The sequence below is a fragment of the Equus przewalskii genome, chromosome 9 (genome assembly GCF_037783145.1).
Source record: "Equus przewalskii isolate Varuska chromosome 9, EquPr2, whole genome shotgun sequence".
NCBI classification, from domain to species: domain Eukaryota; kingdom Metazoa; phylum Chordata; class Mammalia; order Perissodactyla; family Equidae; genus Equus; species Equus przewalskii.
The window spans coordinates 34,736,515-34,880,693 of NC_091839.1; positions in this window are offsets into that span (position 1 = coordinate 34,736,515).

Here is a 144,179-nt window from a genome sequence, read left to right on the forward strand (position 1 = left end):
CACCCAAGCTTTTGCAGAGCAACCTACACTGTTAATGGTTTCTGCGGACTCATAGAACATAATAAACTACTTTGACCCTGAGGAATTACACTTTCAAATGTACTACATAAATAGAACATTCATGTGCTTAGAATGCATTTTGTTTAATTACAAAGCTAGCTCACTCAGTACATCATTTAGAAATTTATTCTGATTTTACAGTTCTAAATATCTGATCGCTTATTCCACACAATGGATGGTTGGTAGGACATTCATAAGGTCAACAGAATTTAAAACAATGATTTAGTATCGCTAAGCCAAGTCCAAAGCTAAACAGGAATAAATGAGAGCCCTCCAACTTGACTTCTTTCTGTATTACTACAATATTACATGTCATAATATAATTATGTGGCATGTTAGTGTGGGGTGAAATACCAACTGGTACTGATAAATTTTTGCAAATATTGAAGATTAAAGAAGCATCATTATAACCAAACTGATAAGAAATTTTGAGGGGCAGTGGTGTTGTTATACAACTTAAACTTTCACCATATATTCTTTTATTTTTAGATCAATCCATCAGTGTCTATGAGTACTAAGTAAAACCAGACAAAATTTGTTACTTTCAATGCCGAATGGACTTTAGAGTAACATGTGGTAAATATGTGCCCACGAAATGCTTCTTGATTCCAGTACTCTAGAGACTTAAGGGCCTCCAGGCGTCTGGTCTTCCATTCACTGTTCATTAGACGGCTCATTCTTGGTAAGAACGTTCTGCATAAATACAGAGCTGCTGATGATGAGTGGCAAGATTAAACAAGGATTGCCTCCAGGTTCCAATGGGAATCATAAATACTTGCTGGAACTACCCACAGTGTTGGATTTTCCAGAAGCAGAAGTAGAACGTTTCAGCAAATTTGCGATTTCACTGGCTAATCAATCCAACAAAATATGAGAGATGGGATGATGCGATAGTGACAATCATGCTTAAAATAAAGCCATATTTTTCCATTAGATTTTACCTGTATGAGCCCTTCTTTCAGATGAAAATGTGTCATTTTTAGAGCGAGAAAATTTAGACTCAGCTATCTTCTTGGCAAGCTAGGAAATGCATCCTCGTTGCCAACCCAAAATACAAAATGTCAAAAATTCAGAATTTCTCCAAGTGATGTATTTCCCAAATTCTCAAACATCACCACACACTTCAAGATCCATGGTAGCATTCCAAGCATGGTCATGGTAGGATATTAACTGGAAGAGAAAAGGGAGGGATTCCTTTCCTCAGAGAAGGAATCACACAAACAAAAGCTCAAAGATAGCAAAGTGGAAAGTACATTTTGAAAATAGACATGATTCATGTGCCCAAAGGGTAGTTAGGGTTCATGTGGTTGGGAATAAAAATGAGAAAGCAGTTTTTGTGCTGATAGTCAAAGCTCACATGTAAGGCTAGAGAATTTTGAGTTTATTTTGTGGGGGATGTGAATCACGGAAGATTTTTTAATAGAGTGAGGAAACAATTCTGAACAAAGTGGGGCTCGCTAGAAAGATCACGGCTCCAATGTACATGAAAGATCAAAGGAAAAATCTTATAGTTTAGTCTTGTCAAAGTTTGGGTAAAGATTTGAAGTACTGAATAAAGATGCAGCAAGAATATTATCTCCAAACAGGAGACTATGGGCCATCTTGACTCAATTTGTCACATTTAGAATCACTAGGTAAAAGGGGGGCTCCGGAAAAGAGTGATGAAATGAAAAGGCTATATCATTACTAGAAAAAAATTTTGGTTTCCAGCTTAGTACCAATGCAAGGTTAACCTAATATTGAACACAACTGTGTCTTCTCAGACTTGTGATTCTAACAGCAGACCTAATAGATGAGTTCCTATGGCAACTTGACATATAAAACCAATGATTGACAGAGACACTTCTAAATATGTTCTCTTACTTTTCTCATACAGGAAAGTGTCATTTCTGGTAGGGATAAAAGAAAGAAAAAAATATCAAACATCTTTGACTTTTGAAAGTTGGAAATAAATGGTTCACATTAAAAAACAAAACAAATAAACTTTACTTTCATGCAATTCTGCTTCCAAATACATTTCTTATTCAAAAAAACTTTAAAAATTTTTCTAGAGAAGAATAGAAATATTAATGATGTCTAACAGGTATGAGCTTAAGCTTTAGGAGTAGATAATATCCCTGTGACCTCTGATTTACTGATCAACTGAGAAAAACTCAAAAAGGAAAATATCATGTTGTCTGTGAGATTCAAATATGGTGATGTTGGTTTTATTTCAAATAAACCAAGCACTCAAGAGAAGTAAAGTCTTGGTAGTCAATGATCCTCTCAGAAGGCAATGAGTCCTAAGACTTGGAATCAATATCCCTATATTCATCAGCAAAAGTTTCTTTCTTAGTCAAAAGACAATTAATGTCCTATCTTTCAAACAATGTGTTGAGAAGATCAAATATATTATTTAATATGAAAGTGCGATTTCAACTGCTATGTTCTTTGAGTGTAAGTTAATAATATTCAGTAAGAATATTTTAAAAGGAAATAAAATTATTACTAACACTAATAATGGACGTAAAAAAGATATGGACATAAAAGGCATTGTGTATTGAGTGCCTATCTTATGCCAATATGACCTATGAAAATATACATTATCGTTTATGATTCTCAAAGTAGTATTATCTGTTTGCTCCTATCATCCCCACCTATTTTACAAATAAAGACCAAGAGGTTCACAGAGTGCAAATAACAAGAGCTTACGCAGTAGGAGGGCTTGGCTTCAATCCCCAGTCATTGCTTCCTTCAGCTGGGTGTAGCAGTGGTCTCTTCTGATATGTGGCCTGCAAAGAAGGAATAAGGCTATTGTTTTTGTTTTTAATGTAAAAGAATTATGAGGAAAACAATTATGTACACTTTTAGGACAGTAGCTTACCAAGTACATGACTGCTTCAAATATGGGAAAGAGCTTCCAGCATTAGTTTTAGGGTACCCATGTTCCAGCCAGGTTGTAGTGATGGGTTTCCTTGAAAAAATGGAACTTATCAGGATTGTGGTGCTCTCCTGATCTAGGTTCTATATGCAATCATACAAATAAGGAATTGGAAAAACAACATTTAGTTACAAATGTGTTAACAGTAAATTTAGTATAAGTGAATCATGTATCACACTAGTCAAAACCCAGATTACTCTTCACCTCAAAAATCCAGCTCTCACTGCTTAACTGTGCACACTTCTCATCGTGTCACTCAGGGATCTTCACAATTTGCATTAAATTGTCTTTATAGTCTCATTATTTTCTACATATCAGCAGTCATCCTAAGTTAACACCACCACTCCCCCAATTTCGGAACAGGTAATAACTTTTCATTCTATTTTCTTTCCTTTTGCTAATCACTCAGCCAGAAAGCATATTTTTCTCCAGCTCTGCTTTAAAACATTTCCCATTTTTCAAGGGCTTACTCAAAAGCTAGCTCTCTTTTGCTCTGTGAAAGACAATGTCAAGAGAACGAGAAGACCGGCCACAGACTGAAAGAAAATGTTTGCAAAAGACACATCTGATAAAGGACTGTTATTCAAAGTATTAAAAAAAGATCTTAAAACTCAACAATAGGAAAACAGCTCAACTAAAAAATGGGCCATAGACTTTAACAGACACCTCACCAATGAAGACATACAGATGGAAGCAACCATATGAAAATATGCTCCATATTATATATCATAAAAGAAATACAATTAAAATAAAAATGAGATACCACTACACAACAATTAGAATGGTCAAAATTGAGAACACTGACAACACGAAATGCTGGCGAGGATATGGAACAACAGGATATCTCATTCAAAGCTGGTGGGAATGCAAAATGGTACAGCCATTTTGGAACAGTTTGGCACTTTCTTACAAAATTAAGCATACTCTTATCTTATGATCCAGCAACTGTGCTCCTTGGTATTTAGTAAAAAGAGTTGAAAACTTACGTCCACACAAAAAACCTGCATGTGGATGTTTATAGCAGCTTTATTCATAATTGTCAAAACTTGGAAGCAACCAAGATGTCCTTCAGCAGGTGAATGGATAAACTGTGGAACACCAGACAATGGAAAACTATTCAGTGCTGGGAAAAAAATGAGCTGTTGAGCCATGATAAGACCTGGAGGAACCTCAAAGGCATATGACTAAGTGAAAGAAGCCAATCTGAAAAGATTGCATACTGTGTGATTCCAACTTATAACATTCTGGGAAAGGCAAAACTAGGGAGATGGTAAAAGGCTCAGTGGTTGTCAGGGGTGGGGAGATGGGAGGGACGAATAGGTGGAGCACAAAGGATTTTTAGGCCTGTGAAAATACTCTTGATGCTATAATGACAGATATATGTCATTATACATTTCTCCAAACTCATAGAATACACAACACTAAGAATAATCATAGTGTAAACTGTGGCCTTTGGATACTTATGATGTATCAATGTGGGTTCATCAATTGTAATAAATGTACCACTCTAGCTGGGGGATGTTGATGGTGAGGGAGAGTATACATATGGGGGGGGCAGGCAGTTTATGGGAAATCTCTGTACTTTCCTCTCAGTTCTGCTGTGAACCTAAAACTGCTCTAAAAAACAAAGTCTTGAAGAAAAAAAATAAAAGCTAGCTTTCTCCTATCTGATTAATGCATGTTATTTGTGCCTCTCTAGCTTTTTTTCTTTTTTCTGCTTTATCTCCCCAAACGCCCTCGTACACAATTGTACATCTTAGTGCATGTCCTTCTAGTTGTGGGATGTGGGATGCCGCCTCAACGTGGCCTGACGAGCGGTGCCATGTCCGCGCCCAGGATCCTGAACCCTGGGCCGCTGCAGCGGAGCGCGCGAACTTAACCACTCGGCCACGGAGCCGGCCCCTCTCTATCTTTTGTATCATTCTGAGTTTTAAAAATAATTAGTAATTTGCAAACTGTGTTTCTCTTCCCATAATGCCTAGAATGGTAACACGCCACTGCTCAGCCTGCAATAGTGTTTGTTGTATAGAACCAAATGTTTTCCAAAGCAAAATGATGACCTCGTTCTTGTCGAGTTAGGTCATGCCTACAGTTGGGGTAACACATTTTGATGCAAACTTGACATGAGGATCTTTTCCAGGAGCAGGTACATGGAGGATTCAGGGACTCAAAAAAGCACCATTTGAAAGATGTTGAAAGAAATTGAAAATTGTTAGGCTGGAAGAAAATATAGAGACAGAATGATTTGGTTTGTTCCATTTTTTGAAGAGTGCTGTGAAATAGACAATGAATCACAATGACAGGGAGGTGAAGATAAAGAAGGATATTCTAAAATAGATGGTGTCCAAGAATGGAAGCCTTATGCAGTATAGAGCTTTATAGTCACAGGTGGTTTTAGCACATGTTGAAATATTGCAGAGGGAATATTTAGCAGACATTTTTTGGAAAGTGGGTAAAGGGTGAACAACATAGATCTTTTAAACATGTTTTAGAAAGACATTGCATTACAGCCTACAATGCAAACTTTCAAAGTCATTCTTTCCTTAAATGTGCAAGCTTGTCCTTCACAGTTTTAAATGTTATCAACACCAATAACTGACCCTTTAGAATCTTGACTTTAGACGCTCCATCTTTATAGACTTGAAGTTCACTTTAAAACCTTTCTATGATTTATTGAATATATTATAAAGTGCCATTTTTATCAGTTTGTAGTTAATAATATCTACTTATTTACTCATGATCGTATGTTTAAACAAAGTATCCACTGATTTCAGACTGAACATCTGGAATCTTTAGAGAGACAGCAAGAGAGACAAAGTAGAAAAAACCCTTCTTCTCTCCTCTTCGCGACAATGAATAAAGTGGGAAATATTCCAGGCTAGAAAATTTCATGAGTTAAACAACAAATGTCCATAGTTTTTTTTTGTTATTAGTATTGCTTTTTAAGCTTTTACAGGCTACGAAAATGGCTGACAATTGAAGGTAAATTCAGTTAGTTTAAATCAAGAAATTAAAATTAAATCAAGAAAAAAATATTAAGTTTGTGATTGCTTATTTAATTTCTGCATATATTTATTTTAATTATTATGGTGAAGCTCTTATAATCCTTACCCAAACTTTTTAAAAAAGAGTTACTATCCAACAAAGTGCTACTATATGTGATCTCTAAGTGTTTCATCTCCAGATGTGTTTAAAGAGATTTAATAAGAGATTTATTAAAGGTTTGTAAAATTGAGTTTGACAAACATCTTCTTTGGATCAGTGTTTTGTTTTGTTTTTGGTACTTAGCATGGGTAATTTTAATTTAAACTATAAAAAATGTCAATCACTGATGTTTTCTTGGGCCTAAATACCATCTCAGTACAAATAGAGGAAAACATACACAGAAAGTTCTTAAAAGTTGTACCTGTACTTATGATTAGCTCCCATTATATGAAAGTGAAAATATTTATAAATATACCTAAATTATTATATCATGCACCTTTAAAATTTTCCTGATTGAAATTCCTTTTGGCAATATATTTAAAATATTTAACATCAAGTGTTATAAAATATTTAATACCATTGGGTAGACAGCTTTGATCTAGACTCTAAATATATTGATTTAATTTATACACTTGATTTATAAACTACACTATTATAAATTAAATGACTAAATCATTTATATAATATGAAGGTTAATTTTTTAAAAAATGGCTCACAATACATCTTATGGAGAATTTTAGGTGAATAACATAACTTTTTAAGACCCAATCCCCATTTGCTTTGTAAAAAAATGTAATTTAAACTAAATGATATTAAAAATGCCTTTTGAGAATTTTGAAACTAATATTTACTAAGCCTTCACATTATACCAAACCTTTTACTATGAAATTTGACACACTTGAGTCCCTTGATAATTAATATTTAAGGAAAATTCAATTACACTAAAAAATAACTCGACTGTAACTGTGCACACAGAAGAGAGGACCAGACCACTCACACTGCTTTTGACCCCTTAGTGGAAGTTCTTGCCATGATAGCTTCCCGGCATAGTTTCTGCATCCTTGGAGAAATCTAAGATGGTAGAAGAGATATGAGGGGAAGAAATGAACCTAGTCGCAGGAATAGGAGTGAAGGTTTTCAAATAGTAAGGATAGTAGATGACTTTTTCTAGTAGTTTTTCCTCTACAAATTCCCTCTAATGATTTACATCAGAAGAACTGAGAAACTTTTCCAATTTCCTTTCTTCCTTTCTGCCCCTCATCATACCTATTCTTATTTTTATTATTTTGCCTTATTTACAATTCAAAGAAGACAGAATACTTTGGATAAGAAACAAGGTTAAACTCTGATGCTGGCTATGATCTAAATCTCAAAATGAAAACCACATCTTGAGTGCCGTATTAGTCATCTGAAGTTAGAAAATTTTGGACAAGTGATCATCACAGTTATAACAACATGAAATCTGTGTGTGTGCATACACAATCTGATAAATCTGAAACAGAAGCATCCGACAGTAGCTTGTAATTACTTACAAGATAGACAAAAGAAATGCTTTACCAAGGAGGTTTATAATATAAAGAAAAATAATCTTTGTTTAAGACATCACTGTCTATTCAAATCAGTAGTCGTTAGCAGTCATTTTAAGCCTAAAGCAACAAGTAGTATATAAAACTAATGCCCTCTTCCCCCCTCATACCCCCAAAAACCACAGGGCGTTGAGGTATTTATGTTATTTCTGGAGTGCCACACGAAGTTATGTGCATTCAAGATCAGGTTGTAGTAGAACTCATGTACCAAGAACCTTAAGGGACTAGAAGTAACTGCTCCATTTAGAAGAGCGAATGCCGTTTTAGGTTTTCTATTTTTACTGCATGAGATCCAGGGTTGTATCAACCTGTTACAATTTTAAGCCATTATTGAAACCTTCATAGCATGAGATAATTCCTTTTGCATCTTTGAAAGCCTTGATATAAAGTGGCTCATGTCCAAGGATTTCCCACAATGACATAGTTCACATAATATGTGGCCCAAAAAACATGTTCCATTGTTATTGAGCACATATTGAGTAGCTAAAATGGCCAATTTTTGGTATATATTTGATATGAGGACAGCTGAGTAGGACTATCAAACTTGATGAAAAGACATAAAATAAACCTAATCTGGTGGCAGTTTGCTGCGGATCCTAACAGCTTCTCTCTGTAATGAAAAAGAACTGTATTATTATTAGACAAAGAATTTTACCAAATTTCATAATAACAATTTACAAAATTTCTTGAAAAGCTTTCAAGTAGTAGCTAGTTGAAACTCTATCTGAAAGCCCTGAATTCACATTTTCCATCCTACTGTGGGTGCTTTGAGAGGACAATTCATAATTGGGAAAGACCTCCACTCTAAAGGCTGTGCTCTTAAATAGGAGAGGCCACAAAACAGTTTGATAAATACAGTTTTATCTGATTTGAGTCACACCTTCTATCAGTCAGGGTTCTAATCAGAAATAGATGATGCACTCAAAGTGAGATAATTTGAAGAGTACTCACAGAGGATTTATTTACAAATATGTGAAGTTTGTAAAACAGAAGGAGTACAGTAACCCAGTGCAATTGCATCTAAGGTCTTACCACTCCCAGGTCAAAGAGGCAAGAGTTCTTCTGTCTCTGAAGAAGGTAATTACATAAACTCAACAGTGGCCTTCAGTGGAAGGATCCATTCAGGGCAATCCAAGTGCTCAGATGGAAAGCCAAAAGCAAAAATGCCCTGACCTCCTTGTCCTCCCTCCCTTCAATCTCCTGCTGGCCTTCCTGCCCAACAGAAGCCAGGGGATATGGTCAACCTTTTAATTTGATCCACAAAGGTGGATCTTCTAGGACAGAGAATAAGATGGTGGAAAGTAAAGAGAGGGTCTGGAGGGGTACACACAACAAAGAGAGTATTAAAAGAATACAAACCACCTTTTTCTTTCAGAATACAAAATGAAACATATTGCCTATAGAAAACTTGGAAAATAAGTAAAAAGCATTATAGTGTAGACTCTTTTACCAGTTATTACTCTTTCTGTTGAAAGTGGGAAAACAGTGGCAAAAATATTAACCACATCAAAAACCGAAAAACAAACCAAAAAACCTCTTCAAGTACACTTTAAAAATATAGGAATTAGGGCAGACTTTGGGGTTGGTTTGATTTTGTGACTCAAATGATGACACCAAAGACCTGGTTTTTCTTTGTCTCTCTACCTGCCTTAGTGTCAATGTTAACCTAAAACTGACATTTCATGGTGACAAAATGGTTGAGCACTTCCAGGCTTCATATCTGCATACCACAGCAATGTAGAAGAAGAACACAAAGAGAAAGCTGGACCCTGCCATTTTTTTTTCATTCAGAGTTTCCAGAAAATTTCAACCCGTATCTATTTGGCCTGAATTGAATCACCTGAACCAATTTCTGTGGTCAGAGGAGAACCATAAGCAGATTAGTTTAGGATGAGGTTATCGAAAGCAGTAACTCTGATAGAGAAATGAGATTACCATCCCTCAGGGCATGGTGACCACATTTAGGAACAGGCAGAATTAATGTTGTGAAGATAATCTCAGTATCTCATATTGCTCCTTTACTCTCTACAACCCCTTTAACGGGTAAGGAAACAAGCTTAAACAGGTCAAGAACATTTCCCAACAGCATTTAGCTACTAAATAACAGGGCTGGAATTACATTTTCAACTTTCTAATTTAAAACCCTCTATTTTCTAGGCATTATAAATTTCTATAGAAAGTAATTCTGTGATCTATAAAATGTCCCATAGTCTTCTGGGTAAGAGCTTTTAAAATATAAAGCACAGGATCAAAAGCATAGATAGAATTCATAATTCAAGTAAGCTCACTTTAAGAAAGTGGTTTTAAAAAATATAAGAATTAATTAATCGATTTTACAATACATTGAGTACTAATGTTCACTAACACATTTTTGGAAACAAAATTTGGAACCACCAGAGTAACTTGGAACAAGAACTACTGCTACTCAACAACTGCAACGTGTATAAATATTTAACTAGTCTAAATACAAAATTAGGAATATCCATCAGTTTAAAAATAATCAGATCACAAAAATTACAGAGAGGAAAGAACGAAGTAGTTATTTAGCAATTATTGTTTCTATGGATGAAATGCTAAGTATTTAATACATACTTAAATATGTGTGTATATTTTTGATCTCCTGAAATCTATAAATTACCCAATATGTCATTATGATAATTTTTTTTATGTTTTTGTCATGCCTTTGAATTTCATTCATGGTAAATAGTAGTTTTATATTTAATAAAATTTATAAAATACTTAATTCTAAAAGACGTCTAAATGTGTCTTTTTCTATTTATATTCTGATACTATTAGACCAAATTATGAATCTAAGTGCTCTTACTTAGTCTCCCCTAAGTCTTCTGAACTAGATAAGTATCAAATCCTAAGCAAAAGAAACCTAACTTCTATTCCCCAGGGAGACTGTTTCTTCTGCCAAAAGCAAAGAGATCAAAGAAAAGATGGAAGTGAAAGGTCAGATCTAATTGGCTCAGAAAGACAGTTTCTCTCACACTGAGGCAAATTTTATCCTTCTTTGTCATGCACCACATACTGCTAAATAAAGTTGGAGAAACATCACACAGATGAAACATTTGATTCAATATCATGCTCCCGGAGAGTTAATAAGGGTTTACAACCCACTTCTAAGCCCCAGACGTTGAACACAATATTGGGCTCATTGCCAAAATATAGAGTCAATGAACTATTGGGAAGAGAGAGGGCACAATTTATGGATAGATCTCATTATAGGTGCCAGACCGTTTCTTTGTTTTTTAGTCTATTTTTGTGTAAAATTGTCAAAAATTTTATACTATAGCAGAAAGTAATTCCTGCCCTTTCCTCAATTCAAAAAAATACTTGGTACTTATATTTGGAAGTTGTGGTAGTATGGGATAAAATATAGTGAAAAAACATGTTGTGATGTTCCCCAAAATGCTGGTTATTATGGCCAAATTGTAGTGAAAAAGCACTTTTTTTGAATCAATATGTCATTTCTAGGGGGTTTCCTTATAACTATCATGGAAATATTTTAGCTATGTGTTGACATACTGACATTAAATTTGGTATTATATGTAGCTTGACACAAGCAAGGAATCCACCAAACCATACTACTCTTAGAGAATATAATTTAAACTTCAGATTAATCATGTATTCATATTTACTAAACATGAAATAGATCCTACCTCTTTGATAATTCCTTTCTGAGTAGGCAGAACATAGCACACATGTTAGGTTATATGAATCTACACAGGCTGGCTTTATCCCCTCATGGGATGAAAGTCTTATTCGGCTGTTGGGATGGGATGGTCCACAGCTCCTTCCCCGGATCTGCTCTTTATTTAGACCAACAGTGCAGAATCTGTGGAGAATCAATGCCCTCAGTGAGGTAGGGATGGTGGAAAGTATTGGCAGAGTCAATATCAGGGCTAAGTTTCTCTTAAAGCCTTTGATTCAGTTGGCAATGTGTCCCCTGTGAACTTGACCTTTGCAGCGCCTTCAGAGCATGCCGAAGTTGACTTTCCTCAAAAGGCCACATTCCTGCCAGGGAACAGAGCAGTCCCCAAAGCTTTGCTGTACAGACAGCAATGGGGAAAACACAAGGCTATTAATTAAGAATATAAATATGGTCTGTCTCTGAGGGTTTTAACAATAGGTGGAAGTAGCTCTCTGGGATTGGAAACTGCCAGATACATTTTGTCTTCAGATTCACCTTAAGGCTCCCAGTGCCTTATCAGAAACTTATTGTCATTTATTTCTTTCAGCTTATCTTTTGGCAACATACTGTGGGGATTTTTTTGTTTTTTATTTTTTAAAGATTTTATTTTTCCTTTTTCTCCCCAAAGCCCCCTAGGACATAGTTGTGTATTTTTATTTATGGGTCCTTCCAGTTGTGGCATGTGGGATGCTGCCTCAGCATGGCTTGATGAGCGGTGCCATGTCCACACCCAGGATCCCAACCGGTGAAGCCCTGGGCCGCCCAAGCAGAGCTCGCGAACTTAACTGCTCGGCCACAGGGCCGGCCCCCAACATACTGTTTTTATTAAGGCAAGGAATCAAAATCCCATGACTTAAACCTTGAAGCATAATTAGTTTGTTAAGCCTTTTGTATTTATTTGCATGACTAACCCAAAGTAGGAAAGGAATAAGTAAATTAATATTTGTTGAACAACTGTTTTCCCATGTTGACAAAATGTTAGGTATTTAAATCATGGAGGAAGTTCTTGAGGAGAAGGTCAAAAAATTTAATTATAACTCATCTCATATTTATCCCTAGGAGATAGAATAGGAAAATAATTGACAGAGGAAAATATAGGATATAATGAAAATTATGCAAAATAATATATTGTTTCTTTATATTAAAATATTTAATAATGATTTAAATAATAATTGCCTTACCAGGCACATAGTAAGTTACAATTTATGGGGCTCCTTCATTTGCCACTGAACATGTCTGTTTTTTCAAAGCCCCTCAAAGATATACATATATATCTTTATTTATATTTGCTTTCAGAACAGATTAAAATACACAAGTTTACAGGTTTTTCATTGATTTTAATTTAGGTTGATTCCATCCTGAGGCTATAAAGGGAGGTATTACAGGCTCACTACTGAATTGTCCCTCAATGATTTTCAGGATGGATTACTGTTAGGAATGCTCATTACAGACAAGTAAATCCATTTCAGGCTTATGGATATGTGTTAAAGTGTATCTCAGAGGGTCAATTATCTGAGTAAGTTTCTTTCCCAAAGCTAAATGTCTAAACTACTTTTTGCTTCAAACCTTAGGATTCGTTTTACACTTTTACTTGTAAATTAGGTTTATACCAATTGATTATAATTATTATTTACCAAATTAGTTTAATTAGGAAACAACTATAAAAGGAGAATCTAAACATAAGAAAATCAACCCCTCTTTTTTAACGTGGTCATGTATATATTTAACAACTCTGCTTTGTTTAGCAAATTTAATATTGGTAAAATCGTAGCAAATGTAAATAAATCTGAGAGATACTACTCTGCTTGGTAAATTGTTTTGCTTGAAAGTAAGAACATGATATGGAAAAGTTTGTCTTCAATGATTTTGTTTTTAAGATCTTGAAACAGAAGTCAAGTCATGAGCTGTTTATATAACACTTTGGACAGTTTTTTCAATATATACAGAAAGATTTTCAGAGTGTAAATATATTTAAGTACCATGCTCATTCATTATTTTTGTCTTATATTGATAACTCATTTTAATAAAGCTCACTATTTCTCAGGAAATGTTACCATTTGATATGAATTCGAGTTCTTAGTACATTACTACATTTTTAAACACTGCAATACTATCAAGACTGCCTTAGTTTCTTTTCTCATTCCAGTCCCTAGGGTATCTTAACTTCTCACGTATCTTCAATTGTCAAATATATATGGATGACTCACAGTGTCCTATTTTCTGCGTAGCTCTCTCTCCCAAGTTCTAGGCTGTGGCTTCCTAGTGGAAATCTTCACATGGCCGTCTTCCAGATACATTAAACTTGACCATCCAAAAATAAACCTTCCTAACTCCTCCTCCTCTGTGTTCTTCACTTCATTAAACGGCATCCTATTTCACCCAGTTCTAAGACCAGGAATCTGAGGGCTATTTTTGACTTTTCCTTCTATCTCACCCCCTATATTTAATTGGTCATGGAGTTCTGTTGACTGTACCTCCTAGACTATGATTATTAAAATAGTCTCTTATCAAATCCCCTGCCACCCTTTTTGGCTTTCTCTGATTCACTCATTTAATGCTGCCAGCATGATCTTTCTGAAATCAAAATATGGCCATGACACTTTCCTGTTTCCAATTCCCTAGGCTGCCTAAGATTGCAAGTGTACTCACAGGATTTATGAGACCTTTCAGCACTTGACCAGTGGCTTCCTCTTTATACTGTTCTCTAGGCAACCCCTCCCTGCTGCCAAGCTGTAGCCATAGGAATTCATTCAGCTCTCCAGCTGTGCCAGGCTCTGTCTCACTGCCATGTCTTCCAACAGGCGGTCCCCATGTATGCCCAGAATATTTTTCACTCTCTCTCTCGCTTCCTCCTATTCACTGGCCTAACTCTAAATCAAACATCTGTCTTAGTCTTTGTATGTCAATTCCTCTAAAAGACTTCCTATGGCTTCCCCTTAAGCCTCCCTTTCAGATTCAAGTAGGAGTCTCTTCAATGTGCTTCCATTGCACACTGCATTTTCTTCTCATAATTCTCATCATATTTTACTGAAATTTCTTCTTTAGTTGCTTGTAAAATTAATTGTTATTTTACTATATGCCTCTCTCACTAGATTGTAATCTCCATTCGAAATGTGGTGAATCTTTTCTTAATATTATATCTCCTTTGCCTAGGACAATGACCATTTACAGTAGGTCAGTGAATATTTATTGAATATATAAATGGTTGAATGTTGTTATGAATAGTGAATTTGAGTTGAATGTGATGGATAAACAGTTTTGCTAGAAACTGTATATCCTGCTACTTGCTTTTCAATTCTAAACAAACTCAAATGAATTAAAATTGATTCAGAAATATTATATTTAATATGGCATTAATTTGATATTATGATTAGAAATACATGTCTGGGACCTAGCTGAAAATTTATTACACAAACACTAAAAAGTATCTTGTCAAATTGACCTAATAACATTATTTAATTTCATTTATAATTGAAAATTAGTTCAGAATAGTAACATATTCTTTTTCTATTTTAAATTTAGAGTGTATTGCTCTGTGTCTTGTGCTTATTCCAAACATGATCATTGTTTTATATCAACTTTTGCAAGAGTGGGACTGTCTTACCATTAAGGACACCATAAGCAAAGAAAGAAGTTAGCCAATTGGCTATTTTTCACAAAGCTCCAATTATTGAAAATTGTGATTTTCTTTTTGTTAAAAATATATTTTCTCCCTGATTAGCTTTCTCAGAGTACTTGATTTTATATGAGATGATTCAAACATACGTTATCTACATTATTGATTTTCCTTTCACAGATAAGAGAAAAACCTTATTTTTGGAAGATGTCCAATTCATCCTTAGAAAGGGACTAATCTATGTTTGTAAAGTAAGTTCCAAGAATAAATGGAAGATTGAAAAATGGTCATTAGAATTGTCCACATGGAATTAGGTTTTGGGAGTGTTTTCCCATGGGTGTTAGAAAATGATAGACAAGTTATCATAACTTAAGTTTTTGCACATGTGTAAGGATATTTTCACTGAAGAGCTTTTTCATCTTCACTAGGGACTAATGCATTAAGTATCAAGATCATCGTTGACTGGAACAGTAAACAACCAGTGCAAAAATTCACTGGTAGTATGGTGATGTTTAATTGCTGTCATGAAGTGAGCAAGAAAGAATATACAAAGAAAACTCTAGGATATTGTAATAACCTTGGTATTATAAAATCCCAAACCCTACCCCAACCCTCATATTATCTCTGTTACTTTTGTTTGTTTAAACTTTTTTTTCAGAATTCCTCCTTACTGACCATGGGCAACCCCCATCATAAATTTTCTAAACAACTAATTGCCTTATTTATGTCTGTTGTATATTTCACTTCTAATTTTGGAGGTGATATGGTCATTTACATTGAAAACCAAGGAAAATGAACAAACTATTAAAATAAATAAAATAATTGGTAAAGTTAGCAAAATACAATCAACATTTATAAAAGAGAGAAGAATTTTCCTTTACACTAGCAATAATCAATTAGTAAGTAACAGAAAGTAAGATAACTATTGCAATAGTCAAAAATAAGTCTATTAAGTATTTAGTGCTTAGAAATTACCAAGAAATTAATATAATGGGAAGCATTTAAAAACTCTGTTAAAGAATATAATAAGGGCCATCCTCAGTATCCTAGTGGTTAAATCCAACACACTCTGCTTTGGTGGCCCAGGTTCGGTTCCTGGGCGTGGACCTAGACCACTTGTTTGTCAGTGGCCATGCTATGGTGGTGACTCTCAAACAAAAAGAGGAAGATTGGCAACAGATGTTAGCTCAGGGCAAATCTTCCTCAGCAAAAAAAAAAAAAAAAAAAAAAGAAGAAGAAGAAGAAGAATATAATGAAAGATGTGAATAATGTGAATATACAAGGAGCTTTATCATGGTCTTGGATGGAAAGACATGAACTTCCTTCTGTGGAAAATATGAAGTAAAAAAGAAAACACATATTTTACATATATTAAGATATGCTACCCTAAAGCCATAGTTATTAAAAGTGTGATATTGGAATGAAAACACTCTAACAGACAACTAGAACAGAATAGGGAGTCTATAGATAGTATATAACAGAAGTAACACCAGAAATTTATATTAAAAAGTAGCTTATTTAGTTTATTGTGTTGAGAAAGTTGATTGCCAAATGGGAAAAATTTAGGAAGAATTTCTATATCACACATGCATATATTAAAATAAAAACGCCAAGTGATTTAATATACAACTGTGAAAGGTTTAAAATAATAAATCTAATAGAAGAAAATACAGGAGAATATCATCATGATTCTTAAAGAACCCGAAAGAACAATCTGCGAGAACAAAAAAAAGTGAATTGTCAAATTAGCAAGGGATGTTTACGTCATTAACAATTGCAAAAGATTAACCACTAAAACATAGAAAAAACTTCTGCTAACTTGTTAAAAATAAAAAACATCAAATTAATATAAGTATTCACAAAGAATATGGACATCATTTCACAAAAGAGGAGACGTAAATGGCAAATATGTACATTGGAAAGATAACCAACTCAACTAGCAATCACAAGAATACAAGTTAATTCAATGAAATACTACTTTATGTCTTTCATGTCGACAAAAGTTAGAAAGTCAGACAGCATTAAGAGCTGGTAAAGATATGGGAATATATAAATATGAAGTATATAATATTTATATAATATATATGAAATATGAAATATATAATATGTGTATGACATGAAATATATATGTAAAATACATGTATGATCTAGTAATAGTATTCTGGGTGAATAGCCCCGTGAATTTTTCATGCTGGCATCCAAAAAGACATGAATGAGATTATGCTAAGCTGAGTAGTTTCTGAAAGCAGGGGATTAGACATAGCGTAAGTGTCACTAAGGAAAATTATATTTAATGTATTGGAAATCTGCAACATGTACTACTGCAAAGCAATCGAGATCAAAGAACTATGTGAATAAGAGCAACATGACTAAATATAAAAAAGAATGTTGATTTTTTGATTTTTGACTTTCCTTTTTTTAGATATTAACATATAATAGGTTTATTGTTATTTTTAAAAATTATTTTATTGAGGACATATTGTCTAAGAACATTGAGTAAATTTCAGGCGTACTGAATGTTGAGGTAAAATCTGAAAAAGAATATTATTTACAGTGCTATATCTCTTATAAAAATTCCACAGACACAAAACATGTATTATTTGTTCTGGAATACACAAACGTGAAACTAAATAACTGGAAGATAAATTGCAAGATGTGCATAAAATTCACTAAAGTTAGTGCCTATTGGGAGAAGCAGATAAACCTGGGATCGAGAGAAAAAGGTGAGCGCACAGATTCATGCAGGAGCCAATGACACCAGCATGGCATCGCCTGAGGAACATGAGCAGTTTGGTACTGTGTACTTAGGATCTTAAGTGAATAATAAATACAAAATCTATCTTTTAAATTTTGGACTATATACTGAAGTTATTTTCATTTTTATTATTTGCTAAATGTTTCTGGTAGGAAATAAAGCAAATGACTACATTTGGGGAAAATTAAATATAAAAATTTAATACAACTAAATAAAAATATTGTCCAAGCCAAATACTAGTTCTTCCATGCCACAGTACTTACTCAGGTGTCATTGACTGAGTAATATACTCATGATGAAAATACTATCTGTCCTTTTATTAAACAACTTCTGAGACTAATTACAATCATTATTAGGAATTGAAAATTTCAATTTACAGAAAGATAATGAATACACTAAATAATGAAGCTTCAAAATATAAAAAGCAAAAGTGTACATAAATTCTAGAGAGAAATTAGCAAATATCTATTGCAGTGGGAGATTGTAACACACATCTCACAATTATTAATGGCTCAATTAAAACTAACAAAGCTTTAAAAAGATTCGAAATATGTAATTAAAAAGCTTGATTTATTGGAAATTATATTTTTATAAAAACATTACTTACCAAAACTGATTCAAGAAGAAATAATAACATGACACCTAGGAATAAACACAACAAAACATATATGTATTAAAAAATATAACATTTTATTAAAAGGCATTATAATATCTTCATAGCTAAGATGATTCCATATCATAAAGATGTTATTCTCTCCAAATTGATCAATAGATTTAATGTAATTCCAATGGGACTTTTGAGGACTAATAACAATACAGATACTCCTAAAAAGAAAAATAAGAACAGGTTATGAAGCTAATTGAGGCCATGAGGCATTCGTACGGGAATAGACAGGTATCAGTGAAACGGAATAAAGCTATCAGAAACAGACCCAAATGGGACATATAAGACAGGTGGCTTTGAAGAGTACTTGAGAATGAATGGATCAGTAAATAAATGGAGATTATTTATTGTGTATCATTAAAAAATAAATGAAGTGGGCTTTATACCTCTTACCATACATCAAAATTATTTCTTCATGTATGAAAAGCTTTAATGCTTATGTTAAAACGGAAAACATAAAAGAAGGGAGCAAATGATATGAAACAATATTTCATAGAAGAGGCAATAGAAATGATCCATACACATATGAAAGATATTGAACTTCATTAAAAACTGAAATAGTAAAGATCACATTATAATATTATGCAGCACACACCAGTTGGGAAAAATTTATCTGATAATTTCTAATATTGGGTCAATGGAGACTCTCATGCAGTTCTGATGGAAGTATAATTTGATATATAAATTGCTGTCATCTTGAAAACATGGATCTTCCTATAATCTACAGCAATTTCGCTATGGTATGTGTGCAAGACATTCTAGGAGATGCATCAAGGAACATATACAAGAATGTCTATTGCATTATTCTTCATAATAGCAAAATCTGAAAATAGCCCAAAATTTCCTCAATAGCAAATGGATAAATGAAATTGTCTTTTTGAAGAACAAAATATTATAGAAGAGTGGAAGTTAGGTATATCCACTCATGAAAAAACTACTAAATATGGAGAAGAATAGTAAGAGTCAGGAGAAAAGAAAGAGAATGAAAAAGACAAATTGAAATAGTAGTTCCCTCTGGAGAGGGACCACAGGGGACGGGATAGGGAACAAACACATAGATTTTGGTCATTGTGATGGTAGTCCGCGTCTTGGAATGGGTGCTAGGTTCATAAGTTTTCATTTTGTTGTGAACTTCATAGCTTATACATCTATACTGCACACTTTCCTTTGTATAAATTGAATATTATTATGCAATGTAAACAATCCAAAAATCATGCAAAATGTAATTCACCTTCATATTTCCAACCCATAAACAGTACTAGCACACAATAGACTCTTCATACATATTTGATAAACCAAAGGATAAATGATTAAAAACACATTTTAAATATTTACAGCAGTGTGAAAAAGACTTCAAAATACGTATAAAAAAAGAGGGCAAAATAATGTAGAACAATAAAGCATTCTGATAGAAAACAAAGCCCAAGTTAGGGCATAAAAGAAAGTCCATGACTGAGAGGCATTTCTTAAACCGGTGAATCCACTTAACCAGATGTCATCTCACTTACAGGTACAGAGAGCTGTGGAGCTCTTTGTATTCATAATCTTAACATCTCCTTCTCAGGGCCAGGAGCCTAAGGCCAAACAGAAATATGCATCATCAAAATCTAAGAGGCAGAATTTATTTGTAAAACATGTAACAGGAAATTCAATTCATGAAACCTTTTCAGACACAGGTCATCAGAATTTTAAGATTCTCGACAATTATCAAATACCCTTTCAAGTTACTAAAGTGCTAAACTCGCTTTTAGGCAGAGTGAAATTCTCAGCACCAAGGTATCAGTTATCCCACTTTTATTTTAGGTTGACAAAGGGAAATTAAAGCTAATTATTGTGTTTGTCTGAGTGCTACAATTTGTTGAAGGCTTGTAAATGAATAATGTTCAACTGATAATTCAGAGAAAACATCTTTATCAAATGGATATATTTCCTTTGGGGGTTTAGAAATTACGTGATTATTTTACATAAAACTCTTGGCTAGCCAAGAGAAAGAGCTATATTACAGTCTAAAAATATACTTCTTACACAAATCACATACCATGGTGGGGTTTTCCTCATCACCAGCCAGCAAGCCCTTACTCCATAATTTAGTGGTTAAGAGCCCTTCTCCAGAGTCAGGCTACTTTGGCCCAAATCTTGGCTCTGGAAGATCTATCTGTATGACTTCGGGCAAGTTCCTTAATTCCTCTATGCCTTAGTTTCCTCATTTGAAAGTGGAAAATGATGATAACGCTTAATTCATAAAGTTGTTATGAGAATTGATATCCAACATATGGTAGAAAAATCAATAAATAATTATTCCTTAAACATTTTCACGGGTTATAATAAGCAAGGGATAATTTGTCAAATAGCGTCAAATATTATCTTTGAGTCTTTATTCGTATTTCCAGACACAGTACTTCACGTACGGTGGAGGCTTAGTAAAGGGCTACAGAATAAATGTATTTGGGGATGTTATTCATCAATTTTCCAATGGAAGTGTTTCTCACCAACCTATTAGCCCTGATTGTAAAGAAAAAACAGCACTGAGAAATGGCTGGGGGGTGGGGATAGGGTAGACGTCTGAGTTGAGTTGTGCAGCATAAATGTTGCAAATATTATCTCCTTTCTATCGTACTGTCATCTCCATACTTTACACCGATGAAAGCTAATAGGCTATTGAGAGATTCACTAAAGTCTTGACTCATTCAAATATTTTTCTAGAAGTTTCTTCACAACAATTATTGTTCTGTGATCAGTAAACAATATGCTCCAGTTCTGGTGGAGCTGTTGTAGACACAGATGGGAAAACAGGCAATCACAAGAGTATCATTTTTCTATAATTTTCCTAAAAAATTAAAATTTTTTAATTCACTGAAAGTAGGAAAGGAACTGAGTATTTTCTCTTCTATTATCTGCTATCTGGGAAGAGAAGAAAATTACCTTATTCTAAAATTTATTTGTAATACAGTGTGTGGTGGTAAGTCAAAGGGAAAATCTTTTCCATTACAGCTCTGGAGAGCTACATATAGAATGGAGGAGAGTTGCTCTTGCTGCAAACAAATATGATTTTTCTGGTAAAAGATGTAATCCTTTTTCATCTTTTCTCATTGTTTTTCTAATTAGAAGTTATTCTCAATTATTAGGACCAGTGACATTAATTTATAGAGCCTTAGAATGTTTCTAGAAGAATGACATCTAATCTGCCATCACAAAGATTAATTTGTTGAGGGAATCTTGGCAGGAATTGGAAGTCACATAAATTCATTTTTTCTTCCACTTAGCACGTACTATATAGAATGTGTATAAAGTTGTATTAAAAATGAGTATGTGTGTACATGTCCACACTGTATGGCTATTCACGGTGTTGACTTAAATGGTAGACTTGGCTGGATTAAATTTTAGTACAAAGTGAATTTAATAGCTATGGTTGCTTATACTATTTCCTGAGGTTAAGTTAGTTCCTTGTGAAAGGATCTGGCCATTGCAGTTATTGAATTCAATGTTTGTTCATTTTTAATCGAGTTTTTATTACTCAGTCTTTAAAAAGCTATTCCACATGAAAATATCGTTTCGTTCTCCCTTCCTTCTCTGCAGTCACTAACCCAGGAAAAAGGGGGATTTAAAGCTGTTTCCAGAAAGCACACAAAATATTATGATACAACATGATCTGGCTTTTACATCTTAAAAGCCGAAACGTGCCTTTGCTAACTTGCAGTGGGCCATGAAATAATTATGTTGTGTGCTAAAAGGCACTTTTCACTTTTCATTTGTGCTTCAACACTCAGCTTTCAGTAGATCATTTAGAGAGGATCAGCATTCTTTGGAAACTAAAAACACACCACAGGTCAGGGCAGCACAGCCTGATGGGAAAAGAATGCAGCCCACAAAGGTGGTCTTTGTGAGACGTGACGACATGCTGGTGTCTTTTACAGAATTGGCAGGCTCACCGCTTCCCCTAGTGTCTGCTCCTGAAATACTAAACTCATCTGTATTGCAAGGCATGACTCAAGGAAACAAGTAGGCTTTTAAGGCACCCAACGCGGTGCTCCAGAACAAGGATTAATTTCACAGATTTAGGTGAAATCCTTCAGTAAAGAAGCTTGATGTTGTGCAGTGGGTTTTGGTGAAGGACCATTCAGTTTGTTGACTTTTTTAATGGGACTAATAACTCCTAAGGTTCAAAGTGATAATTAGAATAATATGAACACTGACAATTTCTAGAAATGTATTGAGTGCTCTTATTCTTTTCAATGAGTCTTGAGCTGTTTTATCAACAGAGACGACTACAGCACTTTATACTTGGTATTCGTTTCTTCAGGCCTATTTTGAAAATGAGGCACTTTGAAGTTCTACAAGCTACATTAAAAGTGACTTTATTAGTATTTGAAAATATTTTCTATTTGAAAAAAAATATTAGAGATTTACACTTTGTCTAATACCACATTGAATTATCTTTTCCACTTCTGCCTCATGGAATAGGCAGCCTGCCAACTTTAGCATTGAGGTTGAGTGATCTAAACTGTCACATCTGATTTTAAATAAGGGCCTAATTCCAATGACTAGACAACCTGCCTTTCTAGTTCTTTCTTTTTTTAATTCTTTTTGTCATTTTAAAATATTTTTTCTCTCAATTTATAATCCACATTTTCAACCAGGGTGGAATCTTCAGGAATGTTCTGCCTTAGATTTTTGAGGCAGCAAATATGTTTAGCACCTTATTTTTGAAACAATTCAAAATATTTTAAAGCATTGAATTATTATGCCATTACTGAGAGAAAGGGAAGTGCTAAATATTATTCTTATTTACTGAGAAAGAAAGAATGAATTAAAGTTTTCTATAATTGAGGGATTAATTGTAGCCAGTGTACATCATTGTGGTCTGTAACTCCAAAGAAAACTTTGGCATTTTCTGGAAGAATCCCAGTTATTTTTTTCCTCTCTCTTTTCTTGTTCCATGTAGATTTTTTCATAGCTTTTATTCAAATGCATGGCAATACCATTACACCCATCTTACTCTATATTTTCTTTATGTTTCTGCAGCAATGATGTGCTCTACAGTCAATATGTGAATAGGACTTTAAACTTTACAGTTACTTTCAAGCGTATTGGTCACATTTGTTCCTGACTATCCTCGTGGGTAGTGATGGGTTCCGCCAGGTTCACACCACTTCTTCATGGCAGGATGGAGACACAGAGTCAACATTTCTGATTTTCAAGTCTCCCTCCTTCCTCTTCTCAGAGCTTTTGTTTGCGTTCAATATCAAAGTGTTACTTTTCATATATATTTTTTTCATCTCTATGAAAGTGGTGCATAATACCATTAGATGTCAGCTGGAAGGATATCCAAAATGTCCTTCTGGGTAGAACATTTGCCCACAAAGAACAAACTTTTCTGGTCTTCCTAGTCATGAAAGTATTGATTATCAAAATTAATTGTAAATAGATGCATATCAACCCTTGTAAAGGGAATGTATTTTCAGGTAAGATGAGGTAAACAGAAACCCCAAAACTGAGAAAAATCAATGTGAATCTCAGCTAATGTGATGGTATATAAATTTTAACAGTGATTAAGATAAAAAGAAATATCACCTTATAACTCACTGAAAGTTGTTCTCTAATACTAATATCATATGGTTTTTTGTCTCTATTGGGTAGATTATATTCCATTTTTTCTGATTTTCTTCTCGTTTTCCACAATGAATAATGTAATAGAATTACAGAAAATTATAAATGAAGATTATGTCAACCTCTAACTCTACAGTCCTAATACGATATCTATTTTTCTAAACTATATTTCACAGTGATATTTGTATTTAAATTTTTGAAAACATTATGTACATTCTATTTGTCATATTATTATATAAGAAGGATTATTCTGTTTAACATCAGGGAGCTATATTTAATTTAACTTAATCACTCGATGTCATGTCCAATCATTTGTTTCACACAGCATCTTTTTTTTCATTTATTGTTTGTTATCTAGGTAGACTAAGGGCAAAATCCCAAGGTTTTAGTAGCTGGCATCCCGCTGTTGCTTTGTAGGGAGCTGCACTCTACAGTTACATTCTTCTTTTATTTTATCTACTGTAAGGGTGAAATGGACACTGCTCATCTGTGGGAGGCAATGGGTTTCAGGTAAGTGGGACCACATAATTTGTTCTCCACATGAGAATACTTTTGATACTGAAAGAAAACACTAGAAATAATTAATTATGGGCAATAAATTAGAACTGTTATTTTCTTGGGAGAACTGACATATATGTCCCTCTAGTTTTAAATCAGTCCATAATATTCTGCTCTTTTATAAACCACTCTCTTAGTCAAGGAAAGGCACTAGAAATCCTCTTGTTTACATATTTATGCCACATAATGCCACACTATCAGCACCATTAGAAAGGAAGCACTGACCACGTGGTAAGGCCTGTGCCAGGCTCAGCCTTATTAAGCAGACATCAATTTAAAGGAATGCAAAATACAAAGTTATGCATAAGACTTTTTAAGGTAAAAGTTAAAGCAATTATATAATAAGCCTAGACTTTCATTCATTCCTTGCTTTTCATAATAGGGATTGTAAGGTCTATCAGTACTGTTCACTAGGTGTCGGAATCAGAGACAGTCTCTCAAAGGATTAATCCACTGATTCAGATAGGGTTAAAAGGATAAGAGAATCCTGTAACAGCCGATTTTTAAGGAAGATCTGTCCTTTTCAAATAGTAAGATATATTCATAAGATGCAGCACATGCACATAAATATTCTAGAAATAATAGTACTGAGATTTTCTCATATTACATATCACAATCATAACTGTAAGATGTCTGTTACATTTCCTCCCAAATCTCCTCCCAAGCTGGGCTGACTCCGTAAGGAGCAGATCCTCTCATTGGACAGAGGCTGGGAACTAGAAGTTATCTTTACTCATGACTGGGGTGCATGAGTACATGAGTTGGAGAGCAAATTTAAAATTTGTTTCCTGAAAGAGAGTTACATTTAAGTTAAAGAAGTGAGTGCAAAATGTAGAATAGCTTCAGAGGGGCACAGAGTGGCTGGAAGTAGGAAATTGGGAAAGAAGGAATAGAGATAAAGTGTGACAAAGTATTGAAAAAGCAGAAAGAGTGAGCATTAGAAAGTTCAGATCAGATGTTTGAAATTGATTTGAAACAACATGAAAGACAGTCTAAAACACGTGGGTCCATTGTATGTGTTCCAAAGGACCTGCCTAGAGCAATTATTTAAGCCAGGATTTATGAGTATGGCAAAAGGGTTAAAAGAAATGAACTTATGCTATGGGTTGAGAAGTTTACACATTTTGCTTATATAATAATTTAAGTATAAATATATTCATCAACTTTTCATTACTATAAAGTGGAATTCAGATATGACAAGACAGTTTTACCTCATCAAAGAATTGGTGGTTCCACTTGGTCAGTCTGGCAAAAATAATCGGAAGCCTTCATCTTTTAAGCCCCTATTTTTACTCACAATTATTCTCAGCCTACTAATTTGGTTTTTCAAAGTGATTTTTAAGAATAAACCATGAAAATCAGTACCATTAAATGCTTTGCTTCCGTCAATGAGCACTGCAGGTTTTCATTTACTGCAGTTACATTGATTTACATAGGCCACATCTGTATCCCATAGATGGTCACCACAAATGGTACAGTCCAGAGGCAACAATGGACCCAAGGTTCCTGCACTCGTTAAATTAGTTTCCTGCCTTTCTGGCCTAATGCCCACTATGCTACTGGCTTTCTTTACTAAGTTTTCAGTTTTCAGGAACTCTTTATTCTCCAAAAGCCACTCCTTAATCTGTTATAGTCTGGAAGTTCCTCAACTCTGTTTTGTTCCTCTGTCATTCCAGTGTCATCTTCTCTTTATCTTCTAGAAAGTTCTCAAAAAATTCGCTGTTAGTAGCACCATTATTTTCTTTCTCTAATACTATTATCAATTTTATTTGTTCTGTTCAAATATGACGTATCCTTTGAAATAGTTTTTGAGTATAGGGCGATAAGAAGATGTGAACTTTATTGGCTAACATGATATGGAAATTCTAAAATATAAACTATTGGCTAACATGATATGGAAATTCTAAAATATAAACTATTCTGGTTCTTGATAACTTGAAAGAAATTTCCTGTAAAGCCATTTAGTTGTGGGGTCTTTTTTGAGGGGAGTTTGACAAATTGTTTTAATATTTGGTTTATTTCAATTTTCAACACAATCAATAATTTATATTTCTAATTAATATTCTTCTAAAATATAGACATATTTTTAAAGGAACTGACATAGACTTGTATATAGAAGTCTCTTATGATGTTTAATCTTTTTATTTATAGGCATATTCACGGTCATTGTTATTTTAAATTTTTTATTATGGAAAATGTTAAACTTATACAAAAGTAGAGAGTCTAATGAGCTCTCCCTGTGCCTGTCTCTTAGCATCAACAATTGTTAACTCATGGCAGTCTTGGTTCATCTCTACCCCCATCCATTTCCTTTCTCCACTGAATTATGTAAAGGAAAATCTAAGACATTATATCACTTTATATGTAAATATTTCAACATGTAACTTCAAAAGTGAGAACTTTAAAAAACCACTATTCACTAGCATTATCATATCTGAAAAAATTAACTATTAATATCATCAAATATCTAGTAAGTGTTCACTTTTGCCAAAATAGCTTTTTGTAGTTGTCTGTGATGATTTCTTTAAATCGGTAGTTTTCCCCTCTACCTTTTGTTTAAAATTTTCTAATTGTATCCCCATAGGATGAACATGTGGCTTTGCCCTTTGTTATGGACTGAGTTGTGTACTTCCAAGATTCCTGTGTTGAAATCCTAATTCCTAAGATGACTGTATTTGGAGATGGGACTTATAAAGGGATAATAAAGACTAAATGAGGTCATAAGGGTGGGGCTTTAATCTGATGGGACTACTGCCCTTTTAAGAAGAGGAAGAGACACCAGAGAGCTCTCTCTATCCATCTGCATATAGAAGAAAGTTTATGTGAGAACACTGGGAGAAGGCAGCTATCTGCAAGCCAGGAAAAGCTTCACTAGACACTAACCCTTAGGGCACCTTGATCTTGAACTTCCAGGCTCCAGAACTGTGAGAAGATAAATGTCTGTCATTTAAGCTACTTGGTCTATGGTATTTTGTTATGGCAGTCTGAGCCAACTAAAACACCCTTGTATGTCTGTGTACTGGGGGGTAGAGCGAGCAGTTTACCAGTTATGAGTCTATTGCCCTTCAGTTCCAAGTCCTCCCTTCATTACCTTCCTTGTGATATTGGAACATATTTTCCCTTGCTAGTGGGCATGATGTCAAGTTTTATCAGTAGAAGGTACCAAAAGGGCTCTAAAGGAGGAAAGGAATTCTGCTTCCTTGTTCTGGTGTGTTCTTTTGGCAGTCTTCTGCAGTGCTCTGTGACCAGCAACACAAGGTACCTCCCTGTGGAGGACTTCCCTGGCACCCCCTTGGGCAGTTTTGCAACAAGTTCCAGGACTCAGCACCTCCTCTTGGGCAGTTTCTCAACCACCCCAGAGTGGTTTCCCAGTGTGTTCCTCTGATGTGGAGTCTCCTCTTGGACAGCTTCGCCTGATACCCCAGGGGTCAGATTCTCTGTAATTCTCTCAATTTGGCACTTCATTTAATCTGCTATTCAGTGTGCCTTGACCACACCCTCTCCAATGAGATCTAGATCTCATTCCTGATTGGGAATCTTTCCCAGATTTGCTTCTTTCTTGAGTGTTCTGTTTCAGCCCTAGGGGCAGAGGCTGCTCTGTATCTTTGCTAGACCAATATTATTTAGAATTCTCTTTACCCCATAGTATTCAATCTCTCATTACAGGGATAGTTAATAGTTCTTAATAGTTAATAGATAGTTCTCAGGTATAGTTAATAATTCTTTATATTAAGTTTCCTGCCCAAATTACTATATGGTTTCTCTCTTGATTAGACCCAGACTCATATAAAAAACTTAATCAGATACAAATTCAGTTTTTGTTTGTTTGGTTTTTCAAGGCAACTTCATAGATATTTGTATAGACATCAGTAGATATGCAATGTCTGGATTGCTCTCTGTGATATTAGCAGTCAGTAATCATTACTGATTTCATTAATTCATTAAGATTTGCAAAATGTTTAAAAATTGATATTTTTCCCAGCTTTATTGAGGTATAATTGACAAGAAAAATTTTGAGATATTTAAAGTGTACAACGTAGTGATTTGATATATGACTACATTGTGAAAGGATTCTCCACATTGAGTTAATTAACAAATTCATCACCTCACATACCTACCTTTTATTTATCTATTTATTTGTTTATTTTGGTAAGAACATTTATGTTCTACTCTCATGACAATTTTGTTGTTTTTTTTTTTGCTGAGGAAGATTAGCCCTGAGCTAACATCTGTGCCACTCTTCCTCCACTTTATATATGCATCACTGCCACAGCGTGGCTGATGAGTGGTGTAGGTCCACGACTGAGATCCAAATTGTGAAATTGGGCCACTGAAGCGGAGCATGCCAAACTGCCAAACTTAACCACTGTGCCATGGGGCTGGCCCCTCTCATGACAAATTTTAATTATACAATACAGTGTTATCAAGATAGTCTAATTTTACCATTTCTTTTTCTAATGAATAATTGAAAAATTTCTATAAAATAGAAACATCCCTTCATCATCTATTTAGTTCCTCTGAGAGATAGATGGTATTGAAAAGATACAAGAAACGCATAATTATGTCTGACTTTTCCTTTCCCCTCGATTAATTTTTTAAATCATACTTTTTTCATTTTCAAAATAATAATTTTCACTTGCTAGTATCCATCAAAGTGTCTTTTTGTTTTGGAATCATTGTGAACCCATGGAAATAAACCTACAGTCGTGTGTCACTTAATAATGGGGATATGTTCTGAGAAATGCTTCGTTAGTTAATTTTGTCATTGTGCAAATATCATAGAGTGCACTTACACAAACCTAGATGGTATAACCTACTACGCACATAGGCCATATGGCACTAATTTTATGGAACCACCATCTTATATGTGTCTATTGTTGACTGAAACATCCATATGTGGTGCACGACTGTATTTGATATGTTCAATGTCTTGCAACTGTCCTTATTAGAGTTCTACTTGTCCCAACTTTGGTCATTTGGCTCTTTTCAAACTGGTTTCTGAGTCCTTATTTTCTGCTATGATAAGATATTCCATGTTTATCTTGTATATTTCCTCCTTTACATCTAGAATCCACCACTTCTCTAAAGAACATTGTTACATTTAGTAGGGAATGATTTTGAGACCCTCAAATCCAAATGGTTGGGATACTTATTGCTATGATGTTAGCTAGATATTTTCAGTGTTCAGAACTAGGAAGTAGGTATTTTTTAGGAGAAAACGTATCTTCAGTTTATACTGATAATTCCAATTCCAATTCAGGGTTAGGATTTTTACTTTTGTGACGTTGTATGTGTCTCTCTTTTATTTTACACTAAAATCTCGGATCCTATAGGACATTAGCAAGCTTATTCTACTTTCTACACATTCTCACTATTCATCTCTCAATTTTTTTTATGGTTACACTTTATCTGCCTTGCTGGGACATTTAACAATTTCTATTTTCCAGAGGGTTTTTATTAGGAATGAATGTTGAATTTTGGCCAAGGATTTTTTGTGTGTATGAAGAAATATATAAACTTATCTTCTTAGGTTTACTATTATTATTACATGTTATGTTAATAGATTTCCTAATATCGAACCAATTGTGCATCCTTGAAATATCTGATTTATTCTTCTGTTAATGTGCTGTTGGATTCTACTCACTATTATTTCATTTAGTACTTTTGCTTTGATATTCGTAAGTGGTGTTAGTTTTTAATTTACTGTTCCCATCAGATTTATATATCAATGTTACACTTGCTTCATAAAAAGAACTTAAAGTTTCCCCTCACTTTCTTTGCTTTGGAAAATTTTACATAACTTTAGGATCTTTGAAGTTTTGATAGAATTCTACTGTGAAACCATCTGTGCCTAGTCCTTTCCGGAAGGTCAGTTATAGTGGCGTGCTAGGGCTTTCTCAAACCAGCTTGCAAGAGTGAATTGCTGAATTTTCAAGAATTTTATAAGCTTTTTTGTTGAATATAGCCACTGTTAAATAACATAGAATCAAACAACGTTCCACTCTCTGCAACTACACAAACAGGTAAAAGGAGAGTTAGCATGAGTGTAGTCAGCAGTGAACGTGTCCGTCAACCTCAAAAGTTTCTTTGTCTCCCTTTGTTATCACTCCTTTCTGTCCTTCCCTAGGACCCATCTCCAGGCAACCATGATAGCATAATTCATTTTTGCTTTTTTTTCAGCATAGTTGTTTTGAGGATTCATCCATGTTGTTGCAATGACTAATGATTCGTTGCTATTTATTGCTGAGAAAAAGTACATTCTGTGGATATGCCATGATGTGTTTACCCATTTGTCTCTTGCATAGGCATCTGAGTTGTTTCCAGTTTTGGGCTATTGATGAATATCTTTCTATGAGCTGATTTTCCATCCCCATGTCTTCTTTGTGGAAGGGTCTATTCAAATCCTTAGCCCATTTTCAGTTGAGTCGTTTGGTTTTTATTGTAGTGTTTTTGAACTCTTTGTATATCCTGGATACACATCCTTTATCAGGCACGTGTTTTGCAAAATTGTTCTTATATTCTGCAACTTGTCTTTTCATTTTTGTAACAGTGTAATTGAAATAGAAAATTTTTTTCATGTTGATGAAGTACAATTTATCAATTTGTTTTCTTTTATGGATTGTGTTTTTTAGTGTCATATTTAAGAAATTTTGCCTAACCCAAGATTTTATCTTTTGTTTTTTCTAGAAGGTTTATATTTTTAAATTTTATATTTTAGATATATGATTATTTTGAGTTAAGTTTTCGTATACTGTGTAAAGTACGTGTCAAAGTTCATTTTTCTACATGTAGATATTCAATTTTCCTAGCATCATTTGTTGAAAATGTTATGCTTTCTCTACTGAATTCCCTTTGCACCAGCGTCATAGGTCAGTTGTCAATATATACGAAAGTATATTTCCATGCTCTGTACTCTGTTGATCTATTTGTCTATATTTATGGCAATATTACACCGTCTTGATACTCTTAGCCTTCCAGTTTTGTTCTTTTTCAAAATTGTTTTAGCTATTTCAGGTCCTTTGCATTTCCAAATGAATTTTAGATATAGTATATCAATTTCCACAAGAAAACCTATTTGGATTTTGATCAAAGCCGTTTTGAATCTATAGACCAATTTGAGAAGAATTCACATTTTAACGATACAAGTCTTCCAACTCATAAACAAGGTATCTCTCTCCATTTATTTAGCTCTTTCTTAATTTTTTTGTTTTTGTAAGGAAGATTGGCCCTGAGCTAACATTTGTTGCCAATCTTCCTCTATTTTATGTGATATGCCACCACAGCGTGGCTTGATGAGCAGTGCTAGGTCCACACCTGAGATCCGAACCTGTGAACTCTGGGCTGCAGAAGCTGAGCATGTAAACTTAACCACTACAGCATCAGGCCGGCCCCCATTTAGCTCTTAATTTGTTCTTAACATTTTGCAGTTTTCAATGCAAATGCCTTGTCCTTTTTTTGCCAGATTTATCCTTAAGTGCTTCATATTTTTGATGCCATTGGAAAGGACATTGTTCTATTTATTTCAATTTCTGTTTGTTAGTTGTAATATGAAAATACACTTGCTATTCGTATATATATATTTAAATTCTACAATCTGGATAAACTTTCTCAGTAGTTGTAGTAGCTAATTTGTAGATTGCCTCAGATGTTATACGTAGATAAGAATGTCATCTGTGAATATAAACAGTTTACTTCTCCCTTCTAATATGGACTTCTCTTGTTTCTTTTTCTTTAGCTCTCAGACCATGTTGTATATAAATTGTCAGAGCAGATATCCTTGCTTTTCTGGATCTTAGAGAAAAAGATGTTCATTTTCTCATCAGTGAGTATGACAGTAGCTCTACATTTTTCATAGACTGTCTTTATCAGGTTGTGGAAATTTTTTTATTCATAGTTTGCTGAGAATTCTGTCAGGAAGGTACATTAGGTTCGTCAAATCTATTGAAATCCTCATATGTTTTTTCTTTCTTAATTTGTTGATATGGTGAATTACATTGATTGATTTTCAAATGTTAAAACACTTTGCATTCCTGGAATAAACACTAATCTTTTCTAGGTATTGTTAGGTTCAATTTGGCTAAGGTTTTGGTTAGAAGTTTTACATCTTTGTTCTTGAGGGAAGTTAATCTGTACTGTTCTTTTCTTCTAATGTCTTTGTATGGTTTTGACTTGAGAATAATCCTGACCTCATTGAATGAGTTGGGAAGTATTCCTTCCTCTTAAAATTTCTGGAAGATTTTTCTATAGACTTGGTAATATTTATTCCTTAACTGTTTGCTACAGTTCAACAAGTTTTATTTGTGAGAAGTTTTTAAACTACAAATTCAATGTCTTTAATAGATACAGAGCCATCTACGTTACCTATTTCTTCTTGAGTTTGCTTTTGTAGTTGCTGTATCAAGAAATTTCTCCGTTTCAGGTTATGTTTTTTAGACATAATTTTTTATATTTGCTCCGATTTGCATTTTCTCTTTGGAGGCTGCTAGTTTAAGAGATCTTTTGAAGTTGGTCTGCTCCTTCTTCCCCTTTTTCTTCCTCCTTCTTCGTTTTTTCAGACTCCTGATCTTTTACTTCTCCTAGGATATTACTCACGGTATGTATTTACTCTTATATTTGTTCTAGTTGAATTTTGATTTCTAATAGGATTTTCTTTTCTTTTTAACTTTTTCCTGAGATCTGTGAGCTCCTTTTTCAAATCAACTTTTAGTCCTATTGTCTCATTGCTAAGTTTTTCTGCCTCTGGTTCATGCTCTTCTTTCATATCTTATATAATTGTCTTAATTTCTTTTAGACCTCTTAATTATCTTTTAGCCCCTCTTAAAATATGAAATTATAGTTTGCCTCTGTTTTGCTGGCATGTCTTTGTAACCAACCTTCTTTTTCTGTAGAGACAGTTTTTATAAATTGTAATAGCACATTTTATTATAATAGCTTCATATGTGATTTATTTTTTTATTGAGGTCACATTGGTTTATAACTGTGTAAATGTCAGGTGTACATCATTATATTTTGACTTCTGTATAGACTGCATTATGTTCACAACCAAAAGTCTAGTTTTCATCTGTCACTATATATATTTACTCCTTTACCCCTTTTGCCCTCCCCTTCACCCCTTCCCCTCTGGTAAGCACCAATCTATTCTCCTTACCTATGTATTTGCTTTTTGTTTTTTTTAATCTTCCACGTATGAACGAAATCAAATGGTATTTGACTTTCTCTGTCTGAGATTTCGCTTAGCATAATACCCTCAAGGTCCATTCATGTTGTCACAAATGGCATGATTTCATTTTTTTATGGCTGAGTAGTATTCCATTGCATATGTATACCACTTCTTCATTATCCATTGATCCATTGTTGGACATGGGTTGCTTCCAAGTCTTGGCTATTGTGAATAATGCTGCAATGAGCATAAGGGTATATGTGTCCTTTACAATTATTGTTTTCATGTTCTTTGGATAAATATCCAGAAGTGGAATAGCTGGATTATATTGTATTTCTATTTTTAATTTTTTGAGAAATCTCCATACTGTTTTCCATAGTGACTGTACCAGTTTGCATTCCCACCTACAATGTATGAGGATTCCCTTTTTTCCACATCCTCTCCAACATTTGCTATTTCTTGTATTTTTAATAATAACCATTCTGATGGGTGTGAGGTGATATCTCATTATAGTTTTGATTTGCATATCCCTAATAATTAGTGATAGTGAACATCTTTTTATGTGCCTGTTGGCCATTTGTGTATCTTCTTTGGAAAAATGTCTGTTATACTCTGCCCAATTTTTGACTGAGTTGCTCATTCTTTTGTAGTTGAGCTGTATGAGTTCTTTTTGTATTTTGGGAATTAACCTCTTATTGGATATATGGTTTGCAAATACTTCGTCCCAGTTGATGGGCTGTCTTAACGTTTTGTTGATGGTTTCCTTTGCAGAAGCTTTTTAGTTTGATGTAGTCTCATTTGTTTACTTTTTCTTTTGTTTCCCTTGCCTGCAGGGACATGGTATTCAAAAAGACTGATGTTAAAGCGTGTACTGCCTATGTTCTCTTCAAGGAGTTTTATGGTTTCAGTTCTTACGTTCAAGTTCTCAATCCATTTTGAGTTAAATTTTATGTATGGTGTAAGATAATGGTCTATTTTGATTCTTTTGCATGTAGCTGTTCAGTTTTCCCAACACCGTTTATTGAAGAAACTCTCCTTTCTCCATTGTATGTTCCTGGCTACTTCGATGAAGGTGTTTGGAGGTATTTCTGAGATTTCCGAGATTGAGATTGATTGAGATTTCTGAGATCTCAGTTCTGTTCCAGAGATATGTGTGTCTGTTTTTTCGCCAGTGCCCTTCAGTTTTGATTTCTATAGCTTCATAGTATATTTTGAATTAAGGGTGTATGATATCTCCAGCTTTGTTCTTTTTTCTCAGGATTGTTTGGCTATTCAGGGTCTTTTGTTGTTCTATATAAATGTTAGGATTCTTTGTACTATTTCCATGAAAAATGTCATTGGGATTCTGATTGGGATTGCATTGAATCTGTAAATTGCTTTAGGTAATATGGACATTTTAATTATGCTTATTCTTCCAATCCATGAGCATGGAATATCTTTCCATTTCTTTATGTAGTCAATGTCTTTCATTAATGTCTTATAGTTTTCAGTGTATAGGTTTTTCACCTTGTTGGTTAAATTTATTCCTAGGTGTTTTAATCTTTTTGTAGTGATTGTAAATGGGGTTGTATTCTTGATTTCTGTTTCTGCTAGTTCATTGTTGATGTATAGAAATGTAACTGACTTTTGTATGTTTAATTTGTACCTTGCAATCTAACTGTATTCATTCATTATTTGTGAGAGATTTTGGGGGGATTCTTTAAGGTTTTCTATATAAAGAATCGTGTCACCCACAAATAGTGACAGTTTTACTTCTTCCTTTCCAATTTGGATCCCTTTTATTTATTTTTCTTGCCTAATTGCTCTGGGTAAGACTTCCAATACTATGTTGAATAAGATTAGAGAGAGGACATCCTTGTATTGTTCCTGTGCTTAGAGAAACAGCTTTCAGTGTTTCATCATTGAGCATGATAGTGGCTGTGGGTTTGTCATAAATGGTCTTTATTATGTTTAGGTATTTTCCTTCTGTACCCATTTATTAAGAGCTTTTATCATAAATGGGTGTTGGATCTTGTCAAATGCTTTCTCTGCATCTATTGAGATGATCATGTGATTTTTATAATTCCTTTTGTTAATGTAGTGTACCACATTGATTGATTTGCAGATGTTGAACCATCCTTGCATTCCTGCAATAAATCTCACTTGGTTGTGGTGACTTTTTATATGTATTGTTGTATTCAATTTGCTAATATTTTGTCGAGGACTTTTGGACTTATGTCCACCAGTGATATTTGGTATTAATTTTCCTTTTTGTGTTGTCCTTGTCTGGTTATGTTATCAGGTTAATGTTGACCTTGGAAAATGAGTCAAGAAGCATCCTATCCTCTTCAATTTTTTGAACAAGTTTGAGGATAGGTATTAAATCTTGTTTGAATGTTTGGTAGAATTCTCCAGAGAAGCCATCTAGTCCTGGACTTTTGTTTTGGGGAAGGTTCTTGATTACTGTTTCAATCACTTCCCTTGTAATTGGTCTATTCAGATTCTCTATTTTTTCTTGATTCAGTTTTGGGAGGTTGTATGATTCTAAGAATTTATCCATTTCTTCTAGGTTATCCAATTTGTTGCCATTTAGCTTTTCATAGTTTTCTCTTATAATCCTTTGTGCTTCTGTTGTAATTTATCTCCTTGCATTTCTGATTTTATTTATTTTAGCCTTCTCTTTTTTCCTAGTGAGTCTAGCTAAGACTTTGTCAATTTTGCTATATTTTCAAAGAACAAACTGTTAGTTTCATTGATCTTTGTATTGTTTTGTTAGACTCTATTTCATTTGTTTCTGCTCTGATTTTTATTCTTGTCTTCCTTCTACTGACTTTTGGCCTTGTTCTACTTTTTCTGGTTCTTTTAGGTGTATTGTTAGATTGTTTATTTGAGATTTTTCTTATTTCTTGAGCTAAAACTGTATTGCTATAAAGTTCCCTCTTAGTACTGCCTTTGCTGCATCCCATTAGTTTTGATATGCTGTGTTTTCATTTTTATTCATCTTCAGGTATTTTTCCCTGTCTTCTTTGTTTTCTCCATTGATTCAATAGTTGTTCAGTACCATGTTGTTTAGTCTCCACATATTTGTGACTTCTTCAGCTTTATTCTTATAGTTGATTTCTAGTTTCATACCATTGTGGTCAGAAATGATGCTTGATATGATTTCAATTTTCTTAAATTTATTGAGGCTTGTTTTGTTTCCCAGCATATTGTCTATCTTTGAGAATGTTCCATGTGCACTTGAGAAGAATGTGTTTATTCTGCTGTTTTGGATGGAATGTTCTATATGTATCTCTATTAAGTCCATATGGTCTAGTGTTTTATTTAAGGCTACTGTTTCTTTGCTGGCTTTCTGTCTGGATGATCTATCCATTGATGTAAGTGTGATGTTAAACTTCGTGTTATTATCGTGTTGCTGTCGATTTCTCCCTTTAGGTCTGTTAATAGTTGCTTCTTATACTTTGATCTTCCTTTAGTAGGTGCATATATATTAGTGTTATGTCTTCTTAGTAAAATGGTCCTTTTGTCATTATATAATATCCATCTTTGTATCTTATATCTTTTTTTGGATCGAAGTCTGTTTTGTTTTGTCTGATTTAAGTATAGCTACACACTCCTTCTTTTGGTTGCCATTTGCTTGGAGTATCATCCTCCATCCCTTCACTCTGAGCCTATGTTTGTGTTCACAGCTGAGATTGGTCTCCTGGAGGCAGCATATTGCTGGGTCTTGTTTTTTAATCCATCCAGACACTTGATGTCTTTTGATTGGTCTGTTTATGTTTATAGTCCTTTTACTGCTGATAGCTTCTTAGCTCCATTAGCCTGTGCAGGTTCTGTCCTTTTCCTCTTTCCTTTCTTTTTTTCTTGTCAAAAACTATCCTTTTTTTTTGTCATGAGTTTGTGGCCAAATTGAAGTGATTATAGTTATTTTTGATGTTTTCTTTCCCTTTACCCTTTATGTTATATTTAAGCGTTTGCTAACCTGTTCTCATATAGGCTTTCATTTTTCTGATTCTGTTTATTTATCACCTTGCTTTAAGCTTTGTAAGCCTTTGCCTTTTTGTTTCAGGTTGGAGGGTTCCTTTCAACATTACTTGTAAGGCAGATCTCTTGGCATTAAACTCCCTCATCTTGTCTCTGGGGAAGCTTTTATTTCCCCTTCATATCTGAAGGATAAGTTAGCTGGACAGCATATTCTTGGCTGATCGTATTTGTCTTTCAATATTTTGAATATATCATTCCATTATCTCTTACTCCTCTCTCCTCCTCCACCTGAATTATTTCTAGGTTTCTATCTTTGAGATCACTAATTTTGTCTTCTGTATGGTCAGCTATATTTTCACTGCCTTCCACTTTATTTTTCACCTCATTTAGTTGTGTTCTTCATCTCCAAAATTTCTGTCTTTTTTTTTTTATATATAATTTCAATCTCTTTGGTGAAGTACTCCTTCTGTTCATTAATTTTATTCCTGAGTTCATTGAACTGTGTTTCTGAGATTTCTTCTAACACATTTAGTTTCTTCATGACAGTTATTTTGAATTCTCTGTTAGTTAGATTGTAATATTCTGTGACTTCAAGTTTGGTTCTAAAGAGTTGTCATTTTATTTCTGTTCTTCTGTGTTACTATAGTTCTCCATGGTACTTGATGAAGATATCCTCTGCTGGTACATTTGGGGTAGTAAACATCTTTATTCCTTAGGTAAGGCTTTGGTTACCTGGGTTCTGAGCTGCTTCTGGTTGTATTTGAGGGCATGCAATATCCACCCTCCACTGCCTCTGCTAGAGTTGCCATCAGTGCCCTCTTGTGCTGCTCAGGCTTCTGAGGTTGGAAGTGCCTTGCTGCTTATGATATCACCGCAATCTCAGGTGTTACCACTGGGTCAACCAATCTGTGAGCACTTCTGCTGCTTCTGGGGTCACCTGGATCTCATGTTCCCTGACTGGCTCTCCACGGGCTTTCTATGGGCTTGGGTGCTGCTGCCCCATGCATCATCTGCACTGCTACCCCCAGGTTGTCTGGGGGTGCTGGACACACTGCTGCTAGAGGTTCTGGGTTCATGAGTGCTGCTGCTACTGCGGACACCCTGGGGTCTTCTCTGCAGTCCCTACTGCTGGTAGAACCAGTGTCAGGTGTAACGCCACTAGGAGCTTCGTCACAGGTTCTGTTATGGTTCCAGAAACCTTAGATGGAGGGGCCACCTGTCACTGCTCGGGGGCAGGAGCTAAGCCAGGAGTGAGTCCTCTCACTGCTCATACAGCCTCTGATTACTGGCATGTGTCAGTATGCTTTGAAACCTCAGGTCAGGGTGCCCCACCCTTGCTGGGTAAGTCCACATTCTGGATATTGTCCCCACTGCTAGAAAGACCAGCCCCCCTCCTAAGGGAGAAGAAAGGGTCTGGGACAGCAGCACCACTGTGTGTCCTGAATCCTAAGGATATTTGTGCCAACCACTACTCCTGGTAGGGGGCAGGGGTTAAGCCACTAGTGCTGTATCTGCCCTTTCAGTCTCTGTTTGACAGCATTGGTGCTGGTGTGAAGATCTGTGCCTTGGATTGCCATCGCTAGAAGAGCAAGAGGGGGTTGCTCCCCTATCTCCACTGCCTCCCAGAGGTCCAGTGCACCCACCTTCAGATGTATAGATGTATGGATCTCTCAGTAGTTCTGTGGTGTGCAGGGTGCCCTTTCTTGGTCAATAAGGTCCAACGATTGTAACTTAGAGGGGAGACACAGAGGGAACAACTCACTCTGCCATGACACTGATGTCGCTTTTTCCCTACATTGCTTATATTTAAGATGTGTTTTCCTTTGCTCTTAGCAAAGTGAATGGGCCAGAATAGCTTTTCTAGCTACAGGGTTCTAGGGTTGTCTTGTCTTTTGTTAGACCTACCTCTCTGAATTTTACCTTTATTATTCCTCCGTATAATTTCATCTGGAACTTCTTTTTGTCTTGTCTCTAGGGTCTCTCCAGCTCAATTTGGATTTTATTTCTAACGTTTCTCCTCAGTGAAACTTTGTTCTGAAAAGGACTGTATTAGTCAAGGTTCTCCAGAGAAACAGAAGTAATAGGAGATCTATTTATCTATGTAAAGAGATTTATTATAATAAATTGGCTCACATTATTATGGAAGCTGACAAGCTCCAAGAACAGCAGGATGAATTGGCAAATTGGAGACTCAAGAAAGCTGATGGTGTAGTTCCTGTCTGAAGGCTCATTGGCTGGACACCCAGGAAGAGCCATTGTTTCTGTTCCAAGTCCAAAGGCAGGAAAAAGCTGATGTCCCAGTTTTAAGGCAGTCAGGCAAGAAGGACACTCTCTTTCTCAAGGGGTGGTCAGCCTTTTTGTTCTATTTGGCTCTTCAAGTGTTTGAATGAGGCCCACCTACATTGGGAGGGCAATCTGCTTTACTCAAGTCTGCTGGTTTAAATCTTAATTTCATCCAAAAATATCTTCACAGAAATGCTAAGAATAATATTTGACCAAATATCTGGGCCCAAATATCTGTGGCCCAGTCAAATTGACACTTATTAACCATCACAGGGACTTTGATTATTTTCTAGTGTTCATTTGGCACAGAACAATCTATCCTTCCTGAGATCTCCTTGTACTCTTACATCAGAGCCTGCAGTGCCCCCTCCAAGTTTTGGATGCTAGTCTCTTATTGGACCACCAGACTTTGCACAGAGAGTGAGTAGTCTTCCTTATGGGAACAAGTATCTGTTGGCAGTTTCTGGCTTTCAGAACTGCAGTAGTCCCTTTGCTTTCCTTCTGCTTCTTTCAACAGCTGCTGCTATCACACAGGTCTTGTGGGAACATATGGATGTTCATATTTTAAAGTTTGTGGGGGATCACCTTTTAACCTACATGTGCTACAGATGCTGTGTGTGGATTTATATTTTACTATCTTTTTTTTTTTTTGATGAAGATTGTCCCTGAGCTAACATCTGCCACCAATCCTCCTCTTTTTGCTGAGGAAGATTGGCCCTGAGCTAACATCTGTGCCCATCTCCCTCTACATTATATGTGGGGCACCTGCCTCAGCATGGCTTGATAAGGAGTGCACAGGTCCACACCCAGGATCTGAACTGATGAATCCTATGCCACCAAAGTGGAATGTGTGAACTTAACTACTGCACCACCAGGCTGGTCCCTATGTTTTACTATCTTAATTGCTGTGTTGTTTTTATTAATTGAAACAGGGAAATTCAAAGATTATGCTTTGCTGCTGTCCTATTTCCTCATCCTGCCTGTATAAATATTGAACACCCACTCTTTACTGTTCTTACTGCTGGAGCAGATGTGAAAAAGACAAAGACTGTCCTCACAGGGTTTATATACTTATAGAAAGAGAGGATATAATTTGGTAGAAAATTAAATGAATAATAGTATTTCAGGCAGCAGCAAGAACCATGTGAAAAAGTAAAGTAGTTTAGAAGAACAGAGAAATCCAGGGAGAGGTTATTCAAGACAGAGTAGTCAGAGAGGGCTTCTTTGAGGCAGTGATGTTTCAGCTGAGACCAAATGAAGCAGGGATCTGAAGACAGGGCATTTCAGACATAGACAGGAAGTAGTTTAAAAGCTGTGAAGTAGAATTATATTTGGCAGGCAGAAGTCCAGAGTGCCTAGAGCACAGAGAAGGAGACTAAATATAACTCCCAAGTCTCTTATGAATTGGATTCACACAAACAAGTCCCAGGGAGACTGATTATCTCAGAATGTACTTACCATATTGAATTTCTAAATGTGTTAAGCAGGGGACTAGACCTTAGAAGACCCTGACTAAGCAGCTGGCCAAATATCTGTAGACACATTCTTTCCTTGAATACATTTCAGGGACCCTGACTTAAAAGCAACAATAACGTCTTTGTGGCTCCTAAACTGTGCATATAGACATGTAGCCATGTTATAAAACATTAGGTCTGCTGTATCCTAGAAGTCCCTTGGAAGGAAATATTGGCCATCTTCTGCAAAGAAAGCCTGCAGCCAAAATTAAATAAGAATATTTTCTTTATGGATTGTAACTTGGCTCTGATTTCGTGTGATAAAATTCTGATCTCTACAGTGGAAGATATTGGATATCTTGAACTTGCTATCCCAACCCCTCAAAATCAGTGCTAATTCAAACCAAGTTTAGTCTATTTTTCGAATCCAAAACAGGATAAAAAAAATCAGTGTATTTGGATAAAATTACATTTGAAAGATAATTTGTCTATATTGTCCCCCCTTTTTTTCCTTGATAACACACATGCATTTCCTTTCATACATATCTTTGTAGTTGCTCCGTTTGGTCTTTCTCAGAAAAAGGTATCAGGTTTCAAAAAATAAGCAATACAAGTCAACAATTCCTTTCCTAGTTCATCTATGAAAGATGAAAAGTACATTGCCAGAATTGGCAAATCTCCTTGGCTTATCATTCATGAACTTTTTGCCTTGAAATATGATGATAGAGAGAATTAAAAACATTGACTCAATGGAAATCTCACTTTACATGCCAGTTTAAGATTGCCCAAAAGAATAATCAAGGTAGTTTTATGTATAGAGTTAAGTATACTGTACCTATATGTCAATTTAATTCATTATTATTATATATGTTTTTAAAAATATAATTCCTGGATTAAGCACTTAACAAAAGCAGAAAATAATTTTTATTATTCTTCCAAGACAAGTATATTTTATCGGTCTATAAAGGCTGAAGAGATTAAGATGGGAATAGAAAGTAATTTAAGAACTTGAGAAGCGAAAGAGAATTTTGACTACTTGACATAAAAATTGCGATAACCTTTTCCTTGCCAAAAGGAGAATAATAAATAAACTTAACTTAGAGTATTTTGAGTCTGCGATGGCGATTGAGAACACTGAATTTATATATACACATTTTTTTCTTTCCCCATGACCTCTTGCCCACCCCGACTATAAACTGCAACATGCAACCAACAGAGAGCTTAGAAAATGGAAGAAGTTCAGAGCTACTTGTTTTAAGAGCTCACGCTAAAGGAATTTACATTTTAATTAAGTTATTTATGAATTTCATCACTCCTTTGGTAAAAGTAAATCAGAATGAATGCTGAATATATTTATTTCCATTCCTTAATAATTTCACATTTGATCTTGGAATAGAAGCTAGTTTTCTCAAAATTGATTAAGAGAAAGCTGTTAAAGACTGAAAATTCAGTTGATCTGTGGGGTAATCCAAGGCAATAAATATCTTTACACATGGGTGGACTTGCTGATGGTCAGCTCAGAATATTTTAATTATACATCAAAATTATATTTGTGGTCCTTAGACCAGGAAAATTGCACAAGGCCAGTCCCATGCCTCCTTTCATTTTCAATTCCCTTCCCCCTGTCTATTTGTACTTTTAGAGGAACTTCTTGTTCCCATCAAATGAGTCAGACCAGATGGAAACACTAATTTATTTTTAATGAATGTGTGTCAATCCAAAACTGAAGGGGTTCTGTCATCCTGGAGAGCATAGATCCTAGCAGCCTTAGTGTTTTGGCAGGAAGGCCTCTGCCTTCAGATACTTCTACTACCTAGTTTCTGATTTATTAACTTATTTTATTAAGGAGCAATGTCTTTCAATCTATCATCGGAAATAAAATCTAAAATCCAAATCTTTCTGGAACTATTAACATATTAAGTTTAAATAATCAACATAAGTAACCAAAATAACCAAAGTTGATTCCTTCTTTCAGCTCAGATTTTAAAGGATAAGAGAAGGGCACTCAAGATTTAACAGAGACCTTTAGGATGTTAAGCAAACATGATGTTTTCTTCTTGGATGTAACTTGAGATTTGCTCAAACCTGGCTGTTTGGACATGAAAGAAGCGAATTTTCACCTCCTATATGCCCTAAATAAAGACAGTTCATGCGGTCCCATCCAAGGTCCATGCTGATGAAGTACCTGGAGAAAACACTAGACAGGGAGCCAGAAAGACTGTATTCCAGACCCAGCGCCCCCTTCCCCTCACCCTAATACCCTTGATCATTCCTTAAGATTTTGCTGTTCCTCACCTATGCAATGAGTCTCAATTCCAACCTTCAGGCATGCAAACAGTGAAACAAACCAGGGTCAACTTGCAGCTAACATTGGAAATTGCATGCAGCTGGTTGTCTATCAAATCTCTGAGACAATCCCAGGGAAACACTTCAGAGATGTAGCATGTCACAGAGATCCAGTGCCCCATCTTCAGGTCTTAGGCAGAAAAAGGATGAAACTATTTACTCATTGCCTAGAAGTGAATAAGGAAACTAAGATTTTTGTACCATAATTGAGTAAAATGAACTATAATTGAGAAAATAATCTTTTTTCTGTTTTCCCCGATTGCCTCTTTGTGTTTCTTATATAAAATATATTCTTCTAATTGACTTTTCCTTTAATTTTAACTAAGCATGAGTTGAATCCATGCACAGTTTTGTCCCTGTGTGTGCTATATTAATGTCCATTAGATAAAGATATGAGGCTAGGGGGAAGTTTGGATGAAGCAATCATTTTTATAAAAATATAATTATTTATACATTTTAAATGCACAAGAGTGATTGGAAAAATTTTCCCTTGGAAAGATTCTGTAACACTGAGAGGTTAAACTTGGATTCATCTTGAAAAACTGAATCCAAACTTAGTGCTGTGTACAGGATATAAAAAAGTCCATCTGGCCACATTGGGGGAAAAAGAAGAAAAAACTAAACAGTCTGGAAGGGAGTGAAGGAGTCTGGTCTTCAGGCTCCATCATACTTTGGAAAGATGGGGCCTTGACCTGACCTTGGGGCCTTCAGCCTGCCAAGCAGTAACAATGAGGGGGAGAGCCAGACTTACTTAGACATGGTTCAGTTGGAGACAACTTGACCTATTGTTTGTGTTAAAGCAAAGAAAAGTTGAGGGCTCTTCTAAACTGCTTCAGTCTGGATAAAATTTTCAAGGACTATTTAAATATTTGTTACTGATCTTAAATATATGAGGACTAATTGGGTTGGAATTTAAATATAGAGAAAACCCATTTTGGGAAGAAGAAAATGAAAGGGAAATGTATAAGTCATCTCTAAAATATATTACATTTGTGAAGTTAGTGATGAACCATAATTGAATCTATGGTCCAGCAGATAGTCATGGGTTCTTTATTTCATGTGTTTTTAGTGGGGTCATTTGAATATGTGCCCCAATGATTCCTAGACAGGAAAAAAAAAATCATCAAAGTAATATGACTGCCTCTGGAGAAATGTGGTTTGAGAACTTGAGAAATGCATATATATTTTTCTCCAACCATAAAAAGAGCTAAAGAAAAAAAGGAACAATTGTATCGATCATCTCTAATGTCTACTACTTTCAATGTTCCCCTTATACCTGGTTATACCTTATAGGCAATCAAATTTGGTACCGTGTAAATAGGTATGGCACCAGCCCCAGAGGCAGTCAACTATAGGCTTGATAGGGATTGTGGATGGCCTGGTGTAGGAATTCCACCCAAAGAGTATTCTCTGCTCTGAGTGGTGACCAGTCAATACAATCAGATCACCTATTACAAGACATATCATTGATTAACAAATAAAGGCAAATGATTTAATGTCCTGTAAGCCACAAGACACAGAGAAATCAACAAGCAGAAGGTATAAGGAACTGGAAATTGGAAGACAATAGGGATAATAAGGAGAAATCATGAAGCAGAATTGAGAGAGCAGGAAGCTGATAGCAGTAGGAGTAGTATTCTACTGAAATACATGAAATATCTATTTTTATGGGTCAAATACAGTAAAATATCAACAATTTTAGATGATTCAATCTTGAAAAACTACTTTTAGTCAGAAAGTAGTTGGATCAATGTAGGGTTGAAAGCACTAGAAAGATGGCTTCTAGAGTTGCTTAGGCACCGCTAGAACTCCTGATACTGGTTGTATCTGGTGTGTTTATCCAAGACAGAGGAAAAGATGGTACTCTAAGTCTCCATTTGATATGGCAGTGAATGTCTTTGTTCCACAACATGTAAAAGAATCTAATTTAGTCATCTGAAATAAATATGGAATCAGTAATGTTGGAATGCCCCCACCCCAATCAGCAGAAAGGAATCACCTAAAGCAAAGAACATGCCACACTTTGAGGATATATCACAGCCCTTTTCTGTCTCAAGTGTGGCATAGACTTATTATATCCTAGACATAATAAGATTTTAAGAATCCAAGAATAATCAGAAGAAAATCCTGACAAATAAGTATATAATCTTTCAGTGATATAAAAGTAATTATATATGAGGTGGTTCACAATTCTCACAGATGAAATTTATTTTCCTTGAGAAAGCCCAAATTCTGCAGCTAGGGATCACAGGAGGACATTATTTAACCAAAGGAAGTACCACAGTAACATTCTATAAAGCCACTGGGAGCAGTGCTCCTGGCGGGAACATATACCTAGGTCTTCTGGAACCGACTTCAGTCCAGGACCCTGGGTTCCCAGTTAACCAAAAAGAATACAAACGGTTATGTGAGAATTAAATTAGATTATAAACATGGAATTTCTTTGTAAAGTTTAAATTACTAAAGTCATTAATTTCTTTTAAAAATATATATTGAATTCTTAAAATACATGAGACACTGTTCAAGTTACAGGATTAGCATGAAATAATCCATCCTGTGCTTTCATAAAGCATCAGGAAACAGAGATAATAAAAATGTATGATTCAGTGATAGAATCTGTCTGTATTACAATGGGGTCATCTCTTAGGGAGTGATTAATTCTGGCTCAGACATCAGAAAGGCTGCGTAGAAAAACCTCTGGGACTGAGCCTTGAAATATGTGCAGTAATTCACCAGAGAGATAATGAGATGAAGTCAGGAGAATAGTGTAATCAAGGCTTGGAGGTATCATGTTGAGAGAACAGCAACAGGAGGCTGGAGTGTGAGGTTCAAAAGAAACAATGCGGGAGAGGTAAGTCATACCAGAGCCCGGAGACTCTTTTATTCCATTTTAAGAATTTTAAGGAGGTTCTTACTTGATGGCCTTAATTTTCTCAGTAATGTAAGAAACAAGTTCATTTACTCAGACACGGAGGAAGTTCCTTGAAGAGAATGGTGAATTCTTAGATGGCTATTATAGGAATGGAAGAAAAACTCATACTGGGAAAAGGTAGACAATGCTGCGATTTGCATCAGTTATAATCCACCCTCTTATGTACTGCTCTCCAGAGAGATCAGCAGCCTTTCTCTGAATAAACAGTATTCTGGGAGTGGAGACCATTCCCATCATTTCAATTATTATCTTCCTACAGATTTGTCTTCAGTTTCTTGGATTATATTTGCTTCAGCTGTGAATATTTTTACTGACTTTTTTCCTCTTAACTTTATTGAGGACTAATAAACTGCATCTCATATACACCCATGAGACTAAGATAATAATACAGAATATTGCTATCCCCCTCAAAATATTTCATTTGCCCTATTTGCAATATTTCTCTACTTTCTTCCTAGCTCAATACAGCTGATCTACTTTTTGTTAGTATAAATTCATTTTCATTTTATATAAATGAAATCATACAGGATGTGCTCTCTTGTGTATAGCTTCCATCACTCAGCACACTGACTTTAAGAATCATCCATGTTATAGGGTGTATCAGTACTTCATTCTTTTTTATTGCCTAATAAAATTCCTTTGCGTGGATATATCAAATTGTGCTTATACTTCATCTATTGATAGACATTGAGTTGTCTCCAAGTTTAGGCTATAACAAATAAAGATACTATGGATGTTTGTGCAAGCCTTGATATGGATATATGTTTTCATTTCTCTTGGATAAATACCTAGAAGTGGAATGGATGGGTCAAATAGTAGTCCTATGTTTAAATTTTCTAAGGAACTGCCGACTTTACATGCAACCAGGAGTACAAAAAATTCCAGTTGTTCCACATCCTCACAAACACTTATTGTGTCAGTCTTTTTAATTTTAGTCATCCTATCTCATAAGGATTGTCTAATGATGTTGAACATCTTAAAAATATGCTTGCTAGCTATTTATATGCAATCTCTTTGTGAGATATCTATTCAGATCTTTTGCCTATTTTTCATATGGTAACTTGTGTTAATATCAACTTATAAGGTATCCTTATATATTTTGGATACAAATCTCTTGTCAGATATAATTTACAAATATTTTCTATCATTCTATGACATACTTTATTGTTTCCTTACCAGTGTCTGTAAGATAAGAAGTTTATAATTTTGATAAGGTTCAATTTTTCTTTTATGATTCATTTTTTTATGAGGTCTCAAAGTTATCAAAATGTTTCATCCTAGGGGCCAGCCCAGTGGCGCAGTGGTTAGGTTTGCACGCTCCGCTTCTATGGCCTGGGTTTTGCCGGTTCAGATCCTGGGTGTGGACCTGAACACCGCTTATCAAGCCATGCTGTGGCAGGCACCCCATATATAAAGTAGAGGAAGATGGGCATGGATGTTAGCTCAGGGACAATCTTCCTCAGCAAAAAAAGAGGAGGATTGACGGCGGATGTTAGCTCAGAGTTAATCTTCCTCAAAAAAAAAAGTTTTATCCTATTTTTTCCCTAAGATTTCTAGATTTTTGTCCCATTTCAAGTAAAGCATTGTGTTTGGTGTGTAGTACAGTTCGAGGTTCATTTGTCCCTCTATGGATACCGGGTTATTCTATCAATTTCTTGAAGATTTTCCTCTCGTCACTGAAATGCCTGGGCCCCTTTGTAAAAAATCAATTGGCCATATGTACCAGGATCTTTTTCTAGACTCTCTATTGTATTCCACTGATCTATATGTCTATCATTCCACCTATATCATTGTATTCATTACTGAAGCTTCTAAGAAGGCTTTCGTTCAAGTAGTATAAGAAGTCTGTTGTGTTTTAAAATTGCTTCGTCTATGCTGGGTTATTTGCATTTCCATATAAATTTTAGAATCAGTTTGCCAATTTGTGTAAAAAAGCTAGAATTTTTATTGTAATTGCATAAATTTTTAAATATATTTGGAGAAAACAAAACTCTAAAAATACTGTTTTCTAATCTATAACATTGCGTATTTCTCCATTTATTTGCATCTTTAATCATTCTCAGCAACATTTTCAGTTTGGTGGTCTTGCATGTATTTTTAAAAATTTGTTAAATTTATTCCTAAGTGTTTTTTGTTTGTGGTTTTATTATAAATGGAATTTCTAAACATTTAAATTCCAAATATTTGCTGCTAGTATATAAAAAATACCATATGCTTTTTTTTTTAATGTCGAAGTTATTTCCTATGACCTCACTAAGTTCAGTTTTACCGCTTTGTTTCTGATCAGTATGCCAGTTATGCTTTTCCTTGCTTCATTGCAAATGTCTAGGACCACGAGAGCAATGTTTGATAGAAAAGAGGTGAGCGGGTAGCCACCCTCACCTTGCTCCCAAGCTTATGAAGGAAATATAAAGTACTTCACATTTATGTATGCTGTTAGCCACAGTTCTTTCACAGAGATACATTTTTAGGGTGAAAACGTTTGTTTCTATTCCTACTTTGCTGAGACATTTATTATAGATGGATGTTGAGTTTTGTCAAATGCTTTTTCTCTGTTTAGTGAGATAATCATAGAGTTTTTCTCCTTTATTCTGTTAAAACAGTGAATTATATCGATTGATGTTGACTGACAAACCACCCTTGCATTCCTGGAATAACTCCTGTTTGTCATTATGTATTAATGTTTTTATATACTGGATTTAATCTACTGATATTTTTAAAGGATTTTTGTTTCTATGTTCATGAAGCGTTTTGGTCTATAATTCTATTTTCTTGTGTATTTGCATGGTTATGATTTCAGGGTAATGTTGGCCTCATAGAATGACATAAGAAGTATTCCTTCCTTTTCTGTTTTCTGGAAGAATCTTGGAATAATACTATTCTGTTCTCCTTAAATGTTTGGTAGAGTTCACTAGTGAAGTCATTTGAGTGGAGTTTTATTTGTGAGAGGATTCTTAACATATAAAGCTCTTCAGGTTATATATTTCTTCTTCTTGGGTGTGCTATGTAGTATTATATGTCATTCAAGGAATTTTTTCGTTTATTTTATGCTATTGAATTTGTTGGCATAAAGTTGTTAATAACATTCTCTTACTCATCTTTTAATTTTTGTAGCATCTGTAGTGATAAACTCTTTTATTCATGATATTGGTGATTTATGTCCTCCCTTCTTTATCTCGATCCATCTAGCTGGAGATGTATCAATTTTGTTGATCTTTCCAAACAACGAAGTTTTGATTTATTTTCTTTATTATATGTGTTCTATTTTGCTGATTTTTGATTCAATTTAATTTTCCTCCTTCTACTTGTATTGCATTTGCCCTTCTTTTTCTTTTCTAGCTTCTTGTAGGGAACCCAAGATCATCAATTTTAGATCTTATTCTTTTCTAACAAAAACATTTAAAGGTGTAGGTTTCCCTTCAAGAGCAGTTTTATTAGCCTCCCACAAATGTTGCTATGTTGTGCTGGCATTTTCACTCACTAACAATATTTTCTAACCTCCTTTGTCATGTCTTCTACACGTGCATTATTTAGGTTTTGGTTTTTTTCTTAATTTGCAAATATGTATGGTCCTAAATATCTTACTGTTGTTAACTTCTAAACCAATTATGATTTCTGATTTTGTGGTTATGGGATATGCCCTGTATTTTAATCCTTTTAGATTCATCAAGACATTTGCTTAAACTACCCAGTATAATGGCTCTCATGTTAAATGTACCACGTGCATTTGAAAGAATGTGTATTTTGCAGTTGCTGGGTGTATTGTTTTACAAATATCTTACTTAACTTTAGCAAAAAACGATATTCATATCTTCTATGTCTTGCTGTTTTGGTTCTAGTTTTATAAATTGGTGACTGAAGAGTATTAACATTTACTACTATGATTATCACATTACTTATTTTCTCTTTCAAGTCTTTCAAATATTGTTTCAAGCATTTCAGTGTACTATAATTACGTGCATGCTTATGATTTTCATGTCTTCCTGATAAATTTTTCCCTTTATCATTGTGAAATGTCTCTCATTATCTCTGGTAATACTCTTTGTATTGAAGTCTCTTTTATCTGATATTTACATAGCGTCTCTGCCCCTCATATGATTACTGTTTGAATGGAACATACTGTTCCATTCTTTTCCTTTTTATCTATCTATGCTTTTATATTTAAAATACTTCCCTTGTAGTTGAAATATGTTTGGGTCTTATTTATTTATCTCTTTTGATTACTTTTTATTCCTAATTTGAGTTTTCTGCCTTAATATTTGATGTAATTATCACTATCAGATTTAGGTCTATGATTTGTTGTTTGCTTTGGTTGTCTTCTCTGATTTTGTTATTCTGTTTTTCCTTTCTTGTATCTTATGGAATATTCAACTACTATTTTAATATATTTGTTAGTTTTTTGACTATACCTCTGTGTGCTCTTTTTATTGCTTGCTCTAGAGTAAAAACAAATCCTTAATTTTTCACAGTGAAATCATATTTAGTGTTGTAACACTTTATATTAAATGTTGAAACTCTTCAACCATACGGATTTACCACCCCATCACTCTTTATGTTATATTTCTCATATGTATTATACTATATACATTATATTCCCACAGAACAATGTTATAGATTTTCCTGCAATGTACATTTTAAAGAAATTAAAAGAATATATTAATATTACTTATATTAATCTACATATTTGCAAATTCTAATACTCTTCCTTTTGAAAAATCCAAGTTTTCCATTTCCCTCTGGTATGATTTCCTTTTAGCCAAAACAATTTCTTTTAGTATTTTTTTGTAGTTTAGGCATGGCAGCAACAAACTCCTTTAGTTTTTTTTACTTAAAAATATCTTTTTTTCACCTTCATTCTTGGTGAATTTATTTGATGGATATAGAATTCTGAGTTTACGAGTGTATTTTACTTCTTTTGTTTTCTTTTTTCAGTGCTTTAAAGATCAGCACTTTTTTCTGGTCTGCATACATTCTGGTGAAAAGTCGATATGTTGTTCCCTGCTATGTACTATGTCATGTCTGGCTGCCTTAAAGATTTTCTCGATATATTTATTTTTCAGTGCTTTGATCTCGATGTGTCCAGGTGCAGTGATTTTAATTTATCCTGCTGGGGTTCACTGATCTTTTAATCTGTAAATTTACGTCTTTCATTAAATTTGGGAACTTTGGGCCATTTTTATATTTTTTCTGCTCTATTCATACCCTGCATCTTCTTCTAGAATTCCGATTACTTGTGTACTCTATTTTCGAAATTGTCCAACATGTCACTGAAATTGTTAATTTTGAAAAAGTTTTCCTCTTTTTCAAATTAGATAGTTTTTTATTGGTTTATCTTCAAGTTTGCTAACTTTCCTGTTATCCCCAATATGCTGTTACTCAATATAGTGAGCTTTTATTTCAGACAGTTTCAATTTAAGATTATTCATTTGATTCTTGTTTCTACTTTCTATTCCTGTTTTCTCTTTGATGGTGAGCTTCCCTAGCTTTTATTTCATCATGACTATACTTTATTCTTGTTCACTGAGCAGGGTTAAAATATCTGTTTTAAAGTCCTTGTCTGATAATCCCAGATTCAGGGTCATTTTGAGTTTGACATCTGTTGATTGTGTTTTCCTTTGAGATTGGACTACATTTTTCTGGCTCTTCATGTGTTTAGAAATTTTGGATTTTATCCTGGACATTTGGAATGTTATGTTGTGTAGACTCTGATCCTGTTATATTGCTCCAAAGAGAGTGATTCTTTTTGCTTTATCAGGCAATTACCTTGGTTGAACTGAAACTGGGACCACTAAGCCTGCAGTAGGCAGTGGCTCACTTCTTAGATCAGCTACTAGCTGGTTTCATTTTTCCAAAAATATGGTTCAGGCCGCAGCAAGGACTTAGGCTGAGTTTATGCCCAAAACTAGTGGCCTCTGTCTCTGACTTCCTCTTTTCTAGCATTTCTCGTCACTTTCCGGTGGCCCCATTTGCCTTGGATCCCCATCACTTGACTCCTCCAGCCAGAATGATTATAGGTTTTTCTATTAGAGTTTCAGGAACTATGGTTGCTATCAGAGTGATTCCAAATACACACACACACACACAAAATGAAGGATGATAAAAACCAGAAAGTCACTCCATGCTCATCACTTCTCCCAAGCTTCAACTAACCTTCAAAAATTGCCTTCTTTTCATCAGTCTCCAGGGCCTATCAGGTAGCTGTTATTTGTGCTTTTCCTAGAGTTTGCAGCTATTATATTATGGGAGGGCCAGTTTTATAGGGACTCACTTCTCTATTTTGGAAGTGGAAATCCTGATGATTAATCTTTAATTTGTTTTTTGCATGCTACATTCCTTCATTTTGTTTGTTCCTGAATTATGCTTGCATAGATGTTTTGTCAATTGCTTTTTAATCAGCTCATAAAAACTCTGGCTATAGATAAAAGGATTTTGATTGATCACAGAAATCAAATACAATACGTTTTCATTTTTTTAATTAAGAGTTTCTTGGGTTAGTGTAAGATGGGGGAATGAGACAATATGACCACAATTGGCTAAGTCAGAAATGTAGATATGGTGCTCTTCTAAATTATTAAATCTCCCGAGAAGCACATCAATATTAAATATATGTGAATAATAAAGCAAACAACATGCCATTGTTAATATTCCAGAGACTATTTTGGCTTTTAAGGAAAAGACTTACTGTGGGATATAGAGCTACAACTGAGACACTGCCATAGCTCCTTGTTATTGGGCAGTTGAGGATCAAAGGCACAGGAAGGGAATGTCTCTATTTCTTACAAAGTCTGTAGGACTGGAAACACCTCGAGACTGTTATGCTTTATTTTCCCTAACTGTTACCCACAGAATGTTACTCCATATACTTGCCAACATTAATAAGACTACTCTCCTGACCGGCACAATTATTACATTGATTCTGCTCTTTGAAAGGAGTCAAGAAACTGATACTAGACAGTGATCAAAGAAGTCTGTCTTTGATTGGGAAGAATAACTCTAACAACTAGTGCTTAACGGTAGCTGAGGGACTTTGGCAAGTACTCAGTTTGTATAGCCTCATGTTTTCAGCAAACCCTAGCCAATATTTTATTCCACGAACAAACTTCTGAAGTTGTATGTAATATTTTTGAAGCCATCCATTTCCCCATTGAGGGACTCTATAATATTCATTTTTAACAAATCTTACCAATAATAATAATAAAAAAACTACAGGAAGAGGAGATGCTTACTGCACTTACTGTAAGTTCTAAGAACTCTCCCCCAACACACACACATACATTCACACATGTACACAATTATCCTCCAAGATGCCTCAACAATTGAGGCCAATTTATCTTGTTCTTAATTATTTCTGTACTCTTCACGAAAATGTTTCTTGATTAATCTCAGCCTTTAAAAAAATACTGTCTATAAAGTTTTATGCGTCCCAGTGTTGTTCATAATAGCAATACAACAACAACAAAGACAACTTAATATATAATTAAGGGACTGTTAAAAAATTATGATACTTCGCTACAAAAGAACCTAAGTCGCCATTAAGTAATTGTAAATACTTAAATCACTATTTCCTATCTATCATTTTTAACATGGACCGTCACAGTATGCTAAAAGTTATAAACAGTATAAATATATACAATCATTTACTATGGTTGTATATAAATATATTTTTATGCATAGATAAAATCTTGCGAAATATGTAACAAAAGTATTAACAATGGTTATTTCTGGATTGACCGCAAGATGATATTTTTCTTTGCCCTTTATATTGTCCAATATGTTTGAATTTTGTGCAGTTATATTACTTTTATAATAAAAAGACCATTTTTAAAATGTGAAAATTAAAATGTTTTAAATGAAATTTGACACAACTCCATGATGAGACCTGAGTAAACAAAATAAAGGAAAAAGTATATTCTAGCTCTTATAGAAAACCATGAAAATCTCATTGTCTCCTCACTAGCATAATTTTTTTAAAACTTAAAATGTTTTATTTATTTCCATAGTCATTTATTGGAATTTTGAGCATATTATATGTGAAAAGCATTTAACAGGTGCTGACAATACATTGTAAGAATGAATAGTTTTCAACAAATTTTCTCCTACCTAATTCATAACTTCAAAACCTCTAGAATTATTCTACTTCTAATACACATATATTCCTTGTTAAACTTTTCAGAATGACAAAAAAAAATGTTGGGTTAAAATTACATATGGTAAAATACATAGATCTTGAATACAATTCAAGGAGTTTTGACAAACACATAAAATCATGTAAACACTACCCCAAAAAAGCTATAGAATATTTTCATTATCCCAGAAAGTTCCCTATGCACCCTTCCAGTCATTCCATAGGCAATCCTTCTTTTGTTTTCTGTTACCCTAAATTAGTTGTCTTTTCCTGAAATTCATATAAATGGAATCATATAGTTTGTAATCTTTTGTGTCTTGATCCGTTCATGCAATAGAACGTTTTGAAATTTATCCATGTTAGTTCTTGTTGAACTACTGTACCGTCTTTTTTATTGTTGAATAATATTCTATTATATGACTATACTGCATTTTATCTGTTCTCTTGTTGATGGACATTTGGGTTGTTTCATGTTCTGCACACTTACAAATAAAGGTGCTATGAACTCTATTGTACAAGTTTTTTTTATTATATATGTTTTCATTTTGGGGGGTAACTATATAGTCAAGGGTTTGCTGAGGAAGTGTATGTTTAACTTTTTAAGAAAATGACAAGCTGTTTTCAAAAGTGGTTGTACAGTTTTACTCTTGCATCTGCAATGTATAAGAGTTCTAGTTTCTCCACATCCTTGACAACACTTGGCAGTGTCGGGTTTTTTTAACTGTTGTCATTCTTTAGGTGCGAAATGGTATCATTTGTGCTTTTAATTTCAATTTCCCTGACAAATAAAGATGAACTTTTGCTTATTGGTCATTTGCACATATATTTTTTATTAAATGTTCAAATCCTTCATCCATCTTATGAAATATAGTTGTGTTTTTTTTTGGTATTGATCTGCCAGAGTTCCTTCTATATTCCTGACAGAAGTTGTTTCTGAGATACACGTATTGTGAGTATTTTCTCCTAGACTGTGTCTTGCCTTTCAGCTTCTTAGTGGTGGCTTTTGACTAGCAGAAGTTTGGTGAAGTCTAATTCATCTGTATTTACTTTCAAATTGTAACAAATTGCCAAAACCTTAGCAGCTTTAACAACACAAATTTACAGTCTTAAAGTTCACTGGATCTAACATGGTCTCAAACAGCTAAAACCAAGAGGTCAGCGGGCTACGTTCCTTGCTGAAGACTCTAGGGGAGGATCAGCTTCTTGTTCATTAGATTGTTGGCATAATTCAGTTCCTTGCAGTTGTAGGAGTAAGATCCTGTTTTCTCACTGGCTGCCTGCCAAAGGTTGTTCCCAGATTCTAGAGGTTTCCTGCATTCTTTGGCTTATGGCTCCTTCCTCTATCTTTAGAGCCAGAAATGATGGATTGAGTCTCACTCACACTTTGAATCTCTCCCACTCCTTCTTCTGTCTCACTCCTCTCAGACTCAGCTGGGAAAAGTTCTTTGCTTTTAAGGAATAATGTTGATTAGATTGGGCCCACCAGATAATCTCCCTATTCAAGGTTCATACCCTTAATCACATCTGCAAAGTACCTTTTGACATGTAAGGTAACATGTTCACAGACTCTGGGGATTAAGGCATAGACATCTTTAGGAATCATTATTATGCCTACCAAAACATTAATTTTGTTCTTTTGAAATTAATGCCCTCTGTGTTCCAAGAACTGTTTCCTTTCTCCATTAGCACAAAGATTTTTTTATGATATCTTTGTTGATGCAAATAATCTATAATTAATCTATGTATTAAAACTGAGGTGAGTTAATTATAAGCCAGGTCTGAGGACTGCAGCTCAGGGCTTTCCTACCCAAGGAAGGAAGGGCACCAAAGAAGTGGAGTATACAGAGAGGTTCTATACCATCCTGGAACAAAGAGTACACATGACACATGACAAGAATATCTCTTTTACTACTGTCAAGAGGTGCTTAGCTGGCACAGCAGGTTGGTGGTCAGCAGGTCAGTGGTCACAAGGTGGGCACAGCAGGTCAGTAATTAATCATTAGTTTTCAGGAAGAGAGTCTTATCCTTAAGAAATGCTGATATCGGGGGGGGGGGGAGGGGGAAGCTACATTCCTATGTTTAAGGGCATCATTCTTGTCTTTGGGACATAGTAAATATTTAAAGCAGATGTACAACATATGCTCAATAGGCCACGTCAGCCCCTTTTGGAAAAACAAGGTAAGGCCGAATTAATTTTAAACCAAATGGCTTCCTCACATACTTCAATATATCCTATTTCTTTTCATTTATTTATCTTCTCCTATAAGTTTTGTAGTTTCATCTTTTAAGTCTATGATTCATCTCAAATTAATTTTTGTGTGTAGTGAGAAGTAGGAGTTAAGATTTATTTTCTATGCATTTATCCATTTGTCACAGTGCCATTTGTTGATAAGACTTTCTCCATTCAATAGATTTTGGTGCCTTTGTCAAAAGTCCATTGACTATTTATGTGTAAGTACATTTCTGAACTGTATATTTTACATATTCCAGGATCATAATAAATTTGGAGTGATGGGTTCTCAATTTACAGAGAATTCCGACTCCTAGGACTTTTCTTCTCTATTTGTACCTAAAATATCTATTCTGTCCTGCATTATTAGTACCTGTGAAATAAACAGGTTTAGACTTCTTTATATTAGTTTCCCTTTTCCTTTGGATATTTAAGGGTTTTTCTTCCCTAAATATAAAATACGTATGTATTTTACGTATGTATGATATGTAAGCCATATCATTGGCTTAATGCCAAATTGTTTTAAAATTTTTATAAAAAGTTGTATTTTTTTTTATATTGCTAGAATAAACAATTCTACAGATGAAAAAACAAGGCATTTCCCTCAACTCCCTAAAAATAAGTAGATTAGACTTTGTATCCTTGAGTTGTGGGGCTCCATTTGCTTTGATGTAATACTGATAACACTTGTTTTTAAATGTGTATTCTGGCCAAGTATGGGAAGATCATCCTCAAGACAACGTCCTGTATGCACACACACACGTAAACCCACAGTGTGGCTTTGTTCTGAAAGCTTTACATCCATCAAAGGATTAGGTCAGATTTTCTGAAAGAAGAGGTGGTTTGATGCTATTGTTTTAAGAGGAAAGAGGGATGGACTCATTGCTGGAGGATAGCTTCCCCAAGATTGAGAGAGAGAGACTGAGTCTTCTGGTTTCTTAGAGAAGTAGAGACTCTGCTCTGTTCACACAGAGAATCATGGATGGGGCTGCTATATCCTATTCATTCCAGGGTTTCTATTTACATAGCATACAGTGTGAAAGTGCGTGCTGTAGTTTTGTAATTCAGTGGCTCTGGCACATGGAGCTGGCAAGAACTTGTAAGAAAATGGTTCCAGAAATGCCTGTACAAATTTGCTAAGACTCTGGCCCTGATAAAAGTGGTGAGGGTTGAAAGGTTAACCTGTGGTCAGGTGAGTGAAGACGGTCTCCACTGGCTGTCCAGATAGCACTGTCAGATACAGCAGTTGACAGTGTCATTGTTTAGCTAAAATACTAAGAATAGTCAGTATGTTGTGATTGCAAGAGGCTCTTTCTCCTTATTTTCCTATAAGTTTTAAGGTGTTTGGTGTTTGGAGTATGAACCAAGGAAGGAGGAAGAAGCCATGAAGCAAATGATGTGGGACTTGTTGCTCTCATGGGAAATGAGAACTGGAATTAAAGTGACTTAATTAATAAAAAGTTATAAATGTTTAATTTATATGTATTTATTTCATACTATTCATATCGTATGTGGTTTTAAATTTTGTTTTTGTCCTCAATTCTATATTGTTAGGGTTTTTTTTTTCCTATTCATTACATTTACTTTAAACCATGACCAGAAATTCCAAAGCATATTCCATAATGTAGATGTACATATTTATTTGATCATCTCCATTAAATTTTAATAGTTACAAAACTATCTCTGAGAAATAGTATGTCAAATTATTCTCCTTTCCAGCAGTGTTTGGCTGTGTTACTGCCCAAGAGAGGTCCTCTGCTCACTGCCAGACATGCCAAAAGTCAAGAGGCAAGGTGGTAAGAGAGAAAGGGTTTCTTCATTACTGCTTGCTGCAAGAGGGAACATGGCCAACTAATGTCCAAAAGAACCATCTTACAGAACAAAGACTACAGGCCAGTTACATAGGGGCTGGTCTCCAGGTGGGAGAGGTAGCTGGTCTCTGGGTAGGGGCAGACATCCAGTCCCAGTTCCTGATAGTCCTTTGTTTTACTGGATATGCATCAGAGACCAGAACAATGCCCTATATCTGATCTTTCAGTTGTCATTAATGATGGCTGTCAACAGAGACTCTCTGCCTTGGGCTCATCACATTCCTAAGGAACTCAAAAGAACAAAGTTATCATCTTAAAGCTGCTGAGAGGGGCTACAAAATCTACAGAGCATGTCTGGGCTACTTCATCAGAAGTCATTCAAAGTTACCATATGGTCTCTTTTCTGCAATATGGCTTCCCTTATGTCAAACTTGTGTTGAGCCAGTATCAGCTGTGGTGACTGTATTACATCTTTCAGAGCTAAGTTCATCTTGTTAAAAACTTTCAACTTGATAGGTAAAATTGGCAATGATTGCTTTCTCTTAATTATTTTGTTTAAGGAAACTTTTTTCCCTAGAACACTATTTCTATTTGTCAAAATCATCAGGGTCATTTTGTGTAATTTTATCCAAATAGTTAGTGAAAATATCAATTCAAATGAGAATTCATTCGGAAACTTGGAGAACACCAACTGTTGTGCCTGCTTTATTGACAGCAACCCACTTCCAAATACTTTATAAATTTTTTTTGGCTCACAGATCTGGGAATCTGGCAGATTGATTCTTATTTTAGATCATTCTATTAACATATTCTATGGGTAATTTAGAATTTTACTAATTCACTACATTAAGCACAAATAGATTTTCCTAGAGTGAATTTTCATATTATCCTGCTTATCTTTCTGGAGTAATCTATCCCAGCTTTTGAAGCCAAGAGATGGTAAGTATGTGCCTCGTTCCTAGGTATTCCAAGTTCATCTTGGCTATGGCCTTAGCCTAGGCTGGAGTTTCCTGAATATTTTTCTTGTTCTGTAAATTTGTATGAAATATAATCTGTAAAAGTTTGGGTCTGCTTCTTTTAGTGTTGAGACCAGACTCAGCATAAATTATATTCAATGAAATTCAAATATGATAATCAAAATTAACTGGAAAGAAATGTAAAACTTACCTGAAGTCTCTTAATAATGCTAAAGGCTATGGTGTTCCAGTCAAAACACATTGAATCTTCTTGAAAATCACTTTCTTTTGTCTGTTCTCTCTCTAGTGACAGTCTCCAAATTCTTTCTCCAACTCTGGTCTATCTCCCCTTAAATTGCCTTAAACTTAGAGGCTCAAGCTGTGTATCAGTTACCTATTGTTGTGATAATGTTGCAAAGCAACAACCACCAAACCTCAGGCATATAAACAATAAATATTTTTAGCTCAAAAAACTGAAGGCTTCATTTGATTTGGGCTGGGCTAGTGTATTCATCTGTGGTTGACTATAGGTCCACGGGGCAGCTCTGCTGATCTTGGCGGGGCTTATTCACATACTGGAATCATCTGGCTATTGATTGATCTAACATGATCTTGCCTGGGATGGCTGAGGGCACATGGATTTGTTACACATATCTCATCCGTTAGCAGTTTCACCCAGGCACGTCCTTTTCACGGTGATGGCAGAGGCAAGAACTATCAAGCCAATTGCACATGTGTTTTTCAGGTCTCTGCTTTCATTATGTATGCTAACATCTCATTGGCCAAAACAGAATCAAAAGTCAATGGAAGTTAGAGTTAAGTGCATTGGGCCTCAATGTAATTTAGGTAATAGAGAAGAATCAAGGCCATTAACGCAAGTTTTATTTCCCTCATTGTTTGTGTGTGTGTGTATTTTTTTCTTTACCCAGTTGCAATCTTCCTTTTTCCAATTCAGCTTTAGATAGCCTGTTAGGCTATCTCAATTTTGCCCTCCAGACCTATTTTGCATTGTATAATTAAAATGTAGAAATAGTTAGGATAGAACTAACATTAGTGCGGGTGTACGAATTAAAAGAATAATCAGAGGTGACAATAAATGAAACCTATTTTGTTTGGGGAAAGGAAGAGAGGCTGTGAAATTTTCATTTGCTAATGTTTTTGTGGTGTCACCAAAAAAGGAATGTTGGAAAAGAATGTATCCTCAGAGCGTGTTCTTCCACTGCAGAAGCTACCCCCAGAGAAAAGCTTCGACTTTGCCCTGAGCTATTAGGGATTCATTACTCCTTGGCCTGCTCATCTGAAGGCAATATTATTCAAAGCCAGCTATCCCACTGGAGCAATACTATGGCCCAGATGGTCAAATTTTAACATCTACTCTTCCATTTTTTTGGAGCGCAAATAATTTCTTTCATGTTTAAAGATGAATAACTGTGGGGTGAAAACTAGTATTTTATCAGGTGCTTGAATAGATCCCAATTTTCCTTCAGATGTACTTCAGTGATCCACAACTTTGTAAAACTGGCATGTGGGGAATAAGACAAGTCAAATACTCAGGTTTTACAGTAAAATGCCATTTTTTCTCCCAGGACCATCTGATATTCAATGTATGAATCACAAACTATGAGTTATGGAAACAGAGAGAAATGGTTTCATTTCCTGCCTCTGCCTCTTATTAATTTCATATTCTTTGGCGTTTTAATTAATGGCATTGTGCCTCAATTTTCTACACACTATAATAGAGGAAGTAATATATATATATTTTCAGTGATAAATGTACTAAAATGAAAACATTTAATGCAATGCCTTGTAACAGGAATATCAGTAGTCTTGACTCCTTGGTTCCCATCAAAAGTCCAACCAATGTATACTCTGCAGAAAATGACTAAAAGGAATGATGTTCATCCTTTCCATTATGGCAGTGGTTCTCAGCATCGGCTGCATATTAAAATCACCTGGGGAGTTCTTGAAAAACTATATATGTGGGATCCACTCTGGCCCAGTTAAGTCAATATCCCTAAGGGGATGCAGCCTAGGTATTCATGGTTTTTTTTGTAAAATTCCTGGGGTGATTGTGATGCACAGTGAGGGTTGAGAGCTGTGGCTCTAGTCCAGTGGTTCTCAGTGTGGCTCCCAGATGAGAAGCAGCAGCAGCGCCTGGCACTTGTCAGAATGCAAATTATCAGCCCCCTGCTGGGACCTGCTAAATCAGAAATGCTGGGGGTGGAGAACAGCAGGGTGTGTTTTAACAAGCCCTCCAGGTGGTTCTGATGCACAACAAAGTTTGGGAACCACTGATGTAATCAATGGTAATCAAATTTATTGGATAAAAGAATCACCTGAAGTGCTTGTGGCTTTGTATGCTTGTCAATACTCAGAACTTTCCACTAAAAAAACCCATTAATTTTACTGCTGTAAATTATAATTTATTTTGAAAAAATGACCCAAAAATGTCAATGTTTGGGCGTTCTATTTTGAATCAATGGGTCTGGTTTAGGGCTCAGCAAACTACATTTTTGTTAAGTTTATGTATTTTATTTATTTTTTATTGAGCTTTATAAGATTATATAAATTTCAGGTGTACATAATTATATTTTGATTTCTGTGTAGACTATACCATGTTCACCACCCAAAGACTGATTAAAATCCATCATGGTACACATGTGCCAGTCACCCCATTTGCCCTCCCCTCTCCTTTTCCCCTCTGGTAACCACCAATCTAATCACTACATCTAAGTGTTTATTTGTTGTTATTGTTGTTATCTTCCATTTATGAGTGAAATCATATGGTATTTTCTCTTATTTCACTTAGCATAACATCCTCAAGGCCCATCCAGGTTGTCACAAATGGCAAGATTTCATCTTTTTTATGGCTGAGTAGTATTCTATTGTGTATATGTATCTTCTTTATCCACTTATCTGTTAATAGGCACTTAGGTTGTTTCCAAGGTACATTTTTAAAGCATCTAGAAGATCCTGTTCCAGTAGACTAACCTCTAGTTTGGGTAGTATGATCTATAGTTCTCTACCACTGTAGAACACAGAGAAAATAATGTGTGTGTCAGCACCTGTAACCAATAACCCATCTGCTCCTTCCCCACATCCTCACAGAAATGCCTTCATGGAAATATCCTTTCATGCTACTTTGGCATAATATTCTTAAGGGTTAAAATAAGAAATGGCCTCCTGCCAAAATGTTCTGCCTGTTCTCCATAAATGTTTTTACTGTTCTGTAGTCATCTTTATAAAACTGATATATTACATATGTTATATTTTATATATACAAATATAGACACATATATAAAAATAATTTTAATATACAAAAGCTATATTTTATACAAATAAAATTCATTTCCAAATAAATTATCTTCTATACTGATTGATGAAACACATTTTCTTATCCAAAAATTAAAATTCTATTTAAATTTCACTTTTGTTACGGTTGCCAGATACTTTAGAGCTACATTTAATGTCAATTGCAATAACTATATTGATCTAGGTTTTTGATATGTCTCTTTTCCTCATATATGTTTTCTATATTAACAATTTTCTTGAATGTATCCTTTATTATGTTATCTTAAACCCTTTATGAACATAGCAGGATGAGAAATCCTATAATAAATAGTAACTTTCAAGGTAAATCAAGTCCCGTTTAGGATATTCAATTATTCTCAGATAATGAACGTAGTCCACTGATTTAAGAATTCCTGAGAAGAGGAAAATGAGATCTTGGACAGTTTCAAAAAGACAACTGGAAATAATTTTTAATACAAAAATACTGACTTTTTTTGGGTTTAGATAAATTCATAGTCAGCACATTCTGTTGATTGAATTTATTAGGCAATATAGATGACAAGACTGTTATGAGAACTCCATTTCTGGTTTTCAGTGAGGAAAAAATGTATTTTCTAGATTATGTAAATCTCTGTGGAAAACTGTTGACGCAAATGCTCCTAAGCTGAACCTTTGGCTCTGATAAGCTCTGCTGGGTGGCTCACACTCACACACTTTGCAAGACTCTGGTTCATTTCTCTGTCTTTGAGTGAGATTGTTCTCAACCTATCCCTGTGGGCTAACAGTTAAAATTTAAAATCTCCAAGCAAGGAGACTTTAGGGCTTGCAACATAAATGCCAGAATGCCCACAGTTTCTTTCCTCCTGGCCTCTTAATAAGTGATTAGGCTTACAGCCACTGTGCCTAAGAAAAGAAAAACATGGTTAACTTGAGAATGTATTAAACCATAGACCTATAGAAGGATTTCGTCTCATTTTTAAAAGTAGTCAAGTTTATGAATACTTCCTCAGAGATTCTCTGAGAGATAGTAAATCAACATATTTTACATATTTTCCACACTTCACTAAGCTTTTATGAAACCAGGGATTCCAACAGCGCATGTAAAATTCATATTTCTATATTCATGGAAGTCCATGGACTACTCTCTTCATGTACTATGGTGAAAAAAATACCACTGAAAAGACAGATGTTTATGACTATCTTTTTCTGGAGAACACGTGCTTCTGAGGGGGCCAGATGCAGGCAAGAGTCTCAGTGTACAGAGTGGCCTGATTCCTATGTATATGCAAAGAATTTTATTTGAAAACCTTAGAAATACTCTTAAATTAAAAAAAAATTGCAAGTTTTATTGAAAAAAGAATTAACCCTGTTGTGTCAGACAGACATTTTATTTATTTATTTTTTTGCTGAGGAAGATTGGCCCTGGGCTAACATCTGTTGCCAGTCTTCTTCTATTTTGTATGTGAGCTGCCACCACAGCACGGCCAGTGATAGATGAGTGGTGTAGGTCTGCTCTGGGGAACCAAACCTGGGCCACTGAAGCAGAGCATCCCATACTTAACCATTAGGCCACAGGGGCTAGCCCTGGGAGACATTTTTTTGCAATGCTAACCACTGTAAAAAGTTGCTGAATTTTCAGCAGAACTAACTCATTTTTAAGCAGTTGTGTATACATTTTATACTTTTAAACCTTCAAGTTTAATACGTAAATTCAAGTGCAGGACACAAAAACATACAGCTTAATGAATTAGTTACACTGCCATTTTTCAAATAAAAAGCGTGAAGTGAATAAATCATTAGTTTATAAAGGGCCTGCGGGTTCAGCAACACTATGAATGAATTTTGATCACTTCAGGAAGACCCATCTAGAAGGTGTCTGGGTTTGGCATTGATGAAGAGAAGTCTCTGGTCTTCAGGTATAAAATAAAGAGTCTGACTCCACTTTTGATGTTTGACTGATGACAGCTTTAAAGTGCCACCACTCTCCCATCACCTTTGGCTCCATATCTGGGAAAGCTAAGAACATCCAGGTGCTGCCTCTTTTGGCACTGGTGGGAAGTTCAAACTGTGTGATGTTGACCCACATGAGAATTCTCATTTAGCCCCACCCCCTAACTACCACAAAACTCCAAACCAGCCATTTGCATACCTGTTTGAGACAACCACACTCTTCCCAGAAATCCCCATTTTGTAAGTAATAAATCTACTAAAAAACCACAAAGAATTATCATAGAGAAAGAGTGGATATAGTTGTAGGTTACCTATTAAGAAAAATTGATCATAGGCTAAAACCTTTCCTAGAGTGTCCTGCCTCAGAGGATGTACCGAGCTGAGCTGAGATCCTTCTTAAAGAGGATACTGTGCTATGAAGAATAATACTACTGTCAAACCCCAGGCCTAGGGTGGTCATGGAGGCATCCATGCACCATGCAACCAAAAGTACAGGTTAGCTCAATTGAATGCTGGTTGTGCCCAACATCCTGTATCTCAGGAATGCCTTCAGTCCAGGCAAAACCCTGGGTAGATGACTTTAGTTAGATTATTAGTCTTTTTCATCGTTAGATAGTTTACTAATTACAGATATAAGCAGTGTTCTCCAATATCAGCTTTTATCTCTGATAAAACTAGTCATAGTTCTTCATCTGCTTGCTTTTATGTCTTAACCTTTAATTGGCTTTAGGCTCCGGGATGGAAGAAGGGTATTATCTATTGGGTTCTCCTAGGCTCCTAATCATCACATTCACCATCAAAGCTTTAAACCCAGCTGGTCTGATTTTCTTTTTTTTTAAATTTTCCCTCTCTCACTGTTTTAAACCTGTGCTTATTCTCCTCTCATTACACATAACTCATAGAAATAAGTCCTATTAAATAATCTTGAGTTATGATTATACAATCTAAGGCAAGTTATGGCAGGGAAGCTCGCTATTTTATTTATTATCATGTGCCTAGGAATTAGTACTTTACCTAGACTTTAATAAGCAATGAATAAATATTTCTTGAACGTTAAATTGGCTTCTCTTGAGTCACAAGCTTTTTTAAGAGGCTTCATAGTTATCCTCATCAATTCAGTTTTATAATTATCTGATTTCTTAGATTTGCACATAAACTGCATTATGTCACAGGCCGGTGTGAATCCCAACTCAAATCTGAGGAATTGAGATGACAGAGGAGGTCTGTTTCTACCTACTCCTATTTGCTTTCTGCTCAAATTGTTTCCATCACAAGAAAGTTCAAGTGTTTTTCTTCATATTTTTAAACATCATAAGAGAGTAAGAATGATTCACATATTTGGATAATTAAATAATTTGTAGTTAGATATATGTTTTCAAATACCAAGTTGAAATCCTGTCATCTGTTAGAGCAGGCTGTTATGACTATATCATTTTGGGATGATTTACTAAGTCATAATTATATTATAACATGCAAACCATCCAAAGAATTATTTGTCTGTAATTATCCTGAGTTAATTTGTTTCCCTTTGAATTTATAGGACATAGAATATTTCCATATTGTGTGAGAGTGTATGTTTACAACACACAATCTCAGAAACATTGACAGCTGTCCCTTGACAAAATTTGCATTAGAAAAAAATAAACAAATATGCTAAACAGTTGAAGATTGGGTTGTCCTTGAACCCTAATAGTGACTGTCAGGGAAATCCTAAGCAGTCATTTTACGTCATGCTATGGTGTGGGAGGGTGGGAGGTAGAGGCAGCACTAAGTTGGCTTGGCCACGCACCATCAAATGGCTCATGTCTTTCTTTAGGTTCCATGTGGTCAGGACTAAAATAGAAGTTTCTATTCAAGACATCATGAGGCAGCAAGGAGCACTGCATGAGACATGTCAAATCAGAGTCTTTGGGGAAAATCCAGAGGTTAAGAGGAAGTTTGATGTTATGGCTGAGAACTGGAGATGAGGACAGAACCAATCAGGAACAAATGTGGAAGATTTTGAGCAATCATCGTAAATAAGAATTTTGCAGTTTGAGCTGGTGGCTGCATGTCTGTTAATTGGCTTGGAATCGCTTGAATTGTAAATGGATACAAGTTGTGTTATAATAATAGGGCTACCTAAATCCAGCTGTGTCCTCTGCTACGAGGGATACTTGAGCTCTTTACCTGTTGCCAGGAGACCACCTGAGCCTCCCCTGCTCCCTTCCACTACTCCGGTATTGAAATACAAACCTCTGGACAAAGACTAAGAGAGCCACCTGTGCCTAGTGTTCCACTGTTGCAGGACCACAGGATAATAAATGCTGCTTTCATTCTTTAAGCATGCATAATCTCTAATTCATTCATGACGTCCGTTTGTATTAGTTGATTACTGGCCTTTTTCTCTCACACAATGCTGTCATCACAAAATTCATATAGAAAGCTGACAGTGATTGGATATGCTTCTTAAACGTCTAATGTTTGCCCCTTCTTGTGCATTTCAATATTTAAATCCACTCGTTTTTTGTTTTCTATTTCATGCTTGAAACCTCACATTCATCTCCAGAATATTATGAAAGTTTGGTGACATCTACCCCACATTTAAATCACAATAGGTTATGAAATTGGTCCTAATGCTTCAATGTAGAAATGAAATAAAATTAGAACCTTTTCTGTTTTGTTCAAATTTGTATAAGATGTCCGATAGAGGGAACACATAAAATTTTAAGTAATCTGTTTTAATCAAGCAAAATGAAATAATTGAATTATTTGAGTATATTCTTGAAATAGTTGAACATATTCTTATAAAAATAGTCTGTTCAAAGTCAAATTTTCATGGTTTAAAAGTGACTGAATAACTATTTCTGAGGTTTTCGTTACTCTGAAGTTTGTTTCCTAAAATGTATAAAGTATTATTACTAAATAATTAAAGACGTTTACTATATATAGAAGAAAAAACATGAATCCATATGACATAGATGTAAAGTTGGAGAAACTACCATTGGGTATCTTAGAAGCCCTGCAAATCTTCAAGGACTCCTTTGGATATATTTGCTAGAAAGTGCCAAAGCTCTCATGTGGCAGGCCTGATGGGAACAACAGTGAAATGCTACTCAGAAGAAGAAACCCAGGAAACAAACCCAAATAGTGCCTTCCACAATGATATCTGCACCTAGATCCCACTTCTTCATAAACTTTTGGAATATCTCATCATTATGTTCCTAAAATATGATGAGAACAGCAAAACCAGCCTGCCGTAAATTTATTAAGCAGAGATACTTACCTGTGTTCTCCCCCTTTTCCCTTGGATATTCCAGTTGATCCTGGATATCCAAGTGAACTTTTGTGCTCTCCATCTCCCACTACCAGGCTTTCAAAGGCTAATCTCTGCAGATCATTTTGTGAATGTCTTTCTCAGTGATGGTTGTGTGATACCAGAAACATAGTGGAAAGTGGTCGAAATCTGGCAATAAAAGGACTTGATTTGGGTCCTGATTTTCCTACTTAATTATTTAAACTGAATTTTCTCAACTTTAAAAACACAATGCTACTTAAAGCCATGGTATTTATATGAGGATCAAATGAAGTAGCATTTGTAAAATACCTTAATAAAGTCTAAAGCACTTAGAAATCTAAGACTGCATATAGTTCACCTTTGAGAATGAATCTCCACTGATAAATCTATCATTTTGTTAAACTCCAGCATCGTGCTTGCATTGCATTCATGTAATAGAATATTCAGAGTCTCTCTGTTATCACCTCAGAATTTAAGCTGAGAACTTGGAGATGAGAATAGGCAAAAGCACCCACATCTTCTAAAGAGAGGTGATTGATGTTCATACTTCACTTGCTAAGAGATAAGGAAACCAGTTCCACTAGCCTTAGTCTGTTACCCTGTTCTGACCAAAAAAGTCTGGAAATTGATGAAGATTAGAGTGAGAGAAGCTTTCTTTGTTGAATTTGTCAATCAAGAAGAGAGTGCTTAATATATCTAGTTGCCTCCTCATCAGAGAGGAAACAGCAGGACTCTTGCCACTACCTCAAGCCATCCTCTGGGGATCCATGGATTCAAGTTTATCACAGACCTGTACATAGTGTCTCCTGGTATTTGAGCCGAACAAAGATTAATACTTGATTTTGCTGGAAGATTCTATGGGAGAGAACCAGTCATTCTGATAGAAAAGTGTTGACAGGGTTTCATTGGAAGTGCTTGCATTTTAGCATTTAGGAGTACAAAGGTGACAAGCTTTCCTTGGGATTAAATGGGTATCACAGAAGGTAGAGAACTCTACAAATTGAACTTCCTGCTAGAGTATCTCCTAAGGTTGATTTACATTTGACTGAAAGAAAACTCAAGACAATATTAGCTTAAACAATGTAGTTTATTTCTCTATATTTTTGGCAGATAAGTAGCCCATGGATGGAACAACATTCTGTAGTGGCAACAAGCCAGGCTGTATGTTTTTGTTCCATCATGCATGGTCATGCATGATCCAAGTTGATGCTCCTAACCCTTGTAGGTCTATACAGTAGACACCAGGGGTCACACAGCAGAAGAAGGTAAACAGAAAAAAGATATCCTTTAAGGACACTTCTAGAAATTACATATAGCAAATATGCATACTATTGGCCAGAATCAGATCATACGGTCGCACAAAACTGAAAGGTATCTCGAGTGATCATTTTAGAAGGAAATATATTGTTAATTACAAATGAAGGAATCAGTCTGAATCTGGCATTCCATACGTGAAACCTCAGCCTAATTATGAGATGGCTGAAATCATATTATGCCTCATATACAAATTAGATTTTTATTTCATATAGTATTGATTGGGTATTTGCTACTGTTTTTGTATTTGGTCATGACCTGCCCTCCCTCTCTAGGACACCACATCCAGTTTCCATGCTTCTGTATTCTGAGCAGTTGGATGCAGAATGCCCGATGCATGGGAGTGTAAATGAATCCCAGTAAGGCATTTTTATTGTGAAAGGCTGTGTATCTTATTTCCCTTTACTTCCTTAAGGATAGGCTATCAGTCTTAATCATTTTGATATCTTGCCTGAAATGTAAACACATTCAGTCATCTCTCTTGTATTTTTTTATAGCCATAGAAACTATGTATACTTCTCCTCTGATCCGAATTTCTATCTGTCACAAATCATTACATGCATTCTACGAAATACTTGTTCCATGATAAACACACTTCTTAACATCCTTATCATCTGCCCCAAACACTCCCTCTTTGCCTTACCTAAAACCTGACTCCCTCGAGGATTCTACTGCTCCTTGACATCCTATTTATTCTACCACATCCAATGTACCTCAGAATTCAGTCTGAAGATCAGAAATGTGATTTACAGACTAATATGCCCATCTTCCTTCATCACTTTCATTTTTGCTATCAATTTCTTACTTCCGAGTCATTAACTGTGTTTTACCAATTGTGTCATGTGATTCTCTACCTGAAGCCAAGACACCATCCTGGGTGACCCTAGTATCCATGAGTGCTAGCCTTCCCCTGGCTTCTCAGTCCTTGACCTTTTCATCCTCAATAACTTTCACTCCTATACCATCTTATCCACCCACTCCTAATGGTCCAGAAATGCTCCATTAATTAACTAATAAAAGTTAACTAATTCAAGTACACCATTTATATAACTCTAATATAATCTTTATTAGTTATTTCCACTCTATATTTTCAGTAGACTTTTAAGGGATGCATGGTAAATGCTCCACATTTTCCCTGTCAGGATGTTCCCTTCAATTCTTTTTCACCCAGCTTATGTCTCCCATCTATTATCTCACGCACTCTAATTTTGCAATTCTAAGAGTTATCCTTTATTTTTTCTTTCTCTCACCTCCCACATCCAAACATGTAGCAGGTCTATTGGCTCTGCAGCAAACTATATCTTGAATCTATTCAGAATTCTTCGTTTCGACCATTATTACCCATAGTCTATGTTGCCTTCATCTTCCTCCTGGTTACTATACTTACCTTCTGATGGATCTTCTTTTTTTATTCTCCTCTACCCCTTCCATCCTACAGTCCCTTCTCCATCCAGCACCCTGCATTATCTTTAACTTTATTTTTAAATTAAATGTTGCATTTTGAGATAACTGAAAGATTATCTCATTCAGTTCACGTGCGGTTATAAGAAATAATACAGACAGATCTGTGTACCCTTTATTCAGTTTCCTCCAGCGAAGACATCTCAGAAATCCACAGCACAATCTCAAAATGAAGATATTGACATTGATAGTGAAGACATGGAACATTTTGATCACCACAAGGATTCCTTCTGTTATCCATTTATAGCCACACACACTTCTCCCTGGCAACCACTAATCTGGTACCCACTTCTGTAATTTTATCATTTAAAAAAGGAACAATATGTAAATGGAATAATCCAGTAAATGACCTTTTGGGATGGGCTTGTTCACATGGCATAATTTTCTGGAGATTCATCCAGGTTGTGTGTGTATCAATAATTTGTTCTTTTTTTATTGCTGACTAGTCCCTGGTACGGATGTACCACATTTTGTTTAATCATTCATTCTTTGAAAAACATGTTTCCAGGTTTTGGATTTTATGAATAAAGCTGCTATAAAATATTTGTGTACAGGTGCTTATGTGAACATTAAGTCTTCACTCCTCTGGGATAAATACCCAGGAATGCAATAGCTGAGTTGTAAGATCACACATGTTTAGTTTCTTAAGAAACTGTGAAGTAGTTTTCCAGAGAGACTGTGCCATTTTCTGTAGTACTCTTCATCCAGTTCAGGGAGGCCCCATCTCTGTTTTTATTTTTCTGAAAGTTTTTATCACAAATCAATGTTGGAGACTTGTAGTGTCAGCTCTGACATGTAAAGAGCTTAGAAGTCATTACTTCCAGGTCACAAGAAAAAATTCTGAACAAACTGAAAATTGATTACTTTTCTTGGACCCATCAGAGAATCAAGATCTTGGAGCAAAGAACCACTCCAAATGTAGAGAGAGAGATGAATACAGAAAATCATAGCTAAGATCAGCTTATCAGGAGCAGATGCTGCTGGAGCCATAAACCGGTAGATGTCTTAAGTGATAATTTTGGCAAATTGCTGGAAGCTGAGTGTACATTAGTGTGAAGGTAAGAAACTCATATAGGCTGCAGTCTTAGAGGGTCCCAATGCTTTTATGTGTTGTGCCTCCAGAAACCCTACCACGTTCTCACAGTAAAGAAACATGAAAAATCCTTGTGTTTCTAGTAGTGGGAAGAGAAAACTAACCATTTTGAAGTATGCACAGAGCACTCACTATAAGAAAAACCAATACTCTAGGAGAAATAACTTTACCATAGCCTTATCTGATATGCAGGAAAGGAAATTACCCATTTCTAGCTCCCTCCCACCTTCCTGTCTCACCTAACAAGGTAAAAGAAGCTTAGAAACAATTATGAGATCACAGCACAGGGACATAAGCCTACTAAAGACTGAGACTTAATCATAGAAATATAGAGAGCTTCCACTCCACCATAGACCTCCCCACCACATCAATAGAGCTGAAGTATAATAATAGTGGATCGCAGCTGAAAGAATTGCAAGGACTAGTCTCTATTTAGGAATGACTTAGGGAAACCTCAAAACCATAGGGAAGACAAAATCAAGAACACTAGAGAGATTTCAAGCTTCTGGCATCTATAGCTACAGCAAACATTAAACACAGCTGAACTCCTGGTCAGATTAACATTCAAACTTCACTTTAAAGGCCTATTTAACTCCAGTCATATTATCCAATGCATCACGTATGGCTTTCAACAAAAATTACAAGCCATGATAAAGGCAAGAAAAACACAGGCTGAAGAGACTATGCAAGTATCAAAATCAAATTCAAATATGGCAGACAGGTTGGAATTATCAGGCCAGAAATTTAAAATAGCTATGAATAATATGTTAAGGGCCCAATGGAAAAAGATAGAAACTATAAGAAAGAATCAAAGGAAAAGTTAGGAATTAAAAACACTGTAACAGAAATTAAAAAAAAATCTTTGATGGGTATATCAATAGACAAGACATGGCTGAGGAAACAATCACCAAGCTTGAAGCTATGTCAATACAAACTTCCAAAACTGGAATGCAAAGAGAAAAAAGAAGGAAAACATATTCACACACACACACACACACACAGACCAGAATATTCAAGAACTGTAGGACAATTTAAAAAATTTTAATTTGCATTGTTAGAATACCAGACAAGAAGTAAGATATAAAGGAACAAAATGAATATTTGAAGTAATAATGGCCAAGGATTTTCCAAAATTTGTTTGATCAACTTTTGAAGAGAAGGATATTGAAGTTTCCAACTATAACCGTGGATTTGTCTATATCTTCTTCCAAGTCTATCAGTTTTTGTGGCACATATTTTGCAGCTCCTGAATCCACCATCTTGCTAACATCACTCCCTTCTTGTAGTTTTTAGGATTGCCATACCTTGTTTGTGGAATAAGCTTTTAGTCAAAATACAATTCTCTCTGTCTCTGCCAATTTTCTTTCTTCTGACATCTACTTTCTGTCATGTTAATATAGCCACTCCTTCTTTCCTTCAATTAATATTTTCATGATATATATTTTTCCATCCTCCTACTTTCAACTTACCTATATCATTATATTTGAAGTGAGTTTCTTTCGGACAGCATATAGTTGGGTCATATTTTTTAAACCACTGCCAATCTCTGTCTTTTAATTAGTGTATTTAGACTTATTCCATAAAACTTACAAAATGATAAGTGATCAATAAATGCATGTTGGTTTAAATGGCATCGTTATTTATGGTTTTCTACACAATTTTTGCTGTGTTTGATGTATAACCAACAAGGTTTGACTAAATGTATCTCAAAATATTCTTTCATCTGTATGGCTAGGATTTCCTACTTTCCCCCAATTCTACTCCTTCTTCTGTATTATATACTTTTATAACGTTACTAATTAATCACTTAAAATATTCTGTGGCTAATAAGGAGTATCTATAAGTAGAAAGAATAAAGACTGAAAAATCTGGAATTTGATTCTATTCTTGATTTTAATAATTTAATTTTATCTATTTTGATAAAATTCAGTTTGAGTGGAAACTATCTTTTTTAATGTGTTTTTGCTTCTGTCTTTAATATTTTTAGTTTCATGCCTTTAAAATAACAATGATATTGTTAAAGTTCGTGAAGCAATTTGGTATAGCTTATACAATATTCCCATCCTAAGATTTCATAACCTCAGGCTGTCCTTTAGCAATGAATTTTAAGCCAGATACCTCAAACACTAAATTTTTCCCATTATATCTCTTTATTGTAACCTGCCTCTTATTAAATAGTTAAAAGTCCAATCCTGTTCATTATTACTAACATATACATTCTATTAGAATGACAGTTTTTCAGTTTGTAAAATGGAGTGAAGTTTCCATTGTTCAGTAGCATCCCCAAGTTCATTTTTGAGGTGCAACTTTACTAAGACTTGGATGCATTAGGGAATTTTCCATTATTAAATTTCAGTGGTTACATTTTACTTGAGATTGAGTAATAAATTTTGTCTAAATAAACACTAATTTATGATTAGTAACAATCAGATAAGACATTGCAACATGAGACCATGTTGCAGACTACTGAATAAGATGGGTTTCTTCCCCATATATGTATTCCTGTTGATTCTCTCTGAAAACTAAACACTTAGCATTTGCAAGCATTCTTTTTTTTTTTCCCTTAAAAGTAGTTTTGAGGGAAAACAATTTTAGATCAGTGTAAAAATATGTATGTTCCCAATCTGAATTCAATTCAGGGAGTTTTACTCCTAATGTTTTATTATATATAAAAAATTAAGACACAGAACAAAGTATAAAGAATTTTTGTAGTGAATGCTCACATGATCACCACCTAGATTCTAACATTATATTTTATTATTCTTATTTAATTATGTGTCTGCCCATCAACCTACCTTCAGAGAGATTTCAAATGGGACAAAATTAGGAAAACTGAACCAATACTGATGTTCAGAGTATTTAAAGCGATCCAATAGCAAGCATCATAAAAATTACCAGTTGCTAGTAGTGGCAATTAAAACCTTCACTCCATATTTTTTAGAGATGTAACTAAGGAATTCCTTGAACTTTTCCCTTGCTCTTTCATTAAAAGGAAAAATGAATGTAACATACAAAGTAATGACTTCTAAGCACTTATGGTAGGTCTACATATCTATATTATCTGTATGTACGTATCTATCAATATCTGTCTATCCATCTATCATAAGGAAGCTTTTGTGTTATTCAAAAAATTCAAGATACCTGTATATATGATTACTCTAACTTTACATATGAGAAAATAGAAAACCAGAGCCAGAAAAAGCACACTCTAACACATATACCCAGTAATTGGCAAAGACTTGATTCTGGCCACATCCATCTGGCTCTATATCCTATGCCCTTTTTATTATCCCAAATGTACTTCTTAAGTAGTGTGTCAAAAAAATGATGAGAGTGGCTTAATAGTATTATAAATATAAAAAGGTAAACATAATTTACAAAACAACAGAGGAGAAACATTTAGTTTTCAAGAAGTAAACATTTATGACTTAAAAATAGAGACAATGATCCCAAAGAAAGGTTGATTATCAAGTTCTCTTTTGCTAGTGCTGTCCAGTTGGCTTTCAGAGGCTTAGGAGGCCTCAGAGACAAAGTCTCATGTATTTGTGTGTGTTGATTGGAATAGGCTGAGGCTGACTAGTAGAGGCTATAAGCCGAAACAATAGGGGAATTTGAAGATTCCAGTTAAAGAGAAGTTTCCTATCCAACTGGGGGAGTTTAAAGAACTAGGTTAAAGGGAGAATTTTTAGGACAAAGATTGGAGATGAGACAAAATATTAGGAACTGAGAATATCAAGAATGTTCAAAAATTAGGGAGAATTGTTCTCAACTAGACCATAAAAGAAGAAATGCTTCTGAGAATTGAGCTGATTGTCACATGATTTGGTCATGTGACATGAATTTAGAAGTAATAAACTCAGCTAGATAAATGCTTTTACTTATTCTCCATTGGTTTAAGTATATATTGAGTCAATAAACAGATTTCAGCATTTCTATGCATCATGCATAGCTCTAGTAAATATAGTTCACATATGCAAGAAAAGATTTGTTTAACTTTTTGCAAAAATATTAATCTATTTTTCCAAAGAGCATTGATGTTCAGAGCACAAGAAATTGTATTTGAATCAACATCTGATTTAAGCTAGGGTTAAATGATTAAAAATATTTTACTTGAAAGTATTATTTCTCTTTTGAGTAAGGGAATAAGCCAAATTAGAAACTACAAGGAAGTATAACACAGGGAAGCCCTATTTATCAAATATCTTCAAAAATAAACATGAGATAACATCTAATCATTCAGCTTCAATTAAGTGTCAATACACATGAAATAATATCAAAATAAAGAGAGCAGAATATTACCGTTTTAACCAAGTTATTCTATCAGTATTTCCATGAAATTATCATTTGAAAGTCATTATGAGAAGATGCCAAGGACATATCTGAGAGATATAGAATGATTTAGAAACAGTGTATTTGTTGCACTTCTTTCCTGAGCTATAGTCCTTTATCAACTTTGAAAATTTATTTTTATGAATATCCTATTCACACCATCTATTGGATTATGAAACATTAATATACTGTAAAATTTAAAACACTTATTTGGAAAATTATATAATACCACCAGGGAAATAAGCATAAAATATAAAGGTGGTAGAATAGACAAAGTAGAAGAGAAAACATTAGATATTTTAATTAGATGAAGGGCGAAGATACTGAACTAGAAACATAATAATGAATACATAAATGCCATTGTACTTGCTTTACATAAAATAATTAAGTACAAAGTGAGCACTAACTAGAAAAATTTGTATATAACCTCCAAATAAAATACACAGATATATTAGCAGGAAAAATTAAAATGAATTACTAGGTTTTTGCCAAAGTTGTTTTTTATTTTTAAAGAAAAGAGTACCAAGCAATGATTTGCTTCCATCAATAGAGAAGATAAGAAAGTATATTAATCAACTATTGTGACCTAGGGAAGAGGTTAAAAAAATATATATTTTCACTGTTGCATTGATCTCTCTTTGTCTAAAAATGATCACTAGCCATAGATAATGAATCTCATTTATTCTTTTTGTTTCTCTCAGATCTAGAAGGATGATTGGAAAAATGTTAAGCGAATACTTGTTGAATGTTGAGTGCATGAATGAGGGGTGAAAGAGAGCAGGGTAGGTTAGAGCTGCTGAGAAGGTTCACTTTGTTTGTGATTTTTTTATTCTTTATGCTATTGTATAGCTGGTGGTACTAATCCAGAGACTTGAATGAATACAAAATTTAACTCATGTGGAGCTTAAAAAAATGGATGAAAGAGTATATAAGAAGAAGTCAGATATAGTTCTCGCTTTACAACTAAGTGTGTAATCTTACCCAAAGCACTTCACTTTCTTGGTCCTCACTCTTCTGATTTGTAAAAGCCAGAGAAGAGTGATAAAATATGCACTGTTTCTTTTATGTTTTCCTTTCAAAGATTCCCTAGTTCCAGTTCTGACGTTCTAGTAAAAGTATAATCACGGTATATGTGAACATTGAATGTATAGTATAGAATAAAAAGGTTTTTTACCAAAGATTTATTTTTTTTACTCTTTTTTCATCAAGTCATTTTTATCACTATGAAAAATGGTTGAATTGACTTCAGGGTGCTCCATAAACTATAAAATCCAGGTCAAACATATAGCGTTTCTATGAGCCACGTACATTTCCTCATGCCAAGGACTCAATTTTCTTCATCTTTATTAGTCAAATCTTCTATGATGAAAAAATTATATACCTTTGTGAAACAAGGAAAACATCCAAGGGACATTGACCTATTTTTTTCTTCATAATTTAAACAATAACAACAATATTAAAAGCAAAATAAAGACATTTATAGACTAGTCTTTAAATGAAACTAATTTGAAATATACATAAATACATGTGCATGCTAAGACATAATAATAAAAATAACACTGATGTATCCAGTACTCAGTTTAAGAAATCGAACATTACTAGCACGTGAGAGGCCCCCCGTGTGCCCCTGCCAAATCACATTTCCTCATCCTTACAGAGGTAACTTCCATCATGAATTTTGTCCTAATTATTTTCTTTTTTGTTTTACTAATTTGTACCCCCTAAGTAATATTCTGTAGTTTTGTCTGTATTTTAAGGTTTAATTAACATATGGCAAAATGTAAAGGTCTTAAGTGTACAGTTTGATAAGTTTTGAAAAATAAATACACATGTAACCCTTACCCAAAAAAGATATAGAGCACTTCCATCACCATAGAAAGTCCCCACATATCCTCCTTCACTCAAGGTCCTCCCCCACCAACCCAGAGGCTAGCATGTTTTTTTAAAGATTTTACTTTGTTTTACTTTTCCTTCTTCTCCCCAAAGCCCCCCAGTACATAATTGTATATTTTAATTGTGACTCCTTCTAGTTGTGGCATGTGGGGTGCTACCTCAGCATGACTTGATGAGCAGTGCTAGGTCTGAACCCAGGACCCAAACTGGCAAAACGCTGGGCTGCCAAAGCAGAGCAGGCAAACTTAAGCACTCGACCATGGGGCCAGCCCCAAGGCCAACATTCTTTTGATTTATTCCACCATAGAGTAATTTGGCATGTTCATATGAGTTGAATCATACTGTATTGTGTATGTATTATTTCATGATTGGCTTATTTCACTTAGCATCACATTTATCATAAATATGTTCAAAACCTTAAAGTAAAAACTGATCATAATGAGGCAGAGATGGAGAAATCCTAATGGAGAAACTGAAACTCTAAATACACCTAATGGAAATTCTAAAATTTAAAAGCACAATAAATGATGTGAAAAGTTCACTTCATGAGCATGAATGAATATGGGAAACAGCCGAAAAAAAAGAGTTGGTAAGGTTAAAGACAGATCAATAGAAATTATCTAATCTGAAGGATAGAAAAAAAATACAGCAAAAAACTAGGAAAATAAAATAAAATGAACAGCATTATTATACACCATGGGACAATAGCAGATGGTACAACATACATTTAATTACAGAAAGAACTTTAGAGAGATTAAAGTAGAAAAAAATATTTCAATAAATAGGCAAAACATCAACTTTCAAATCCAAGAAGATCAGTGTTCTAAGCCAGATCAACACAAGGAGAACCACACCAATGGGCATCAAAGTTAAATGGCTAATATGCAAAGATCAACTCAAAATGGATCAATGACATAAATAAAAGGGTTAAAATCATAAAATTATTAGAAAAAAACATAGAGGTAAATCTTCATTATCTTGGATTTGATAGTGGATTCTTTGTTATGAGAGCAAAAGCATGAACAATAAAATTAAAAAATAATTAAATTTAACTTCACTAATATTAAAATCATTTTTTCATCAAAGAACATTATCAAGAAATTGAAAGACAACATGCATAATGGAACAAAATGTTTGGAAATCATGTGTTTGATGAGAGGCTAGTATCCAGAATATATGAACTCTTACAGCTCAAAAACCATTAAAAATGAATAAAGGACTTGAATACACATTTTTCCAAAGAAGACATACAAATGGCCTACAAACACATAAAAAATGCTTAATATTATTAGTCATTAAGAAAATGTAAATCAAAGCCACAATGAGGTGTTACTTCACACCCACTATTATGGCTATAATAATAATAAAAAGAAAATAAGTGTTGGAGAGGATGTGGAGAAATTGAATCCATGTATTGCTTGTAAGAACATAAAATGATTCAGCCACTTTGGGAAACAGTCTGCCAGTTCCTTGAAAAGTTAAATATAGAGTTAGCATATGACCCAGAAATTCCACTCCTAGGTATATACCCAAAAGAATTAAACTAGGTCTTAAACAAACACATGTATGTGTATGGCCATAGCAGCATTGTTCACAATAGCCAAAGGTGGCAACAGCTTAAATGTCCATCACCCGATGAATGGATAAATAAATTGTAAATAATTTGTGGTATATACAATTATAAAAGTTGAATGGATAATAAGTTGTGGTATATATAGCTATAAAAAGAAATAACAGTGATATTTGCTACAATGTGGATGAACATTTTGCTAAGTGAAAGAAGCTAGATACAAAGGATCACATATGGTATGATTTCATTGGATCACATATGGTATGATTTCATTTATGTGAAATGTTCATAATAGTTAAATTCACAGAGATAAAATGCAAATTGTTTGGCATTGGCGACTGAGGGAGCAGGGAGTGGAGAACACTGCTTCCTTGGTAAGAAGTTTCCTTTTGGGATGGTGAAAGTTTCCGAAACAGAGGAAGGTGGTAGTTGCACAACATTGTGAATGTACTAAATGCCACTGAATTGTTCACTTTCAAATGTGTAATTTTTTATTATGTGAATTTCACCTGAATTAAAAAAAAGTATTACAAATGAAAAATCAATGGCTAAAAACAATGTATAAAGACAAAAATTTAAATGCAGCTAGAGATAAAAGTTTATACCAGGAACAAAAGTACTAATTATGGCAAACTTTTCATCAGAAACAATGGAGGCCAAATGAAAATGGAAACATATCTTTAAAGTACTGAAAACAAATAAACAAACCTGTCAACCAGAATTCTATAACCAGCAAAAAAAATCCTCCAAAACTAAGGGGCAAATAAAGGCTTATTTATATAAATAAATGGTGGGATAATTACTTGCCAGGAGACCTGAATGATTAATGAATGATTAACTGGATGATTAATGAAAACAACATATGAAATGTTGTGGATGCAACTAGAGTAGTGGTTAGAGGAAAATTTATAGCTTTTAATGCATATATTAGGAAAGAAAGAAAGTTACAAATTAATCATTTACTTTTAAACTTAAGAAGCCAGGAAAATACATCAAATTAAACCCAAATATGGTAGAATAAAGGATGTAATAAATACATAAGAAGAAATCTCTGAAAAAAAACAATAAATAAAGAAAACTTAAAAAGCCAAAAGTTGATTCTTTCAAAGGATTAATAAAGTTGATTTAAGAAACTGTTAAAGCTAATTAAGAAAAAAAGGGGCCAACCTGGTGGCACAGTGGTTAATCTTGGGTGCTCTTCTTCGGCAACCCGAGGTTCATGGGTTCAGACTCTGGGTGAAGACTTACGCACTGCTTGTCAAGCCATGCTGCGGGCAGCTCCCCACATACAAAATAGAGAAAGATTGACATAGATGTTAGCTCAAGGACAATCTTCCTCACCAGAAAAAAAGAGAGAGAGAGAGAGAGACAGAAACAAATTATCAGTATAGAAATGAAAAACGTTTATCACTTATAGTTTCGATAGATATTAGAGGGATAAAAAGGAATCTTATGTACAAATTTATGCAAATATATTAAAATAAGAAGACAAAATAGACAAGTTTTGTAAAAAAACAAAAGCTAACAAAAATAACCTAAGAAAGAATGCTAAACTTGAATAGCACTGTATTTGAAAATTTGATTTTGTAACGGAAAACACAGAACAAAGAAAACTCCAGGCCCAGATATTTCCCCCTAGTAAACTCTATCAAATATTTAAAGAAGTTTCAATAGACATAAACTCTTTCAAAAAATAGAAAAGGAAAGAAGACTACTCTATGTGTTTTATGAAGCCAGTTTAATGCTGATACCAAAATCTAACAAAAACATTGCAAGTAAAGAAAATTACAGGTCGTTATTTCTCTATATACATATAATGGAACACATTCAGTAATATAAAAGAATGAGCCACCAATACATGCAAGTACGTGGAGGAATTGTAAAAAACTTAAGTTTACCAAAAGAATCCAACACAAAGGATGTATTTTATATGATTCCATTTACAAGTTCAAGAACAGGAATCTGTTTGGAATAAAAACTACAATAGTGTCATCTTAGGAGGAAGTGGGATTTATTGGAGGTGGCATAAGGGAAATTTCTGCGTAATAGAAAGGTACTATATCTTAATTGAAGTGTGGGATTCACTTATGAAAACTCATTTAATTGTACACTTAAGATCAGTGCATTATTCTATATGTATATTTTTAACCTCAGTTACAAAAAAATTGAATTTGATGATTTTCATTAGTTTATGCTTGGTGTTCTAAGAGAGATTAAATCCATGAAATAAAGAACCTTCTGTATTATGTATAAAATGCATCTGAAGAAAAATGAGGTTCAGTTCTTTATCAAATAACTCTTGGAATCTTACTGTTTACTCTCCTGGATTAGTTTTTACTCTGGACTTAGCAAATCAAAGTAAAATGGAATTAGTCTACTTCTGTTGAGCACTCAAAATTCATTAAGTACTGTAGCAGATCAAAGAAATATATTTCTTCCCTTTGAGCTGGTTGTATAGTTGTGGAAACAAATCAGTAATTCTGAAAAATACTATAATTATGTAAGAATTCAAAGAAACAGTGATAAAAATTTGGCTCTCCTTTGATTAATTTGTCTCATTTTAATCTCCGATGATTAATTGCGATGCATTAATAAAACATTTGTTCTAATTTTTCAGGGGACTATGAATTGATTTTAGGTTTGGTGTTAAGGGAAGACTTCACAGAAGAATTAAAAGTGGGGCTAAATGTTATACAATGTGTGAGGTTTAGACAAGGAGAGAGGAGAGTTAGGTTATTCCTTTTAAAAGTGAAGAGTGAAAAAAATTAAAAGAGATATTCAGGGGATAGAAAGCAAAAAGGACTTAGGATATCTCCTCAAGATAAGTCATTACACTTAAACACTAACCTAATTACAAATTCTTTTTCCTCCACATCTATAGATTGATCTTTCTGGATCACTGCCCTAGAGGAGCATAAAAATTAAAATTAAAATTGGAACTTTGAAAAAAAGATATTTATGATTGAAAGTCTAAATTTTAGGTTAATCTTGAAGGAAGAGAAAGAGTGGTTAATTTGTGAATAAAGTAGTCTTTTTTAAAATGGTTTTCTTTAAATGAATTATAAGGAAGTTAGGAGAGAGCTTGTATAAATGAATGATGAATAAATGATTGAAAAGTGGGTAGATGTAGTGACTTAGTTTCAAGAAGTATGTCACATTAAACACCATTGAGGAGTAAAGTATAAGATTAGGACTTGGAAAAAGATAAATAGGAACTCATAGTAATGCAGAAAAATATGACTTTAGCAAAGGATGGTATGAAAGAGCAGGACACAGCAAAAGACATGGACTTGAAGATCTGAGTTTAATTCTCAGTTTAATTACTTACAAACTGTGATCTCAGCAAGCCATTTCCTTCTTTTTTCTCTGCTTTCTTCATCTGTTAGATTTCCATAGCTTTTTCACAGAGATTGTGTGGGGAACTAACTTAATAATGAACACAAAATTCCATGAAAGTGGTGACTGGCCTGGTGGCGCAGCGGCTAAGCTTGTACACTCCGCATTGGCAGCCCAGGGTTCACCGGCCCGGATCCCGGGTGCAGACCCCCACCCCACTTGTCAAACCATGCTGTGGCAGGTGTTCCACATAGAAAGTAGAGGAAGATGGGCATGAATGTTAGCTCAGGGCCAGTCTTCCTGAAAAAAAAAATTCCATAAAAGTATTCAAGTTGGATTTAGGTTGCATTCAGATCATAGAGATTAAAATTGAATGACTCATGAATGATGCAAATATCACTGTAGAATTTTGCTGAAGAATTTTAAATTTGGAAGAAAAGCAAAGCATAGGACTCAGGAAAATGCGATCAAGTGAAGTATTTTAGAGTTTGCTTATTTTTGGTTTTTAAACTCCTATAAACTGGAGCGTACTATCACATCTGAAGACTTGTGACTGGCAGTTTCATGAGGGAAAGATGGCCTGGAGGAGTGACTTGGGGAGAACACGTTCCTGAATTGATGAGCATAATCATTGCCAATTAGCAATAAAATTCATTTCACTATTGATTTTAATAAAAGAATGTAGTCTCAAGTGATACACGCTTTCATGTTTGTGTGTGTCACAGTCTACTTTGCGAATCTGATGAAATTATCGAACGTCTTTATACATTATATATAAGATATATATATATATATAATATATATAAAACTATTGTGTAATTTCAGGTGTTCACAAACTCCTCAAAGCTCATTTAATGAGGAGGTACAGGCACCCCTGGTTAAGCGTCCCTGCTGTAGTTACTGGTGATTGTTGCATCTTTTCATGAACACAAAAATAACTGTTATGTTGTTCTAGCACAAGAGAAGAAGTATAAATATTTACATCAGTATTTTTGAATTGAAGATATTGCACACACATATCTCTACAAAAAAATAGAAAGTCCTGTCGAATAGCTTTAAAAGGCTGACCTATTTTAGACTGCACTGGATTAGAGAGAGAGACACTTCAGTATTTTTGAGACTAAAAAATTATAGAGTAGAGCACGACAGACCTAGAGAACTCGACTTAGAATTTCAGAACAATGATATGGTTTATTGCAGGCAAAGTGAAAAACAAAGGCATGCATGAGTGAAGGAATGAGTGAGTGAGTGGATGAAATGGAAAGGCTTTCAGAGCCAGCTAAGAAAAACACGAATGACACAGGTGACAAGGAGTTTGCTCACTTTCTTCTGTCCTGGCAACTGTAAGCCCAGAGACAAAAGCAGTGACTTACAAGTAATTCTTCCTTTAGCTTCTGATATGAATTGAAAATATCTGTGCCTTTCTGCCTTTTTGCAGCTGATGACTTTCTATTTTTATTATTCTAAATAAAACACCTTCTCCTCAACAAAGGAGTTCCCACCCTCCATTCCCTCAGTCTTACCTTCCTAATCAGATTCAACCATTGAAGGATTTAAAACTTGGCCAGTCGTAAGGGAAAACGTCTCTCTACTATGAAACCGTGTCTGTAAAGGCTGGCTTTTGCCCAAGCCACAGGAACTTTAAACAGACTGCTAGCTCGGTCGGCACCGACAGGTTCAAGCAGAGTGGGATGAAAGCTGCTACCAGGCTTTAATCTTGCAGGTTGCAGAAACCCTTGATGTTTTAAGTCTTATTCTCCTGAAGATGGTTTATAAATGTATAACAGCAGAGTAAAAATATTGCTAACATTTATTTATGGTGTATCAAAAGAGGAGAATGTGGAAAGAAAACGAGATAAATTATTCTGAATACAAGTATTTATTCAGATTCAAATGGCTATTCAGATGATCAGAATGGTTAATAGTCACAATCCTGATGTTGCATTTAATTCAGCTCCAAAATTTTTCAAAAACAGCCCTTGTTTTCATTTTGAGAGCATAAAGTGGAATGAGACCAGCTCTGACCCCAGGTCTGAGAGCCAGAGTCTGTGTGACTTGTGGTTCCTTAGTGTCTCTGGGTATTGGTATCTTCATCTAGAAAAGAGGAATAATTGCTGTGCTATATCTGTTGAATAAACACATAAATGAATGTATGAATGTGGGAATGAAATTCCAGGGACACACAGGAAGCCTTTTGATAATTAGTCATTTTTATTGGTGTTAATAGCACTACATCATTTTTGTTGGCTCTTTACACATACTGACAATTGGACACCTTACCTTTTAAAATATTCAGTTGAATATGTAGAATATAATATGATTTGCATTAGAACTTATATTCAATGCACAACATTGGAAGGTATCTACATTTGTCACACTGGTGAGATTTTTAGCTCAAACATTAAATTCATTGACTACACCTAAAAAGTTCTGATCATGTCTAGGGTTAGTTTTTATAGAAAACAGGTATCAGGTGTCTAACTGTTGCATTTTAAGAGGGAATAGAGATTTTCCTTTCTCTAGAAGCTTAAAAGAAGGTACAGAAAAAAATACAACGTGACATTTGGGATTCTGATTCATTCTGATATGATCCTTCAAGAAGGCTTCTTCACACATTCTTTCAAAATGCTTCTTTTCCAAGATAGGACTATTTTACTTTTCTCGGATATATGCTATCTATCAATTATCTTTCTTTCAACTCATTTCATCCCATTATTGAGACAAGAGTAGAAATCAAACGACCTCCAAATTTGCTGATGTCCATTACACTCTCTTGGTACTGATTTAGGCCTGGCCACACGCAGGTGGACCCCTTAGGCCATGTGAAGGATTTGCCCCACTTTTATTTTTTACTTCTAAAAATCAAATAAAATTAAACCTCAGAAGTTGTATTCAAGTGTAGATGAATTTTACAGAAGTAAAGGCATTTTTGGAAATTACAACAAATCATCACATATGTAGTTATTTAAATGGATAATTAGGTGACATTATTCATATGTAATGTCTGAACATGCATAGGCTGAATTGCTTCAACTACATGTCTGGGAAAAATTTGTCTGGAAGAAGTGTACAAAAATAGACGTAGATAAGATAGAGTTTAGAAGATAACTTGTAAATTGTGCTCTGATATGATAAAGAGGCCTTTAAAATAATCTGGAGACAGTCCTAACAATATAATTACTCAAAATTTATGTCTTCATTCATTTATGTTCGCAGTTTCTGCATTGTCTTCTTTCAGTTCTCTTTCTAGCTCACTGTCTTTAAAGATTACATTCATGTTTCTTTTCTTTGTGTGGTCTGAATATATTGATTATAAAGTAGAAAGACATTTATTTCCTTTCATTGCTCCAAGTAGTGGTGGATGTAGTTAAAAAAGTACTGAAAGACATTGGTAAGTGTGAACAGGTCTTGTGAATATTTTATGCAAATATTCTTTGTGGATACAGAGGTTTGTGAATTTGTACTGTAAACTTTGAACTCTTCAAACTGAATCACATAAAATACATTTTTGGAAGTCGGAAATGATTATCTGTTTAAAACAATAATGCAACCAGTAGATAGCTACATTACTTAAATAGCGAAGAGCTTTGCCTTCTTCTGAGAGTTAAATTCAATTCAACTGGTTCATGGGACAGTTGACCAGATGTGATGGGAACTAGCCATAGTTTATCTCTAAAAAAGCCCAACTTAGATTCAATTTATAATGTTTTGCCTCACTTTTCCCTACAACATCCTAGTTATGGCAACAAATAATACTTTGAACAAAGTATCTTTGAACAAAGCATCATGTTATCAACTTTGTATATATCCCCCTCTCACACAGCTGCTCCTTTTCTTCTTTGCAGGATGCACAATCATTTTCTCTGATTGTATTCTTGCCCTGGCAGGCTGCAGCCATTTGCAGCAAGAGTGACTGACGGCTTCAGAAGTGGAGTTGAAGACTTGGGAACCACAGTGTTTACCAAAACGAAAAGAAAGAAAAGTTGGCCCCTGTTCACAGTTATCCAATTGCTTTTATGATGTCTTTAGAACAAGCAAAATGATGTTCACAGCTACATTCCAGTGTGTGTGTGGTGGAGGGGGAAACAGAGGAGAGGAAGGAAGGAAGGCAGGGTGCTGCAGTGACCTGGATAAAGTTACTTGATTATAGCAATTCATTTTTCTCTAAATCACTGTCAAGTAAAGAAGAATGATCTAGAAGTAGGATAAAGGGATGGAAAAGCTTCATAGTTTGGGATTCTGTGAGATATTGTGAAACAAATTCATAATAGAAAGGGAGTCACTATTAGCTTTAAAAGGGTCAGTAACATCACTGTTTTATTTTGTTTGTAAAATAAGAGAAAAGAATAAGTGGGATTTGAAAAATGTCTTATTTGAATAGTCCTTTAACAATTCTTGCTGCATACACCCTATTGAATTGTGCACAACTACTATCCTGAAATTTGAGGCTACGGAGAAATATCCACACCTGAGATGATTCACGTTCTACACACAGAGCAAACACCAACATTCAGCACAAAGATTGTAAGTAATTCACAGTAATAATCCAAGATTATCCAGAGGAGAGAAAAAAATTAAAACAATGGTTTTTCAAAATGTGAGTTTTCTTCCCTTCTCTAAGTCTTCCCTCTCATCTTTAGACGGGGGAAAGAAAACCATCAGTGTCTACAGAGAACACCACAAGATTAATTACTGAATTTTATAAAGGGTTTGTGTAAACACTTGCAGGTTTTTATAACAGAAATAGTATTGACTTCATTGCATTCTATGCCCAATAATGTGAAATGACTTCTCCTTGTTTATGGTGTTAAAGGAATGAGAAAATCCAAAATTTTCATTGAAAATAAGGCTTCTTTCTGAGGCAAAGGTTGGCATTGTTTTAAAATATTCTTCCTTTAAACTGATTCATGGATGAGCTAATGTAATGATAATACAGCAAGGAAGTTAAAAAAAAATAGTAACAAGTTTGAATTCAGGAAGTATGAGGCAAGCTTTCAGTTATTCGTTACAATGTGTTTGATATCCCATCTCCTTGTAGGAAGGGATAGTTTTATACATGATAAAACTTGGAGTAAAGCTTAGATGTAAATATATTTAATTCACTGAATAATAAGAATTCCTGTAAGTTATTCAATATTTTAAATGTGTTGATATCAGTGTTAAAAAAATTACCTTACCTCTGGGGCCAACCCGGTGGCATAGGCTTAGGTTTGCACACTCTGCTGTGGCACCCCTGGGTTCACAGGTTCAGATCCTAGATGTGGACTTACGCATCACTCACCAGCCATGCTGTGGCGGCGTCCCATATACAAAATACAGGAAGATTGGCACAGATGTTCGCTCAGAGCGAATCTTAAGCAAAAAGAGGAAGATTAGCAACAGATGTTATCTCAGGGCAAGTCTTTCTCACACACACACACAAAATTAACTTAACTCCTTGTTTCCTAAGATCTCAAAGTAGTTACAGATAAATTATTTCATATATTGTAAAATATTCCTGTGAAGTCGGACAGTGTTTTTGATATTAGCTTTACTTTTAAAAACCAAAGGATCACAAATTAATGCACAAGTTCCCTGAAATTGAAGCTGATATATGAAAGAAGTTAATGGGCATATGATCTTCTGTGGGGCTGAGCTATGCAGAGGAGAGTCTACTTTTTTTTCCAAAGTAAACTTTTTCCTGATTTAATTTTTGCCTTCCTTTCTTAATTATTTGTCTTCTATTTAGGGGCTTAGAGTTAAAAGAACAGTAATTAATTTGTTCCTTTCATTTACTAGTGTAATAAAATAGCCTGAAAAGTACTCTGTGCTCACACTGCTGTTTGACTCCGTTATAACAGCACCAGTTCTTAGATGTTTTTATAGCCAGTCCTTCAGACCTTCCAAACCAAGTGAATAAATCCTCAATAAATTGTCTGACATTTTCAAGTGCTAAAATAGTTCAAATAGTTTCCTATATCCTGTGCCCCTCCTTATTTTATTTCACATCTGTATTTGCCACTAATTAATACCATCTCTTTTTTTATTACTCTTCAAATATAGAGGCTTTAGAAAATATTTCCCTCTAAGAATTATCTGTTATACAATTATTTTTTTTATTGCTGCACAGGTTAATTTGACTGCTTTGGGTTTTTTTTTCCTAGAGCAAGAAAATTTTGAGGTTCTTTCGGAAACCAGTGTGAAGTTGTGTTTATATTTAGAGCAAGGTAGCAGACATTTGTCTTATTTACTTAGGTATAAGTATGATTTTAAAACAAATTTCTATTATAGCTTCCTTTTGAATTTTGCATGCATTTGACCCAAAATGCTAAATCAGACATGAAGGAGTAAAGTTTAGTTTAAAAATTATTTCTTTCGTTTTTTACTTTTTATGAGTCTTATAATAGCAACACCAAGCTTTCCCCTTTTTTCCAGTGAAGTACTTCAGTAGGTACTGTGAAGAAATAGTTATGCAGATTACAGACTTCTCTTTTATTGACATGTTTGCGTGTGTGCATATGTATGTTCAAAGATGTCATGTTTATTTTCAGTAATGCTAGAAAAGAATTATATTGTGAATATTTATGATGTCATTTATTTTGCTTTTCCTCATTATTCAACTTATTTTCATATACATAATAAAGCTTATTTATAACAGGGGTTCTTATAAAGATTCCTTCGTCACTCTTATGTAATATATTCCACATATAATGTCACACACATACAGACATCCATCTTAAAAAGAACCCAGATTCACTGGTAACTGTACAGTCCTAAACGCAGACAGTGGATGCCTTACACAGGGGTACCAAAGATAAAGACAGACCCACACTAAAAGATTCAAGATTATGAATCAAAGCTCCAGAAATTAAAAGAAAACAAAAATGAAGGCAAAAAAACTAAAAGGACTAGTAAATTTGGATAGTTTCCTTTTATATTTATGTAGTGTCTGCTTTTCAAATGTGAATAGGACAAAATAGGGCACAAAAGCAATATCTCTTCCTTCTGTTTTCCTTTTACCCTCAAACATTTTGGAAGTCTGAGTGAGCCAACAATTGGACATGAAAGTCATGCAAAAATTGTAATAGTAATAGGAAAAAGAGTATATATTTTTGCAAAACATTGCTTCTCATTCCAGCAGGAGAAAATATGCATGGCTGTTTATCTTGGTTTTGCTGCCCCTTTGCACTGTCCAACATGGGCTGGCTGTCTGGAGGGCTTTCCACAGTCGCTTACAAGAGCTGCAGTATTCGTTAGGGCAATAAGGAGATGCTTTTGAGTGTGTTGAGTTAAAAGCCCCATTTAGTCTTTCACTCAATCTGCTTATGTAACTTAAATATTTTTAGTGCCCAGGAGTTCAAAGCAGCTAATGTGTTGTGTTTCAGAATGACAAATAGAACACACTAAAAACAGCATTAGAAAGTTTTCCTAAGCAAGTTTCAGGGAAATGTGTGGTGCTCTGAATGGAACTCCACATAGCATTTTGGCCATCGAGCATTTCCTTCCTTGTGCTCGGGACTGAATGAGTTATTGTGCCTGGCCTTCCCTGCTCCCCAATAGGTCTGGGCCTGACCATGAACAAGCAGTAAGCAGAAGCCGAATTCATATGCGACTCCCAAGTCACAGAAAGGAAATATTCCTTCTGGTAATTTATTGATGAGCTAAGTCCAGATGTAAATGCCTGTTTCACTGAATAGGGCGTCTTCGCAGCTTGGTTCTCATCTTGAATGGCAGCCAAGGAATTCCTACCAGGAGTTACCAAGAGAACAAACTCTTTCTTATTGAGGTATAAGGCATGAATAGACTTGCAGAATTAATCCATTCCAGGCAACATATTAAGAGGCATTTCTGCCATAGACTGACTGTTACCAGAAAACTATTTGAGATATTGTAACATCTCAATAGCATTCTAGCTTTGTTTCATCTCCAGAGGCATTTGATTTATGAAAATCTTATTAGTGGAAAATATCACAGCCTTGACTCACTTGCTGATGTGATCAGTTGTGACACAAGAGGTCCTCTCTGGAGAAAGAATGAAATTTTTATTAGTTCACTGCATTCAGATGCTGGCTTAAAAGCAAAGACTTTTTTAAAATTTTGAACTTTATATAAAATATTTTAATATCTCAACTGTAATAAAAGAGTTCCAAAATATAATTATAAAGCTGTTTTTGTCACCCAAAATGCGAGGAATGCCTGTAATTCAATTGATGACATAAATTTCAGACCACGAGGAAGGTCCATTGAGTAAGAATGTCGGTGAGAGAACACAGAAAGAATCTCCTTGGTGGTCATGCTTTATGAAATTTTTCCTACAACAGGGTCCTAAAATATAGCTCTATGTGACGATTCTGTTCCAATACTTGAACAATCTCCATAGATTTTAATCCAAAAGTTCTAACTATAACTAAGAGTTTAGTTTGACTTAGTCAAACAATTGATATATGTTGAGAAAATGTAAATTTATTCCACAAGAATATTTGTGGCTATAAGATTTCATAAAACCAACCAATTTTTAGGACCTGTTTTGAAAGCATATTATTTTTCTCAAGAAATGTATGTTCTCAGGGCTGGTCCAGTGGCATAGTGGTTAAGCTCCGCTTCAGTGACCCCGGGTCTGTGGGTTCGGATCCCGAGCACCGACCTACACACGGCTTGTCAAGCCATGCTGTGGCAGGCATCCCGCATATAAAATAGAGGAAGATGGGCATGGAGGTTAGCTCAGGGCCAATCTTCTTCAGCAAAAAGAGGAGGATTGGTGGCAGATGTCAGCTCAGGGCTAATCTTCCTCAAAAAAAAATAAATAAAATAAGAAAAGAAATATATGTTCTCTTTTTTAATTATTTACTACATTCAACTTTATTTTTCTTTATCCTCTTTCTTTACTATTCTTCCTCCTTCTTCTACTCTTATGACTTCGTACATCAGACCGCTTCACACTCCAACACAAGTGGGTAACATATTTACAATCCTTTTTTCTCTTTCCATATTTTCCTCCAAATTAAGACATACGAATTAGCATGTATAAGGAAGGTTTTGGTCATTAACCACAAAATGGGATTATTTAACATACTTTTCTTCATTTTAGTTTCTCCTAGCAATACATTATGAAAATTATTTCATATTAACTTGTATGGCTATACTTTATTCTTTTTAATAAGTAGAAAATATTTCATAGAGTAGCTGTGCCTTAATTTATTATCCATTTCCGTATTGATTTGCATTCATTTTTTTCTAATTTCTCTCTTTTCCTTACACGGGAAGCGTAATTATATAAAGGTTTGTTTACCTATTGATGCTTTTTCTCCCATGTGATGATTCCTAGGAATGGGATTTATGGGTCAAAGGCTTTAATGTATTTCTAATATTAAGAGATATTGCCAGACTGTTTTCCCAAAAAGGCTGTAACACTTTACATTTCCATCAGCAACATATGGATCTACCTCTCCCCACAAGCCATTCCCCACCACAATGAAATAGGTAGAATGGCTCTCCCTAATTATTGCTAATTTGATGACTATGGAATGATAAAATGTCATAACTTAATTTTATTCTTACCAATTTGCAAAATGCAGATTAAAAAACTATAATGGCTTTGCTTGCTTTTATTTTGCCATTTGGAGTTACTTTTTTAAACCTTTTTTTTTTTTTCAGTCTTTGCATTTAGTCCTCCATAAATTATATTTACATGTTTGCTGCCAATTTTTATCTGTGTTGGCTACTTATTCTTTTTAATTCTTAAGAACTCTTTGCATATTCCAGATATAAAATCTTTTTTATTTCATTTGAGTTACAAGTGTTTTTTCCAAACCTATTTTATCCTATTGAAATTACTTATAATATCTTTACCGTAAAAAGTTTTAATTTACAATAAATTATTAAATTCTAGTTATTGTTGTTTAAGCTTTTGGGTTTCCAGTCTTGGTTAAGAATTCTACTACATCCTTAAATTTTACACGAGATCTCCTTGATTCTTTTGCAGCACATTACCCCCTAATATTGGCATGTCAGTCCTTAATCCATCAGGAATAGATTTTTGAGTAAGGTGTTGATGAAGCAGACTTACTCCATGAGATTGTGCAGGTTTTGCATTGCATAACTCTGGGGAGTACCATTCACAAAATAGATATATTAATTTTGTATATTTATTTTGACAATTTCCAGTAGATTACAACAAAATCGGGAGAGGCAATTAACAGCTAATACTAGTTTACTATCACAAAAATTACTGTAAAGATTTTGATTCTATGTTCAAAGATGAAATTCCTCTACAGTTTTCTTTATTTATACAGTAGTCCCTCCTTATCTATAGTTTTGCTTTCTGTGGTTTCAGTTACCAGTGGTCAATTGCAAGCCAAAATATTAAATGGAAAATTCCAGGAATAAACAATTCATAAGTTTTGAATTGTTTAAATTGGGGCTGTACTGAGTAGCATGATGAAATCTTGAGCGTTATCTCTTCCTGCCTAGGATGTGAATCATCCCTTTGTCCAGCATAATCCTTACTGGATATCTATTCACCTTTTAGTCACTTAGTAGCCATCTTGGTTATCAGATTGACGGTCATGGTATCTCAGCACTTGTGTTCAAGTAGCCCTTATTTTATTTGATAATGGTGCCAAAGTGCAAGAGCAGTGATGCTAGCAATTCAGATATGCTCAAGAGAAGCCATAAAGTGCTTATTTTAAGTGAAAAGATGAAAGTTCTCAACTTAATAAGAAAAGAAAAAAATCATGTGCTAAGGTTTCTAAGATCTACAGTAAGAATGAATCTTCTACCCATAAAATTGTGAAGAAGGAAAAAGAAAGTTGTGCTAGTTTTGCTGTCATACATCAAATATGTATGTATGGGAAAAAACATAGTACATTTAGTGTTTGGTACTATCTGTGGTTTCAAGTATCCACTGGGGGTCTTGGAAAGTACCCCTGGCAGATAAGCGTGGAGTACTGTATTACTTTAATTGAGTTTTAGTATGAAAGTTATTATGACATTATACAATTAACTGGAGATTTTCCCATCAAAGGGAAGCAAAATATACCACCCCAAAAAATGCCTCTTTGACATAAGGTTTATCTTGAGTTGATTATTATTAAGGAATAGCAGATACAGGAGAAGCTCTGAAAACTAAGAAGTTATCCTTTGTAAGAAACATTTACGTTTATAAGGGAAATCTCCACTTGTAAGGGTATCTCCCTCTCTGTACCTAGAAGAGAAGGGTGACTCTAAATCTCTGGACACTCATCAATGGAGAGGGCAATGACTTAGATCTGCATAACAACAATATTTTTTTTTTACTGTGCTTTTCCTAATAACCTCTTATCCTCAAATGTCTTTAATCTTTAGCTGGGGATGATATTTAAGATGGTGGCTTGAGCCTTCTCGGGAATTACTCAGTTTTCCTGGGTATCTCCCATGTATACAAGAGTTTATACATGTTATTAAGCTGTCGTTTGTTTTTCTCCTGTTAATCTGTCTTTTATTACAAGGAAGTCTCAACTGAGAACCTAGAAGAGTAGACGGAAAATTATTCTTCTTCCCCTGCACTATGGTTCCCATGGCCTGAAATTCTTCAAATGGTACTGAAATTTTTTAATGTTAGATAAATTTCAGCTGGGATCTTCATTTAACCTGTGCCATTTCTGATTATAGAATTTTAATCACTTTTCTAATCTCTTCTATAATTATTAAACTATTCAAATATCCACGTAATCTTGGAAAATTTTAGTAAATATCCTAGAAAAAAATCCTTATTTCCAGAAGATTTTCACATGTGTTGCTTTAAAGTAGTATGTAACAGTCATGCCAAAAATCCTGTGAAGTTTCTTATGGCTTTAGTTATATCTCCTTCTGTCATACTAACTTTATATAGTTTTTCTTTACTTAGTTTTGTGTTCTCCATTTTCCATGATCAGCTTGTGAGGTGTTAATTTTATTGGTGTTCTCAGAAAAATAGCTTTTGGATTTATTTGTCTTGTATAATTTGGGTCTGTGTGTGTCTAGTTACTATTTCATTAATTTTAGATTTTAGCTCTAAACGTCTGGTCTATTTTGTTTTCTTATTTTGTACTTCTTAGTTATCTACTTCATGCCTTTTAGAAATATCTTCTATAATAATAAAGGCATTTAAAGTTATACATTTTTTTCTTCTGAATACTGAGTTGTCTACAGTAATTAGGTTTTTTAAAAAATTATTTATTTATTTATTTATTTTGAGGAAGATTAGCCGTGAGCTAACTTCTGGTGCCAATCTTCCTTTTCGCTGAGGAAGACTGGCCCTGAGCTAACATCTGTGTCCACCTTCCTCCACTTTTTTATATGTGGGATGCCTGCCACAGCATGGCTTGCCAAGCCGTGTGTAGGTCCACATCCAGGATCCAAACAAGTGAACCCAGGGCTGCCGAAGTGGAAGGTGTGAACTTAACCACTGTACCACCGGCCTGGCTCCTGCAGTCATTAGAATTTAATATAAATTGTTCTCATTTGTATTGCTTCCTTTGTTGTGTATGATTTTCTCTCTAAATTTCCTAACAGAATCAAGGGTTGTGTAGTGGTGTGTTTTTGAATTGCTACATGTAATATATTTTGGTCAGCCCTACTTTATTTATTTGTAATTGTATTAGATTATAATCAGAAAATGCAGGCTTCAAAACCTCCACTATATGCTACCTGTTAATGTTTTCTCCGTGGTCAAGCAGCTGAATGAATTTGTTTAAATTTTCCATGGTCTGAGAAAAATATGTATACTTTCATTTGAAGATGCAGTGTTCTACACATAGACATGTTTGTTGAATGATTATTTACTTTCTTATATTCTCACTTGTATTTTAGCTTCTAGATGTATCTAATTTGGAGAATTAAAGTCTTCCCATATAATTGTATATTTTGTTCTCTGTGTGCGTATAACAGTTTTTGCTTTTTTATTTAACTGCAATTTTTATGTCACAGGTTTTTTACTGTGATACCTTTATGTAGAATAATAGTATTACATAATATATCCTGTTTAAATTTTACCTCACCTGTATTGATAAGACTGCTGCTACTTCCACTTTCTAAGCATTTCCTCATTTCTTTTTGACCATGCCTTTATTTTCACCTGTTCAATTACATTATTTTTAGTGTTTTTGTGAATGAAAGAAATAATTATTTTTTCCAATCTAATCTTACCATCTCTCTTTTAGTGATAAAATCTATTAACTTTTAATATGAGAAATATTTATTTCATTTTAGTTTATTCTTCCTTTTATCATGTTTATATATTTTTACATTATTACTGCTCAATCATTCTACTTTTCCCACTACAAGTTTTTCAGTTTATTTACTTCCTTTTCCTCAGAATCAAACATATCTTACTGTATTTTATATCAAAACAAGATACTAATTTTTTGCTTTACCTAATACTAAGTTCTCTTACTGCTTTCTCTTACATCCTAATAAGATGAAACTTTTAGAATAATCTCCATTTCAAACCTTCCTCCCCTCTTCTCACCCATTAGATGGAATTTAGGAACACAATTATTAATATCATTTTATCCCACTGTAAGGTATGAAGTTTTCCTATATTTTATCTCTACTACATCAGCAATTCTTCATGCTGCACATCACGTTAGCAAAGAATTTAGCATTATTAATTTATATTTAATTATATATTATGTAGACTGAATGAGATATACTATACATAATTCATCATCCATTCATCTATCAAATAATTATGAATGCTCTTTATATGTGACTGTTTTAGACACTAGATTCCAGCCATGAACAAAACACACGTTTTTGCCTTCATGGAGTCTGTGTTCTAGTAAGATTTTCACCATTTCTTCTACTCCTTGCCCTTCTCCATCTTGAATTCTCTGTTCTTGCTGATTAGTATTCTACTACAAGATTTTCTCAAATATTTTCTTCTGGCAGAATAAGTGGAAAATAATTTTCTTGAATTCTTCCATTAAGTTTGTTGAAAAATATCTTGGAGAACAGTTCTTTTTGCCAGAAATCTGTTAATGTTATTTTACTCTATTCTAGCTTCTGATGTCACATATGAGAAACAAAGGTCAATTTTGCATTTTTTCGTTTGTAGATGACTTTAAGGCATACGTAGGAGGCAGTAACAAAATGAATTGGCAAGTAACAGGATCAGAAGTGGAAGACATGAATAAAGAATGGCACCCATATGTGTGGATATATGTGGCTTCAGCAAATGATTAATTACAGGTATGATTGAGCGAGAGAGGAATCGCAGGTGGATTCAGATCAGAACCTTGGCATAAAATCATGAGGGGACTGAAATCACAAGCAGGAGGTTTTTTTTTTTTTTTTTTTTTTACTATTGGTCGTGAGCTAACATCTGATACCAATCTTTCTTTTTTCTTCTTCTTCTCCCCAGTGCCCCCGGTAGATAGATGTATACTCTAGTTGTAGGTCCTTCTAGTTCTGCTATGTGGGACGTTGCTTCAGCATGGCTTGAAGAGTGGTGCTAGGTCCACGCCCAGGATCTGAACCAGCGAAACCCATGGCCACAGAAGCAGAGTGTGCAAAGTTAACCAATCAGCCGTGGGGCTGGCCCCCAAACAGGAATATTTTAAATGTTCTCCATCACTGGTAATTGTTGTAATTACTGTGTGGATATAGAAAACAAAATAAAGATACTCCACCTGTCCGAGAGAAGCCTGAACTATCTTAGTGCTCTTGCACCAAAAGAAAGACCCATGCTGAGTTTCCATAGTTAGTCTGGGAAGTAAAGATTTTTAAATTATGAAATAAAAAAATATGCTGCACAGATTTCTTATTCTCAATTTCCTCACATCAAATGGTTATAGTAACTACTCTTAATACGGGCTCACAAGGCAAGAAGTAAACCTACTGCAAAATGGCTTCAACTTTTTTGCCATCAAGTGTTTCATTTCATAAAACAGTACTTTTTGATATGGATCAAGTGAGTACTATAATGACACATGTCAACCACTAATAAATGTTATGCGTATGTGCTAACATTCGTGATCATATCAAATCCACAAAGTACTATATTTAACATGCAAAGAATCAGACTTGCTCATCATAATTCTCTGTCCCTACACTGGCAAGTGCTTAATTGATGTGAAACACTAAAAAACATGCACGATCTGTCTGTTAGATCACAGCCACAGCGCTGCAACCAGAGCAAGGATTCATAGTAAATGTATCTAACGTGGAAAGACATTGCAAAGCAAATTCTTGTTATCCTTGAAAATCCCTGAAATGCCTTTTATTTTCTTAATCTTGATAGTCTAAAGTCTAGAAGTTCTGTCTTGTGCTTAGGCATAACCATAGAAAACATTACGTTTACATAGAATTTTATATTTCTAAAAACTACATGGTTATCAATTCCCTTAATTATTGCAAAAATTCTATGAGGTAAGTTTTAACATACTTATTCAGATAAGAAAACTTCAGCAGAGGAAGATTAACTCAGCCAAAATCACAGAGCCATTATGGAGCAGAGCCTGCATTTGAACCCAAGTAGTCTGGCTCCACGATCGATTTGCTTAACTATTGTACATCCTATCTTGGTAGAAAGAATTACTCTTCCTTTGGCATACAATCTGAAAATTGATGTCTTATAGCTTCATGACAAAATCTGTGCAAATATATTACCACCTCCCCTCCACCCAGAAGTATTTCAGAACAAGAACCCAATCATTTTATTTTATCTATACTGCAGGCAACTGTAAATAGCACCTTACTCATAACAAGTGCTCAATGAATTAATGAGTGTCTTTCACAAGGATCTAGTATAGGTAGTAGTCTCCTTATGGAGCAAATCCATAATAGAAAAGACATAATAATAACCACCAGCATCATCATTCCCACAAACAAGAAGTGGACTTCTCCAGGGTTGGAAATCACAAATAAACATTCGAAGAGATTCAATTTGATATGGGAGATGCAGCAAATGGAAAAACTTATATTCAAGGCATAGAGATCCTTAAGCAAGATAAACAAGAATTTAAAATAAGTATAATGATTGTTTGTAGAGAAACTTGAGGGAATAATCTGTCAATTGATCGTGAATGTTTCCTTATGAAAATAGTATAATTGAGATTTGGAATATTATTGAAATAAATATTAAAATAAAAAATGTGATACACATGGTAATTGCAAAATGACACACTGCCAGTGAAAATATTATTGAGCTAATTATTCCAGCCAAGTGTTCTTTTTCCCTCAGATTGCTTCTCTAAAAGATAAAGAGATGAAGAGTATAAAAGAAATGTGAAGAGATGTGGAGACTAGAACTAGAAATTCCTATATCCATCAATAGTAGTGGCAGGAAGTGAGAAATGAATAACCTAGAAAGTAGGAACTATTTAAAAATAATCATCTAAAATATCTCAGATCTGAGGCAAGATATAATTCTTCAGATTGAAATGATGCTCAAATACTTCTGGATTAAAGAATGCCCATACTTCACCTTAATAAAGTTTTTTAACAAAAGAGATAAAGTAAGAAATCTAAGTGCTACCAGAGGAAGAGGTAGATTATACACAAAGGAATGGCCTTCAGATTGATTGTGTACTTTTATTAAAAATATTAAACACGAGAAGGCAATAGAGCAAAATATTTGAAATACTGAGAAGAAAAACTAACACACTAGTTCTGTATCCTTTCAGACTACTGCTTCAATATCAAGGGTAAAGATATTTCCAACATATAGGTACTTAGAAGACTTCCTCTAGGAAGAATTTGTCCAAAATATCACTAGAAAATATACTGGAGCAAGAAGAAAAATAAATTCAAGATACATAATGAGATACAAGAAGCACTAAAAATCTGTTAAAATAAAAAAAGCTGAGAAGGATTATATGACATAGGGTTATCATTTTTCATTGAAATGTAGATTTTCAATACAGAATCATTCACATACCAACAAATATAAATTATCTAGGAGTGACAGTTCACTCTTAAAATTTTAAAATATGTCATTTACCTTAAACTTACCAAGAATATAGAGTTTTCACTGGAGAAAACTCTTATTGCACACTGTCAATCAATTAATATTCATTGCTAATGGAACATATATCCAATTGACAGAATGAAGGATTGTATGCAATCTCCTCTAAATGAGATTGGTGTTAAGATATTCTGTAAAAATAAATGTTAAGACAATTAAACATAAGCTTTTTCATATATATAAAAATAAAGTACTCAACGCTCAGTGTTACAGGAGTAACAGAAATTCCTTTAAAGTTTGTATATTATTAGCAAGACATTGCAAATAAATGAAACAAAAAATCAAGTTAAACAAAAAATCACAATGTCAATGATGCCTCAAAGCAATATCAAGATGAAATGCCAAGTGAATAAGAGTTAGGACTACTCAACTCTAAGAAAGATAACTAGGAGATGTTTAGTTATTAGGGGAAGATTTGTAGAGTGCAATTAAGGTTAATATGGACCTAGAAGAATATGCAGAGGGGCTGGCCTGTGGCAGAGTGGTTAAGTTTGCACGTTCCGCTTTGGCGGCCCAGGGTTTGGTAGGTTTGGATCCTGGGCGAGGACATGGCACCACTGGTCAGGCCAAGCTGAGGCGGCATCCCACATGCCACAACTAAAAGGACCCACAACTAAAATATACAGCTATGTGCTGGGGGGATTTGGGGAGGAAAGGCAGGAAAAATAAAAGAAGAATATTGGCAAGAGCTGTTAGCTCAGGCACCAATCTTTAAAACAAAAAAAAAGAATATGCAGAATTTGATCTGCTTAAGGAAGACACTCCAAGCAGAAAATGCACAGAACATTTATGCTTTGGACAATAATGGGAGAACTATTTTAGTTGGTTGGCATGGTCTGTGCTAAGAATAATATGAAATATGTCCAGAAATGCTCATCAGAACTCAATTCTCAATAAATAAAAAATGTTGCATAAATGAATACATGAGTAAAATAATGAGTGAATGAATTCCATGAGAAGTTTCTGTTTTTAAGAAGCTCCTCACCTAGGAGCAGAGACAGAGTTTAGATATGAACACAAATATATATGGAGTGAGCTATAATGATGGAAATTATGGAGAGATTTATGAGTTTCCCAGGTGGAAAGAATCTTCAAAAGCATAAATGTGAAAAAGAGCATCGCAAATCTTAGACACTGCAAAGATCTCAGAGTGGCTGGGGATGTTTGACAAGTGATGAATAAAACTAGAAAGGTAGGTAGTATTCAGGAAATTTTTGAAAAAAAATCATGTTGTCTAAATTCCAAACTTGTTTCCCATGATCTTAATTTCTGCATTTGTTTATAGGGAAACTGGGATATGTATCTGGGAAATCCAGATTGGATACAAGGTAATAATAAGACTAAAGACTAATAATAATAATGACATTACACCCCCAAAGATGTCCTTGTCCTAATCACCAGAACCTGTGATTGTGTTAGATTGCTGACAAAGGGGAATTAAGGTTGCATATAGAATTAAAGTTACTAAAAAACTAAGCTTGAAATGGGGGTGTGGGGGGGATTATCTTCATTTATCCTGTTATGCCCTATGTATTCAAAAGGGTCTTTAAAAGGGGAACAAAGCAGCAGAGGAGAGTCAGAATAACGCAAGGTGGGAAAGACCCAGTTGGTCACCACTGGCTTTGAAGATGGAAGAAGTCATGAACCAAGGAATGCGGGTAGCCTCTGGAAACTGGAAAAGGCATGAAAACAGATGTACATACATATGATGAAATATTATTTAGCCTTAAAAACAAAGGAAGCTCTGATATATGCTACAACATGGATGAACTTTGAGCACACTATGCTAAGTGAAACAAGCCAGTTACAAAAAGACAAATGCTATATGATTCCACTCATATGTGGTACTTAGAGTAGTCAAAATCATAACAATAGAAAGTAGAATAGTGGCTGCTTGGGCTGGGGGGAGAGAAGAATGGGGAGTTAATGTTTACTGGGTGTAGTTTCTGTTATGCAAGATGAACAGGGCTATAGAGATGGGTGGTGGTGATTGTTGCACAACAGTGTGAATGTACTTAGCGCCACTGAACTGTACCCTTAAAAATGGTTACGATAGTGAATTTTATGCCATATGTATGTTACCACAATAAAAATAATTGGGGGAAAAAAGAGCTCGGGCTAAGGCAAATGCATTGGAAATCTCCAAAGAGAACAGTGGATCCTCTGAATCAAAACAACTTCAGTAAACCTTGGTGCAAAGGCCCCCATCACGGTAAGAACCAGGGCAGGGTCAGCAAACTTTTTCTGTAAAAGGACAGATCCTAAGTATTCCAGCCTTCACAATTATTCTCAACTCTGCAGTTGAAGTTGAAAGCATCCATAGTCAGTAAGTTAAGGAATGAGCATTACTGTGTCCCAATGAAACTTTTTTTAGAAAAATAAGCAGAGAGAAATTTGGACTTTGGGCTGTAGTTTGCCCCTCAGCTAGAGTTCTAATTTTTTCTCATAAATCTATAAAGGATATAGTCTTTCGCTTACCTCTTGATGCCATCATGTCCAAGAACCACATTGTTTTTTAAATTTTTTCCTGTTTAGGGGAATTAAAATAATTTCAAAATCTCTTTTGAAAAGGCGCTCATTCATTTCATGTTACTACTAGCTTTCCTGTGGAAAATGGTTAGGTTATTTTCATTATAGAATAAATGATAAACAATATCAAAGCCGTTAAAATAATAGCATCATATAGCATTAGGGAGAGGTTTTTCTGAGGCTGAGCAACTTTAAACTTTGATTTAAAAGGAAATGCCTGTGTAGAGAAAATGGAAGACAGAACTATATCTATATAAAGTTTTAGATCCTTGACACATCTCTTGTGCAATAAAGAGTATTAAACTATGTTCTATATATTATTAAACATAACATCTAAAAGAAAAGTAAATGGTGCCTGGGCAGAGGAGCAAAGCAATAATTCATCATTAACTTTCCACGTGTGCACGGCTGTGTCATTTTGATTCTTTTGGAAGGTAGGTAAGATTTCTATGATTTTTCCTTCATTGTCTCACTGGTAGTCACCACTCCACCATTCTCACGAGAGTTTTCCAAATCCATCCTTCTTATTTACTTCCTATGTGACTCTTCCCAAAGACTCAAAATTCATTTCTCCTACACAACTTCTTTTTACTCTAAACACAATATTGCTGGATTTTTCTTCATGAATCACACCTTTGAGCATATCATACAAAAACCCTTAACAGCTATTTGTTCTTTATAACTTTAGATCCAAATTTCTTAGGGAGGATTTCAATACCCTAAAAACTCTGCCTCCTAATTACTTTCTCTACTGCTAATTTAATGTATATTATGTTTCTTAGAAATTGAAATGCAGGTGTACTCTTTTCATGCCTTTTACTTCCAGCACTTTAAATTAGCTCTTTTGTTCATGTTATTTCCTTTTCTGGGAATTTCTTTTTCTATATTTTCATAAGTTCAACTTGTACTTCTGCTCCAAGCTTCAGAATAAGTCACATCTTCTCCATGAACCATGCCTTAATCCCGCAGATTGAAGTTCTCTCTCTCTTCTCTGGAATACCATCTTATTTATGAGAGCAAAAGAAGAACCATTCATATTTGTTGAACCCCTAGTATGTATTAGAACTGTATTTGGAGCTTTACCTACAGTATCATTAATGAAACAAATAAAGGATACAATCATTTTCTCATTTTACAGCTGAAGAAACAGTCTGAGAGAAGTTAGGAACCCCATCCAAGTTTATCCATCTCATAAATGTGGAAGTGACCAAGCTTGCTGAAGGGCAGAATCTTACAGAATCTTCTTGTCAATTAAGGTCCAGGGATGCATATCAGTGTATGATTTGTTAATCATAGAAGATTGGGAATGGATGTAGTAGGTTTAGAGAAAAGGTTAATGTGGTTAAATTCATAAAAAGAAATCTGCAAAAGATAAAGAGAAATTTGTGCTGAGTAATAAGGCGGATCAACAAGAGATGAGAATAGGAAGAGGACTGGCAGAGGAAAGGACCTCAGAACCACCCTCTCCGTTCTCTTCTCTCTTTAGAAGAATGAGTTTTCCCCCAGGTAGTGATGACTTTAACAAAGGAGCTTCAGATTTGGCTGATTTGCACTTCTTTAAAGTCCTGAACCTGGCATTCAAGGCATTGTATACATGACTATAAAGCCCAAATGGCTTTCAGTACATTCTTTCTAACTTTCTCTTTCTACAGGTAAAAGTGTTCTGTCAGGTTCTTTAAAACAGTATCCTTACCTGACGTTAATCCTTTATCCCACAGTAGAAACTTCCAAAATGTTTGAGCTACTCTGGTGCTATTAGGAATTTTTATGTAAGGTTGGAAACAGTGATAATAAGCTCTGAGCGATTGCGACCCAAAAGTGATGGTGATATAATGTCCTGTAGAAGAACAGGCAGATGTTGACAGTTTTATCATTTCATCAATGTCAGTCAAGGAGAAAGACCGGCTGGAGGCCAATCTTCCATTTGTGCTCAGAATAATACTTAGCCTAGTGATCCCTTAGGGGTAGACAATCTAACTAAATCTCTTTAAAACAATTTTGAATGGATTTCAGATAAAGTCTTTAAAAGCCGCATTCTCTCGCTTCCCTGTAGTGCCCTTCTAATTACAAAAGTGAAAATGTGTTCTTTCATTTTATATATCTATATCTATTTACCTTATAATATTAAAATATTTATTTTATAAATAATTTATTTTCAACAGATAAAAATATACCACACAGATATTCCTATAAAACATAATAGCAATATCTAGGATTGCAGTGGAGCACAGTGTTTTCTCAAGGTCACCCTGTGAAATTACAGTCATGAACCAAAATCAGTGCTCTATGCATTTGATTTGCATGACCCTAGGCTTAGCAATAGTGAAAGTATATAGAAATGGAACTACGATTGCCTCATTTTCAGTTTAGGTTCCAAGACAATAGATACCATCATTAAAAGGGAGGATATCACGAAGACTTGGAAAAAGAGATGGAAGACAACTAGTTATGTGACACTTTGCTGACCACCACCTTCAGCCTATAAAAGAGATTTTGAGAAAATGAGAACAGAACTGGAGGTTAAGAGAAGATTTTGGAGAGATTTGGTGGGTTTTTTCTCACCACCCATCCCTTCCACTCTAAGGGGTAGCATAGGGGATGTTTCTCTTCCCATCAGCCTCAGAAAAAGGGCTTCAATGGGACCTAGCGCAACCAATTAGAAAGCTTAATATATGGCCTCACGACTTTGTGGACACAGGGAACACAATATGATTCTCCTGGCAAGTTGAAAGGCCAGAGACTGGCTAACTGGGTCCTCCAATGGTAAAAATAGAAAGGGTACTGCAATGGGGGGCATCCAGAATTTGTTGGGGCAAAGATGAGTATTTCTCAATCTTTCCACAAACGCTGCATGCAACAGCATCTTGGCAGACGTTATTCTTAGATGCTATCCCAAGGATACCTGGAGGGAAACACTGACAGTAATGTTGCGGGAAGAGCTCTGGATTTCCGATTTCCAGAGTTTAAGAAGGAAGCTATGGGGGCCAGCCTGGGGGCATAGCAGTTAAGTTCACACATTCTGCTTTGGCGGCCCAGGATTCGCCAGTTTGGATCCTGGGTGCGGACCTATGCACTGCTTATCAAGCCATGCTGTGGCAGGTGTCCTATGTATAAAATAGAGGAAGATAAGCATGGATGTTAGCTCAGGGCTAATCTTCCTCAAAAAAAAAAAAAAAAAAAAAGAAGGAAGCTATGAATAACCAGCTAAAGAAGATTCACTTGTCGACATCAATGGAAGACCTGAAAGTAAAAGATGCCCAGCAACAGGGAATCTTTGCAAGAGACCATTGAGATATTCACGAGAAGAAGCAGTTTCATATGGCTGCCAACTGTTAGCTGGGTGAGCCAGTGTCATCTTGGATGGTTCTGGTCAAGTAAGGCCTTTCCTAATACCATGACCCCTCCATTCCTTCACCCACGGTTAATAAGATGAAGGAGAACAAGGAGAGACCAATCAAGAAAAACAAGAACATGTCAAATATGTCCCTATTTCACTTTAAGTATCTCTAATATGAAGATAAAAATAATATATTTAAATGAATTTTGAAGATTCCATTACTAATGGCATATGAATTTTTTGAACCAATACTATCTAGCACTTAAGGACATTTTATAGCTTAAGAAAGAGTTCACAAAATTTGCCCAAATTTTCCTCCAGAGGATAAATTAAAATTAAAATTAAATCTGATATCTATTATACCAATGAATCCCTCTAGTACATTATTACAGTTTCAAAGGCATATTAGAAGAAAATAATATTTAAATACTTTCCATAAACAAAGAGTTTGTCCACACTAACAATGGATTCTCAGTCAATATGTGTGGACTCTTTTACAATAGTAATGCCCCTTTTCCACTATAATCATTGACAGACTCACTGGCATTCATTTTGGGTTCTTTTCAAAAATATAATAAGGTGTTTTGTGAAGTCTATGATTATTTTCAGAGTTGATATAAGCTTAGTTACTAATGAACACTGACAAGGTATACTCTAATATGCCAGGAACAATAGAACATATCTTCAATTCTGAAACTCATTTAAAATTCATCTTGCTCCAAATTAACAATAAATATCACTCTGGTCATATTGAGGTTACACTATCTAACAAATAGAACTATTTTTGGTTAGTTTTACAGTAGTCATTATGGTCACAATACAAATGAATCAAAAAAAAAAAAAGAGCTTGATTCCCCACTGTTATTTTCTTTTGTCAACAAAATCCAATTACTACTATCAAGATTTCTGCTATTATTTTTGCAGTTTAGTAAAGGCAAATTTGCAATTAAATGGTGCTGAAATGCCAAGGCCCACATTGCGTACCTCTGTAGTATTTAATGTGCTTTGGTAATGCACTGGAAATTTATTGTAGCATTGCTCATCATGAATCAGGATTTGGCATAAGGAGGATGTCTGCTTGGTGTCACCTAAAGAAATTGTTACTGGGGGACTGAAGGCCTTGTTAATAAGGCCCATAGAGCAGACCCACCTCCTGGGCTCTGGGGACAGGATTATTGGAAGTGTTTACTACGAGTGTACAATTGTTTCTCAGTTTCTCTTTTTCTTCTGAATCGTTGGTCTTCAGTGCCCCAATTTAAAGTTAACAATTGATGTTCCTCTACTCAGTTTATCTTTTCCTCAAAATACGTGTTCTTAAATAATTTTTTTTCTATTGCATTTGGACAATTCTGTTAAGGATAGTAATATTCTATGCTTACTTATTCAAAGGTATGTATTCATGGTCAGTTTAACATAAAATAGCAAAAATAAGACCAGAGAAGAGGTTATTTTCCTGTATCATCCATTCTACTTTGGTTTATCCAACGTGTGAGTACACCACATCCATCACACTGAATCAATAACGTGATGAGATAGACTCATGGTTAAGCTTCATTAAGAGGTTAGAACTATTGAGAGATTTTTAAAAAGGGAATGACGTGAAAAGAATCAGAGAAAGAATTATGAGAAGAAGTTTGTGCTCTTAATATGCTATAACAAGGGTATCTGAAATAGAATCTAGTGGGGGAAAAATGAACAGGGACAGATGAGAGTTAAAAACATCAAGGTTTACTTGCTTGATGACTTTGGGAGATGAAAAAAGATAATTTTGAGGAGTCAAAATTCTGACATTCAGAGGCAAGGATAATTGTATATACTGTTAAGAAGAAATAATAAACTTGAGAATATATATCTAGATGGAAGGTATTGATAAGACATTCATATATAGACATCACAGAAGAAGTAGGGATAGTTCTAAGGAAGAGAGCATAATAGTATGAAGTAAAATTCTGAGATCATCTGTATGTATGCTAACTAAAACCTGGTATTTCAATCATGATCCATGGAAAATAATGAATGTCCTTATGTTCCATGGAGAGTGATTAACTTCCTCATGTTCCTTTAATTCTCACCGGACCTAGAGATCGGGCATCTCATTCTTTCCTCAGAGGCCACATACTGGCAGCCAGTTAAACCATCTCTGTTGCTTCATGAAAAAAGCACTTTCCATTCCTCTACTTTCCCTTCAGTAGTCCTGATATTTGAGCCACTTGAACAGGAATAAGTTCATTTACATCCCATATCTCTCATTCATAATTTTCTACCATGGCAATTATTTTCTGAAATTTTTATCTCTTTCTGCCAGTATGGTCAGTTGTGATACAATAGTCTTAATAGCCTTTTTAAGTTTAAGCCTACTTAATTTTGAATAGGGAATATAAGAGCATAGTTAATAACTCAAAAATATAAAGTGAAAATCTCCCTTCCATCCCAGTTCCCTGTCCAGCTAGCCCTATCCTCAATACTGCCCAAGGTAAACACTGTTATTAGTTCCTCCTTGTCCCTTTATTTTTCACTTGCAGAATGTCTTATGAATGTATATGCAAATATAAATATAGATTTTCCCATCATTTTACAAAAAAGGCAGTCTATTATACACATTGTTTTGTATCTTGCTTTTCGTCACTTAACAATACATCTGTACATAGATGTCCTAATTCTTCTGTAAAGTTGTCTTTTTAAAAAAATGTTTTTTAAAAAATGTTGTTATCTGGACCTTTGGGTTATTTCCAAATATTGCCTTTACAAACAATACTGCAATGAATGAACTTATATATAATCATTTCATATTTATGCAGCTAAATATGTAAACTCTAGAATAGAGATAGTTGCTCTAATTTTTCATTTCTGCAGACCAAAACCACAATCTAAAATGCCTTACGTTTATAAATGCTTTAACACGAATTATATTAATATACTACTCTAAATATAATTTTTAAAAAATCCTCCAGATAGCCTCCAACAAAGACTAGCTGTGTGACCCTGGGGGAGTTAGGTAAACTGTTTGTGATTCAGTTGCATCATAGTTAAAGGGTGGACAATAGTCGTACCTACCCTATAGTGCTGTTTTAAAGACCAAATGAATTGATACACGTTTAGTATTCAAACATTCCCTGGGACATACTAAGTGTTCAAAAAATGCTATTATCGTTACTATTCTAAAACTTAATGAAATTAGTGATATTTTGTAAAATACTTGGATTCAGCATTGACTTGCTAAACATTGTTGCAAAGCAATTGGAAGTTGTCTTCATTTTTTGGTTTCTTAATTTTAAATATCTTGCTAATCATGATGGTTTATACCTTGAACAGTTAATATAAATTCTTAGAACAAAGTTCAAAATTAACAATAATGGATATAAATTCATACTTCAAGAAATCTTCTTAATAATTTCTATAGTTGATTTCTTTTTCAGCTTTCATCATGTAATGGGGCTGACAAATACCTTTGGATGTTTTAGGGTTGAAAGTGTCTCCTCTGCCATTTTCTGTTTATTTCTTTCATTTCTTACACGATGATTATAAACATCAATCTATAGATTTTTTTGCAGTAATATTTTTCATGCCCTTGTCATCTTTATGTTTAGTTAATAGTAATATGTTGAAATATACTTAAATGATCCAATGAGAAATAGTGATTGAGTGGATCATTCCAGGTTATCAAACTCCCAATTTTCCATCAGGGTATTTTTATATACACCTATACACAAATTATATATGGACCATATAACTTATTGTGCAAACTGGGCCAATTTTGAACATGAAAGGGAATGGGAACAAACTAAGACTACTCCAAGGAAACTGAGAGAAACTGTTATCCAACATATGTGACAGATGTTTGACATGCACTCTTTAGGAACTTGAATTCTTTGTTATCTTGTGATCAAAGTAAAGGTAAGTGGAAATTCCTATATGTTCTTTTTTTTTGCACTGCACTGAAATAGTCTTGCATACTCTCTGGGTTTTATCCACCTAGTTGAGAGACAACTAGTACAGTTGACTTCTTTAAGAAATTTTGCTATAGATTGAAGGAAATAGGTTAATAGAGAAGGAGGGAGATTTTAAAAGTTTGTTGAAAAAGCACAAATGAGTGGAAATGTTTTGGTATAGTGGGGCCATGGAGTGATGCAAAGACAGAGGAACTTGAAAACATGGGTTCCGTTCCCAGATAAGCCAGTGACTCACAGGGTGATCTCTATGACTTCAATTAGCCCCACTGGTCTGTTTGCTCATCTGTAAAATAAGAGAGTTCAACCGATGATCTTCAGATTTATTGTACTGATTTTTGCATACAGCAATTACTCTTAACGTTGCTACTTTTTAAAAGTTCCAACAAAATAAAAATATGGTTTGGATAATCCTTCCTTGCTATTAGGGAAAACACAAAACAAAAAAAAAATCAAACTCTGTCAAAAATATGAAAACAATAAAAGTGGAAACTTGTAAAAGTTTTCTATATTCTTCTATTATTCTTCTCAGTATTTACATATTATTTACTCTTTTCCCCATTACTATTCTTGTACATTCCTACTTTTATGTATGTTTGTTCACAAATTCCTGTCTATTTTGGCGTGGAGATGTCCCTGACTTCCACCCCACTTGAGATGAGAAGGAGCACACGGGGAGACTACACTTCCTGTTAGAAAAGAAAATAAAATCTATATCTCAGAGAAAGGAGAAAAAGCAGAATCCATATTTATAGTTGACAAACAGTTTTCCTCTCAGAGGCACAGGATAATACCTCATCAACTGGTGGCTAAAAATAGAACCCCTCCATGTTACTCAAAACATTCTCCAAAGAGATAGCTCTCAGAAGATGTGATTTAAACACCAGATAAAACTCTAACAAACATTTAAATTTGCTCTATTGTTCCCAAAATGTGTCTACGAAATAAAATTTCTGTGTATATACGTGTAACCATGACAAATAATGGTTAATTTATACAGCATTAACTAGTTAAAATTTTACATTTAGTTAAGGAAATAAATATTAATGTTATTATACTTAGATGTATTGTGAACTTATTGGTGAGATAGACAGTATTATTCATTTTATCAGCATTTTTTCATACAGTTCTCACGACAACCAAATGAGGAAGGTGTTATTAAAACAACCATTTTATATCTGAGGAAACTGAGGCTTTGAGAGATTAAATAACTCACTAAAATTAACAGCTAGAAGGTAGCAGAACCCAAACTCAAATCTCAATCAGTGTGTATGCAAACCACATGCATCTACTATGATCCTCTATCCCAGGATTAATCATCTTTATACTACTGGAGGCTTGGATTGAATCCCACTCCCTCTCATGAAATGGGGAATGAAGAAATCGAGGCAGTGACTGTAAATATTTTGTTTGTCACCAACACCTAGTTTGATTCTTGGCACAAAACAGTAATAGAGTAACAGCTAATGAGAATGGAGATCACCACGTGTGAGGCATTGTGCCATAGGCTATTTGGTTTGATCTTTATTAAAATCCTGTAATGAAGAAATTATTACTATTCTTGTTTTAAAAGTCAGAAAACCAAAGTTTAGAGTGGTTAAATGTCTTACGCCAAGCCACACAGCCAGTGAGAAATGGAGCAGAGACAAGAGTATAACTCAAAGTCTGTGCTTTTATCTAATACTTTCTAGTAAGTACTCCATAAATGATTTAACCAATTTTTAATGTTTTATTTGATCACAAACTAAGATAAATCCTGCTTATAATAATTGAGCTTTACTTAATCTAAGATATATTAATAACTGCAATATTCAGACAAGAACAGAGATGAAGGTAAATCCTATTGAAAACCAATCTAAGCCTATTGAGGAGCCCAGAAGAAATGAAGAAAAAAATCTCCGAGGAAAACAACTGTTGTATTGCCTATTATTTTATTTAACTACATTAGAGACATGAGCCCTTTTAATAGACCTCAATTCTTAGTAATATAAATGTTTTGACTTACAAATTTATTATTTTATTTTTCTTTAGTTGATAGACTCTAGTAGACAGTAAGAGACTTAAAAAGGAGCCTAAGTGAGTGAAAATAAGAATTATAGCTATAACAGTAGACAGCAAAGCAAGAAAAAAATTTCAACTTAATGGTGATCTGGTAGTATATTTATAACACGCTTCCCTACATATCTCCATTGCACCTGGAATGTTACTCTTGTTATTGAGTAAATCAACTAGTTGTTTGTTAAATAAAATTTATTAACAAAGCTGAAAGAATATTCAGTATACATGATTCTGTTTAAGTGGGTACTGCATTTAGGAAGATTTCTTCCAAAAGATAATGAACCAATTGTCAATAAGTTGAAAAGTAACCTTAAGTTTTCTAAAATAATTCATTTTTCAAAATGGCCTATTGCTTGGTCTTACCAGATCGATGATTGCTGTCATACATGTTAATAAGTACGTTGTTTATAGGTATATCAAAGGCCCTAATTTGGAGCCAATTTATTTGTTTAAAATAAAAGTAAAATGAAAAACAGAAAAATAACTATTGAGTTAACAGGAGATATGAAAAAATAACTTAATGGAACATTTTATAATCATTAAATTAATAAAATAAATGTTAAAGTATTTGAATAAACTTGCAACGAATTGTGGCAGGTTGAAGGCATACATTCATGTCTTCTCCTTTATTAAGGTCCACTTAAATGAGAAAAAGTTATAATTATTACAAGGACAAAAAGCAAAAGAGAACAAATAATGAGAAGATATATCAATAATATAGGGGCAATAGAAAGCTATTAATCTAACCGAGAAAACAGAATTCTGAGTGACTGCAGAAGGGGATATTAACAAGCAGCAAGCCTACTTATGCTGCAGAACCCAAAATAGATTTAAAATTGGAGATGCTTGTTTCCTCAGAAAAGGGTGATGTATGAGACGAAAAGAGATTGGTGAAAATTCCATATAAGGGATCATTATCAAGTCATACCATCATGAAATACTTAGAGGCAGAAGAATGGGTGAAAAAAAAAAGATTCTGTACAGAAGATCAGGCACCTGAATGACGTTATACTTCTCAATAGCAACAGAGGGAATCTAGAAACTAGTGGGGCAAATGTCCTCAGAATTTAGAGGAAACTGTTTTCATCCTAGATTCTATACCCAGCCAAACAATTAATCAAGAGTAAAGAGATTATTTTCATGTGTTTGTGGTCTACAAAATTTTTCCACCTATGCACTTTTTCCTGATTCTACCAAAATAATGGAATAAACAAAGGAAGAGAAAAATACTTGATCCAAAACACAGACACTGGAAGAAAAAATGAATAATTCTTAGGATAATAGTGAAAGAAAATTCCAAGACCTCATGGCTGTGAAGCAAACTAAATCTGAGTAAGAGGATAGAGAATCCAAGAGGGAAGTTGTGTGTGGGGAGGAGGCACGGAGAATGGAACTGATCAATTATCTGAGAGGTTCCACTATTGGAAAATTATATAGGAAGCTATCAAAGTAAATAGTATGGCCCTAGTTATCAGTACAAACCAAGCAAATTAAAATGAGTGGGTATCAACTCCACGAAGAACACACAAAAATGAAAAAGAACGGAAGCATCATAGCTCAACATGTGGTCAACAGTACACAATATTTGTGTAATAAAAAATCAATAGATAATATGTAAATTTACAGATCAAAAATACTATTGTATGTATTTTATGGATAGAAATTGTAGAATGACCTGCTAAAATATTCAAAACTGTTTGCCTCTAAGGAACTGGTCTCAGGAGTAAGGAGAGAGACAATGAACAGCTGTTTTCATTATGAATCTGAAGTGTTCTTTTACTTTTAAATTACTTAATGTGTAACCTTGATAATTTTTCAAGTATTTGAAAAGATAATTAAAACAAAAACTATTTCTTAGATGTGAAAAAAATTGAACTTTTAACTTATATAAAACTTGGTTTTTATATATTGCAGCTTAAATTTTTCACTAATATTTGATCAAGTCCACGCTTAGTGATAAAGTACACTTAAATTATACCAATTTTCTAAAAATGATAGAATATATTATATGACTGAAGAAAATATCGTTTGTTAAATCAGTGTATTACCTTTTTGTGCCTAATTTAAATCCAAGAGCAATCATTAATTTAACTAGTTTTATTTCTTAATGGAAAACACGAGTATACATAAAGTGTTATCTGAATTGTCGTTGTGTTATGATATATAAAATGTGTTAAATTCAAATATTTTCATGAAATTTTGTTGTGGTGTTTCTCATTAATGGTAATTAGTAAAGTTTCCTCATCAAATCGGTATTTGTAGGTAAAGAAAAGTGTGATTAGTTTAAAATATAATCAGTATTAATTTGAGGGCTTGCTTTTTACTAGCTTGATAATTTGGGGAGGTCTGGTTATGTATTTTGTAGAATTTCTCTCCATTGTCTCATCATTAGATTAAGGTTATAGGTTTTTAGGAGGAAGACCACAGAGGTAAAGTGCCACTCTTATCACATTAGGTTAAGAGTACACACTATCAACATCACTATTGAGCTTGACCACCTGGCTGAGGTAGCGTTTGTCAGATTTTCTCACTATAACATAACTCTCGATTCCTTTTTCCATATTGTGCTTCTTGAAAGTAAGTCGCTACATGTGGGCACTCTTCAGGAGTGTGGTTGCTCCGTTTTCTTATTGCTACTGAGGTACCATTTCTTCTAGGCCCTCTCAACTGACAGAGCAAGAAACTATATACTGACCTGTATATATATACACATCTACAAATATTTCTATATGTCACCATCTGTGCCTATCTTAAGCTAAACATGACTTCATAATGATGTCTCCTCTCTATTCCATTACCAAATGGATCATTCTAACGTTCTCTCTTTGCTTGTCTAAAACCTCCCAAAATCGATGAGAAAACCTAGCTCCCACCATCCCTTAGTCATTTACTTGACTGTTCAATTTCAATATATGTATGCAGTGGTTTCAGAAATTGTTAACATGTTCCTTTGTGGGAAACAACTTTATCAACAAGAGTAAAATGTTTATAGAGAGATCCTTCAGTCTTTAGTCTTATAATCTCCGCTCATTGTCAAAGGTCCTTAGGTCAAAGCCTTTTTTCTCACATTCCCTTCAGTGAGGTTATTTCATGTATTTGTAATAAAATTAGATTATTTTGTCATTGTCTGCATTCTATGCTGCAATTCCCTGACATCCCGGTTGAGTATTTTTTAAAATTTTGCATATGTTAAGGTTACTTCATGCTGTAAAGTTCTATGGGTTTTGATAAATGCCTCATATTGCGTGCTACTACAGTGCCATACAGAAGTTTCACAGTTCTAAGAAAAGATCCCTTGTGCTTTATTTATTCATCATGACTTCTGCCACTCAACCCCTTAGCAACTACTGATCTGTTTACCGTCTACAGAGTTTACCTTTCCCAACATGTCATGTAGATTGAATTATATGATATGTAGCCTTTTCAGACTGCCTTCTTTCACTTAGCAATATGTATTTAAGATTCATCCATATTGTTGCATGGCTTGATAGCTCATTCTTTTTATCATTGACTAGTATTCCATTGTACGAATGTATCATAGGTTATTTATGTTTTCACCTATTGAAGGGCAACATTATCACTCCCAGTTTTGGGCAATTATGAATAAAGCTGCAAACCTTTGTGTGTGAGATTTTGTGTGGACATACATTTTTATATCAGTTTAAAGGAGCATGATTGCTGGATCATAAGATTATGTTTAACTTTATAAGAAACTCCCATCTTCCAAAGTGCCTATACTGTTTTGAATTCCCATTAGTATTAAATGAGGGGTGTTGCTCCTCAACATCATCAGCAATCAGTACTGTCAGGTTTTGGATCTTAGACATTCTAATAGGTGTGTAGTCATATCTCATGGCTGTTTTAATTTCCATTCCCTAGTGACAAATTATGATGAGCATTTTGTCATCTGTCTACTTTTCTGGATGAGGTGTCTGTTCAGATCCTTTGCCTATGTTCTAAATTGTTTACTTTGTTTTCTTATTGTGTTAACAATTCTTTGCATATTTTGCTTATAAGACCCTTTAGATGTATATTTTGCAAATATTTTTTCCCAGTCTGTAGTTTGACTATTCATTCTCTTGTCAGTATCTTTCATAGAACAGAGGTTTTTAATTTTATAAAGCTCAACTTACGTTTTTTTCTTTCATGGATTGTGCTTTTGGAGTTGTACCTAAACACTCATGACCAAAACACAGGAAATATGGATTTTTGTCCACGTTTTCTTCTAGAAGTCTTATAGTTTCGCATTTAGATCTATGATCATTTTGAGTTAATGTTTGTGTAAGGTATAACATCTATGTTTAGATTCAATTTTTCACATGTGAATTTCCAAAATTCTAGCACCATTTGTTGAAAAGATGATTCTTTCTCCTTTGTGTCTTTGTAGAGAATCAGTTGACTGTATTTCTGTGGGTCTTCTGGGCTCTCAATTCTATTCCATAGATCTTTGTGTCTATTCTTTTATCAATACCATACCATCTTGCTTACTGCAGTTATTTCAGCTGTCTATTTATCTTTGTGAACATTTTGATAGTTTGCATCTTTCAAGGAGTTGGTTAATTTTCATCTAATTTAGCAAATTTATAGGCATAGAGTTCTTGATAATATTCCTTTATTATCATTTTAATGTTCATGGAATCAGCAGTAATGATCCCCTTTCATTTCTGATATGGGTAATTTGTATCCTCTCTCTTGTTTTCTGAGTTAGTTTGGCTAGAAATTTATCAATGTTATTGATCTTTTCCAAGAACTAATTTTTGCTTTTATTTTTATCTATTGTTTTCATGATTTTGATTTTCTTGTTTTCCACTCTGATTTTTATTATTTCTTTTTTTCTTGCTTTATTCAGAATTTTATCTTCATTCTCTATCTTCCGAAGGTGGAAATTTAAGTTTTCTATTTTAGAACTGTCATATTTTTTAACATAGGCACTCAATACTATAAATTTCTTTCTTAGAGCTGATTTTCCCTCATCCTACATGTGTTGGTAAGTGGTGTTTTCACTTTCATTTAATTCAAAATATTTTTCAAATTTCTCTTGTAATTTCCTCTTTGACCTATGCATTATTTGGAAATGTATTCTTTAATTTCCAAATATTTGGAGATTTTCCAGCTCTCCTTCCACTATAGACTTCTAGTTTAATTCTCTTAATATCTGAGAACATACTTTGATTTCTATTCTTTTAAATTTTTTAAGGTTATGTTTTCTGTCCCAGAATGTGGTCTTTCTCGGTGAATATTCCATAATACTTGATAAGAACTTGTATCATGTTTTTCTTGGATGGAGTAGTCTACAGATGTTAATTAGATCAAGTTAACTATTGGTGTAGGTCACTGGTGTCCTTAAGTGATTTATACTCAGCAGCATCTATCAATTACTAGCAGAGAGGTTTTGAAGGCTCCAACTATAGTATTGGATTTGAATACTTCTTGAAATGCTATCAGTTTTTGCCTTACATAGGTTAGTTATGTAAAATATTATAAAGTTATCAAAATATTAAAATATTTAAAACATCTTAATCTATTATCATCTCATAAACAGTGTGTAAGTGCTCTGCTACTCTAGTTAGAAATAGCAATTTTAATTCATATTTTTGTTACTTTAAAAATCAAAATAGGAAAATATTTCTTAAAATTATCCTGTAGATAAATAAAAGTCTGAAATACATTTATATGTTTTCTCTACTATAAAATCTTCACATTCTTAAATACATTCAAAATTCAGAAGTTTCTGTTAGAAATGGTATATTCCATATCAAAAGGAAACCATGATAGTAGGTCTTTTTAGCAGGAGTTCTGAGTTGTCACACAGCTATTTACAAACAAATTGCTTTCAGAAGGAAAATGAATGCATAGAGACATGGTGAAAGAACATAGTCACATCTTTTGAATTGAGATACAACTATGGGGAATGTAAAGAGACATGCTTATGAGAAGTGAAGAATAATTAAAGTATTCAAAATTAAGATGTAAATGTCAACCTGACATTTTCTTTTCCATTCCTTTATCTTTTTTAGGTTTGTGAAGATGTTTTTCTCGAGATGCTGTCTTTTGATCACTTGCATAAGCGATAGTTCGCCAGCCCAAATGCAAGTTTATCCTATGATCTGCTCCATGGCCTAAAAATGTGACCTTCAAATATCACTAATCTTCTAAAGAACAAGATAATAGGAAAATAGAATATCACCGGAAAGGATATATTGAGAAAAACATAATTTGCAAGTTAGTATTTTAAAATGAAATGTCACCAGCATTAAAATGAGCTCCAACTTTCAAGAATGTCTGATTTGTAGATGAGAAAAAGAGCAAACCTTCAATACAACTCTTAGTCAATTGATTGCACATTCGTGAAACAAAATGTAAGTCTAAGATATCTGATAAAATTATCAAAAAGATACTTTTTCTCTCCTAAATGAAACCAATAGATCTATAACAAGAGTGTGATTCCTTGTATTAGTCTTTCTGCAATGTTGGTCTTGTTTTGCATCTTAATTCTTTATACTTAAGAAGTAGGGTTACAATTTTTCTATGAAGCAGAATTAGTAAGAAAATTGTCTTAAAGATATCTCACATAAAAAAATTATTTTAATATTATTTACATTAGAAACATATCATTGGGGGCTGGTCCCATGGCCTAGTGGTTAAATTTCATGTGCTCTGCTTTGGCGGCCCAGGTTTGGTTCCTGGGCATGGACCTACACCCCTCATCGGTGGCCATGTTGTGGCCACATCCCACATACAAAATAGAGAAAGATTGGCACAGATGTTAGCTCAGGGTAAATCTTCCTTGAGCAAAAGGAGCAAAATTGGCAACAGATGTTAGCTCAGGGTGAATTTTCCTCAGCAAAAAACCAAATAAATAAAAACTATATAATTGTAATTATAAATATATAATTATAACAGTGTTAAATTAACTTTATTTTTATTTATCTTGAGAGTTACAATTTTGAAAAGCTTCTACTGAACAAAAGTATAATCACTCAAGAATGAGTAGTTTCCTAAACTAAATGTTAGAGATGATTTTAAATTATTTTTGAAGACAGAAAAAAACTTTCAAGGTTTTGTTTATTTGTTTGTTTTGATGGTCTGGATGTTCTGTAGTAGGTTAGTTTGAAGGCTGAATCATTCCAGAAGATAACTGTTCATGCTGTAAGGTTGGAGGAAAGAGGAAAGATCCTTGGCAAACAGACTTTCCCATTGCTACTTAATAATGGGGTGCTCCAGAAAAAGTCCTTGGTGGAAAGCATTCATGGAGTTGTATACTTGCTTTCTGGTATTGCAGAAGGAAAAGGAGGTCCTCATCCTGTGAACTGTCTGTTAGATCAACTGTAACAAACAACCTTAAATTAGAAGAAGTAGAGGGACAAACCCTGGAAGCCAAGATAAGAATCTGTAGGGCCAGCTTAAAGCTAACTCTACGTGAAGGGTCAGATGGGCAATGATCTCTGCCAGATGTTCTACTTTCAAAACCCACTTGTGCTTTTGAATTATGTTCTAACAACTATCCTTCTTGTAACACCATCCATCAACTCATCTAGTTCTGAATGTTTAGATTTCTGTCATTCATGGCCTTTTCTATAAAGTCCATTCTTAACAAATCAAGTATAGAAGGAACATATCTCAACATCATAAAGGCTAACAGGCATACCTCCTTTCATTGCTCTTCACTTTATTGCACTTCAAAGATGTTGTATCTTTTACAAATTGAGAGTTTGTGGCAATGCTGCATTGAGCAAGTCTATTGATGCCATCTTTCTAGCAGCATTTGCTCACTTTGTGTCTCTGTGCCACATTTTGGTAATTCTCGTAATATTTTTCATTATCATTATATTTGTTATGGTCATCTGTGGGAAGTGTTTGATATTACTATTTTATTTATGACAGTAACATTGGATTATAACATTATATAAATTGCAGATGTACATCGAAATATGTTTCAAATTCTATGTAGATTACATCATGTTCACCACCCAAAAACTAATTATAGTCTGTCAACTCACATGTAAGCTTAATCACCCCTTTTGTCCTCACCATCCCTGCTTCCCCTATGGTAACCGCCAATCCAATCTCCATTGCTATGTGTTTATCATTGTTTTTGTCTTCTACTTATGAGTGAGATCATGTGGTATGTGACCTTCTCCCTCTGACTTATTTTGCTTAGCATAATACCCTCAAGGTCTATTCATGTTGTCACAAATGGCCAGATTTCATCATTTCTTATGGCTGAGTACTATTCCATTGTGTATATATACCACGTCTTCTTTATCCACTCGTCCCTTGATGGGAACATAGGTTGCTTCTAAGACTTGGCCATTGTGAATAAGGCTGCAATGAACATAGGAGTGCATCTGTCTTTATGCCTTTGTGTTTTCAAGCTCTTTGGATAAATACCCAGCAGTGGAATAGCTGGATCATATGGTAGATCTATTCTTAATTTTCTAAGGATATTCTTTACTGCTTTCCATAGTGGCTGCACAGTTTGCACTCCCACCAGCAGTGTACGAAGGTTCCCTTCTCTCCACATCCTCTCCAACACTTGTTTCCTGTCTTGTTAATTATAGCCATTCTGACCAGAGTGAGGTGATAGCTCATTGTAGTTTTGATTTGCATTTCGCTGATAGCTAACGATGTTGAGCATCTTTTCATGTGCCTGTTGGCCATCCGAATATCTTCTTTGGAGAAATCTCTGTTCAGATCTTTGCCCGTTTTTTAATTGGGTTGTTGGTTTTTTTGTATTTGAGCTGTATTAGTCCTTCGTATATTTTGGATATTAACCCTTTATCTGATATATGGTTTGCAAATATCTTCTCCCAATTGTTAGGTTGTCTTTTCATTTTGTTGATGGTTTCCTTTGCTGTGCAGAAGCTTTTTAGTTTGATGTAGTCCCATTTGTTTATTTTTTTCATTGTTTCCCTTGACTGGTCAGACATGGTACTTGAAAATATGTTGCTAAGACCAATGTCAAAGAGTGTACTGCCTATGTTTTCTTCTAGAAGTTTCATGGCTTCAGGTTTTACATTCAAGTCTTTAATCCATTTTGAGTTGAATTTTGTGCATGGTGTAAGATAATGGTCTACTTTCATTCTTTTGCATGTGGCTGTCAGTTTTTCCAACACCATTTATTGAGGAGACTCTCCTTTCTCCATTGTATGCTCTTGGCTCCCTTGTTGAATATTAGCTGTCCATAAATGTGTGGGCTTATTTCTGGGCTCTCGATTCTGTTTTATTGATCTGTGTGTCTGTTTTTGTGCCAGTACCATGCTGTTTTGGTTACTATGGCTTTGTAGTATATTTTGAAATCAGGGAGTGTGATCCCTCCAGCTTTGTTCTTTTTTCTCAGGAATCCTTTGGCTATTAGGGGTTTTTGCTGTTCCACATAAATTTTAGGATTCTTTGTCCTATTTCTGTGAAAAATGTTGTTGGAACTTTGATAGGGACGTGTTGAATCTGTAGATTGCTTTAGGAAGTATGGACATTTTAACTATGTTAATTCTTCCAATCCAAGAGCATGGAATATCTTTCCATTTCTTTGTGTCTTCTTTGATTTCTTTCAACAATGTTTTATAGTTTTCAATGCACAGATCTTTCACCTCTTTGGTTAAGTTTATTCCTAGGTATGTAATTCTTTTTGTTGCAATTGTAAATGGGATTGTATTCTTAATTTCTCTTTCTGCTCCTTCCTTGTTAGTGTATAGAAACACAACCGATTTTTGTATGTTGATTTTGTATCCTGCAACTTGACTGTATTCATTTATTATTTCTAAAAGTTTGTTAGTGAATTCTTTAGGGTTTTCTATATATAAAATCATGTCGTCTGCAGAGAGTGACAGTTTCACTTCTTCTTTTCCAATGCGGATCCTTTTTATTTCTTTTTCTTGCCTGATTGCTCTGGCTAGGACTTCCAATACTATGTTAAATAAGAGTGGTGACAGTGAGCATCCTTGTCTGGTTCCTGTTCTTAGAGGGAGAGCTTTCAGTTTTTCTCCATTGAGAATGATATTTGCTGTATGTTTGTCATATATGGCCTTTATTATGTTGAGGTATTTTCCTTCTATACCCATTTTATTTAGAGTTTTTATGACAAATGGATGTCGTATCTTGTCAAATGCTTTCTTTGCATCTATTGAGATGATCATGTGATTTTTATTCTTCATTTTGTTAATGTGGTACTTCACATTGATAGATTTGGGGATGTTCAACCATCGCTGCATCCCTGGAATGAAACCCACTTGATCATGATGTATGATCTTTGTAATGTATTGTTGTATTCAATTTGCTAGTATTTTGTCGAGGATTTTTGCGTCGATGTTCATCAGTGATATTGGCCTGTAATTTTCTTTTTTTGTGTTGTCCTTGTCTGGTTGTGGTATGAGGATAATGTTGGCTTCATAGAGGAGTTAGGAAGGCTCCCCTCCTCTTCAATATTTTGGAAGAATTTTGAGAACGATACGTATTAATCCTTCTTTGAATGGTAGAATTCACCAGGGAAGCTATCTCATCCTGGACTTTTATTTTTTGGGAGGTTTTTGACTGCTGTTTTGATCTCCTTGCTGCTGATTGGTCTATTCAAATTCTCTGCTTTTTCCTGGTCCAGTTTTGGAAGGTTGTATGTTTCTAAGAATTTATCCATTTTTTCTAGATCATCCAATTTGTTGACCTAGAGCTTTTCATAGTATTCTCTTATTATCTTTTGTATTTCTGAGGTGTCCGTTGTTATCTCTCCTCTTTCATTTCTCTTTTAATTTACTTATTTATTCTCTCTTTTTTTCTTGGTGAGTCTAGCTAAGGGTTTGTCAATTTTGTTTATCTTTTCAAAGAACCAGCTCTTGGTTTCATTATTTTTTTCTATTGTTTTTTAGTCTCTATTTCATTTATTTCTCTTCTGATTTTTATTATATTTTCTTCCTTCTGCTGATTTTTGGACTTGTTTGTTCTTTTTCCAGTACCTTTAGATGTGCTGTTAGATTGTTTATTTCGGATTTTTCTTGTGTGTTGAGGTAGGCCTGAATTGCTATCAATTTCCCTTTTAGAACCACTTTTGCTGTATCTCATAGATTTTGGCATGTTGTATTTTTATTTTCATTTGTCTCCAGGAACCTTTTGATTTCTCCTTTGATTTCTTCATTGACCCAATCGTTGTTCAGTAGCATTTTGTTTAATCTCCACATTTTTGTGGGTTTTCTGGTTTTCTTCCTGTAGTTGATGTCTAGTTTCATACCCTTGTGGTCAGAAAAGATGCATGGTATTATTTTGATCTTCCTAAATTTATTGAGACTTGTTTTGTGGCCTAATATGTGATCAATCCTGGCGAATGTTCCATGTGCATTTGAAAAGAATGCATATTCTGTGGTTTTGGATGGAATGGTCTATATACATCCACTAGGTCCAACTGGTCAAATGTGACATTTAAGGCCAGTGTTTCCTTATTGATCTTCTGCTTGGATGATCTATCCATTGGTGTAAGTGGACTGTTAAAGTCTCCTACTATTATTGTGTTACTGTCTATTTCTCCTTTTATGTCTGTTAATATTTGCTTTATATATTTAGGTGCTCCTATGTTGGGTGCACAGATATTTACACAGGCTATATCTTCTTCATGGATTGTTCCCTTTATCATTATTTAGTGCCCTTCTATGTCTCTTGTTATAGTTTTTATTTTAAAGTCTATTTTGTCTGATATATGTATGGCTACCTCCACTTTCTTTTCTTTGCCATTTGCATGGAATATCTTTTTCCATCCTTTTACTTCCAGTTTGTGAGTGTCTGTAGGTCTGCAGTGTGTCTCTTGCATGCAGCATCCATATGGGTCTTGTTTTTTATCCAACTGGCCACCCTATACCTTTTGATTGGAGCCCTTAGTTCCTTGACATTTAAGTAGCTATTGATAAATATGTATTTATTACCATTTTGTTACTTTTTTTCCTGGGTGTTTTAGTAGTTCTTCTCTGTTCCTTTCTTTCTCTCTTGCTCTCTTCCCTTGAGGTTTGTTGGCTTTCTTTAGTAATATGTTTGATTTCTTTTGTCTTACTTATTTTCTTACTTATTATAGGTTTCTGGTTTGTGATTATCATGAGGAACATATATAATATTCTATATATATAACAGTGTATATCAAGTTGATATACTCTTTAGCTTAACATCTTTCTAAAAGCTCTACTTTTTCACTCCTTTCCTCCCACATTTTATGTTTTGAAGTCATATGTAATCTCTTGTTTTGTGTGTGTCTATCCATTACCCTCTTATTTAAATAGGTAATTTTAGTACTTTTGTCTTTTAACCTTCATATTCTCTTCACAGGTGGTTGATCTGCTACCTTTACTATATTTTTACCTGTACCAGTGATTTTATTGCCTGTTTTTTTTGGGGGGGGGGGTATTTTTTTGACAATTGTTTTTATCCATATTTGTGGTCATGGTTTTCCCACTTAAATAAGTCCCTACAGCATTTCTTGTACAACTGGTTTCTTGGTGATAAACTCCTTTAATTTTTGCTTGTCTGAGAAGCTCTTTATCTCTCCTTCCATTCTGAATGACAACATTGATGATAGAGTATTCTTGGCTGTAGGTTTTTTCCTTTCAACATTTTAAATATGTCATGCCATTCTCTTCTCACCTGTAGGGTTTCGGCTGAGAAATCCCCTGAAAGCCTTATGGGCTTTCCTTTGTATATCACTTATTGCCTTTCTCTTGCTGCTTTTAGGATTCTCTCTTTATCTTTAATTTTGGACATTTTAATTATAAGGTGTCTTGTTGTGGACCTCTTTGGGCTTATCTTGTTTGGAGCTCTCTGTGCTTTCTGTACTTGAATGTCTGTTTCCTTCCTTAGATTAGGAAAATTTTCATGTATTATTTCTTCAAATAAATGTTCGGCCCCTTTGTCTCTCTCTTCTCCTTCTGGGACACCTATAATACGAATGTTAGTGTGCTCGATATTGTCCCAGAGTTCCCTTACACTGTTCTCATTCTGTCTAATTCTTTTTTATTTTTTGTGTTCAGCTTGAGTGATTTCGTCTAGTATTTCATCTAGCTTGCTGATCTGTTCTTCTATATCCTATACTCTGCTATTGAGTCCCTCTAGTGAATTTTTCATTTCCAGTATTTTATTCTTTATTTCTGATTGGTTCTTTTTTATATTTCCCAGTTCTGTGTTGATGAGCTCACTGTATTCGTCCAGTCTTCTCCTGAAATCTGTGAGCATCCTTATGAGATTTTGTTTGAACTCTTTGTCAGGTAAGTCACTTATTTCTGTTTCATTTAATCTTTTTTCCTGGGGTTTTGTCCTTTTCCCTTACTTGGAATGTATTCCTTTGTCTCCTCATTATGCCTCATTAAGTGAGTCAGCTATGTCTCCTGATCTTGGAGAACTAGACTTATGTAACAAATGCCTTTTGAGGCCCAGCAGTGTGCTTCCCTTTTGTCACCAGTCCAAAAGGTCCAGGAGTGACCCCTTTGTGGGTTACTTGTGTCCTTCTGCTTTAGCAGGGTTGCTATTAATGCAGGTACCCAGGGAGTCTAGTCTTTCCTTTCCTGGCCAGTTGTTTGTAAATCCAGTTTGGGGAGCCTCAGCACTGTTGGCTGCAATGTCTAACAGCACACTCCTGTTACAGTTTTCCTGTTAATTGTGTAGGTACCCAGTGTAGCTGGTTGCTAGGCTCAGGAGCTTACACTTGCCATCGGCCTCAGGCCTACAAGGTTGTTGCCAATTGTGCAGCTGAGTGGGGCTGGCCCTAGGCATGGGAGCACTCAATTATTTCAGGCTTTGGAAGGTGGAGCTGATCCTTTTTATGGCTATTTCTGAAGTACAGTTCTTTTGCTGCTGATAAGCCTCACCTGTCCAGAGGACCACACACACTGTCAACACAGTCCTGGTCTGTGCATACTTCTCAACCCCCTGGAGTGTACCCCGATGCCTCACTGCAGAGACCCCCACCTCTCCATCAATGCCCACTACAGTTCACCTGGTCCTCACACAGTCCCTGCCCCACAGAGGCAGACACACTCACCTGCCTGTAGAATATCAAGGCACCCAGTGATGCAGGCTGAAAGGTCACCTGAGGGCTTGCTGTTGGGTAGGGCAGGTCCCTAGGGCAGGCTGCCTACCCTGGCTGAATTGGATTAAATATGCTTGCTAGTGGGTATGGCAGCCCCCTGGGCTAAGAGGCCAGGGAAGACCTCAGGGTCTGTGTCAGCATGCCTGGAACAGGTCAGACCAATGGCCCCAACCAATGTCTCAGTCTCCAGAAAGGTCCCTCCTCTCACTGAGATGCCCCCAGAGCCCACTAGGTGAGTCTTGTTTCACCAAAGGACTGTCAGCTTTCTCTCTGGTGATTTTAGGTTGCTGCAATGAGTGAATTTGTGTGTGGGGCCTTTAAGACCTGGTTCTTTTTAGCTTTCATCCCATAGCTTTTCTGGAGGTATCCCCACTGCAGTTAATAGCCAATGAAGCCAGATAGTAAGACCCTCATCTCAGTTGTGCTGAGTCTGGAGAATGCTGATAGCAGTGTCAGACCCCACTCCAGACCTCACTCTTCCATGGAGGGCTGATTACCTTAGGGTGGTTCCCACCTGGCCAGCAAAGAAACTCGGCTGCTCCCGAGGGTGACTTTTTTCTCTCCAGCAGGAATTTCTGCCCCTTCTACCTTAGTCAGGAGTGTCCCTTATTGTGGGGGTTCTTTTTATCCAGTTTTCAGTTTTCTGTCCAGGGTAGTTTTTCCAAAAATAGTTGTAACCTAGTTGTGCTCATGGGAGAAGATGAGTTCAGAGTCTGCTTATGCTGCCATCTTGACAAGATCTCTGATATTACTATTGTAATTGTTTTACAGTGCCGCAAACCATGCCCGTGTAGGATGGCAAACTTAATCAATAAATGTTGTGTGTGTTTTGACTGCTTCACTGACTTGTCATTCCTCATCTCTTTCCCTCTCCTCAGGCCTCCCTATACCCTGAGACACAACAATATTGAAATTATGCCAATTAATGACCCTACAAAGGCCTCTAAGTGTTCAAGTGAAAGCAAGAGTCACATGGCTCTCACTTTAAATTAAAAGCTAGAAATGATTAAGCTTAGTGAGGAAGGCATGTCAAAAGCTGAGATGAGCTGAAAGCTAGGCCTCTTGTGTCAAACAGTTAGCCAAGTTGTGAATGCAAAAGAAGTTTTTCAAGGAAATTAAAAGTGCTACTCCAGTGAACACACGAATGAGAGGAATGCAAAATAGCTGTATTGCTGATATGGAGAAAGTGTTAGTCTGGATAGAAGATCAAACAAACCATAACATTCCCTTAAGCCAAAGCCTAATCCAGAGCAAAGCCCTAATTCTCTTCAATTCTATCAAGGCTGAGAGAAGTGAGGAAGCTGCAGAAGGAAAGTTCAAAGCTAGCAGAGGTTTGTGCATGAGTTTAAGGGAAGAAATCATCTCCATAACATAAAAGTGCAAGGTGAACCAGCAAGTGCTGATATAGAAACAGCAGCAAGTAATCCAGAAAATCTAGCTAAGATACTTAACAAAGGTACCTACACTAAACAACAGATTTTCAGTGTAGACAAAATAATTTTATATTGGAAGAAGATGTAGTCTAGGACTTTCATAGCTAATGAGAAGAAGTCAATGCCTTGCTTCAAAGCTTCAAATGACAGGCTGACTCTCTTGTTAGGGGTTAACACAGCTGGTGACTTTAAGTTGAAGCCAATGCTGATTTACCAGTCTGAAATCCTAGGGCACTTAAGACTAATGCTAACTCTACTGTGCCTGTGCTCTATAAGAGGAACAACAAAGCCCGGATGACAGCATATTTGCTTACAACATGTTTTACTGAATCATGTAAGCCCGCTGTTGAGAGATACTTCTCAGAAAAAAAGATTCCTTTCAAAATATTACTGCTCATTGACAATGTGTCTGGTTACCCAAGAGCACTGATGGAGATGTACAATGAGATTAAATTTGATTTCATGCCTGCTAACACAACATCCATTCTGCAGCCCATTGATCAAGGAGTAATTTCAACTTTCAAGTTTTATCATTTAAGAAATACATTTTGTAAGACTATAGCTGCCATAGGTAGTGATTCCTCTGACGCACTGGGGCAAAGTAAATAGAAAACCTTCTGGAAAGAATTCACCATTCTAGATGCCATTAAGGACATTCCTAATTCACCGGAAGAAGTCAAAATACCAATAGCAGCATGAGTTTGGAAGAAGTTGATTCCAACCCTCATGAACAACTTTGAGGGGTTCAACAGTTCAGTGGAGGAAGTAACTGCAGATGTGCTGGAAACAGCAAGAAAACTAGAATTAGAAGTAAAGTTTTAAGATGTGACTGAATTACTGCTATCATGATAAAACTTTCATGGATAAGAGGTTGCTTCTTATGGATGAGCAAAGAAACTGGTTTCTTGAGATGGAATCTACTCCTGGTAAAGATGCTGTGAAGATTGTTGAAATGACAACAAAAGATTTAGAATATTACATCAATTTAGTTGATAAAGTAGTGGCAGGTTTCAAAAGGATTGACTCCAATTTATTTCTTTTTGAGGAAGATTAGCCCCGAGCTAACATCTGTCGCCAATCCTCCTCTTTTTGCTGAGAAAGACTGTCCCTGAGCTAACATCCGTGCCCATCTTCCTCTAGTTTATATATGGGATGCCTGCCACAGCATGGCTTGACAAGCAGTGCCATGTCCACACCCGGGATCCAAAATGGTGAGCCCTGGGCCGCCAAAGCAGAATGTGCAAACTTAACTGCTGCGCCACTGGGCCAACTCCTGACTCCAACTTTGAAAGAAGCTCTACCTTGAGTAAAATTCTATCAAACAGAAGTTGTTCATGAAAGAAATAGTCAATTGATGCAGCAAACTTCACTGTTGTCTTATTTCATGAAATTGCCACAGCCATCCTAACCTTTAGGAGCCACCACCCTGATCAGTCAGCAGCCATCAACATCAAGGCAAAACCCTCTACCAGGAAAAAGATTATGACTCACTGAAGGCTCAGATGATAGTGTGGTTTAGCCACATGCATTTTTTTATTAAGGTATGTACTTTGTTTTTTTAGACATAATGCCATTGCACACTTAATAGACTACAGTATAGTGTAAACCTAACTTTTATATTCAGTGAGAAACCTGAAAATTTGTGTGACTCACTTTATTTTGATATTTGTTTTATTGTGACGTTCCGGAACTGAACCTGCAATATCTCCAAGGCATGATTATATATGACAAACACACAATTAACATCATATTCAGTGATGAAAAGCTGAAAGCTTTTCCTCTAAAACCATGAATAAGATAAGAGTTCCTACTCTCCCTCCTCCTATTCAACATAGTACTAGAAGTCCTAGTCAGAGCAATCAGGCAAGAAAAAGAAATAAAGGATATCCAAATTGAAAAGGAAGTAGACTTGTCTGTTTGCAAACAACATGATCTTATATATAGAAAACCTTAAAGACTCCACCAAAAAGCATTAGAATTAATAAAAAAATTCAGTACAGTTGCAGGATAAAAAATCAACATACAAAAATCAGTTGCATTTCTATATACTAACAATGAACTATCCAAAAAAGAAATTAGAAAGCAATCTCATTCACGATACATCAAAAACAATAAAATAATTAAGACCAAATTTAAGCAAGGAGTTAAAAGGTCTATATGCTGAAAACTATAAGACATTGATCAAAGAAATGGAAGAAGACACAAATAAATAGAAAGGTCCATGTTTGTGAATCAGAAGAATTAATATTGTTAAAATATCCATACTACTCAAAGCCATCAATAGATTCAACTCAACCCCTACCAAAATTACAATGGCATTTCTCATAGAAATAGAACAAAGAATCCTAAAATTCACAGGGATCCACAAAAGACCTCAATTAGTCAAAATGATCTTGAGAAAGAAGAACAAAGCTGGGGCCATAATACTTCCTGATTTCAAACTACGTTACAAAGCTAAAGTCATAGTCTGGCATAGAAACAGAGGCATAGAACAACAGAACAGAATAGAAAGCCCAGAAATAAACCCATGCAAATACAGTCAACTAATATTTGACAAAGGAGCCAAAATACTCAAATGGGAAATTACAGTCTTTTCAATAAAGAGTTTTGGGAAAACTGGATATCCACCTGCAAAAGAAATTGGACCCCTATTGTACACCACTCACAAAAATTAACTCAAAATGGATTAAAGGCTTAAATGTAGAACCTGAAATCACAGCAAAAGAAACAATCAACACAATGAATAGGCACTTGGGAAATGGAAGAAAATATTTTCAAGGCTATATAAGATAAGGAGTTAATATCGAAAATAATCAGGAACACATGTAACTCAATAGCAAAAAATATCCCCAAATAGTCCTGTTAAAAATGGGCAGAGGACCAGAATAGATATTTTTCCAAAGAAAACATACAGATGGCCAACAGGCATATGAAAACATACTCCACATCACTAATCATCAGGGAAATGCAAATCAAAACCTCGATCAGATATCATCTCACACCTCTTAGAATGGCTATTCTCTAAAAGACAAAAGACAACAAGTGCTGGAGAGAATGTGGAGAAAAGGGAACCCTTATGCGCCGTGGATGAGAACGTAAATTGGTACAACCACTGTGGAAAACAATAATTAAAATTATTAATTAATTTTTAATTGTGATTAAAAATTAAAAATAGAACTACTATATGATCCAGTAATTCCACTTGAGGATATATATCCAAAGGTAGTAAAATCCCTATCTCAAAGAGATGCCTGTATCCCCATGATTATTGTAGCATTATTTACAATAGCTGAGATGCGGAAACAACCTAAGTGCCAAAGTGTCCATCAATAGATAAATGCATAAATAAAATGTGATATATGAGTCTTTAATATCATATATATATATATATATAATTTATTCAGCCATAAAGAAGGAAATCTTGCCATTTGAGACAACATAGATGGAACTTGAGGGCATTATGCTAGGTGAAATAAGTCAGACAGACAAGTATTGTATGATTTTTCTTATATATGGAATCTAAAATGAAGCCAAACTTGTAGAAACGGAGAATAGAATGATGGCTGCCAGGGTCTAGGGGGTAGGGGAAATGGGGGAGATTTTGGTCAAAGGGTACAAACTTCCAGCTATAAGGTGACTAACTTCTGGGGATCAATAAGGTGACTATAACTATAGTTAACAATACTGTATTATATACTTGAAATTGCTAAGAGAATAGATCTTAAATGTTCTCACCACACCAAAAACAATGTGGTTATGTGAAATGATGGATGTGTTAACGAACTTTATTGTGGTAATCATTTTGCAATATATATATGTACCAAATCCTTACATTGTACATCTTAAACTTACACAATGCTATATGTTAACTATATCTCAATAAAGCTAGGAAAAAATCGATGTCACCCTGAGGTACAGAGTTGGAACTGTTTAATTTTTAAGTGCCTGTGCCTAGGCTTGCTTACCATGATGACTTTTTACAAAGCTGACGACTTCCAAGAAGAGCACTCTCGGGCTTTGCTTTCTCTTTTAACATGATTAAACATTTAAAAATTCTTACATTTTATTTCAATTAGTGCAGTAAATTCTATAGAAAACTGTTTTTTCACTTCCTCTCTATAGTTAGTTGGTAGCCAACTGAGTAAAAATATCTGCTCAAAACCAAGAAAACCGTTAAAGTATCAAGTGATTGCTGCTCATAATATCATTTTCCTTTGAAAACTGCAGTGACCACAAATGAGACTCACGATTTTCAAAATTCGTGGCTGGAACCTTATATAGCTTCTCCAGCAGAAATCCAGTAAAAGCTCCAAGGTAGCCCATAGCCCCTTTGTGACACAAAAGTCAAAAACTGAGTTGCATTTAGGTGTCTTGGCCAGACCAAAATATAGGACATCATAGCAAAATCCTTCAGTATTCCACCCAGAACTCAGCTTGCACCTGCCAACCGAGGCAGCTCACCAGAGGATCAGGTCAAAGGTACAGGAGAGAAACATTAGAGATCGGGTAGGCTCGTGTTACTGCTCAATGGCCTGTCATCTCTCCTATTTTTCTTTTTTTAAAAACCATACTTTAAATATAAAATATACTCATTAGAGTTTATGATTCTTCAAGATTTTAAAAATGCATTGAGTCTTGTAACCAACAACAAAAAAAGATATAGAAAATTATTAACAGTCCCCCAAATTTTCCCATTGTCCATCATAATCAGTCCCACCCCTAACCCCCAGCCCAGGACAAGCACTAATCTGTTTTCTGTACCAAAACATTTTGCCTTTCCAGAATGTCATATAAAAGGAATCAAATAATGTGTATGGTACAAGAAATTATCAGATATGCATTTTGAAAAGATTTCTTTCACTCTGTAGCTTATATTTTCATTCTCTTAAAAGCGTCTTTTGAAGAGAAGAATTCTTCATTTTGATGAATTCCATTGTATCATCTTTTTCTTCATGAGTCATTCTTTAGTGTTGTATTAAGAAATCTTTGCTTAACCTGTGGTCATAATGTTTTCTCCTCAAAGTTTTATAGTTTGAGGTTTTATATTTAGGTCTATAACCAACTTTGAGTTAAATTTTTTTATATGGTGCAAATTATGGTCAAGATCTGTTCTTTGGAAACGAATGACCAGCTATTCCAGCATCATTTGTTGAAAAGACTATCCTTTTGCCATTGACCTGCCTTTAACATTTGTTAAAAATCAAATGACCATGCATGTGTTGGCCTATTTATGGACTATTTTATGTTCCTTTGATTTTTGTGTCCCTCCTTTCACCAATACCACATCAACTTGATTACTACAGCTTTATGGTAAGTCTTAAAATCAGGCAGTGGGAAGCCTCCAAGTTTGTTCATTTTTTTCCAGAATTGTGTTGATAATTCTAGATCCTTTGCCTTTTCATATAAATATTAGAATCATCTTGTTATTTTCTATTAAAAAATTCAATTCAAGTCTTTGGTTGAAATCGCATTGTATCTGTAGTTCAGTTTGGGGTAAGTAACATCTTAATAATATTCAGTCTTCCAGTCCTTGCGTTACCTTGATATATCTCTTTTCAGTTAGTTTGATCTTCTTTGATCCTTCATCAGTGTTTTTCAGATTTTGGCATTCATATCTCACATATATTTTGTTACATTTATATCTAAGTATTTTATGCTCTTTGGTGATTTGTAAGCTGCAATTTTTAATTTTGATTTCCAATTCTTTATTACAACATGAAGAAATACAATTGATTTTTATATATTAATCTTGTATCCTGTGACCCTTAGAGAAAAAGTGTGGGATTCTGCAACTTGGAAAAAAGACGCTTTGCTAGAGAATCCTAGGAGTCTGCAACCCACAGATTCCCAGGATCTTCTAAGCAACTTTTACCTGTTTTAGAGAAGAGTAGCTTTCCCTTGCTTAAATACTCTGCAAAGAACTTACTTAAGGAATACTGTTTGCCTTCCTCAAGATCCATCTCTGCTGCCCCTCATTGCCGTCAAATCAGAAACCAAGTCATATATCAGCACAGCCCAAGGATAGGAATACTGTCTTTTTCCTGGGAAGAAATAGTTTACATATTGAAGGGCATTCATAACTAATATCTCCAATCTCATAGTGAGTCCAGTGGTTCAGCAGATCTACCCTATATTTATTTCCCTCATCCTCAAATGCATACATTTTGTAACTGGCAGAAAATCCATGTTTGTTCTCCTACCTGTATCATAAGAGCCCCCTCTCAACCCTCGGTTAGGATAAAATAAAAATGTAGGAGGAATTATCAAAATCTTAAAGAATGCAGAGGATAACCTCCACCCTTTCTCAGTTAACTCCACCAGCATGCCCTCTGTAAAAACAAGGCTGGTCATGGTAAGTGATGGTAGACTATCACAAACCTACACATTGGTAGCATTAATTGAAGTTGTTATACTGCATAAGGCATCTTTACTGGAATGATCCACTCAGCTTCTGATATTCTGTATGCAGTTATTGATCTGGGAAATGAGTTCTCAAAATATGTCAACAAGGAAAATCAAAAGCAGTTCATTTTTACATGTGAATAACATAAATACACATTCATTGCCTTGACACAGGACTATGAAAAATCTCCTGCTCTCTGTCAAAATATATCCTGCAGGGATTTTATTTGCTTTGACATTCTACAGAATGCTGCAATGGTCCACTATATGGGTGAAACTCTGTATATATGAAGGTATAGTGAATAAACAGTGAAATCAATAGATATACTATTAAGTATAATCCCTTTCTCCCATGACAGTGTTTCAGAATAAATTCAGACATTTAAATGCAACCTAAGAATGATATACATTCAGCCTAGCTGGAGTCTAGACTTTTCTTAAATCTTTAGAAATCTTCTACAGTTTCCTGAAGATGGAAATCAGATACATTAATGGTTTTAAAGTGGAATCCTTTTGAAAAAAGTAAAGGCTTTGTAAGTAAAGAGTGAATTTAACTTTTACACACTCGAGCCAAATTTCCTTTTTTTATTGAAACATGGCTAAACACAATAAAAAATAACATAAAATGTTATTTTGCCAAAATTCCAAGGATTTGTATGTTAAGGTCCAGTATATTTAACAAGTTGTTTGAAAAAGATTGGGGAAGACTATCTGACATATTACTCTATATTTTTGTGAGATTAAAAGTTTATCACTGATTACAATGATCCTTCCATTTGTGAAGTTTGAACTGCAGTAATTTTAAGGCCTGCGTCACAAATATGACCTTTCTGTCATCTGGCAGAAGAAGTCTGATTATTTTTAGCAGTTTCAAATATCAAAAGCTTCATGGTATTTTTTTCAAATCCAAATGACAACAGCATATCTTTAAAAGAAAAAAAAAAATACTGACTCATATATGCTTGACCATTAGCAACATAAGATGCCCCACTTTATCTTTTAGTGTGTTAAGCTTTTTAAAAAAGTCTCTTAAACAAAGACAAGCTAGTTATTGGAATTTGTATTTGACACTCTACCAGGTGGAGCAAGCGGTCTATTTTGAGTTCCCTTCCTTCAATTTCGTGCCACCTCAGTGAACATTTCTTCTCTGGAGTCACTGAAAGATCAGGAAGAAGGGCTTTTAAAGACACACATCAGGTCGTGAGCTTTGTTGATGGCGTCTTGCCCTTTGTCTACTTTCTCCATTACAGCACTCAGAGTTAGGACATCTTCCCTAGTAGCCCTAAGGGACAAGTCTTCTTCCTTGATTTGGAGGTTTGTTTCCATTAATTTTCCACTCAGATAGATTTCTACAAGCGGTCACTCTACCGTGTCACTTTGATCTGCTCCTAATCTCCACACATTTTTTAAATCAAGAGGGATTATTGATTCAATAATCTATGTTATAAATTCTCTCAAGGAGAAAACAGACTGATGGTGGATTATTTTCTATTGGTTTCATTATTTTATTGCTTGCACTTGTTCATGTTCCCTGTATGTTTCTGGGAGGAAATACCACACCTTAAATAGGCAGAGGCCTGGCTTTGTATCCTGCTCTACTCACTACTCACTCGGAGACTTTACATAAATTACTTAAACATTTTATGCTTCAGTTACTCATTTCTAAAGTAAGGAAAGCAATAATACTTATTTTATAATATTATTGTGTGATATAAAACAAAAAAATCTCAGTAGTTGTGTCTAGCATATTGACTAGTTTCCCAGTTCTTCAAAAAGTACAAATTTCTATGATTATAATCATTATAATTATCAGAAATATTAACTTCAGCTTTTCAGTTATAAAGATTCCCAGATCTCATTTGGTAGAACATTGAGCATTAAACTCTGAGAAGGACCTAGTGATCCAAGCAGAATCATGGAGGTACTTATTTCCTTCTGGAATTACTGACGTTTGGCATTGGATGGCAATGGTGGGAAGCATAAGGTCAATGTATCACAGATCCAAGTCTACCTGTCATGTTTCTCATAATTAACATCTGAATGAGAATTTACCATGTATCTTATATATTATTCATTTTTGATGTTTTTAAAAATGCATTCCAAGGAGATGTATATGCTGTACTTCATCTAAACTAAGATGCCTCTGATCTTAAGATGCATCATTATTTTATGTAACCAAGAAAGAAAGAAGAAACACTGCCAAATAAACTATGGCACAACGTTAAGACATCATTTATTGTTTAGCCCATTTTTATTTCAGAGATGTTAAAAGGAGAAAAAAACATGTGTCTCTCAATAGATGATTTGCCATTGTTAATAAAGATTACAAAGATTAGACCAGCTAATATATGTATTAAAACATAGTTATGTTTACATTTTTCTTTTTAGATTTTTGAGATGTTTGAAGATATGAATTAAACTTTACAAGTGTTTAAAACCTCTAAAAGCAATGTTTGGCACATATAAGTGCCCAGACTCAATTAATTAATTGATAGATCAACAAACAAACAAATAGAGAATATATATTGGGCAGACATAATTTGACCTGTTAATCTCTGGACCAATCACCTTTCTTGGACTACCTTATATCACTGGTGCTTTAAGAATCAGGTCAGTTAACATCAAAGCCCCTTTTTTTTTAATTTGCCAATAATTTTTCACCACACCCATGAAAGATCTTCTCACTCTAGTAAAGCCTTAGTTGACCTTTTATCACCTCTGTTCTTGTTTCATCTTTGCTCAAAGGCTGTCAATCCTCAAAAGCTAAGGGAAAGAAAGTTCCTGGGACTTTTTTCTGTGCCAAATCATTTCTATGTTTTTTTTACTTATAAAATTATACAGATGAAGTAGGTTTAAGATTCCTTCCATCCTAATTTCCACCTTTTATTAAAACAAAACAAAAAGGTTAAATCCTAAAAGATGTTAAAATTTTCCATGTCAGTGATTTACCTGTTACTGACAGATCAGAATCGGAACACAAATCCCCCAAGCGTGACCATACCAGTCTTTCTTCTGGGTTATGCTATGTTTTTTCTTTTCAGGGAAATCTCAGTTCTCTGCTCTCCCATGAGATATTGGTCTTTTGCCTATAAATTACAATATTCTTCTGAACGTTGATAGCAAGAAAAAGTGGCTTACACATGGTTTTAGTCACCACCTTCATCTTCACCCATTTGTTTTATGAACCGCTGAAGTTTCACTAATCCTATGTAAAATATGAAGAATAATATCTTTAGTTAATGGCTACTTTTTATCGACGAACTCTTCCTCCCACTTGGCCTCTGCACGCATGCCCCAATCTCCATTTGGCATGTCTCAGGGACCCTTCTTGCTAGCGATTTAGTGCTCTGACAACTGTTACCAATCCCCTCATAAAGAGAAAATTACATTTCAAGACTAAGTTTCCAGACCTGCATATGGAAGTCTCACAACAAATCTCTCATGTGGGAGCTAATCTCATTTCAACAGATGATAAAATAGGAGTCTTCTTTGAGCACAATGTTGAAAATTCTAGTTTAGATATTTGCTTGGCTGTAAGTAGCATATTAACTCAATAACTGTGTAGAGTGTTTAGTAAAGGAAGAAATCAGCAGAGGAATGTAGAGTGCTAGGAAGGAGAGCCCCAAATTGTGCATAGACCATCCCATAAAATCCTTGGCTGATTTCTGAATTGATACGGGTAGAGCAAGTTTCTAAGGCATGCAACCAAAAGGAGCAGCTAAAATGCTAAAGGAGCTTATCAGATACTTTAGCAGCTGAGAAGAAAGAGTTTGGAATTAAATTCCAAGTTACAGAGTCTTGATACCTCAAGTGTTCTATTGAAACTTAAAGGCCATGTTTGGAATGTCTGAAGGAAATGAGAGAGAATGAAACAGAAACAATATCTAAAGAAATATTGGACAAGAAGTTTTCCAACATCCTTATGTCAATACTATACTGTCTAGATTGCTGTCATTTTAAAATAAGTATTGAAATCAGGGAGTATAACATATTCCAACTTTGCTTTTTTTTTTCTTTTTGGCTATTTTAGAATCTTTACATTTCCACATAAATTTTAAAATCAGCTTGTCAGTTTCTACAGGAAAAAAGTCTACGAGGTTTTTGATTGACATTGCATTAAATCTATAAAAAAATTTAGAGAGAATTGACATCCTAACAATAGAGTCTTCATTCCATGAATATTATATATCCCTCTGTCTATTTACATCTTCTTTAATTTCTCTCAGAAAAGTGTTATAGTTTTTACTATATAGACAATGCCGTGATTTTTTAAATCCCTAGTTATTTCATTTTTTGATTATATTATAATGAATTTTATTCAAAAATTCTCATTTCCAAATGCTTATTTCTAGTAGATAGAACTATGATTAATATTTGTATATTGACCCTGTACTTTGTAACTTTGCTAAAGTCTCTTATTAATGCCAGTAATGTTGTTTGCAGATACCTTCAAATTTTTTATGTAAGTCATTATATCGTCTGTGAAAAAAATATGTTCTGTTGAGCAACATTTTGTTGGAAAAAAGTGGTTGCAGTGGATATCTTTGCCTTGTTCCCAATGTTAGGGAGAGGGAAACAGTCATCATTACATATGATGTTACCTGTAGGTTTTTCATAGACACCCTTTATCCATTTGAAAAGACAAACTTTTTCTTCCTAGTTTACTGAGAGTTTTCTTAATTGCTCAGATAAACCCACTTGTTCAGTCACCATGTTCAATACACTCTCATGTGTGTGTGTATATATATGTGTTTACATTTATATTTATATATATACAAATGTATATGTATTTATACGTAGAATATTTATATATATATTTATATGTATGTACATATATACACACATATATTTATCTATATATGTATATACATATATATACCCCATTAGAATTTTTTTCATGACATTATTTTCTTGTAATATCTTTTTCTGGTTTCAGTATGTGGGTAATCCTAGTCTTAAAAGTATTTATAGCAAAAATTTACTGCATAAAAGTTTCTGTATTTCTTTGTTCTTTTCCTTTAATCAAACTTTTAATGCATTGGTTCCAAACTGTTTTGATAACTAAAGCTCTGTGTAATGTCTTCATACATTGTAATACAAGTTCTTAAGAGCACTTTCAATATAGAACCTAAGAGTCCACAATCATTTTCTCTGGCTATATATTTTACATTTTACAATTATTAAATGCTATTTCATTTCCAGTATAGACAATTGATTTTGGTAAAATATATGAAGATCTCTAAATGTTTCAGCCTTGAAGTCCAGCTTGTCTAAATTTCACAAAACGCACACAGAATTATGACACACTTAGGTGGTTAATGAGATAGCTTTTCTTTTTTAAATGTCACTGTTATAATCTTTTTAGAAGGAAAATGGATAATAATGAATTATCATCAATCAATTAATTAATCTCCTGAATATATGCCATCAAGCTTAAATGCTGTAAATGACAAGATCTCCTTCCCCATAATTTGGGGAAAAATAAAGATAGATAAAAAACGCTGGCACCACCAAAATATGATCAGATTGAACATCCTCTATGTACTTCCTTTTCCATTGAGGGGAAGAGCAAGACCCTGCAAAGCAATAGTCTGTCTAAAGAGTATTTCTGAGAATGACGTTTAAAAAATCAAGTGTTCTTTCATTTTCTGAGTAAATGCTATTATGAAAATCTATGAATACAGTCAAGTACTGTAGCCAAATGAATAAAATTTTATACAAAATCAAATTTTCTATGCCAAATGACCACCTCCAATAATTTATCCCAGATTTCTCCATATTTTAACAATGGAAAAGCTGAACTAGACCTTTGGAAGGTAAATGAAATCATAGTAATACAAATATGTAATAAGTAAATCCCATTTAATTGCCAGCTAATCTCCTATCCAGTTCTATCCTTTTAAAGGAGACCTTTGCACTTTTCCTTGCAAAAACAACAAAAAAAGACAAGATTTGGGCCAACATTGCATTGAGTGACAAAAGCAGGGATCATACAAGGCAGCAGATTTCAAAGTGTGGTTTGGAGACCCCTGGTGGTCCACAAAATCCTTTCAGGGTTCAAGAGCTCTTCATTATAATTCTAACATGGTGTTCATCTTTTTCACTCTCATTCCTTCACAAGCACAGAGTTCTCCAGAGGCTTCATGGTATATGATAGTTCAGTGAACTGAATGCAGAATAAGTTTGAGAAGACAACTTTCTCCAATTAAACCAGACTTTAAATAGATATGCAAAAATGTAAAGCAAGGAGGCTAGACTGATTCCTGTGGTAACGGATTAGAGTAGGAGACGTGTTAAGCTTAGTATGTAGATACAGATGTTTAGATGTAGAAAAAACTATAGATATGTGTATACACACTGGCTAGCATATGCACATATAATTCTTTGCTATGTCAGCTGAGAGGATCTAGAAGCAATCACACTCTCTTAGTAACAAACACCCCTAGCATAATATCTAAATTAAAGAACAAAATATCTGACTAATATTCCTCAAAACTGTCAATGTCATCAAAGCAAAAAAGTCTGAGAAACCGTACCACAAGTCTAAAGGAGCCTAAGGAGACATAACAACTAAATGTGTTGTGGTGTCTTGGATGAAACCTTGGGATAGGATAAGGAAATTAGGTAAAAACTAAAGAAACCTGAGTAAAATGTGGCCTTTGCTAGTAATAATGTATTCACGTTGGTTCATTAATTACAAAAAAGTACCATACTAACGTAAAATGTAATAATAAGGGAGAATGGACGTAGAGTATATTGAAACTGTCTGTACTATCTTCTCAACTTTTCTGTAAATCTAAAACTAATTTAAAATAAAGGGCTCATTAGGCATATAGTAGTGAAGCTAGCAAAAGTCAACGACAGGGAGAAAATACTAAGGGTAGCCAGGCAGAAGAAAATAACCTACAAAGGAAGCCCCATAAGGCTATCAGCAGATTTCTCAACAGAAACTTTACAGGCTAGAAGACAGTGGAATGATATATTCAAAACTCTGAAGGACAAAAACCTGCAGCCAAGAATACTCTGCCCAGTGAAAATATCCTTCAAATATGATGGAGAAATAAAAACTTTCCCAGCTAAACAAAAATTAAGGGAGTTCATTGCCACAAAACCTCCTCTTCAAGAAATGCTCAGGAAAACCCTCATACCTGGAAAATCAAAAAAAGGAAAGGGGCTACAAAACCAAGAGCAAAGGAGATAAGTAGAAGGACAATAACAGAAAGTAGCAGCCCTCCATCAGAACAGGTTAGCAAAAGTTAAATAAAACATTAAAGATAAAAGGAAGGGAATCACCAAGAATAAATATAACCCTGTCATTTTAACCACAAACTCACAACCAAGAAAGTAGGGGGAAAAAATCTGACAATAACAACCTAGAAGGGGAAGAGCAAAGGGATAGAACGTTTTAATTTAAGGAAATAAGAGGCTATCAGAAAATGGACTATCTCATCTATGAGATGTTTTATACTAACCATCTGGTAACCAGTAAACAAATAACAAGAATAAAGACACAAATTACAAATAAGAAGAGACCCAATACAGAAATTTACATACCTGAATTAGTAACCCAAAAATCACGGGTTGAGAAACAAAGGAAATGCAAGAGAATTGGAAAATAAAAGATAAAATGGCAGCGGTAGGCACCCACATTTCAATAATCACTCTAAATGTAAATGGATTGAACTCTCCAATAAAAAGACACAGAGTGGCAGGATGGATGAAAGAACAAGACCCAACAATATGCTGCCTGCAGGAAACACACCTCAGCCCCAAAGACAAACACAGACTCAGAGTGAAGCGATGGAAGACAATACTCCAAGCTAATAATGAACAAAAGAAAGGAGGTGCCGCTATACTAATATCAGACAAAGTAGACTTCAAAGCAAAAGAGATAAAGAAAGACAAAGAGGGACAGTATATAATGATAAAAGGGACACTCCACCAAGATGACATAACATTTATAAATATATATGCACCCAACACAGGAGCACCAAAATTTGTAAAGCAACTCTTAACAGAACTAAAAGGAGACATCAACAACAATGCAATAATAGTAGGGGACCTCAACACCCCATTAACACCAATGGATAGATCATCCAGACAGAAAATCAACAAGGAAATTATAGAATTAAATCAAAAATTAGACCACATGGACTTAATAGATATATATAAGACACTTCATCCAAAAACAGCAGGTTACACATTCTTCTCAAGTGCACATGGAACATTCTCAAGGATGGACCATACCTTGGGAAACAAAGCAAGCATCAATAAATACAAGAGAGTTGAAATAATATCAAGTATCTTTTCTGATCACCATGCTATGAAACTAGAAATCAACTACAAGAATAAAGCATGGAAAGGTGCAAAAATGTGGAGACTAAACAACAAGCTACTGAACAAACAATGGATTATTGAAGAAATTAAAGAAGAAATCAAATATTATCTGGAGACAAAGGAAAATGAAAACATGCCATACCAACTCATTTGGGACACAGCAAAAGCAGTCCTAAGAAGGAAATTCATTGCAATACAGACTCACCTCACTAAACAAGAAAAATCTCACATAATCAACCTCAAGTGAAACCTAACAGAATTAGAAAAAGGACAACAAACAAAGCCCAAAGTCAGTAGAAGGAGGGAAATAATAAAAACTAGAGCAGAAATAAACGATATTGAAACAAAAAAGACAGCAGAAAGGATCAATGAAACAAAGAGTTGGTTCTTCGAAAAAATTAACAAAATCGACAAACACTTAGCCAGATTCACTAAGAAAAGAAGAGAGAAATCTCAAATAAATAAAATTAGGAATGAGAGAGGAGAAATCACAACGGATACCAAGGAAATACAAGGGATCATAAGAGAATACTATGAAAAACTATATGCCAGCAAATTGAACAACCTAGAAGAAACAGACAAATTCCTAGACTCTTACAACCTCCCCAAACTGAATCAGGAAGAAATAGAGAATCTGAATAGACCAAGCACAAGTAAAGAAATAGAAACAGTAATCAAAAACCTCCCCAAAAATAAGAGTCCAGGACCAGAAGGCTTCTCTGGAGAATTCTACCAAACATTCAAAGAAGATTTAATACCTATCCTTCTCAAACTATTCCAGAAAATTGAGGAAGATGGAGCACTCCCTAACACATTCCATGAAGCCAACATCACCCTGACCCCCAAACCTGACAAGGACAACACAAAGAAGGAATACTACAAGCCAATATCACTGATGAACAGAGATGCAAAAATCCTCAACAAAATTCTGGCAAACTGAATACAGCAATACATCAAAAAGATTATACACCATGATCAAGTGGGATTTATACCAGGGACACAGGGATGGTTCAGCATCTGCAAGTCAATCAACGTGATTCACTGCATTAACAAAACGAGAAACAAAAACCACATGATCATCTCAATAGATGCAGAGAAAGCATTCAACAAGATCCAACATCCATTTATGATAAAAACCCTCAATAAAATGGGTATAGAAAGAAAGTACCTCAACATAATAAAGGTCATATATGACAAACCCACAGCCAACATCATACTCAATGGACAAAAACTGAAACCCATCCCTCTCAGAACAGGAACAAGACAAGGGTGCCCACTTTCACCACTCTTAACATAGTACTGGAGGTTTTGGCCAAAGTAATTTGGCAGGAAAAAGAAATAAAAGGAATCCAAATAGGCAATGAAGAAGTAAAACTCTCGCTGTTTGCAGATGACATGATCTTATACATAGAAAACCCCAAAGCATCCATAGGAAAACTATTAGAAACAATCAACAGCTACAGCAAAGTTGCAGGGTATAAAATCAACATACATAAATCATTAGCATTTCTATACACTAACAATAAACTAACAGAAAAAGAACTCAAGAACTCAATCCCATTCACAATCACAATGAAAAGAACAAAATACCTTGGGATAAATTTAACCAAGGAAGTGAAAGATTTATACAATGAAAACTACAAGACTTTCTTGAAAGAAATTGATGACGACATAAAGAGATGGAAAGACATTCCATGCACATGGATTGGAAGAATAAACATAGTTAAAATGTCCATACTACCTAAAGCACTCTACAGATTCAATGCTATCCCAATCAGAATCCCAATGACATTGTTTACAGAATTGAACAAAGAATCCTAAAATTCATATGGGCAACAACAGACTGGGAATTGCTAAAGCAATCCTGAGAAAGAAGAACAAAGCTGGAGGCATCAATCCCT